This window comes from Synchiropus splendidus, chromosome 3 (assembly GCF_027744825.2).
Source record: "Synchiropus splendidus isolate RoL2022-P1 chromosome 3, RoL_Sspl_1.0, whole genome shotgun sequence".
Classification (NCBI taxonomy): Eukaryota; Metazoa; Chordata; class Actinopteri; order Syngnathiformes; family Callionymidae; genus Synchiropus; species Synchiropus splendidus.
In genome coordinates, this window is record NC_071336.1 from 20,514,038 (window position 1) to 20,658,216 (window position 144,179).

The 144,179-nt window shown below is 40.9% G+C and overlaps 6 protein-coding genes across 14 annotated transcripts; 2 read left to right on the forward strand and 4 right to left on the reverse strand.

The window, feature by feature from the left end:
• Positions 1–973: 973 nt before the first annotated feature.
• LOC128756186 (TLC domain-containing protein 4-B-like) lies at positions 974–13,304 on the reverse strand. The gene is made up of 7 exons (XM_053860497.1): positions 12,965–13,304; positions 9,057–9,226; positions 8,170–8,259; positions 7,995–8,053; positions 7,812–7,906; positions 3,861–3,934; positions 974–3,382 (listed from the first exon to the last, which is right to left on the reverse strand). The coding sequence occupies exons 2-7, from the start codon at positions 9,209–9,211 to the stop codon at positions 3,064–3,066; spliced, it is 792 nt and encodes a 263-aa protein (XP_053716472.1). The 5' UTR covers positions 9,212–9,226; positions 12,965–13,304; the 3' UTR covers positions 974–3,063.
• Positions 13,305–13,775: 471 nt separating this feature from the next.
• On the reverse strand, positions 13,776–50,517 carry phldb2b (pleckstrin homology-like domain, family B, member 2b). Of its 4 annotated transcripts, XM_053859764.1 has the most exons (24): positions 50,292–50,517; positions 44,085–44,138; positions 43,870–43,993; positions 41,490–41,588; positions 41,015–41,098; positions 33,912–34,031; positions 31,872–32,056; positions 30,132–31,274; positions 27,868–28,230; positions 26,907–27,068; positions 26,520–26,657; positions 25,259–25,387; positions 23,746–23,901; positions 23,564–23,674; positions 23,212–23,286; positions 22,605–22,745; positions 22,037–22,180; positions 21,400–21,499; positions 20,147–20,297; positions 16,920–17,010; positions 16,691–16,837; positions 15,903–16,122; positions 15,715–15,800; positions 13,776–14,952 (listed from the first exon to the last, which is right to left on the reverse strand). In XM_053859764.1, exons 1-24 carry the CDS (start codon positions 50,319–50,321, stop codon positions 14,812–14,814), a joined length of 4,194 nt encoding a protein of 1,397 aa, XP_053715739.1. In that variant the 5' UTR covers positions 50,322–50,517; the 3' UTR covers positions 13,776–14,811. The 4 variants fall into 4 exon arrangements, with proteins under 4 accessions (XP_053715739.1, XP_053715740.1, XP_053715741.1 ...); XM_053859765.1 differs by lacking the exon at positions 25,259–25,387 and having other exon boundaries at positions 50,292–50,516; XM_053859766.1 differs by lacking the exon at positions 22,605–22,745 and having other exon boundaries at positions 50,292–50,516.
• A 5,813-nt stretch (positions 50,518–56,330) lies between these two features.
• Positions 56,331–61,227, reverse strand: plcxd2 (phosphatidylinositol-specific phospholipase C, X domain containing 2). Its single transcript, XM_053859973.1, has 8 exons — positions 60,938–61,227; positions 60,231–60,367; positions 60,036–60,155; positions 59,880–59,933; positions 59,664–59,819; positions 57,835–57,945; positions 57,546–57,676; positions 56,331–56,561 (listed from the first exon to the last, which is right to left on the reverse strand). The coding sequence occupies exons 1-8, from the start codon at positions 61,038–61,040 to the stop codon at positions 56,408–56,410; spliced, it is 966 nt and encodes a 321-aa protein (XP_053715948.1). The 5' UTR covers positions 61,041–61,227; the 3' UTR covers positions 56,331–56,407.
• An 866-nt stretch (positions 61,228–62,093) lies between these two features.
• mak (male germ cell-associated kinase) lies at positions 62,094–74,155 on the forward strand. 5 transcript variants are annotated; one of them, XM_053860916.1, is made up of 16 exons: positions 62,094–62,239; positions 63,476–63,801; positions 64,435–64,489; positions 65,003–65,124; positions 65,239–65,318; positions 65,958–66,090; positions 66,153–66,324; positions 67,489–67,656; positions 67,962–68,183; positions 68,247–68,464; positions 68,531–68,670; positions 70,061–70,189; positions 70,685–70,756; positions 71,282–71,401; positions 71,908–71,997; positions 73,369–74,155. In XM_053860916.1, exons 2-16 carry the CDS (start codon positions 63,701–63,703, stop codon positions 73,527–73,529), a joined length of 1,983 nt encoding a protein of 660 aa, XP_053716891.1. In that variant the 5' UTR covers positions 62,094–62,239; positions 63,476–63,700; the 3' UTR covers positions 73,530–74,155. The 5 variants fall into 5 exon arrangements, with proteins under 5 accessions (XP_053716891.1, XP_053716890.1, XP_053716894.1 ...); XM_053860915.1 differs by lacking the exon at positions 65,239–65,318 and adding an exon at positions 65,729–65,811; XM_053860919.1 differs by lacking the exon at positions 71,908–71,997.
• A 7-nt stretch (positions 74,156–74,162) lies between these two features.
• On the reverse strand, positions 74,163–76,254 carry tmem14ca (transmembrane protein 14Ca). The gene is made up of 5 exons (XM_053860921.1): positions 76,122–76,254; positions 75,659–75,769; positions 74,703–74,804; positions 74,547–74,634; positions 74,163–74,295 (listed from the first exon to the last, which is right to left on the reverse strand). Exons 2-5 carry the CDS (start codon positions 75,726–75,728, stop codon positions 74,238–74,240), a joined length of 318 nt encoding a protein of 105 aa, XP_053716896.1. The 5' UTR covers positions 75,729–75,769; positions 76,122–76,254; the 3' UTR covers positions 74,163–74,237.
• A 3,419-nt stretch (positions 76,255–79,673) lies between these two features.
• tfap2a (transcription factor AP-2 alpha) lies at positions 79,674–89,682 on the forward strand. 2 transcript variants are annotated; one of them, XM_053860887.1, is made up of 7 exons: positions 79,674–79,851; positions 81,591–82,010; positions 82,610–82,661; positions 84,534–84,759; positions 85,140–85,258; positions 86,919–87,060; positions 88,360–89,682. In XM_053860887.1, the coding sequence occupies exons 1-7, from the start codon at positions 79,801–79,803 to the stop codon at positions 88,646–88,648; spliced, it is 1,299 nt and encodes a 432-aa protein (XP_053716862.1). In that variant the 5' UTR covers positions 79,674–79,800; the 3' UTR covers positions 88,649–89,682. The 2 variants fall into 2 exon arrangements, with proteins under 2 accessions (XP_053716862.1, XP_053716863.1); XM_053860888.1 differs by lacking the exon at positions 79,674–79,851 and adding an exon at positions 80,929–81,370.
• Positions 89,683–144,179: the final 54,497 nt, after the last annotated feature.

A 144,179-nucleotide genomic window follows, 5' to 3' on the forward strand; every position in this document is an offset into this window, starting at 1 on the left:
CCACCTTTTCCAGAAAAAAATGGGCACCAGTACCATTCAAGTTGATTTGAGTTGAAGAACCATATTTAATCTACTTTCAGGTAAACGAAGCAAAACCTTGTGAAATGACATGAAAACCATGTGATCATCGCAAAGATATTTGTCATTGAAAAGTCCAACCAGCAGCAGAACCATGGGCAAGTCATATTCATCAAATTTACAAAAAAAGATGAAAAAACTGCTTTAAATTAGTTAAAGTACGTCATGAATGCAACTCTGAAATAAAATACATATAATAAAACTATGTCTAAATATCATAAAATACAATACAAATACAATACAAAAAAGCTAATTGAGGGAGTAATAAAGGTCATCTAATGTAATCTAAAGAACATGTAAGTAAAGTGCACATGAAAGTATCGCCATAAAATTTTCTAATGAATTTTAAAAACTGCTTCAACAGGTGGTTTCATGAACTGTTCTCACAGGTGGGCAGGGGGCAGCACTTTACAATTCTTTCATTTTCAAGAACTTCTCCATTGTTAATAAATTTAAATTTGCAGCTGTAAAGTCAATTCAGTGACACACTACTGCCACCATACCTGGCAAATATATTAAAACTGAGTGTCTTGTGTCTTGCCCTCACGGCTCAGCAGTATTAAACAAAAAACTTTAGAAGGCCCTCGCGGCCCAACCATGAACCTCAGCTCGATGGTTAAGAATCACAGACGTAAAGGATTTAGGCACAGGAATTTGCTTCTTTCACTCTGGAGACTCACACAAGGTGCTTTATATACCAAGTGACATCAATGGCAACGTATGGTTGCAAGTTCATGATCGTCCTTTTGAACGTCACATGGGAGGGGAAGCAAGGCCGGAAGGCTTACATCTCCGTCACCATTGACACTAAGTCGACTTGACAATAGTCATGTTATGATGCCTTGGGAGTGAGAGTTTGTTCAATAAAACCCGATATTCACCGCAACTTGCTGAAAAACAAAAGACGTTGCATCAGTTAATTTGGCATTTATTGGAAAGAACACAAGTAAAATAAAAGACAAACATCTCTTCTACATTCATAGAATGTCAATAATCTTTGCAGCGACTCCTGGACAACATTCAAAAACATTTCAAAACCGCCAGTCGAAGGGAAACATGCACCGGCGACCGCAGAGAGGCAATGGTGAGGCAAGAATCTTTTCGGGTTCCAGATTCGCACTGCCCAGATTAGAATAAAATATGCTGATTTATATTCAAGTACTCCAATAAGACCTGTGTTGCGTATCAAACTATACAATTGCGCTAGGATGGGTTTGTGTAATACAGAAGTGTGTGCGTTAAGAAAGAAATCTCATGGGTTCTTGCTAATATACATGCAGTACCACATGCATTTAGAGAAGGTGCATGAAGACGACAATGGCCATGCATGAACATTCCACTACTGCTCCTTTGAGTTCCATTGGCTGTTGAAAATCAAAAGTTTAAATCTACATCGAGGTTTTAAACCCCAAAATACAAGCAGCACATGCAAGAACGGACAGAGCATCAGCTTGGCACGCATTGAACTGCAAAAACAAATATGCCGTGATCGCTTCACAACTGGCACAAAAGCATAGCTAAGCACCGCGGCGACGTCACAGAATTAAACCAGAATAAGGAAATATGTCAACAGAATCTCAAATCATGGCATTTCTCTTGAGCTTTTTGCCACAAAAATAATCATTAATTAGCACATTAAAAAAGCTGCTTTTAAAAGGCCACTACAAGAGAATAAAAACCGATGAAGGCATGAGTCACTTTTCCTGCATTATCTAATGATGCTCACAAGGACAATTGCCTCTGTAAAAGGAACAAAGGTTACGCATAAATGTGGCTCGATGATTAACTCGCAGCAGATTTGACAGGTTTTTGTTCTCACTCAACCCTGCGATTCACAGAACTCCACTCGATGAATAATGGCCATAAAAGTTGGATAACCTGAAATCCTTGGTGTTGACGGAGCAACATGACCATAAATGTGTTCACATGGACGGCAATAGCCATTCAATTACCCTCATTGTTTTATCAGCGGGACGATCTTTAACAGTTTAGGCTACAGCTGTTGTAGCAGTAAGATGAACTTTCACATGCCACGGTTCACTCAGTTTGCATCAAATAAACCTCAGACACAGCGCAGAAGCAGCAAACTACTTGCAAGCGTTCATTTTTTTTTAAAGTTGAGGAGCACTTTCTCGCTACTTAAAAGTTGATCAGTAGTACATTAGGTCGGCCTTGTATCCAAACCCAGATTTGCGAGTGTCGCCGGACTGTAAAACGGCTCCTCAAGTCATGCCCGAAGTTGATAATAATATAAGTCAAATAACCCGATCGTCTTAACCTGACAATTGTCTGGGGCGGATAAACTCTCAACATTGCCTTCTATGGAAACACATGGAGCCTTCACATAACATGACTAAGATGTTTTTAGGGACGTGAATATACATTAAAAATATCCAAGTGGACTTTCCTTGTGTTTGACACCGATTATACACAGCACTTTTAATAGGATTCATTCCCATGAACTGAAGTTGATCGGCTGCGGTGTCCTTGTTTACAACAGAAACCTTCCCTTTCATCTCCTCCAAGTCATTTGTATACGTTTACAAACCTTTGTTCTTAAAATCTAGCTTCAATACCAGCAAGACAAAATAAATAAAACACACACACCAGGTTAAAGTCTCGCCGGAGTCATGTCAGGAGATCCAAAATTGATATGACATGATTTCTGTGACGATGTGACAGATGATAAACTTGCTGCATGTGTGAACACATCGTCTCAGTATAAATATAAAGAACAAACAAATGGGTTTTGTGAGAACGGTAACACTTGAGTCTTAGGCTGACCGCAGTCTTGCTGAGAGGTCATGTATCATGGCTTGCTTTTAATACGGCAATATAATCGTCGATCGGCGCACACGTCACATTCCACATATGGGTTTCCCACCATACATTTGGTCCTGTTGAGTCAGTGGGTCTCTGTTCCTGAAGCAGGTGCGGGTCCTCAGCTTCCCCACTGACACCCGAGTCACATCTGCTTTTCCTGATTCAATCCCATTTTCCGTTCTCCTGAGGTGAGCTGGCTTTGCTCCGGCGTGCAGACCGGAGCACCTTGTAGCAGCCGCGGGCAATCTTGTGCATCCACATGATGTTCATGATATCCAAGCAGATGCTGGAGCCGATCCAGGCCACCCGGCCTCCCCAGGGGACCAGGTAAAAGGCCTCGGTGCCGTAGACCGCGTACATGCGACCGTAGTAGACTGGCATGACTGCAACGCGGACCATGAAAAACACCACAGCCATGGCGACGCCATTGACCATGTTGGGTGGCGAGGACTTGGGATAACCTAGAACCTCGAAGAACCAGCTGAAACGAAAAGTGGAGTCAAGTTTTAAAGGAAGTCATTACATCATCATGATGGACATGGCAATAATAAATAAATAAACAAAAACAAATGACAGTCAAAATAAATAAATAGTCCATTCCAAACAATTGGCATCATCATTTTGTTGTATATGTATATGTATACACAAGAAAAAACTTGTGTATATATAAATAAAGAGACAAAATGGCAAGTTCTGAATGAAGAGAAAATACAGGAGATTGAAGACCATTTCAAAGCACTATATGAAACAAATTGTATTGTAAACTGCATAGAAAAAAATTGTTCGGAAAAATCCAAGTACAATTTCAACTACCAGTTCAAGGCCAAGGAATATTTAAAGATAACAGACAGCTGCACTGGAGAGCAGATGTCAATAGGTTCGCATTAGCATCCTCTCACTCATGTCACACAGACAGAGTGAAAAGGCATGACAGCAAGAAGAACCTGAAATGTACTTACCGTTGGTTCACACATGGAGTAGAAAACTCGGCAAGCAGTCGGAAGTTAGCAAAATAAGGCAACATTCCTTGGCCCTGGAAGAATTGGGTGAAGATACGACAGAACGTGAAAGAGACAAATTAAAGACACAATGTGGCCCACAGCAGAACCAGAACCAGAATCTGCTTTATCCAAAAATCAATGATGGACTTTAACCCTATTGCTGTGGGAACTGTATCAACAGCAAATATCTCAAGAACAAAAACATTCAAGGTATTAATTCCTCTCATTGCTGCTTCACAAAGATGGATGAGTCCACAGAGGCCTTTAAAAAAGTAATTAACTTCAAAAAGATAAAAAGTGTATTCAAAAAGAAAATGTGTCAAATGTCAAGCATGACAAAAACATTTTCTGTCGGTGAGACACACAAAACTGCTTATTTGGTTTGACAGTTCACCTGCTTCATGAAAAGAAAATAGTGTCATCAAATTGGGAGATATCAGTTCAACACAAAAACACTCTGAAATAAAAGCCGTTTTGACATGACAAACAGCCACGGACAGAGGGGGCAACCAGAAGCCATGCAGCACTAAAAACATGACATTTAACCAGGATGACTTTCCACAACATGTGACCATACCTTCATCACCAGAACCTTACACGTGTTCACAAGTTCACTCTTATAGTCAAAATGATTCAAAGTAGGTCACTAAACTGCAACATGAAAAACATGTCAAAAGCATTTGGTGGAAACCCAAAGCTCATACGTGCAGGGTCTGAGTAATCTTTCAAAAAAGTTTTAGCTTGTTCCGAAACCTTGCATTCAGAGCATGTTTGATGTGAACAGAGTATTTAGACTTGAGCACCACGCCAAAGGAAACTTACCGTCTCTCCTAAAACACAGGCAGGTCATTCAAACATACTTACTACACAAACAGAGCTTCCGTGTGGCAGTTTACGCACTAAGTGATGACACAATTCCACCTCACAGCCAGAGAATGCTGATACCTCTAGGAACTGGTAAGTCCATACTGTGACTGGGCATCACATCCGCTCAGTGCAACCAAACAGCAATACCAGCAGACAAGACAGGAATAAAGAAAGTCCCCATCTAGAACTGGGACCTGCTCTGGTGTTTACTTCTTTCCTTTTGTTTTTTTTTTTCTTTATTTTTAAGAATTTCACAAAGTAGTTTGGTAGTTTTTTGCATGAGCCAACTTCACGTTGGTGGGGTTTGAACAAGGGCCATTAATGTCAACGAGACAGACAGACAAAAAGATTAGAAGACACTTGAAATCAAAAGGTGCCACCACAGTCGGAAGCAACAGAAGAGAAGAGCCACACTGACAGACACGCGGACAAAAAGGCATGCATTATAAAATCTACACCGAGGAGGTTAACTCGTATGATTTACTGAATCGACAAAGATTCAAAAAGCAGAGACAGACAGTCCATCTACCCGCTAAGCATTAGTCACTCGAGAACAAAACTATAATAAAATAGAGGTCAACTGACTTTGTAGATTGAGGCACAGTCTAATGCACCTAATGGGTTCATTATAAAATAAATAAAAAATATCTATCATCAAACAAGTCACAATTTACACAGACACTTTCACAGAAACACACTTGGGCCGCACAATATTCAGAATCATTATTTAAAAAAACGTTTTTAAAACTGATATGAGCTGCACAAAAGGTAAATATGTATTTCAAATACTCATCCTATTATGATTAATAATGAGTAGTAGCTGCTCATTTCTATCATGAAGTACACACCTATTGTTACCCGACATCAAAGCAAACAAGAGCTAAATTTACAATGAATCATTGAAAATAAACAAAACCTGATTACCCACTGGGTGAAGTGATAACCGCACTGTGTAGCAGTAAATGTACTGGGCAGAGAGCTCAATAATTCTGTTCTGAGCCCATCAGAACAGTGAGATACTACTGCAAATACATGAACTGGAGCTAGACATATTCTTAATGACTGGGGGGTGCCATTTAATTAAAAAAATGTCAGTACAAAAGTCATGGCTACTGCGACACTTAACTGTGTCATGAAACAAAAGAATGTATTATGAGCGCTGACGCTCTTAGGCATTATGCATCCATTTAATAAGTGAAGTTCATATTGTGCAGCCCATCAGATGACCAATCTGAGAATATTGACTTTTTAGGAAAAACTGCACTACACCAAAAGGGAATGTTACTGCCAATACAAATATTTATGTAGAATTTGTAATATTTAAGCTGAGGTACAGTGATGGTTGTCCAGAGACAGTATGGTTTCCTTTCTGTTACGATAAAGAAGCTGGACCTACAGTTACAGGGGACACTCATTCATATTAATGGCTTCTGTCAATTTAAAAGCACACAATTCTGTTCATTCACACAGTCGCCAAGATGGTGTGTCACCTGAATAAAACTGTAAATCCAGGAGATTAATAAAAAAAAAAAATCTTATGTTCATTTGCAGATGCCTTTTATGGTTATATAGGAATTATAGCGTTCACATTTATTTGTAATCAATAGTAACAGAAGAGAGGAAGGCCACCTCACGGGTGGATCACATATATTGAAACAAAGATATACATTTAAGATGCTATTAAAGGCAACCAAGCCATCATGGCATTTTACGGATGAGAGCTACTCCAAACAGAGGACAAGAGAAAGAGAGGAGGCAGGGAAACAGATGGGTCAACAGTGTCATTAGTGGTGAGGGCTACATCCACACGAATACGTCTTTTAGGAAACTTCGATAGAGTACATTAGAACCACTCATTACAATAACTTGCGCACAAAATTGAAAGAATTGCATCATCGAACAAGCAAATGGTGAGAGCGATTTGTCTTGATGGTCAAGTTAAAGGTTTTTCAAAATAAAAGTAAGACTGGGTGGATTGAGTCACACCAGCGCATGAAGTTAACTTCAATTTACTGTCTGTAAAACAGACTCCAAGGCGGTCAAAATGTCTAGAAAAACAACGCAGTAGTGTGGACACGCCCTGACAGTTCTGCATGCTCCTGAACCTGCCTCCTCAGAGCACGTGAGCATGCACAGAGGACTCAGTGAAGCATTCGACTGCAGCTCTGATAAGTCCAGCATCCAAAGACATGGAAGAGGTTTAGTAAAACAAACAGAAAAGCAGAGTGGGGTTTTTAGGTTTGGGGTCAGGGAGAGGTCATCAGTCAGAACCATCGTTGAGCATTCCATGCAAAAAATACCATTGTCATTCCTTCCAACACTAGTTATGCGACAGAGAGCTGGCGACCCAGAGGACATCAGATAGAAACAAGAGTGAACAACCCTGGCCTTGATTGCTGGATCAACTGTGAGAGCAACGATAGTAGGATAGAAAAATTAAACTCAAGGCGAGTGGACTTCGATGATGGAAAACAGCAACCTTTCCTATGCCAATGCTTGGGTTGTAATTAAGAGCTGGTTAGTTGCAAAGACTTAACATCACCACAACATTATACACTTCCTGTACCCACTACAGGAGACTGTGAAGCCCCTCGGCATGAGAACCAAAGACCAATGTGATTGTCACATTGCTTTAAAGGCACTGGGAGAGGAAGCTACAGCACCAGTTCATGTTCTGGAACCACTGCAGTTCCCTTAACTCTGAAGAATTTGGTCCGGTCCACAGCTTTGAGGTGCATTTATTTACCTCTAACAAAGAGTACTTTAAAACCACATGTTGCCAAGTTGAGCTAAAAGATGAATGATTCTTTACAATTTCAGTGACGTCAAAGAAGGACATGAGCCCTCCAGGCTGCCAATATTCTACAGTAAAACAAATAGATAAACAGAAAATGACAACTGAACCAACAAAAAAAACCTCAGAGGTGTGTATTTACACTGGCTCAGTTAAAAACCCAGCTTCGAAAGACATGGCTGTTCACTCTTGGTTTTCTCATTCCCATCTTGCCTGCATGTTCTGCTATTGGACAATAAGGCACTCACCAGTACATAGTAGTAAGCATACAATGCTGCCAGATGGTGAACTACAAAAAACTTGTCTCCTATTGCCTTCCAATAGTAAAATATAAGCAGCAGATCTGGAAAAGAGGAAGACACGGGAAAGAAAGCACTGATGTCAATACAAATCGACAACTTTCTCTGGCAAACGACAATCTATTCTTTTACCTGATATGAGGTAGCCTGTTGTGATGGCGACGTTTGTCTTCACCATGGTTGGATCTCCCCTGTTAGAGAAAAAAAAGAGGTTCTTATATTTTACGATATATTTTACCACCCGCAATTCACAATAAATAAAAGTGGCACCCAAACGTTTGTCATATTTGGAATGAGATTTACTGACCAGACTGGATCTTCATTTACGGCATCATCGAAGAACAAAATGCAGAGGCAGAAGATTCCCACGATCAGAGCATGAAACGTGGACACCGTCCTGGGAAAAGAAGGGTGTGTGTGTATATCATTATATATATATATATATATATATATATATATATATATATATATATATATATATATATATGATCATCATGATTTCAGGCGGATACAGAACAAAGTCACTGCTGGTTCATCTTAAGAAGGGTGACATTAAATACCAATGAAGGGTCGGTCAGGCTGAGACCCATTCCCCTGGTGACGCAGTGAAGGAGTCCTCACAAGTGGGTAACACTGGCAGAGTATACACACAGATCCTTCGCAGCCTGCCAACAGTTCTGCTAGTCGCTCTTTTGCCCATAAACCAAGTGTTCAATTTAATTTGAAAAGTGCTCTGAGATGTAATAAACCTGAGTAGAAAAATGTGCGATTCCTGCGAATTAAAGGAATGATATTCCACTCATCTCCTTCCTCATCAAACTGACGCAGCACTTTTTGAAAAGTGTATTTATCATTGATTGGTCACACTGAAAGCAAACAGCAAAACACATGATGATCAGCAAACAACTTATTTGACTAAAAAATAAAAATAAGGCTTGTTAAATGACTGAAGAGGGTGAGAAGTATTTCATTCATATCAATTAAGTTACTGCTGGGGAATTTTAATTCACTTATTGTCACTTCCTGTACAAAAACAATTTTTTGGATGATCACACTGCAGGCCAAATATATAAGACAGTTTTGGTCAGGATTGGAGACGAACAATGGAATTATTTTTCGTCACACATCTTCTGCCAGCAGAAAACAGAATAACGGCCCTGCACTGTGACTTGACCAAAACCAGTGTCCACTGACCTGGAGTTCCACTCCACCTTCTGCTTGTCGCTGAGGCTGAGGAAGCCAGTGCTGACCAACTGTGACATCCATGGACTGACTCTGTGGAAGAGCCACTGGAAAGTGAAGAAACTGGTCACCGAGATGGCAAGAATGAGCAGGCTGAATGGGTCCATGGCCACCCGCTCTTGCTGTGGATGACAGGGGAGAAATGTGGTGAATGACTCTCTTATTTGAGGTTCATGAGTGATGGAATTTAGAGTCAAATGTTAGCGTGACATTCAATCAAAGCGAGACGAATGACACATTTAACTAGGAAATTGGTGGCCCAGTGCTCTAAAAAGATCCATACATAAATGACACTCGGACTTTTCTTAACAGGAGATTTATCAATTTTTAAAGAAAGACCCTTCATACCCCCGCTGTCCATGAGCGCATGAAATAAAGGAACAATAACAATATAAAAACTATGAACAATAAATGAATCACGGAGCCAAATGTTTCAACGACAGATGTAGGAACTCTGAAGAAGTGTTGCTAATGGCGACAGGATGTAACACCTCTGCTGTGTGAGAGGGGGGCGATGGGGAAGGGAAAGGAGATGCTGTGAATCGACTTCCTTTGTAATATTATATGTATTGTGCTCTCAGACTCCCACACTTGTTAATATACAGCTAATATACAGACTATTGATCAAACAGTCTAAAATGGTGACGCGCCGACAGCAATAATCTACAGGGTGTAGATAACATACATTGGAGAACATATTTCGCCAAATGAATTAAATAAATATGTTTACATAAATATCACAATTTGCATAGACGATATGAAATGCTAGCTGACCAAGCCATCCTCTTCATATATTAGTACCACACATAAAAAGAAAGACTCTGGACTATATCACACTGTCAGCAGGGGATCTGCGTGTAAACACGCTGGTGGGCTTCAACACATGGTGTGTTCACAAGACATAAGCAATGTTCTGTGAAGGCCCCATTCGTGCCTTCTGCTGAATATCAATGCGAATCTCATTCACAGCCTGGAACTGAGAGGCAAGTGAGTCACTTTCACAATGAATAATCACCTCAAAACACTCAGAAAACTGAGCACAGATGCAAAGTGCAGAGAATCCGGTTGGAGCCCCTCTCAAATCCGTGGTGTTTACCACGTGTACCTCAGGACATCCCCAAGGATTTCGTACGTCTTAACTCTGACTGTCACCAAGTTTTGTATCTTCATGGACTAGTGTAGAGACATAGGCAACAGTGATATCACTTCAACATCAATACCAAACTGTTTATCTGTCCTTCCCGTTTTCAACCTACTCATGTTTAGGCTACATTACAAATCTAGCATTAACTTAGGCTTAATGAATAACTTGTGCTTGCCAGCATTTTGCAATCCTTACTGCAAAAAGCTGATAAGACTCTGCGTAAATATGCATCACCATGAATGTGGAGAAGATATAGGGTTATTTATTTGGACTTTGCAGCTAAATAGCAAAATATCTTGACACGTCCACCTTAAGAAAATCGGCCAACATCTGCGGCCATAGGCCAAGGTGGCACTATGATTCATTAAACTTCACCCTAAAAAACAGTAATATTGAATGGTAATGGTCCAGCTAAATACAGGATAAATTTGGTAAACCCTTCTTGAGTGCAATGTTGTATATAGCAGTGAAGAAAATATCGTCATCCAATTGGAAGTGTCGGGTTCAGCAGCGATCGAGACCAAAAACTAGGAGTGCAACAGAACATCAAACTCACACTACGGATCACAGTTTTGACTTAAGGATCGTAACACCAAGAAAGGCACAATACAAGACATACAAAACTTAGTCCTAAAACACTTTTGTTCATTTAAATAAAACCCCTCTAAATTATATTCTTTAACCATCTCCATGACCCTCTACTCAGACTCAACTTCAGTTGGCACCAGTCAGATATCTGTATGTGCCTCCATCATGGAGTGGGATTGTCTCATAGCACCGGGCACCTCTTCTCGCACTGTGCTGCAGTGAGGTGTCATTGTTGTGGTTTAACATGGAGCTGCCACAACTTATATGACCATTTTGGTGCAGGGGTGGCTCAACATGCTGCTGAAGGATTTAATTTGGACCTGCTGCTGGCACTTAGCTGCAACTTTCCTTTTTTTATTATTATTATTTAGCTTCTTGTTCAAAACAATATGTTGTAATGTCTGAACAAGGAGCGAGCTTAGTCCCCTGATGAACTCCAGTCACTCACACATACGCATTCTCCTTCTTAACCTCCCAGTCCTCCGCACACAGGTCCACCAACCTGAGCCCCTTATGAGCAGCTCCGAAACAGCCTGCAAACCACTCACAGACGGTCATAATCTGAAAATGTAAAGTGTGTTGTACACAGTACACAGAAGACCAGAGTGGAGGCAGAGGATGTATCAGAGTTTAAATAACCTTGTGTCAATGTTGATAGGCATTTGGACACTCAAGTGTCGCATCGCATCTGCGGGTTGAGTCCAGAGAAGAGAGAGAAATGACATGTTGATATGTGAGCTGGCTAAAGAAGGTTTTTGAGTTGAAAGTTAAAGAAACATGCCTGTAGTAATCTTGCACAATATCAAGAATTAATTCAATCCTGCAGGAGGGAGGGGCCGTGGCTTTGGGAGGGCGCAGTGCTAGACCATAGATACCATCTCTCCCTGGCACTAAAGCAGGTTATTCTACACTGGTTGCACTTAAAAAGGTCACGTTTTGTTACTAGCCAGTTGGCGGTTTTCATACTATTCACTTAGAATAAGAAGACCCTGATATACAGACAAGCCTTGTGTGTCATCTCAATTTAATCAGCAGAATCAGATGTTTTTCCAAGATACAATTAAATGCGAGTATTTTTCTTTCGAAAACAGAACGAACGGGAAGGCCTGAGAATTTGGTGCCACTATGACTCATTGTTTGTCTTGCACAATAGTTACAATAACATATCAAAAGGTCCAGGTGTGTTGAGTGCAAGGTCAGGCAAGTCACACACATATACCCCAGAAAGTTTAGAGTTTTATTGAATGGGTGTGTCTGTTCTAAAACATTCTCTTGGAACACATGGTTCCAGCCACAGGCTGAGGGTTTGACAGGAATGTAGAAGCAGGTAAAATGAAACTGAAGACTGAGTACTACGCTGGAGAACTCCTGGAGAAGACAAAGGCATGTGTGGCTTGTTGATGGTATGCACACATATATGAGACGTGTTTGCCCCTTAAAGGAGGGATCATGTTTCCAAGGACAAATCAAAGATGGCACCACGACCACTGACTTACTGCTGAATTGCTGCTTGTGTGAGTCCAAATACTTCAGACGCAAGTAAATACTTAACTCTGAAAATGTACTGACTGGATGTACTGACAGAGGCCTGAGATCACCAAAGTCACACGAGGTCATTTGAGACATTCCTAGAGTTCAATATTAGCAACATACTGAAGCTATTTCAGAATGAAATGAAAACTGTTAGTCCAAACTTTAGCTGTCCACCTGAGACAAGTGTGCTGGAAAGCCTTAGCGTGCTCTCGAGTTTTTACACCTTTGAAGCTCACATACACTGTATTGTGTTGTCACGGTGAAACAAACTGTCAGTATTTAGTCGAATAACTGCGTGCTAAGAGATGTTCTCCATGCAGGCACAGTTGACACAGTAAACAACCGAAACTGGCTAACAAATGTTTATAACACCGTCGGAAACACAATCTTGTCAGGGTCACAGGGAAACGCGAGCCCACGAAAAATATTTTAGAATCTACTTCCTCGAACAGAAGTCGTTTGTAACCGAGTAGAAGCCGCTCCTGTGACTGTTGACACCAGGAGGTGGGGGCACACAAGGCCAACTCACGCCGCAGTATCCGCTAACACCGCCGCCGCTGAAGCCACCGCCGCTTCCAACCATCCTCGAACGTACCTTGAAGCTTTCATCAAGATGTCTTGGGCTCCTTCCTTCAACTGGTGATGGTGTCCATGGTCGCTAGGAGGAGCAGCCAAAAGCACGTCGAGCCATTTTTTGGTAAACACCACCGAGCCCGCCTCCAGCTCCCCCGGACACACTAGCAGCTCACGCCGCCGGCGAGTGTCACCTCTGCGGAGTGTGATGGCGACAACAACCGCCGTCCAAACGGCATTTCTTTCAAAGTGAAACCGCTCTTAGTGAGACAAAACACGAAAATGCGTGATTCCAGCTCCCTCCCCTTTCGCATACACGGCTCGGTTTTCAGCCCAATTCTTAAAGAGACACACACGCACAAAAAGAAGTTGCCGAGAGCGGCTTCTATTTTTAGCTGCTGTGACGAGACCCACATCAGCCACGACCCACTGGTCTGGATATCAGGTTTCAGGCTTGTGGTCGTGTCCAGAAGAATAGACGCCCTCCTGTTGTGAGTGTGACTCCATTAGTACATAAGTGTGCACTCCGAAATGAAGCTGAGCTTGAAGATGCCAAGGTTTTCATTGGTAGTGACTCGGACGGACAACATTTGAATATACCAATGGGGCAAATCATGTTGGAGAGTTAGGAGAAGACATAAAAGAACTCAAGGCGCTTGGACACAAGAAGGGGAGAGACAGTTGAAGTTGGATGTGCCAGAAAAAAAACAAGCAGTTTAAGGAAATGTAAAGTTTTGGACACCACATCTTTCTTTCTTTTACCTGACTTTGACTAGTATTTATTTGACCTATCATAAACATTGCAGGACCAAAACATGTTTACCCAGAAAATGTTTGACAGGTAAAATATATACTTTTATTATGCAGATGGAAGTACAAAAATACATGCAAAGATAAAGGCATTATTACAGTTAATAAAAGGTCACATGGAAGCTTTGGGAACATTGTGCTTTCAGATTAACATAGCAATGAATGTAACTTTCATAACATATGTCACAAGACGAGTCGTATACCACATATACAGCACATAAACACTTTGGTCAACAAAAGAGAGATACAGGATGTAACTAGAGATTTTCTTAATGTTATATAAAAGCAGCTTTAGTGATCACTGTAGAAAACATCAGATAGTGGTATTAACAGACATACAAATGAGACAAAAGTGTAAAAATGTAGTTAATATCAGCAGCTGGATAGTGTAAATACGTGTACCTTCTTTAGTCAGAACTACCTTGGTCAAATACTGACACACCATAAAAAGACTAAGTAGCGAAAAAGAAACTCCAAGTTCTTCTGTGACTGCTGGACTTGGTAACAGAGATGAACTGGTCCTTTAGTTTAACTGTCAGTACATGTGTTTGACCTGCAGCAGCTGCACGTCTACACCCTCTTTAGACAAACCTGTACACATAAAACTAGGCACTTCTTGCGTGACCAATTCACGCTTAAATAGATGATGCACCGTTTTAAGACCTGAGGATGACAATCCTTTTACAAAAGTCCTCAAAATTACAATAATATTTGCTTAAACAGACTTATTCATAATTTATCTGTCATGCAAAATGGTCAGATTTTTTTTCTCATAACTGGTAAAATATATGCATATGACTTTGCAATCCTTTTCCTTGGTAACTACACATACAGCAAGTATTCAAAGAAACTAATTTGCATAAAAAAATCATTATATTTCATACTTATCAGCTCTGATGCACCTCATCAGAGGGACCAATAAGGAGAAAGGGCAAGTTAAGAATAAAAACCACTTTCATGCTTTGCCACTGCTACAGCAATGATTAAGTGACAAGAACACTGCTGAGTCTGTAGGGGCACAGAGATGATGTCAGCAGAACGCCAATCGCGGAGTCGTCATTACACCATGAACTGGGTGTAGCCCTCAGCTCCGGTGACAATCACGTCCATCCAGATCCTCATGGCTTCTGGAGAGGGAGCCACCATGTAGTAGACACGGTCGTGAGTCTTCACACTGAAGGTCAGCGAAGGGTTGGGGCTCTAGCAGAGAAGAGAAAGGTCAGAAATAAAGGCCTGTGGTTTTAATAATTTATGTGCTGACTGTCAGGGTTAGCATTTTTATCAAGGAGTCCCAGCACCTCAGTAACACTGGCAGAGGGTTCAGATGGTAAGTCAACGTCAAGCTGCAGAATTACGCAAGCACACACACTCACGCATCCTGATTTGAAGTGTCCTCTCAGTAACAATTTTAAGGAACTGTGCAGCTAACCTCTGCACAGAGTGGAGGTTTTATACAAACAAAACCCAGAATTGAGGCCGACCTTCGTCCTGCTGCAGAGTGTTAGGTGTAAGGAAGGTGTGACTGTGTGTTGTATCAGAAAAGGAAGATCAAGATGTTTGTTTAGCAGTTAAAAACATTGAGAATTCAGGTTAAGATCATGTGACCAGGATTTCCAAGGTTGACTTAACACTTTGAGCATGTAAAATTATAATAGTCCAGCCACAGTGTGTACATGAGATGGGCTGGTGCGGCTTCATGAGACAGTGTCTTCATTTTCAGAGCCCTCTAGATGGCGCAGTCTGCACAAAAATATTTGATTTGAACAGCCATTTCAGTAAACCCTCACATTGACTGTAAACCTAAAGCGTGACCCATTAAGGTCTGAGAATGAGGGCACTGTTTCATGAAGCCTCAGTGCGTTGCTACCTGGTACATTTATTTGTTCACCCCTGGCCTAGAAAGCACTCACTCATTTATACCAATCGGCAAGCATGTGCACATTGTAGGGACACTTAACCCACCTTGTGAGCATTTTTCAAGTGGTCATAGTAGACTTCTTCAATAGCCTGAAAGTAGATGACTCCCTTGAGCTTCGCTTCATGCTTGTCTGTTAAAAAAAACCACAGAATTAAATGTAACAACATTCAAACTTTTAAACTCTTACTTTTTAAGAATCAAATAGTGATTGGCGGCCCTCCACGTCTCTCACCAGCAAAGTAGGAGAGCGTCCGGCGGTTGCGGTCGAAGACAAACCAGCGTTTTTTCCAGGTTTTGATTTTGCCTCCCATCTTGATCAGGTAGCCCCTGCAGGTCTTCTCACTGATGGACAGGTGGTAACAGGTCTCTGGGTTGTGACCTGCGGACTCGATGTGAGACCGCAAGTCAAAGTCATCTTTCCGCACTGGCAGGTATCGCGTTAGAGGCCGAGACTGAAAGAAAGACGTAAATGAATGAATTATGTTTCAAGTTATTGTTAACTACAAGCAGCAGCAAAATGTCAAGTTATCACAGATAGATTAGTTTTCCATCATGTCACATCAAGAATAAACATTCAGATCATCTATTAACCTTGATCCTAATGAGCGTTTATAATATAGTAAAAGTTTTATGAAACAAAAAATGAACAATTATTAAGTTCTGAAATTCAAAAACGTTCACACGAAGAGGGCAATTTCAATAAATGTTTCATACGTATTCAGTCATGAGTGAAAGCAGGGCCCTGGTCTGTGCTCATGCAACTCAACACATGGCAGACGCCGATTATTATGTCATTTTCCTGCAGTTTCAGGGACAGTAACTCAACTCTAGAAATGGTCATGCTGATTAGGAAGCGTGGCAGGCTTGTGATACATTATCTGGCTAACCTTAGTGTGTTAGTGTTAGTCCATCAATTCACCATCAGGCTCATTTAAGTTGAGGGTTCCAGCTAAATCTAACAGCAAGTAAGCCACCTGTGCCTGTACAATCTGATAGTGAGAACAGTGTGGTTTCACCTACCTGCGCTCGCTGCTTCTCACGCAGCTTCACCTCTCGGTCGATAAGCTTCTGCCGCCTGCTCGTCTCCTCCTGCAGCCGCTTCTCCAGCTCCTCACGTCTCTTCTTCTCGTCCTCGAGGGCCTGCTTTCGGACTTCCATCTCACGCTCCTGGGAAGCAGTTATTCTCATCAATACATAGGAGAGAGTTTTGTTGACTTGGCATCTATTAATATGAGATCGGTGAGCCGACCTTGTGCTCCAGGAGTCGGTTCTTCTCTGCCTGAGCTTCTCTCAGCAGACGCTCCATCTCTTCCAGTTTTGCCATATTTGAGGTGCTGGCACTGTACCAGAAAAAATAAAAAACAAAAACAATACAATTAACCTGAAGCTGAATGGAAGGAATGCACAACATATATTTATTATCTTATTATGTTCATCTATATCAGTAAAACACGTGACAGGGAGATGTTGTGAGACTCTGTATGTGAGACATTCAAGGTCCTCAGCCAGCAACAAGCATGAACTTAATAAACATGCTTCTTTTTTTGATTTGAGGCCCCTCTGACCACTTTCTGTTATGGATATCAACAAGTCAGACATACTGAAACATTCAAAACCTCAAACAGGCTGAAATAGCTCGAAGCAAATTTCACACAGATTGAACTCTGCGATATTGGTTTTCAAGCTTGAATATTTTAAGTGCGCAGACCGTCAGACAACTGACTCTTGTATGTAACAAGGACACAGTTGATTAAATACTCAAATCTCTTGTGATCGGTTTCTTCAGAGCTTCAGTTCTTCTGTGGATGTGGAAAACCTGAGGCTACATACGTTTACAGTCTGGCATGCAGGCACTTCTGGGTGAATACTGAAGCAAAAGACGGACTGAAAAATGAACGTCAGATATGTACACGTTTCAGTCTCACCCAGCCTTGCCGACTACCTGCTCCATATCAGGCTCAAACCTCCACGTTACAGACGGCAGATGGTCCACACATGCCGCCACTTTGTAACTGACATCACGAAAAAAGGGGTAAACGTGTCCGCTTGTCAGATCTGGAGTTTAGAAAAACATCTCTGTCTGGTTTCTCCTGCTTCCTATTCCCACTAAACACTTCTTTGATCTGATGCCAGAATGAAAACGAATCCTCGGTGTTGATCTCTCAAATTAGAGATACACACTTGAGACCAAGTCTCAACAATCCTAAAGGGACGCCGTGACTGAGGAAGAGAATTTTTCTCTGTAAATATACAAACTGAGTCAATCTAATATTAAACGCACGCATCAGAGTATGAAGCAAATCCTTCCCCATATAGAGTACATTTTGCTCTACAGTGAGTATTGTCATCCATGACTAATAAAGTGGAGGATTTAGCTCTGACCTACGTTTTGCAATTGAGTGTAAAATGGTTTGTGTGACAGTGAGTTCCTCCAAGTCTCAGACCATTGTTTTCACCACAGATTAAATTGAATGCATTCTACCAACTGGGAATGAGTTATTACACGTGGTGAGCATGACAAAAATTTCAGACCAGACCAGGACCAGACGGAGATCTGGACCTCCACCAAGGGAGAGACATGTAGTTACTAGAAGTCGGACTCAAAATGAATGAATAAATCAGATAAAAAGTGGTTTATAGGTAAATAAGTACAATTAATTACATTTTAATAGTTAACAACAGAATGATCACATTTAACTAGAATTTATTCTGTTCGTAAACTGGTTAGTGCTAAAGTGATGACTGATTTTTGTTCTTCTATCGTGAAGTAGCTTGAACTTTAACTTACATTTTCTGCGCATCTCATTTACACTCCTTCATCGTGGATGTTTTGGTTATGACATCTCATTGCATAATGTGGTACACGTGGAACTAGTGCCCTTGAAAAATGCTCTCACTGAAATAAAGTGTTATTTGCATAGATTCATCATTTTTATCTGTGATGAAGTCCCAGCCCTAGTAATTACACACTGAAACTAAAAATGATCTTTAAAACACCATCTTTACCACAGCAATCTATTAAGCTGATAACACAAAGTCAGAGCTGATGATTTTGTTCTTACCTCGACTGATGGGGAACCACCATACTCATTCTCAGCCAAAATATCCACACATGCTAGTATCTCAACAGAAGAAACCTGGTTTGCCTCACTCCACCAGCACATTTTCCTTCCTCTGATCAAGAGAGAGCTGCATGTTTTGCAGCCACTCCGTGGGGAAGAGCTACAGACTGTCCCATGGTCGAGCAGCAAGTACTTCAGAAGTGTGCAGAATCTATCAGCAGAAAGTGACTACAAGACACTGAGAGGCAAGAGGAGGAGGCGGGGGGCGGAGGGAGGAGGAGGAGGCATATGGCTGCTTCAGAAAGCAAGCACACATGTTTTCAGTCCAGAAGGAGGCTGGACCTCTGACTGTACCTCCACACACATACTGGATCACTCAGCTCTTCCAAACCTGTGGGGGTGGACTACGTGTATACAAACTGCACGTCTACACAAGTATACACCTTCAAGTTTTCCATCTTCCGTAACGTGAGAGCCTGCTGAACTAATCAAGAGGGAACCCCTAACGCAGAACATTCAAGCATCTTAGTCTCTGAGGAAGGGCCGTTAAGAAGGCGGGAAAGCATGACTGTGAAATTCAAAACGCACTTTTCTTTTGTTCCCCTGGCACAGCATGTTTCATATTATCAACACAATAGCAATGTTTTGTCTGCATGAGAAACAGTCAAACTGTAACTTTGCAACAAGACTTTAACAGTGAGCAACAACCTTCTTATACTGTACAGAGCTCAGGGACACTGAAACTGCTCAGCATTGTCACATAAATATCACACAAATTGCATCACAATCCTGTATTTTTCTTTTATTGATTTTATCTATTTACTTATTAAACCGTGCAAGATTTATGTTATGGGTGTTGTATTTCCTTTTTTGACTTTGCCCCAAAATACATAACTTGCAACTTGCAGTAATTTATTATTTCTCTGAAGTGAAACAAAACATTAAATGCACCAAAAATTACACAGTTAGGTAAACTACCTTAAGAGAGGGTCAACTAGTCAAGTATAATGGCTTCATTGTTCATGGTTTGAAATTTAACTCAAAAGAATGGAAATAATTTAATTCATAAGCCAAAAAAAAATTGAAAACCAAAAAAAAGTCCAATATTTCCACAAACACCTTACTCACCATCAACTTTCAGATATCAAATGTACATGGAAAATGTCCTCCAAACATTCAAATATATATTTTTAAACACCAATGTGTTATTATTATGCCTTTATTATTACCATTATTATGTAAAACGTTCCCGTATTACTGTAAGGTTAAGCAACTTTATAGAATATTGTACTTGTCCACCAGAGGGCAGCAACAAAATGCTCGGAGAACTACTGTAGTGTTTTTTATTCTAGCGAGAATATATTCATTATGACACTCAAAAGAGCAAATTCTGAACATCTTTAGCTTCACTCACCTGGAGACGTTGTCAGGAGAGCAAGCAGAGATGCTCGTGTCGATGGAGTCAGTACTATCCACGCTCATGGTGTCGAAAGCCTGGTTGTCACGGTAGCCGAAGGCATCGAGGTATATGTTTGTCTGCGAGGCTGCTCGGGAACTGGATTGGCCTGCATGAAAAATAAAAACAAAAATCACAGCTCTTTATCGATGAGAAATCCTCTTCTGATCCTGTACCTGGTTGGGGCACTTCTTCTACAATAACAGTCTCTGGCTGCTTTAACTTGGAATCACTATGCTCTTCACACTCAGACATGTTCCTGTGAGTGCAATTGCGTCCAAAAAAAGTGATGAAACAATGCACCGTGCTTGAAGATGGACTTATCCAAACCCTGAGCTGCTTTTTACTGTTGAAAGACTCAGGAAGACTGAGCATAAATACACTCAAACTGATACAATCAGAGAGACACACCCTTCAGATGGCACAGATGAAAGACCCAGGGGGCACTGAGACTACTGTCGTGTAATAACACAGGGATAAGTATTTGTTGAAGATCAGTTTAGTCAGACTAGCAGTAGTTTGTCCCCCTTTCTCACCTTAAAATAATTTCCTAAATAATATTATCCTGAAAACACAATCATGGATGCATATTTTACTAATGGTTGGAAATGAGTGTTTTTTGGAGATAGTGATAGGACGTACTTGGTGTCTCATAGTTATAATAGTAACATTTTGGATGGTCCCATTAACATAGATAATAAGTACAAATTAAATCTCATTTAGTTCTGAATGAGAAACACATGAACATATTAATGTATATTTATGCCTGACTTTAAGGAACCAGTCAGTAAGATGACTAAACAATGGGAGGAGCAATTACCACCACTAACTCTGCATGACAGTTATTTAGGGTTCAATGCCTCTCTAACCTGGTGGTGAACAATCTCATTATAATTTGACAATTTGGGGTGGTTACACATACAAAAACAAATAAAGATCAGTTAGCAAACATTGAAAATAAAGACTACGTTTTAAAAATGTGTCTTAAATTTGAAACAGTTTTTCGTTTTGTTTTATGAATGAATGACTTACAAGCAATGTCAGTATATTTTAAAAGAATGCATCAATGTTAAATACACTTGAAACCAATATATTGATCTGTATTTCTCCCAATACCAATGCAAAATGTAAAAGTAATGCAAAAACACACAGTAGTCAGGAAAATGTATTAGTTAGAAAAAAATCAAACACAGAGGAAAACAAGTGTTCACCTTTTTGCAGACGTCGTGCTTCGGTTTCTTTGTTTGACAAGGAGAGAATTCTGGGAAGAATACTGCCACAACTTGTACTCTGCACCAAGGGCTGATGGGACTGTGACAAAGGGCTGTGATTAATTTACAGCAGAGGGAAAACACAACCCAGGGTACCTCAACCGACAGACTGGATTTACCATCTCAGTCTGCCTTATTTTTGGGTTATCAGTGGGCCTGAATAAGACAACAATATATAATACATAAATAACAATGACAATTACACTGCCCAGGTTGTTAAACACACTTTTGTGTTTTTCACACATTCTTAAAATAGACTAACATAAATTATACAAACACCTGTGTATGATTGTAAGCACATTCTTTTAACACGAGTGTGTTTTTGAACAACTTTCCGAATATATTAAGTGTGCTACACAGACGTTAAAAACCATATACGGTTATGATTCCAATCAATGTATTTGGTTATTTTGCAGCTTGGAAATTTTATTTACCACTTATTTTCATTGGAGTGAATGAATGTTTCCATAAAGATACGGTAGGGAAAACACCACTAACACAGCAACAAATATCCTAGGACGAAACCAACAGACAAAATAGATCAATGACACTGAAACAATGAAATACAAGGTCCCACCTTTGAATGGAAATTGCGCCCAAGTGTGGCGCATGTGAACTGAGCGTTTGTGGTGGGAGTGGTCTTGTTTCGGGGTAATGTTCCACTTAAATGGGAGCTCCCATCTTTCTCAGATCTCCTCCTCTCTTCCAGTAAACGGAAATGCTGGATAAACACACAAGAATAACAGGACAAACCATTAACCGAGTCTTAGTCTTCTCCTAATAACTTGGCTGAAAGAAAACATTCTCAGAATCACAACAAGACACTCATTTAGATGCACACACACATTACCTGCCTGTGTCGGTGGTGATGTTTTTTAACAGGTAGAGGAGGAGGAGAATCAGGAATAGGGGAGGGATATCTATATGTCACCATATTCTCTGGCCAGTGCACAGAGGGGGGTTTTAAAGAAGAGCGAGAATTTACATGGGGGGTGGAGGAGGAGCGACAGGCGGCAGGTGAGGAAGAAAGACAAGGCTTTGAAAAGAAAGAGAGTCAGAACGGTCAGCAGATAAATTAAAAAGGAAATTGAAGGGAAGCAAACACACGCTGAGAGATCTGCCACAGTGTGACACCCAACACACACCTCGCTCTCCGTGGTGTCTTCAGAGGCGCATATGGTCTCCGATTCGGAAAATGCTTTGGCGGGAGGAGGGGTAGAGGCGGGTTTGGGGTCGCCCCCAAGCTGTGAGTAAAGTTCATTGATTTCACTGACTGTGACATAGCCCTGGAAGGAATGGTGGGGAGAGAGGTGGGAGAAAGAAGGGTGAGGCATATGTGGAGTGAGTCAGCCGCACATGGTTAGAGAAAAGCAATCCAAAAATGATGTTAATATCATGTGAGATTAGGTTGGGATTAAAAAAAGAGAACAAACGATTCTGCACATTAGTATATTAGGCATCTCAGTTCTCTCCTGCTTCAAAGTGACACACAACACAAACCAAAAGAATGCAGACGGAGAAGAAGAATGTACCTCCATGTTCTTTAGAAAAACAGAGGAAATTAAGGAAGAGAAGGCACACAAGTGGAGAGGAGGAGGACTGGCAAAAGTGGAGTCATAACTACTGAAAGATGGAGAAGTGGCTACATCCTATCAACCAGACAGGAAACAGAAAGCAAGTCAGAGTTCCCTTTTACCCCAGGAGAAATGAAGGCATCGGGGTTTGTGTCTGGCAGCCATCAAGAGCACCCACCTCACGTAAAGTGATGCCACGACCTTCAGTCAGCTCAGAGTATTTCTGCTCCAGTCTGGCGAAGTTCTCCTTTTCCTGAAACACACATACACGAAATAAAAGTCTAACTCAAAGCCTGTCGGTCAGTGTGATTTTATTTACAGTGATGAGGTTTGATGAGATGAGGTGATGAGGTTTCACAAAACGCCCTATTGATCAATGAATAACTATGGCAAGGAAACCTCACACCATCCTTGTTTCATGGTCATTTTACAGCTTAAGTGCATGATGGTTACTCTAGTTTATTTCAGCTTCCTCTCCGTCCAAGCAAGTAGCAGCAGGCAACAGTATAATCCGTTAAAAATCCAAGTACCCGCTGCAGCATTTCTTCCAGGTTGCTCCTCTCCTTCAGGAAACTCTCCTTTTCCCGCTGAGTTTGCTGGGTAATCTGTGCCGCCTGTTTCTTCAGAATCATGACTCGCTCCTGGGACACAGGGATAAAGGTCACCTTGGAAGTCTAAGTCATCATATATGTCGTCAGTAATTGTCAAGTACCTTGCGGGAGACAGTACTTCTCTGATACTCTGCAATCTCTCGAAGAAGCTGCTGAACGTTGGTCTCCTTCTCCTCGTCCTGACGGCTCTCTCGCTCCAGCTGCTGAAATTCCAGGTCCTCGAAACGTTTGGTCTCAGTCTCTAGGACCTCACAGTCCTGCCAGACAGAAAAAATATTGCCAGTTAAGAAGTCTGTCTGATAGTATTGAATAATGACAGAACATCACAGTAATCATATTCAATAAAACAGAAACCTTTGTGTAACTCATCCAATCAAGAATATTTTTATTGAATCTACTGGAGACCGGTAGAAAAAATGACAAAATGTGAAAATTATGAGTCGTTTCTTTTTTTATTACACATATTTTTTCAAAAAACTTTGCAGTTTATATTACAGTCACAACCTGGTGAATTGACACGTTACAATGAGGATTGATAACATGTATTTATGATTCGAATTTAATAATAAATAAAACGATTACTGCATGAAGTATAAGACATGATTAACTAGACACCGTAGCATCATAAATACCAACAATTCTCACTAGCAGTAGAACAGAAGCAAATTCTGATTGATCGTAATGACAGTAAACACATGCCCTCATTACACACGACCTCGATCACCAGCTGTCGAGTCTGTGAGAGCTGTGACGCCAACATCCTTTCGCTAAATAAATGTGCTGTTAGTAAATATCACTGGCTCATAATTTATTATTATTAAATATAAGGCATTTTACAAATGAAATCTTCTGTATGTTAACATTACATATATTTAGTGTCAAACACTATTATTATTATTGTTGTTGTTGTTGTTATATCAGGGGATGTTTGCCCTTTACATTAGTGTCACCTTGGTAAATACAATTAAAATATAGTTTACGAATTATATTAATTTATGTATTTATTTATGTAGTTTAATTTATAAATTAAAATAAAAAATAATTAAGTCACACACATATATATATATATATATATATATATATATATATATATATATATATATATATATATATATATATATATATATAATTTTGAGACAAGATACTTCATATACATCTATTGGGTAATTATATACTGGGGGATTAGTGTGTTTCAAAAATATAAACAACAAATATATTATGTATACAAGTCTCTTCCCAGTTCAACAAATGTAATACAATTGAGTTGAATTAAAGATAGAATTCGATTGAATGAAATATAAATAACCAATGATTAAATGATCAAATTATGAATTACTACAGTACAAGTACTGCTGTACAAGTACAGCAGATGATTACAGGTTATAACACAAATCAGTTACAATAATGAAGTAATAAGAACCATTACATTTCCTGTTTGAAGTGCTGATGTGGACAATAAGAATAATATGACCGGGACACATGACCATTTGCCCTTTCAATACATTTTAAATGGTAAATAGACTCACTGCACACCCTGTATTTCACATCTGGATTGTGTCTTCCTGGCATTCACAACTATATCAGCGTGTGAGGTGGAAGTGTGTGTCTACAAACCCTGGCTAGCTGCTCCTTCAGGGGCTCCTTGGTGGCCTCAGGGCAGCTGTCCAGTTGGGAGCGCTGCTCACACACAATCTGAGCCAACCTCTCTACTCTGCCCCTTTCTGTCTGCAGCAACTCGCACGCCTGGCACATGTACATACCCACATTTGTTTCACACAAACACATGCCACGTACACATTTAGACGTGTACATTCACACACGCGCACACACACACAGACAGAGAGAGGGATGGCGGCGTTAGTGGGACTAGAGGAACAACAGTTAGTTACTTTCAGTGACAAGTTTACAGGGATGGGAAGCAGGAGGTGCTGAACTACACTCATGTTAAGCAACTTGATGGAAGAGACACATTTGAAATGCATGTTGAGTAGTGCCTTCTGTTGAATGGGGAAAATTAGGAAGGGTGGAGGGGGGAGACATGAAATGGTGTGTGAGAGTCGACGTGTAAGTTAATGATCCTCTCTTTGAGTCTCACAACAGACACAGGCGTCCAAAATCTATGCACACACGCCAAACCTGAACTCGCTCTCCCTTTGCCTCTCTGAGCAATTAAATAAGTGGGATTAAAGGCCGCCTTCTTTCTCCCACTATACGTGAAAGTTTGCAATAACAAACTGACCCTCATCCGTGCCCCACCCTCTGCTATTTGAGTAGCATATGGAAGTGACTGCTCTACCATGGGGAGCATTAGCAGATGTATATTTGGTTCAGAAACAGCATGGGAAGGATTAACACCTTCTTGTCACGTGACCTGGATTGTGTATGTATTCATCTTATGGGTAGAAGTGTGAGTGTTTCAATGAGGTGAATGCGTTCACTTGAATGTCCACTTATATGCATTGCAAACAGAAACATAACGTAAAAAGAAATACACACTAGCAGGAACATGATCTCAACTGGTGAGACCAAAAGTGGGTCATTTTTGAGCCACTTTCCATGAGTCCTTGACCTTTTTTTCTTTGTCAGAAAATAATCATTCATGTTTCATAATATAAAAATAGGATTAAGCACACGCAAATGAATTCATGTCTCATCATTTAGGGGTGACAGTGAGTCCCAAAGTCATACCAGTTGTGATCCACTGAGCTACATGTTGTATATCTATTTTAAGTTGCATTACAGCACTGTTCTTGAAGTAGACTCCCTGTTTTTAATTCAATCTCCGTTTTGAATCCAATTACGGCTTCCAATCTGTGTGTCGCCACCAGAAAAGCGATTACAGAATCTGCTTAAAATAAAACACAGCAGCCTTTACCTTCTCTTTTTCCTGCTTGGACTTATTCTCCAGGTCAGCAATCTTACTGTGAAGAGCATCGAGAGCTTCTTTCTCCTGTTGGAGAGCAGCGGCCTCTGAGTCTTGCTCAGCCTCTACCAGAGCTCTCTCCACTTCCACCTTCAAACAAATCAAAATCATCAAGGTTTTGTTAAAGTGGAGATTTTAAAAATGTACTTGTTGAGAATAGATTTGGTCTGTTATCCACAAAAATATTAAACGAAACCTGTGTGGTGGTTAGTATATTTTTGACTTTGATTTCATTTTTGTCTTTTTCATCTTTTTTATGTTATTATTTTATGTAAGCCCACAGGGTGTATGCACAATTCCAAAAAGTACTCCCAGCTTTCCACCTCTGCATTCCTTTACCTCTCTGGCAGACTCGTCCATTTGGTTGTCCAACTCTTTGATTTTCTGTTCCAGCTCCTCCATGTTATTCAGCACCTGGATCCTCTCCTCCTCCACTCGCCTTATTTCCTCCTCAGAAGCCTTCAAATCCTGTGCTCTGTGACAAATGGCATCTTCTTGAGCCTGTTGATGTAAGCATGACAAAAATGCATCAGTCACAGTTATAAGATTTGTTCCACCAATGAGCTACAGAAAACTACGGTCACACTTTAGATTAGGGAACATTAATTACCCTCAATAAACTACTTATTCCTCATGTATATCCGCAGCATTTTAGCAAGTATTGATTGTCTTGTTAAGAGATTCAACCTTGGAATACTCACAGAAAGTTTACTAAAAACAACACCTATATATATTTGTTATAATAAAGTATTAACTGCAAATAAACAAGTAATTCATTTATTAACAGTTTTGTGTTCCCCAATACAAAGTCATAGCAAAATTAAATTAAGTTATTACTTTGTTTTCATGCAGGCAATGATCTAAGTCATTTGAGTTGGCAAAGGATTCATGTTGAAAATGAAACAGACAGTAGCATTATCCTCAATAAAAACATCCTCAATAGTAGAACAAAAGCTAATTCTGATGGATTGTAATGGCAGTAAACACATGCCGTCACAGCGCACGCCCTCTAACACCAGCTGTTGACGCAAATCTGCAACACCTCCTTTTGCTAAATAACATCTTTTGTTTGGATTTGAGAAGGGCCAGTTGAGACTTTAACACCTGCGAATGTGTCATTATTCACATTCACACAACAAACTAGAGGCGTCTGAAGGGATTCCTTGTCAGTCCAGCATCTTAAATTCACAACTAAAACCTGTAGCGAGGAGAAGAAGTGCCCTAAAAGGCAGTTTGTGAAACAGCCACTGCAGCTATGTATTTAGGACATTGAGCACAGAAAAACAGAACAGTGTTTCACCTCTTTGGTCCTCTGGACATGTGGAGATGGTGACAGAGCATAACTTCGCAGACTGACAGCAGGTGATTCTGCCCTGTTGTCTCGGGTGCCACTGCTGCGTCTCTGTCGTACTTGCAGGTCCTCATCATAAAATCCATTTTCTGACCCTGAACAGTTTATGAATCCATTCCCATTTGACATGTCCGCAGCACAAGTGTCTGAGAAGACAGAGGGAGTATCATCGTTGTCATCGTTCAGCTGCAGCTTCTCCAGCTCTTGGTTGATTTTCCGGAGGTCGGCTGCCGCTGATGTTTGACCTTCGTCGCTCTCAGTCCGTCCCAACTCAGTACACAGAGACAAGATGGTCTCGAGGCGCTGCCGTTCCTGAAAAGCACAAGCACACAAAATTAATAGGTTGAATACAAATAATAATAATTATAGTATAACATTACCCAGGGAAGCATTGTGCAGGTCTAAATTGGACTAAAGCATGGGATATATTAATGCACTGCTCAAGGTCTCTTCTAGCAAAAAGCTGCTACTGCCTAGCACGGAAATGTCTGTGAGAGTGTGTAGGGCGTTTGAGGCACAAGCCAGTAGAAGTAATATTAGAAAGAGAAGACAGAGGTTAACGAACTGGAATGTGAGAGAGGCAAGTGTATACACGTGCGTTTGTGACAGTATTCCATTGTTGTGTGGACACAATAACTTTGTCACCACATGCTTCCATCATATCAGCAGCTTAATTTAGATGTCTTTTTATCACAAGCCACAAAGCATTGAGGTCTTCAAATAATCACAGAGTCACAAAGTAACATCCTTGACAGAAGGAAAACACAGCTCTGCGTATGTGCATGTGTGGAGAGAGCGGGTTAATGAGAAGGTGGACAGCTGTCAACCACCATCGGATGTGTGACCAAGAACAAACCATGACTCTAGAAGCAGGAATGTGCCTCAGTGTCATGGCGCTGAGGTAGTGAGAGCATTTGTACAAAGTCACAGGGAACAAATGTGAAGGGCAAACTTACTATGCAATATGATCTGTAGGACAGTTGTTGACAACACAACACAAAACAACAGCATAGTTTTTACGTTTTTAAACTTACAATCAGCCCATTTATGGTGAGCTAGACTGAGAGGCAAAGTAAGCATGTGTCACTTTGTCACCTTGTATTTCCCGGAATCAGCTGTCAACAAATTAAAATGTAAACAATGGAGAGAAAAGGGTGACAGGAAATTAGATACCAACTAAGCAGAATGTGGGTGGTTAACTTTAATCGCTCAACCTTTATGGGAGAGTCTGAGTTTATGTGCTGTTGCTTAGTTAGTTTTGATCTCAGGAAAATCACAGTAATGTGCTTCATATCTACACCTCATTAGCTGCCGGTGTTGAACAAGGAGTAAGTTCCCCTACGACCACAAGATGGCGCAGTAACGTAACACAATATTAGATTAGATGGCCTTTATTTGTCCCACCCAGTCTTTGCACTGGTCAGGGAGCCAACACCTTCAGAATGACCGCTTAAGATCACTTGGGTACTTTGTGTATAGAGTCACCAGCTAGAGGCCAAATGGGATGTTTATCCCCACATTTTACCCAGTTCTTTTTTTTTTATTTGCAAAATGCAATGTGTCGCAAATCTACAGTTGTTTGTGTTTCAATCAGTTCGATTCATTTGGTAGCATCTGAATTCTGATTGAGTTAATATGATGGGAATTACATGAAGTAGGTGGACTTAAAATGAGGATTTAATGACAACTGTTATACACCATCGAATGAGTGTTGCTTTTTAACCGTATTTACAAAGTTAAAGGGACACACATTCCATCAAGGGGAAGTGTGGATTGTGAAAAAAGAAAGAAAGAAAAGGAATGTCAGAAAAAAAACGAACTATTGCCTCAAGCGTTCATTATAGATTAAACATCTGTGTGTTTATACACCTGCTAAGCTTAGCTCTGCTCTGTAATCTTGGGTTTTCTCCGGCCACATATTTGGGATCTGCTCTGTGGTTACGCACGAGCTTCCAACCACGCTGGCACACGCGTACACGAGAAGAACAAGGTTAAGTATAGTTTTATATCTGTGCCAAAAGCATTTCCCTGATGCTGAGCCTCCATCAGTATGTGTGTATGTTAAGCTTCCTGGGAGAGTTTATCTGTGAGGGCCACATTCCTACTCTCAAGTGTGCGCATGTGAGAACCGTAGTGCCATGCACGCTCATAACTTTTCAATCAGGCCAGATTAAAAGGTGAAAAGTTAATTACCAGGACTGAGAAAAACTCACCAGTCTCTCAACCTCCTGCTCACGGAGACGTTCCTCCTTTTGGCGTATATGGTAGTCAGTCAGCTCCTCCTTCCCACTCAGCGAGCTTATACTGCCTCTTCTTTCCCTGAAGCCCCCAGGTGGGGCTATTCCTGCCTTTCCAAATGACTGTCTTCTTTCGCCAAACCCAACTACAGATTCCAGTCCCATTTTCCCAATGGAAGGCCTCCTTTCCCCGAGTCCAAATTCTGGGCTGCTGAGTGTTTCAGATGTACATGTTTCTATAGAACTTATGGAGTTTGTTGCTGTAAGGCTCAGCTTTTTTGCCACTCGAGGAGAAGAGGAGCCCCCGGACGTAGACGGGATGGTTACATCAGGGGGAGCAGTTGTTGGGGAGACGGAACGTTTACTGGAGGGTATTATTTTAGGACACGAAAGGGAAATGGAAACTACACCGTCTCCCTGAGCTGAGGTTTTACTGTGATTCCTGCCATTTAACTGCAGGCTGGAGCTGCTAGAGTTGTTGTGGTTGAGGTCAAGGCTTGTGCTGTTATTGTTATATTGGTCTTTGTTAAGTTTGTAGGATGCATTGACCTCAGACTGACGCGCCGGGAGCCTAGACAACATCAGACCTCCATTGGCATTCTCTCGAGGATTTGGGGAGGGGCAGAGGCGCGGCAGAGAACGGCTATGACCCGCTGCCGTGAGACCATTCAGGGAACCCGCTGAGTATTTTCTTGTTCGGCTACTTGGTGAAGGATCTTGATTGTTACAACTGCGCCGGCCCAAACGAGGGCTTGATGGCATACTGGCAGCCCCCGTTGAAGAGTTGCGTGTGGAGGATGTAGAAGGCGGAAGCGAGAGAAGAAAGCTGTCGCTGCCAGCAACAGAATTTGAGGAACCGCCACCGTTCCACGTGGACAGTAAAGTGGAGGTGCTTTGGCTGTGAAGCCGGCGGCCGTCACCAAAGCCTGTGTGGTCCTGGTTGCGTCCGATGGAGGAGCGGGAGCCATGGGAAGCAGGGTCAGAACGACGGGAAGACGAAAGTGGAGGGACAGACTTCATGGATAAAGGCGGCCGATCTGGACTGTAGAAACGCCTCGCCTGTTCCTGATGGGCAGTCGAAGAGGAGGCAGGTGATGTCACAGGTGTGGTAGGAGGAGACTAGGGAAAAAAAGAATGACCAGAATGCATTGAGTATTCTTTTGGACAAACCATCAAATAAATAAATGATCTGAAACTCTGAAAAACAGTCACTATTCCCCTACCCTTCCGCACACAGTCTCTGCGTGAAAATAACAACAGTTAACATGCTAAAGAAAGCATGCCCAAATGCAATTTTGTAATTTATATAAGGCCTAAAAAAGTCAATCAAATGTAAACAACAAACCTCATTTACACTTGTCTATAACATGCAGTAGATAAGAAAAGAATTCCCCTGCTGGGGACACTTTTTGCTCACAAAGAAAAACCTGCCACTAAGGTACAAGTGACTGCAATACACTTGTAGTATATACAAGTGAGGTATGACTTGATGGTCCCCAAGATATTCTAGTATTATCCACTGACCAAGTTCTAAAAAAAAAAAAACATGGCAAACAACCGACTGCTCTACTCTTCTCATGAGGGTTAGAATCAGTAATGGAACTTTATTTCTATTATTGTTCAAACATTCAGACTAAAATTTAGTGTCACACAAACGATTATAGTTTGTTATGTCATTGTATTGAGCATAAATATGAACCATGTAAAGGTTCTGACCTGTGTCATGCTGAAATATGAGGGGTTGGCATTCCCGTTCGCTCGTAGACTATTCTCCAAGGCAATCTTCTTGCGCTGCAGGGTGTCCATCAAATCACGCAGCTCAGAGGCGGAACGCATTCCCCTGGCACTGGTAGTCCCCCCAACCACTGCATGACTGTAGTCACTGCTGAATTTCAGGTAATCTGAACAAGAGGAGAAGAAAACATTAACAGGACCTTACTGGAGAAGATTATAAATGTGTGCAGGGGTATGAGTCATAATAGAAACACACAAGGAGCATTGTTGTCATCATTGACATCCCTTTTCATAATATGAGAAACAGACTAACAGTAGAAAAGAATGAAAAAGAAAAATAACAGTCATAATTGGCAGCAGACTGAAAATGTGTATTTTATTTCTGCATGCACCTGAAGCTGAATTCACTGGGACTATGAATCAGGAGCCAACGAAATCAACAACTGACAAAAAGTCATCCAGATGTGCAAGAACCACATGCCAGGAATAGGAGAACTTCAAACCGACCAGTCCATTCCAACCTCACAAATAGAACCTGAACTTTGGTCCGGTTCCTCAGAATAGGATTTTAGGAAATGAAAGCAGCCGCTAAATATTTTGGAATGCCCTCGAAAGGCCCCGCACCCTTTCCTCAAGTCTCTCATTTGGCCCGCCCGAGCAGCACCGGGTCTGTTTCAAACCTCAACCATCTCTTCCATGCTAAATTTGTCTCAGCGCTGATACTGAGCTAAATATGGCTGCGATCAGCTTGGAACATTAGCAGAAAACCAAAACTTCCCCGACAACATAGCCCTATTATGTTAAGTAGCGAAAGCAATGTGTGAGAAACCTTCCCGTTTTTCATCCAGCTGTGGCTTTATGTGGAAAAGGAGCCATAACGATGGTTCAAGCAAAGACCACCTACTGTTTAAAAACCACACATGCTGCTGACATAGACAAATTTTCCAAACACTGACAACAAACAGCAGCACCACCTGACAAGGTCAAAGCAGAAGCTGCATGTATTGGACTTGTGGCAGGAAGAGAGTTTTCCACATATTACCAAAAACCTATGTCTATACTACAACAAAATTAAACCAATAAGAAGATCAACCCAGCAATATTGGCCATTATGATTGGGTCCTTGCATCAAACAACCCAGAAAAAGACAAGAGTATCGGCATCGACTTTGCACCCATGGTAGGACAGTTCGACCTACTTTCACCAGTAAATGTGCCTGTCGCGTCCTGAATCAGTCACACAAGCAGATTCAATGTTTTTTTTATTAGATTGAGTGGTGCATCTGTCCAGTTGGAGCTATCTGTCTGTTGAAGCTCAATGGTAGTGTGCCTTGGTTTGTCATTGCAGAAAATGGTTCCTTATTTCCACTGCCAAGGAGCAGCACAGTTTAAGCTAAAAATGTATTTCGTTCACTTGTTTGTCAGGACTAAAATGGCAGACTTTGATTTCGGTGCATATACTCTTTCTTATTATTGATTTTTTTAGTTTTTCAAATGCAACAGGCTTCAGTGCCATGCAACCTCCATACTAAAATAAAAAATGTCACCAGAAAGAGTTTGCTTTCCTTTTTAATATCGTCTTCCAGTATTTCGGAACCATCCTAAAAGTAACCACAATATAAGCCTGAGAGGGAAAGAAATGCAACTAGAAGAAATGGGCCAGATAATGAAAGACATCATAAGACCTGGAAGAACACACGCACACAAGCCCCCACACTTATGGAGGCATTTGTGTCCATAAATGGTCAGACTTACACTCCAGCTGCGGCCTTCATCAAGTTCCTTTTATCATGCCCATTCTCTTTTACACCTCTAGTTGCTTTGTGTGCCTTTTCTAATGCGCAGGCAGGATATAAGATGGTGTGCAAATGAGTGTGTGGGTATATTAACTGCAAAATATTTGAGGAAGACAAGAAAATATTGGTGAATAGTTCCAATATTCCAAAGATTGTGGCAGTACAGGTGAGTAGGAAAGTGGAGTAAAAAAAATGATCCCGACCCTTTTGAGTACATGTGTGAGTACCTGTATTGTAGGCTAAAGCTGACACGGGACTCTTTTGTGGAAGCATGCTCTTCATTCTGCTGGCTTCCTCTGGATGGTTGAAACGGAAGAAATAGGATTTACCCAGACACAAGGAATAACCTGGAGGGAAAACACATTTAATTACATTCATTGCCAGAGATAATTGCCAGTTCACATCTTGCCTTTTAATGTTAAATCGGTCCTGGTGTATTTATTCACAGGCAGGCGCTCACTGGAGCGCTCCAGCTCTCAGTGTTTGCTCTGGCCATCATTTAAGTTGAGAGGGCCAGGTATTAAACAAGATGTCAGGGTCACAACCTCTGCAATACACACAGTCCACCACAGCTGTCCAAATACTTCACAAAGGGGAAAAAAAACACAGTGCTGTCTTTAAGCAGTGAGGAGAGAACGGGATCAGCAGAAAGACGATCCAATTGAAAAATCCAAGAAGGCAGAAATCAGAAGACAAAAGCTTTCATTGTCTGACAACCCGTTGGGTTCACGTACAGCAAACGCTACCATGTGTGACAGATTTAAAAGGCACTATCTTGTAAGCTATATTTTAGTTACATGAGATTCTTAGAGGATGAGGTCACATGACGCCTCAGAGGAAGAGAGGGGCTTGACGAAAAGAAAAGCCTGAATGGAAAATTGTCACTTTTTCCTGCCCTTCCTCCCACCCCATTTTTCCAACTCTCACATCAGGACTGTAAAGAGCCATAACAATGTTCCCTTGTTAAATGATGCCTCCAGAAAAAGACATGGGAAATTAAATATAACCGGACAAATGCAAGAACTTCATGCAAAAACATCACAATTGTGAGACTCCCTGATGACCTCACCTGACTCATCTCTATGCGCTCAGGCTTAGTCATAACAGCACTGCAAAACTAATTCTTTACTCACTGCTTTGATTCTCAGATAGATTTCAACCCCTCACTTCTGAAACTGGACCTGTGATGGGGATTTCTCCCCCAGAGGCGACAACCTATTCCCTAGTTTACAGTGCACACTGCTGCAGGCTTGAGGTGGCGATCCTAATCTGCAGGATAAACTAGGGAACTGTCTGTGAGCACCAAAAGGTCTGACTGATAAAGCCAATGAGAGCACATCATCAGCAAAGAACAGTGACATAACCTTTAGGTCAACATGCTGCAAACACAGATAACCAAAACGTGCGTCATGTTAGTAGGCTGCTGTTACAACTATTCAGTGTCAACAAATCTTTGTAAATTTGTCCCTTGATTTCTATGTGTTGGTTAATGTTGGCTATAAATGTGTAATTACAGAACAGAATACATAAGTCAATAAGTGAACAAGGCATGTTCCCATTAGGCTGATCTTCCACAGTCTCCAGGAGAAAATGAGGAGAAGCAGTATCACTCACTTGAGATTCTACAAGTATCTTAAAACATTTGTATATGTGAAGAAGCAGCTGCTCGAGACCAAGTGCCTGATGGACGACATAAGCCTGAGACCTAGTGATATATTGACCATGCTTGACTATGAACATCAGACAATGTAAACATGCAACGGAAAATGAATCCTGCTAATGCCAAATGGGTTTTAGAGTTCATAAACAGAAGAAATGAATGTAAAGCTTTGCTGTTTGACGTCACTCTTGTTGATAAAAAAACGTGGATTTGAGCGGCAACAGCAATCACTTGTGTTCACAGTAGGGGGCCCACCAGTGAGGATGAGGTGGGGGCAACACCACACACATGAAAAGAGATGTGCAGTCCACACATCTGGATTGTCAACTACGTAAACACATACTTGAGTAAACACTATCTTGCAGGTTCAGGCACAAACTGTAAGGAAGTGGCATCATGACAGTGAGATTGAAGTATGCATCTTTATGAGTAGGGGGATTGAAAAACAGGACAACATGACAACTATAATTATCTGCTATCGTTGTCAAACATGACTAATACAGATATACTTCTAGACCTTCGAAAAACACTGAGTGAGTCACAGCTATACTCAGTATTTAACACACACACACGCACGCACACACACTTCTGCCAGCCGTCGAGTCTCGTAAAAATCTAATTTCCTACCCTCAACAACCTCGCCATGTGCCACTGTTAAATTGGATAGTAAAGTGTGTCTGCCTGGTTTGTTCACAACCCCCCTCATTTTGTCTTTCTAATTTCCTGCCATCCACTTAGCTACCAAGTAACTACTAGCTAATCCTCCCCTCCTTAACATCTTCAGAACAAGTCAACACTTTTACAGTGTGTCTGTGGAAGAATAAAACTACCTTTTACTGGGATTAGTCTTGATAAATCAACTTCTGAAAGCTTGTATCTTGAACACCACGCAAGCAATTATAACCACAAGCACGCAAGCTCATGTGAAGACTTAAATAACTTAAATAAGAACTGCCTATTAACCCGTAACACACTCGCACAAAGACACAAATCCACAACAGAACACTTTAATGCCATTAAAGTATTTACTTGCTCACCAGCAAATTGAGTTCACCTCCCATGTTCAGCATATGGTCACCACCACTCAACAGGACCCTCTCCAACAACTTCAAATTAAGCTGTGTATACATTTATAGTTGTATTTAAAGTTTGTATTCCTCAAGACCTCAGAGTTCTTTGAGGAGCCAGATGTAGGAGCTTGTGTACGTCTGGAGCCAATTTTTTGTTCCCATGTAGAATTGGGAAACTGAACTAAGTTCTCACCGCAATGTTAAAAGGGAGGAAACTCAAAACTGTTTCTCTGTTTGGTTAACATCAGCGGAGGAGCTACTACATTGAGACCACTTGGTTGTGTGGAAAAATAAACCACTTAAACAGATGCTACTTCAAACACTCTCTTGTTATGTGCAAATTGGAAATGGTTGCCTTAGCAAGCAATTTATCAGAAAAAAAATAGTCAAAAAGTCATCATGTACAGCACGTCATTCAAAATACATGTTTGTAATGCTCCCAATGACTTCTAAACAATTATTAAAATATGCAAACACTTGACCGCAGGTCCTAGTGGGAGTGTAAATTGGCCTTAAAACCACAAATTACCCAACTTTGTGGTTTTAGAGTCCAGCACTGAAATCGTAAAAAAGAAGGATGTGCTTTCTCAATGAGAGTCAAAATGGTTTACCTTGGTTTAACTCACTCTGTAACACACACGGACATATTTTCTTCAGTTTAAACAAATATTCCTAACAGTCTACAGTAAATCTTCTTCATGAAAGCATCAATTAACTTTACTCTGAACCCTTAATCTCCACAAGTGGAACTGCACTCTTCTTCTGTCAGTTTCTTCGATCATGAGACTTGAGACTTTCTGGTGAAGTTGTATGATAAGAAAAAACCCCAAACAACCAGAAAATGTTTAGACAAAATATTAGAGCTGCCTTATCGTAAGTGTTCTAAAAAGATGGTGCTTCAAAATAAGTTAATTATGAACCACGTCCTGTTCTTCTTTTTTCTTTTTTTTTAACCCATCTACCATCACTGTTTATCTATTCAAACTGGTGAAAATGGACTAACAGCCCTCACGGCCGGAAAGGGGGAGACTTGTCAGCAACATAACAATGAGAACAATGAAGTAGAATTTCTTTTTCAGGTGTCGAGTATCAAGGCCCACTGACTGTCTTCATAGCCACAGGCTAATTCTCTTTGTCACCAGAACTTGCACCCGTATGTGAACTTGCCAGCTCATATGTGGCCCGAGGCATATCTTTGCAAGTTTATTTTCAAGACTAAAAAACATACAGTGCAGCCAAAGAAACTGTGTTCCTTTTCTTAAGCAAATATGTATTTCAGCCATTGTGATGGGGATATATGCTGACAGCGAGGAGCGTCTTTAGCCATAAATTACCTTAAACCTATGGTGACAGATGGTGTTTTCTGAGCTGTTCCACATCAACTGCAACCAATCATCTGAACTTTTGATTGTTCAGAAGAAAATCAATGCTGTCAGCTGAACAGCAGATGCATTTTGACCCCGTCTGGTGAAAGCAGGGTCCCCTGCTTTCTTATCAGGAGACGGAGAGAATGGCTGTTGCACACACTTTACCAACAATGTTGATACCAGACAGAATAAATGAAATAACTAGTTAATGAAGCATGTGGCTGTTCATGTGATATTCACTTTTTTATCCGAGATAATTGAATGATTGAAAATGGTGATTTACAGCCATTGTATTAGATATCCAATAAAAGTATTTGATTTAGTGGTATTAATATATTATAAAATCTAATCTCAAGACTCACTTTGGGTACAGATTATATGTAATAAGACAGTCTGAATAAACATTAAATAAATAAGCAAACCACTGAACATAAATGCACTTTTAAAAACAATAACAATTGAATGTATGTGAATCTCAAAATACATTTTTAGAGGAAAGACACAGAAGCCACTTGGAGCCTTTTGGAACCCATTAAAAACAGAAAAATATATTTGTACTGTGGACAGATAACGGTCACCTCTTGCAAACAGATCGATACAAAATACCAACAACAGGGACATTTAGAAAAAACGCAACATAATAAAATATTGAGAATGACCAGACTTATCAGCTTGAAATTTAAAATATATAAACACACAAACCTGTTCTGTCCCATTCAGCGAGAAAGAAGTAGATTCTGAGATTGTTTGGTTCCTTTTGGTACCACTTAAATCATAAGAAAAGACAATTCAAATGACAAAAGCAGTGCTGCTATCGGGGCTACAGTTGGTATGTTATTGTTTTGCTCCGCGGTGATGGTCTTCATCCGTCTTGTTCTCCGTTTGAGGGAAGTTCACTGATTTAGCATCTACAAGTCTCTGACTGGACTGTACCAACTTAGGGGGCACGCGCAACACAAAAATGGGTATGCGTGAAGAGTGAAATTGCCATGAAGTACGGCGTCTATGCTATGTTATTGGATAAAATACTCTTATACGTGGAAATTACAATGGAACAGTGAAGGAAACGATTTAGAGAATAAAACGTATACACACCAGGAAACTCAACACCCCCTTTTGCTCCGTCTTGGTCTGCTCTAAGGTTACGAGGCAGTGAGGTATGTTTCAGACGCCTCCTCGGCTTTTCTTTGTCTCCGCTTTTACCTTTTCATTTGACAGTCTGTGAACAAACCCACCGACCAACTCTGAAGTTGTGCCGCTTATTAAAACTCCGCCTTAATTAAACTCAAAAGATCAATGTAATTCACCGAGACGTAAATTAGATTGACTTCTGAGAGACTCCAAAGTGGAGCTGCACAGACGGGTCACATTTGTTTAGGGTTTATTTCCAACGATCAGAGAAACGCTTGACACATTAAAGGCCTGTTTTGCTTTTTTTTTATGGGATACGTTCGACTTATCTTAATCAACATTAACTGTTGTGAGTTTTCACTCGTTGAAAGTAGATTAAGTGAGAGGGAAAACAGTTAGGGATGGAGATATTAGGGACATACACAATCGCACCAATGAATGACTACAAAGACTGTAAGACCAAGAAAATAAATAAATAACAAGAGTAATACCATTTGCTAATGTGTCCAATGTGTTACATATTATATGTGTTACATATTATATTTGATATACTGTATTTACAAGTGATCAACAAAGGTGAATGATGTCATAATGTTTTGAATATGCTATGTATTTTTTTTTTTATCTGTCTATTATGTCAAAAGTGACATAATACCAGCAAAAAATACATCTTTTCTCTTCGGAGATTAATAAGTATCTATCTATCTATCTATCTATCTATCTATCTATCTATCTATCTATCTATCTATCTATCTATTATACAATTTGCCATGGATATTGCTGCTATTGCTGCTTAAACATATTGACCTGTACAAGTGGTTTCCAGATGTTTGACTGTGCCCAGATTGAAGCTGAAGTGAATCCTGGTCAAACCCAGAAGTCTCAAATGCTGAACAGATAACTTCCCAAACACAGCTAATCATCGCCAGATCGCCTCGCACTGTGCACTCGTGTATATGGTTACGCTAAGTGAACCCAGAGCGACCAGAGCCATGTGGACTCTCCTCAGCCTTGTTTGTTCGCTCCTTCTCCTTCATTTTCCAAAACATGGGCCCTTTGAGCTTTCTCTAACCTCATTTCTCTTTTCTGTCCTTTTCACCTTCATTGAGAAACAACGAAAGACGAAGTCAATATTTGAGATCAGCGAGGCACAGCAGGAAGATAAATAGACCTGTCAATATTTAACTGAAAATGACCAAGGAACAATGGACGACAGGGGAAAAGTGTAAATAGAAACGATTGGCATGTGAAGTAGAACAAGTCCACGTTACATTTGCACCTAAAAAGACTATGGGGAAAGTTGCGAGAGAGTTGGGGAGGCGTTTGATTCATCAAAAAATAAAAGGGCAGAGAGATAGCGGCATGTATTGTAGCAGACATTACTGATCCAAGCTTATCAAAAGTAAACTACAAGCGAGGAAACAACAAAATCCAAACTTCAACTCCTGACTTCTGTTTGCTTGCTGCAAGACAAATGTAGTATTCTGTGCCATGACTGGAAGCTGTGACTCATTGTAGCTGCGAGTGCTTCCAAACCACCATGAATTATATCATACCACACACAGTTACACAAACATACACACACACAGAACATTTCTCGTCCTTCTCTTTCTACGAACACACACTCACACAGTAATAGCTACTCACTTAGGACTTTTGCTTTATTGCTTTAACTCCGACCATATCTGGTACAGATAAAGTATGCATTCAAACAAGCATACAGTAGTAGTGACCAACAGAATTGTTATCATCTAGATCTATGCCTGACAAACACAAGACCTTGTTACACAAATCTATTTCCCTAGTGAAATTCCAATTACCTATTTTTTGACTGGTGATCCCTCCAAATATCATATAGCACTTGTGGTTTTTGGGGGGTGGAAACCAAATGATGAGCGAAGAGTTACTAATAAAGCCACCATTTGGGAGAGTCAGATTCAACCTCTCAACCTCATAATACCTAGTCGTCGCTAGAAAATGCCCAAAAGCAACATGGCCACAATCAGCAGCTCTACTCTGGAACCTTGAATGAGGTGACTGAACAGAAGACATGGTGAAGACCAGTCCACCCCATGTGGATAATGAGACATCACATATCTCACCTTGCGTGAGTGGCGTGGGCACTGTGACCTGGACTCCATCCAAACTGCAAGGATGACCACAGGGGTCCAGGGTCACCACCCCTCCTGTGAGATAAGGGAAATGACATCAGTGACGATCATGTTGGCGTGGACTGTGTTCTGTTTTACGAGCTTGTGGAAAGAAGTCCTCACTCCATCCCGCAAAAAAGTGTGTACACCATTACAACATGCTTGGAGTATTTGTCTCAACCTTTACATTTAGTCAACCAGTCCATTAGGAGGTATTGCTCAGGCTGTCATAAAGGAACAACAGATGATGCGGGTATCCAAAGAAATGGAAGAACTAGCAGTGAAACAAGACGTCATTAAATTGTCAAGAATTTTTTTTTATCACATACTGTTCAGTCATTGTGGAGGGTAAAATGATGTCACTATGGTGCAGCGCTAACTGATGTTGTTTGCAATGTTCCCCTATTACAACAGTGCTTACAGCTACCTTCATTATAGATAAGACAATGTTCCGCCTCAATTCCAGGACCCTGGATGGTGATATCTTGAGGAATCAGGGCATCTTCTCGACCTATCCGGGTCACTCCTGAAAGATAAAGATGAAGTGTGGTAGTAAATAAACATAAACAAAGAGTACTTGAACCATTTCATTAATAACATCTTTCCCTTAATTTACAACAAATAAGCAGTGTGACATAAGCAGAATTGTCTCCAACTAACTTCTCAATTCTCGAGCAACTATCTTTCCAGAGGTACAACATTATGGCAGTCGCAAAAGTCTGTCAAGATAAATGTTTGTCTAGAATTTTTTGTTCATATGAAAATAATATTAAATTAATGGAAGTAAGGACCTCATTGGTAAACAAAGAGTGTTTTCTAAACATTTGAAAATTGATCACCAATAAATATTTTGGAGATCAATCATGTGAGGTAAACATTTATTTACTACGTATAAGTCAATAGATATGAAAATAAGTCATAAGTCTTGAATCCTAAAAAATTGTGTCCCATCCAGTAGAGGGGCTTTTCGGGGGTGAGGTTCACACTATGTAGTACTCAACTCCAGCTAAATGGGCTGGAAGTGGTAGCCAGTATTAAACGCAAAATGATTTTTATTGATTGGTTGCAAATTCCAGTGAAGAAGAGAACACCATCACTACCTCACCCCCGCTATTATACATTACTTGTGTGTGTTTTAGCGATCCTGAAGCGCTGACGTGTCTGCTCCCCTCTAATGTCCGTGCACAACAGCTGCTGACACTGTTACAGACCAGAGACGAACTTGAAGGCCTGAACATGTTGGTCAGCTACATGTGCGCACCACTTTGTATACAGCCAGAAATGAAGGGACTTGGTTCGGATGTGATATTGTTCAAAAAAGTCGCTCAAATTTTCCAAGAAGGAAGAAATTCATACAGATTGGTTTAGTATGGATGCAGAACTGCCATATTTTATACTCACATGCAAAAAATAACTTGTGTGTGCACATTATCTTTTCAGATTTTTTTAGTGTTCAATATGTGAGGTGACATGCCACATATGTTCACATTGTTGTGGAAATAAACATCTAAGAACTTTCACTATTTGTGTTTTTCTACCACTTACTGAAATGACATCAAAACATTTGAATTAAATTGAATCCATAGAGTTGCCACCTCATGAACTGAAATTGAGTAGTGCCCAGGCCTGCACCCAGTCACACATGCTTATTATTACCTATAATTTCTGTCAGAGGTGAGTAGAGGAGGAATTAAGACAAAAAAGATCATGTCTTCTCTGTAGAGCCAACAGAAATGATCCCGGAACCTGCTGCTCAGATTCTCTCCACAGCCTCATGATGGCATATTGATTGCCGTCGTTGTAATGTGCCTTGATTTGAGTTAAATGTTTTATTTCTCTTTCAAATATGAAAGACAGTGAAGAAGCACAATAAAGGCGTCTCTGTTTGCAGTACAATAAATCCATTGAGACACAGAAGACAAACAACAAAGAGTGAACCTCATGGTTTACAAAGACAACAACCACCAGTTGTTACAGTTTAGTGAATATGGCAGTTTGTTTTAGTAATGTGTGAATCATTCTTGGAAATACAGGCCGAAAAGCATGATAAGATCTTGTCCACCCCTTTGCATTTGTTTGCTCAAGCTAGCAGTTATTGCAAACAACAGACCAGGCTGATGGTTGGCTGATCTGATGAGTGACCAAGTTCTCGAGTGTTAGCGTGACAGAGCACCTGTGGTCGAGCGATGACAGATACCCTATAAATACGCATATAATCGCTTCAATTATCAAAACATTGAGAACGCTTTATGCCCAACAGCACATCAACAGCTAGTGTGAGTACGTGACTAACTGTGTTAGTTGGATAAATCATTTCACAGAGAGTGAATATACACACATCTTGAGGCAACACAACTAGTATCTGTGTTTATTACATAATTTAACAGAGTCTCAACTGTTTCTAAATAGGGCCAGATTTAATAAGGTAAAAAATATGTAGGTGCCAATTTAAATCACACAACTGTGATGCAAATTAACCATTTCATGAAAATTCTAGAAGGCGCTACTTTTGAATCAAACATAACTTAAATTATCTATACCGATGTCTTGAGAGAGAGGGAAAAAAACAGCTGGGGAATAAGTGTGGAGTGGGACAGACCTATCAAGAGGATGGACAGTGTTGGATGTAGAATGTTTGAGATGGAGAGCAGGATGAAGAAGACAGCCAATGAGGTGCATGGATGTGATGATATGAAGAGGATTGGTGTGAGTAGGGAGAAAGATCAAGATAGGGAAAGGAGGACAAGGGTGACTTGGTGTGGACACCCCTGAGTGAATTCCAGATGGTGATACAAACTCCCACCAACCTTCTTTCAGTGGCAGCAGGGTGATAGCCACGCTCAGTCGCCCGCTGCCCAGGCTGACAAGATGAGGTGCGGCCGTCTGGACCTTCAGACCTTTCCCTGTGTCCACCAGGTCAAGGGGCGGCGACTGTCAACATCCAACACAGTTCAAAAGTCAATGTCAAGATTTACACACTTGATTAAGTTACTGCATCTCAACAGGAATGTAGCCTTCTCACCTTGGGCTCAGTGGGAATCTGGTCTGACTCTGGCTGGAACATCATCTCCGAATCCTGAGAAAGAGTTTGTTAATAAATAGACGTACATGGAGAAGGAGCAGTTAAAATGTAATTACGGAGGAGACGAGTGCAGATTGCCAATGTGTGCAGTTTCTAAACAGTCGTGATTTGTATTCCCTGCTGCCGCAAAAGAAAAATGACTGAGTGAAAGTTTCCCCTGGGACACAAGCCACTTAAAAGGGAAACACATATTCTTTGTGGCAGTTAAGTACTTGGTAAAAAACGAAGGAGAAGCTTGTTGTGTCGTTGACTATTTTTTTAAATTATATTTCACAATGGTGATCCTCCATCTGCACGGAAATAAAATCACGTTGGAATTGCATCATTCAAGTTTGACTGATGGTTGGTTATACAAAGTAAGTTACATCATTTTACATTTATTTTTATGGAGATTATTTAGATTTCTCGTTTAACTCGAAAGTGAGATGTTTTCAGTAACCTCAAAACATAATTGTCACACAATAAAAAGAAATCACAATAAAAAAGATGAAATTTATAAGTCATACTAATCAGGTCAGGTCATGGAGGCAGCAGCTTCCGCAAAGAGGCCCAGAGTCCATCTTCCTACAAACCTCTGTCAGCTCTATTGAATAAATTATTTCTTGCCCACTCATGGATTTTAGATTTAAACATTAAAAAAAATCTAAAAAACTGAAAAGACTTTGAGATAAAAGGTAACCAATTACAAATTCCCCAAATGATTCTGCTGGAGTGCCAGAAGCAAACCTTTGTAACTACTGGCCAATAAAACCACACACTTCTTCTGGCTTCTGTTTGTTGTTGATGATTTCAAAATAATCACACAGAAGTCAGAGGCGTAATTTATAGTCATTATGCTTAGGAAATCCCCTCTTTAACCTTCCCCAAACTTCCTCCCAACTTTTTTAATCCTCCTCTTCCGAACTATCCCTGTAATAACAAACGAAACGCAACAACGGCATTTCAACTGTTGTTGCAGTAGTTCATTCGGATCACTCTGACTTTTCTTCCATGTCTCTCAATGACCTCTAAACTTGAAGCCAATTTCATTGCTTTTACTTGATCGCTTGAAATATATATCAAAGTCAGCATGAAAACCCTTCCTCTGATTCAGCGTGCGCTTCCTCTCTGAGGTCACTTCCTGACCTGCTTTTACACTGCTGAGAGGTCGGTGGGAAAATTACAGTCTACCGTTTACAGCCACTTTTATTTCTGTTCTAAATATCCTAATATAACTGATTTTTTTCTTGTTTTACTGAAATTATTGTTCATTACCAATGTGTGTAAATTGTTTTCAGTTAGTTTGAGATCATCAAATCATACGCAAAGCAAAATGAGTATTTGATCGACTGACATCCAGTATCCAGGGGAGCAAAAAAAAAAAAACATACCAGAAACAGATAAAATGTGTTATCCATCACATTGTCTTTTAACAAAATCCCCACAATGTTTGAACATATAAGTGCACTGCTTGCTCAATGTGTCCCTTTTAACACCCATTGGGGCAGGAGCTTCCCTTCATGCAGTTCAACACAAACATCCATAAGTGAAGTCACACATCAGCTCTTTTTTCTTATCTTGAAGATACGGGCTGTACATTCCAACAAGCGTTATCCCTCCGGGGTGTAGACAAAGCAAACACATATAATGGCAACACGACAGATTTTACGGAAACCTCACAAATAAAAGGGAAGTCAGAGGTCGAAGAAGACTGTTGTTAGTGATGACAGGACAATCCTCCCTCATACTTCAACTGTAGCTTTGGTTTTGGCTGCTCTATTTTTCTCCCAGGTGAGCTCCAGTGAGGACACGTCAGGACAAGTTGTGGTTCTTGTTTTGCACGACTTTAAGCTCAACATGATGGGTGTTTCCAAAACCCCTTTTAAGATTTTGTAGATTAAACCTCTGGAATCCAGATTGTTTCCATTATCCCAGACCGGATATTATCTCTTCAATACGTCGGAAAATCTCAAGCAAGGCATTAGTTTACAATAACTGCTTGTTAACACAACAAAAGAACGCATAATTTTGCTTCTGTAAATTGCTTACAGATATTGCTGAACACAACAACTTGTCATTTTGTTGCAGTTTAAATAACATATTATTGATTCCTATGCTCTGTGTTCCATCACTGCTCTGATACTTTCATCAAGCCCATTTGTAATATACCCATAAATCATCAAAACTACCCTGAGGGAATACTCCATAGCCTTCCTTCTGAGCACCACAACCTGGAATTTAAGGGATTTTCACTCACTCGACACTGGAACACTATCTACATCAGGAGATTACCCATCTTCAAAACAAACTGCCCAGACTGACGTATATATTTTACTTGACTGGTTTATCATCATTTTTATTTCCCTACTAAGACACAAGACCCGCTGGGAATTGCACCTCAAGGCAGGTCGAGATATGCTAGGATCACATGTAAAACCTGAGGGCCAGGCGCCAAATCCAACAAACCAAGTCATTTCATGTGGCCTGCACAAGCTCATAGCTGCCTAAAATTATATTTAATACTTATAGATGGGTAAAAACTAAACCAACTTGATGCGTATTGATACTGCTGCCAACAAAGATTTGCTGTTATACAGGCTGTTTCCTCGCAAAGCTAGATCTGAAATTGAAATTTAGAAACACTGGTGCAGTAGAAAGGATGATGGTGAAGTCTATCGACGTCAACTGCGTTCCATTGTGTGAATGGGTTTGACCCTTCTGTGCTCGCTAATCCGTTGGCTAGGTGGCAAGTACAGTATGAGAGGGTGCACTTGCCCTGTGCTCCAACTTTGATTCAGCACATGCAATACATGGATTTCAATTGCCTTTAACTCAACAAAGCCAAAGAGCAAAATCCATTATTATTGTCATGCAACACACACTCATTATGTTGGGCGGCCTGTGGGTGCGAGCATATATCTGTTCACACAAATTAATCAGCTGCCTTCCATGAGAGAACAAAAGAAGCGATTGTGCAAACCACTAAATATCACCATACACAGTGACCTTGAGAGTAAAGATATCCAGCCATATTTCTATTCTGGAGCGTTTGAATTTGATGACATTTCAACCTTAAACTCTATATGGTCGACTGCTTTATATCATATAGCATTTGTTCCAAATCAGGTAAATGAAAAAAAAGCACAAACACAGGATTTCTCTTTGATCCCAGCTGTACAACAGCTGATTCTCCCCAAAAACATCCCACATGTGGAAGCAGAAAAATGACAGCAGAGGAGACAGAGTGGCTGAAATATGGAGCTAAAGGAGGAGGTAAGAGAGAACAAAAGGAAAACAGATTCTGATCCTGTTTCATCTCTTTCACTTTCTTTTTCACCCTTCCCTCATGTCGCTCTCACTACCTCGCTCTAGTCCCCCTCCATCTGGTTTGGCTACTCACATCTTTGCTCCATTGTTTTTATCTGTCTCCATTTCGGTCTCATAACAAGAACCAGGAATAATTCCTGCTGCAGATAATATGTGTGATTCACTGCAGATTTCTGCGTGTGTGAGGTTCTCTGTGTGTGAATTTATGAGTGTTTGTGCAGGTGCTCAGATTTTGTCCATGACCAACCGACTTTTTCCACTCTTCTATATCTGTAAAACTTAAGCTACTTTCCACCAACATAAACAATGCAACTTAGATCACTGGTATTTTCATGTTGCACATCAAACAACGAAATAAAATATGATTCCAAAACAAAATAAAGCAAACAAGAATGTCTGCCTTAATCCTGAGCCACTTTTCCAGATACTGCTCCAACAACCTCGCATGCTTCTGTGCTGTTTTGTCTTGTAAAGTCTTATCTTTATGTCCTTATCACTCCGTCCCTCATCCCTCTATCTCTCCCTGACATCCCCTCCCTTACATTCCAGCCGTGCTCTCTCCTCCTCCCACCTGACAAAGCCTTCATTGTATCATGGATGCTATTTAATAAGAAGTCCTTCAGTGTCCCCTCTCTGGTGCTAAACAGGCTTACTTTTCTTCCTCCCCCGTTTCACCCTCTGTTTTGTCTTCCAACAGACCGTAATTGGTTTAATAAACGCCACATGCATGCGTGATCTCTTTCAAGTTATCACCATGAACATGCATTAATTCATCTCTTCAGGATCTGGAAGACCTCCGTCAAGATTGCCTTACATGAGCGTGGAGCTGATGAGTGGAACTTGACCTTGGATGGAGTTCATTTGCAGCGTGCGACCTGCATTGTTCTCCAACCAGTGAGCGCCTCACAGGAAAGAAAGTACATTTTTGGGGGGGAGATTGCGGAAATCTATCTTTGGATTTTTAGAGGGTGTGTGTGTGTTTGGAAAAGCCCAGATTACCTCCACCGCCACATGCATGGGATCAGCCAATATTTGGGTTTCAAACAAGCTGGATATGACACACACTTGAGAAGGGGATTGGAGATTTGTTGTGGGAATTAGTTACATAGAGAAATAGGAGTTGGGGGTGGAAAGTTTGGCTGATGGAAAAACCAGCAGATAAAAAGAGAAGGAAATGAAGAGACGGCCAGGCAAGAATTCCAAGATTCAGGAAAGGGCAAGAATGCCTCTGAAATCATCACTAGCCTCAAGCTGAAGTGGGATGAAAGTGTGCCAGACATTAATACATTAAGAGTAGAGTTATGTCAACAAGAGAGGGAATATGACCCTATTTCTCCATCAAGACAAGGAACCCTTCATAGTCTTCCAGGCCACGGAATCATATTAATCTTATTTGTGATGAGGGTTAGAACACAACATTGTTTCGAGCAATGGATCAGCTGCATGTTTTAAGATTGGACCAGCATTGGCTCCAACAGAGCTGGGGCACCTAGTGTCTCCGCTGTCTCACACCCTGATGGTGAAACAAATGAGAAACAGCCTGTTCTTACCCGCTAACATTTTATTTGAGACATTATGTTTTGCTACACAAGTCCTGTCTTCAGCTTTGCGTAGGAAGTGAAATGGATCATTTTCTCTAGAGACTTGATCTTTTTTTAAACAATGTCCATTCCAAAAGAGTTTCATTTCCAATCAAAACATTTGAGTTAAAATGAGGTTAAGTTAGAGTTGAATCTCAGAATACCGAGGACACTTGTGTTTTATCATGCGGTTGTTGGGTTGTGGTTTCACGAAAACCAGCACAACCCACAATCTGATCCCAATGTCACATTTCATTGCCAGGATATAAAAATAAATGACAGACGCTAATCCTCACTTACTAGTATGGTTCATGTACAACAGTGTGGCTCACTTTCAATCGCGAAAAAACCTCTTCATTAAAATAGCTTGACCAAAACCACGGTCAGGACTCAGCAGATTTAGTCCAGACACCCAATCAGCCGGACTAGTCTGGAGGCAACATGCTATAATTAGTTAAACCCTGGGCAAATATTGAGTCAGAGGCTTCACAGTGTTTTGGCTCGTGCCACAGTTGGCACCAACACGCGAACCAACGACACCAAGAGTCAATGTCTTCACACCTGGACATTGTGTAGTCCACTGGTGCACACTTATTTACTTGCGTACAATTGTGTGTATTTGACACATTGTTTTGAGAGCACACAGAAGCTCAATGTTGTCCAGAGCTAATGTAGAAATAATGTTGCTCTGCATCTATACAGACTGCCATCTAAGTTAGAGCAAACTTCTGTTCAGCTATTCTCATGCCTTCTGCAGTGCCGCTGAGGTGAAAGTCGATTAAAGAAATCAAACACGAAAAGGTCACTGGAATGAGTTTTCTCTCACATTGAGCTATTTTGTCAAACATCACAACATTTCAGTTTTAAGTCTGTTTTCTAACCCCAAAACTCTTCTGTAAATCACATTCATAAATGCTAATTTCACTGTTTAAGGTGTGATATTTTCATTATTTTCATGTCATTTGCTCCATAGCTTGTGTGAGCTTAACTATTTCAAAGTGTTGACATCATATCATATTTTCTTTGTTGTTGTCCCCCTTCCTCTTTTACTTATCTAAACAAAGTGTCCTAAATATTGTGTTGATTCTCAAATACATTATACCTATACTCTCTTCATAGTGCAGCATGTCATGTGTCTTAAACCTGTTGGTGTAAGTGAATGGGATAAGCAGTTTAAAATGTACAAAATATTTAATAACAATAATACTAAAAACAATTTTCAAGTGTCATTAAAGAAGTATTCAGATTCCAGTGCACTCACCATTATTGAATGACTTGCTACTTCTGTCATGGCGCAGGATGAGTCCTCAAGACTTTAAGATCCAGATTATAAAAACTTGCAATTTCCCGCTGCGATTAAATCCCAAAGGTTCATTTGGATATCCAGGGAAGTCTTTTTGGTCTTTACCTCTCAATCGAAATGCCTGCAAAATCACTGCACCCTCGTCCAATGGCTCCATGCAGAGGAATGCAAGAGCAGCTGGATGTTGAAGGAACAAGTAGTGGGAGTCACAGTCCCTCCCCACCCCTCTCTCTCTCTCTCGCTCTCTCTCTCTCTCTGCTTCTCTCTCGGCACCTCAATACTGAGAGACACACCACAGGTAATGTGCAGGTGCGAACAGACCACCTAGACTTGACCCTAATTCTCACCACGGTTCAAAGAGAAAAGCCACAGGGCTGATGAAGGAGGGGAAGGAAAATGAGAGGTATGCAAAGAGAGAGAAGAGGAGGAGTCAGAGAAAGAAGAAGGAATTCTTTTAGAGCCATTAACTCCCAATGACCATGACATGGATCCAATTCGGGTAATGATATTACATGGAAGAATGCATTAACGGTAGTGTCTTCTGAGGAAATGGCGAAAGGAATAATAATAAAAACAACAAAAATAAATGCTAGAAAGTGAATTAAAGTTATGATTCCTCTCAAGTAGTAGACATTCTTTAAGTTGACAGTTCTGGTGCTTGAAACTTCCTAAATTTTAGTATTGTTAATTGAACCATTGAAAGGTTAAATGAATAAAAACCATAATAAATCATCACCTGGCGCTTCATTTAAATGACATTTCCGAGATTTATGGAGTCTCCAACTTTATTAGTGTTGAGTTGTGAAGGAGCTGTTAAATTGCAAATACATGTCAGCTCACGCATCAGGCCTTCAGACATCCAGCAGGTCAGAGTCTGAAATATTTTGTTTAATTTGGCAGACGCTCGCGCATTCTTCAGCGCTCAGAATAAATGTTGCCGGCAATAATGTGACATAATTCATGCTGACGTTTTGTTTTGGCTGCACACACAGACTGCAGGTTTTGTGGACGACATGACGTGTTCCTTGTGGCGGGACGGTATTCAGTCAGGTATCAGAACGGTGGTGGACTGAGAAGAAACACTTAGACACACAACTCCATGACATCAGGATGGTCGTATCTCTCAGGCAGCATGAGGAAAAACAGGAAGACATCACATGAGCTGAACGTTCACTGTTGATTCAAGGCTTTAAAGGTCCAGCAGGAAAGTCTTTCTCTCGTAGTTATTACTTTTATTATCTGTGTGAATTTAAAGTCGCTTCAGGAGGCTTTAAACCTTACAAAACCTAATAAATGCTTAGTCCCTAAAGATTATTCGAAATTAAGATTAAAGGTCATTTTGATTTTGTTTTTGCAGTGGACATCCTGAAAGGAGTGTGTCATCAAATACGATCCGTGTTGAAGCTTATTTCCACAACAAACGTTTCAGACATCACAGTTGCCTATCACCGTCGAGTTGTTCTCCCACTGACCTCATCCTCACAAAAACAGAAGTGTCAGGTCTTTTAGGGCAGACCAGAATTTAACAACACTCCCCACTGAATTCCCCATTCCCATGTGACTCCTGGAGACTGAGCAGGAATTCCGGAGCTCTTTGTTCACTGTTATCAAATGCTGCTGTGAGCTTTCAATTTGACAAATCTCTGAGTTCAGTTTCAAATGGGGATTAAAAAAACACTGCTGTGTTTTAAAAGAAAATTTCAGCACCGACTATAAATAGAGCTGCGTGTGAGAGTTGTTTAATCTAAAGGGGGTGCTGGCTGAGCTTGGGATCAGGGATTATGGGAAAGGATATTTGACCCCAAGCGCCTTAAATAACACTTTAAAGTTGGATAATTGAGCAAAAGTGATGGCCCAGGGGTGAGTGGTGCACCTTTCCATCGCTGACATTAATAAACACTTACTCATAGAGACCATCTGTGTCAAGACTGTCTGATGCATCATTTGTTTTCATATCTGCTCATCTTATGGTGAGTACAATCTTCTCATGGAAGTGACTAGATTCCCTTAGACCAACATTTAACACTGACTCATATTTTGCAGTACACATAATTTCATCTTCCTCCTGAAATAGCTGCATGCCTCATTTTGGCACAAAGCCGCCATGACACCACATAAGACTCTTCATTTAATTCTTGCTTCTATTCATCATTTATTATGTCTTCGTGTCCCTTTTACAGATGGGCTAGATTCTGTTTACTTATTTATTGTTAAAACTTATGAGTCAAACACAAGGCCTGGGGGCAAAGTTTGGCCCGCTAAGTTCATTTATTAGACTAGATTAAATTGCCTTTACTCTTCCCACAATGGGGACATTAGTCGTAGTTGTTACAGCAGCATACAAACATGAAAAGCAAAACATTTAACATTTAAGAGCAACAACACTGTCATCACTATACAAACAAAGAAAACAGTAGAAAGAGAAAAAATAGAAATATTAGACATGGACCATGATAGTAAAATATAGGAGTTTATTAATTCACAAGAAGACAGAAGAATAAAGGAGAACTGAGGGCGTCACTGAACTGAGGGAGATGGTCTGAAATGAATACATGCAGGTCAACACACACTCATGGACACGGATACAAAACACAGAGCAAGTGCATGAAAACAGATAAGATGGCAGTCAGCACCTGCGTAGTGCAGAAAATAAAGAGTGACAGCAAACAAACAAGCGGGTGGTGGTCCAACTCACACAACTGATCAGAGTAAACAAAGAGAACAAGAGAAAACATACGACAGTCAGAACTAGCACACCAAGAACTTTAAGCTAGTTTCACGTGTAATACTTCTGTGGTGGAGTTTTTACTGTAGGCCCAGAAGCACTGAATTTTGAGTTCTTGAAAAGTCCCGGGGGAAGGGAAAGAAAACTTGTTTGTCAGAGAGAAAATAGCAGATAGTGACGACTGATGAGGCTTCATGAAACAGCGTCCTCCTTTTCAGTTGATGGCGCTCTTGGATTAAAAGTGATGTGAGGTCTAATTGGAATGGTTGTTCAAATTCAAAGATTCTCGAGCAGAGAGTGCCATCTAGTGGTCTGGAAAAATGAGGACACTGTTTCATGAAGTCTCATTAACCCATCACCAGTAGCAGAAGGTGAACTGATATTGTGTAAAATGAGTAGTTCTTTCTCAGTTAACATGTTTGGAAATAACCAGTCCAGTCAATATTTACAGGGTGAAAGAGGTGTCTTTGAGTATCTTGTTGAAGAGCCAACTAAAGCCAGGCACAGAGATCTAAAATTTCCAATGCGCCTTTTCACGGAAGATGTGAAGTGAAAGGATTCAATTCCTGAAGTCACAGCACTGAGTAGAGCAAAGAAACGTGAGCAGTTATAACCGTATTAGGAATTAATAACATCTGATAGAGCAATTTGGAGCCGCTCGCTTCTGCTTTATAAACTTGGAATCACAGCAGGGACACAGTGGAAAGAGAGAGAGAGGACCAAAGCAAACAAAAGTGGAATGCTCGTCATCACTCCAAGCTCTTGGCCGCTTTGGTATGTGCAATTACTGCACAATTAAAGTGCTTGTGTGAATGATCCACTGCGCTCCGTGACCACGCTTAAGGGTGTCAACAATGTGGCCTGGATGAAGGAGACCGCCACAGAGATGATTTTACACACAATGAAGTGTGTCACGATGATTTTATGGATTTTGTAGACAGAAAGGAACAAATGAGGAACAAAACCAAACTATTAGAATATATTTTAGATTTCACTGCTGGAGCAATAGGCGGCTGTTCTTTTCATGATGTTGTGAATCCAGCTGGGGAGCTTTTGTTTGTTAAGTGTCAACACTTAAAAAAGACCTGCTCCTTTTTCTGAAGTTTGACCACCGGAATGAAAAATGGCTCCTGCTTATGCCGTATCTAGTGTCTACAAAACACTCATTTCAGGCAACGCTTATGCCAGAGGTTGGAAAAGTGCCTGTATTTATCAAGCCCTTATAAGGCCTGCGTGTGAGAAATATTCCTTTGTTTACATATTTAAACATCCAGGTTGTTAGTGAGTTCCAAATTATATTTTGAATTTATTATATATTTTTCTTTTAAATTACGATTACATTTTATTTTTGGGAGATATTTGTGTTCTGGTATTTGTTTATATATTATTAATATTTGTGTAAAATATTTTCCAAGTTATCTTTACTTCATAGATTATAATCTAATTCTATAGAGATTTATATGTTTCCTCAGTCTTGTATCGTTTTATCTACCTGATTTTGCAACAACTATTATTTAATTTCATTTACTTCACACGTCACAGTTTAATGTTTAATGTTCCGCAGCAGGTTTTGCTGCAACATTTTGACATTAACCGTTCTCCATTCACCTCAGGAACTGCAACTGTGTTCCTCTCTTGTTAAACCACACAACCAGCATGGGAGCAGAGCTGGCTCCTCTCTCACAATGAATGACTTTGCTTAACATAGAAACCAAACTACAGGCAAACACTGCAGGCTGTATTTTGCTCCCTGCTCATTATATGAATGGAAAAAGAGTGTCGTTTAACACCAACTTTAGCTCGCCGACCACGTGTTTACTACTGCTGGAGTGATTTAAAGACAATGTCAAAGCATTCCAATGGGATCACGTCGAGCTATTCCTCTTTGTAATCGCTTACAGTTACAGTGAAGTTGAAGATGGACCCTGTTGCAGAGGTGAAGTGAGGTGAAATCACTTGAGAAAGTTACTGATGGAGCAGTGATTTACTCTGGAACATTTTCAGACCAGCCATAACATTATTACAGCAAAGTATGGAACTAGAATGCAGCAGTTGAACACATATGGTTTCATCCATATGTTGCCAGACTCCAACAAAAGCAGAGGGGGACTCAAAACTGGGCTATAGAGAATCAGAGGAAGTTGGCCAGGTTTGATGAATGGCATTTCCCCCCCATGGTTCAAATATTTGGCACTCTTGGCACTGATCTGGCAGTGGGTCTGCAGGGGTCCTCGTCTAATGCTATGCAGCTTTGTACACAGCAAACTGATTCTCCTTCAGTCTCATCTACACTCTTTAAATTGCTTCCCACTCTACTTCCTTGTCGGGCCAAGAGTATGCAAAAAGAACCAAAGCGGCTGTTCTAAAACAACAAGCTAAACTAGATTGTATTTAAAGACTCTTGATATAATTCATAATGGATGATCTTTAAAGTGGTGGATATCTTGGCAGTATTTTGTTCATTTATTTTCAGGGAAAACAAATGCCATTAAAGTAGGAATTAAAATTAATAAATAATTGATTTGAATGTTTCAGTATGACCATGAATAGCTATGGAGAATGAAAAACAGACACAAAAATGGACGAAGAAAGAAAATAAAGGCTGAAAAAAATCACCAAGCAAGTCATTTTGTAGGTTTGCTGTCACCTCATTGGGGCTGCAACCATACAGGCAAAGGGCTGCAAGTGGCCTTGCATGTCAATAAGGAAACAGATTGGCATTCCTTTTCACGTCAAAATTGTTAGTTTAACTTATGATTTTAGGAGATAAAAAAATTATGAAAGTGTTCTGTTATGTCCTAAGGTCAGTGGATCAGGTCCCATTGAGAGATTTAGGGTTTGATCCTGATATGCCACTGGTCTGAATCTTCATCCAATAACATTGTTGTTCATGTTTCGTTGTTCAAATGCTCACCCTTAATACCATATTAACAGTCATATTGTGCTGTTTTTGATTGTGAAATGCAGACGACAACAGTCAATGTGTGGTTTGTTTGTCCCAGTTGGCCTATCAGCCAGTGAATGAAGATCTTTGTTTTTTTTTAATCAACCATGAGCAAAAGGGTTTCTACGATTTTGCTTCAAGATGAATCTGCCAAATCGCTTAGTCTGACACAAAAAACACAATAAACCAAGTGTGGGTAATAATTACTTCTTTATTATTGAATTTCAATATTTATTGAATGTTTTATATATATATATATATATATATATATATATATATATATATATATATATATATATATATATATAATCTACAAACTTGAATGTTGTAGAAAAAGCTGCCGTCTCATTTCCCTCCACGGTCACCAGAAAGGTCAACGCATTGGTCCTGTTGTGCAAACATGTGTCATCTCTGTTTGCGCTCAGACAAAAGCAAATTGTTCAGTTGGATAACGATGTTGGCAAAGTCGGTGAGCTCTATAAAGTCTGAGGTGATGATGTTGACCCCGTCCACCCCCGGTTTCTGGGCCTCCACCCAGGACATGATGGTCGGTAGGTTTCTACGAGAGTTGATGCCACAACATGTGTCATAATCACAATACATACACACAGTAACACATAGGCATCTACAAGCTTAAAACGGCATTTGTAACGTAATAGCAGATCTGATGCACGGGAATAAAATAGCTGATTTTCTTATTCAGTAAAACCCTTCATATCACTGCCTGGCATCACACACACACACGACACCACAACTCACTTCTCACACCCTCATATTCCCTACAAGGCTTCAGTCGCCAGCTGAACAAAACGAGGAAGTGGGAGTGTTTCCCAGCTCTGATAAACAACCCTGTTTCCTCAGGAGTGCAAAATTAGGCCACCTCCTGTCTCGCCTGTGTGTCCGCACAGGCGCTTTATGTGCCAGTGTCGGGCGACGCTCCCCTCTGTTCATAGGAGTTGGTGTGATGAAACAGTTTTCATATGAAACACCAGGGAAACGCCTCCGATACAAATACAAAATACAAAAATAAAAATAATTTGAATGATTGATAGACAGATAACGATTTTAAATCATTAAATAAAAAAAAATATTTTAAATTGTTGCTTGGAATATTAGCTGCTTTAAGAATATTATGTCATTTAATATATATATATATATATATAAATTAAAAAAATATTTAAAAAGGACATTTATTTTTATTTTCATGACAATTATTCAAGGATGACATTTCACATTTCACATTGTGTATTTAGACTTACTTCTGTTACTAATGAAGCCACATGTATTCTTAATTCATTGTTGTAGTTATAATAATAATTTATTGTTGTAGTTATATAATAGTCATACTTTTGGGTATTTATTGATAACAATGGCACAATCGTGTTCTTTGCATGTTTTGTCTAATTTTCTTCAATTATCTCAGCAGCCCAGTTGTCCTTTATGCGTTGAATTCCCACAAAACAAAGGATATGTAATCTCATCTACGAGAGGTGAAATGGACTGAGCCAAATATCTGAGATGTGGGTGAATGCGTGCTACTGACCTCTCCACCAGGTAGTTTCTTAGCCCCCAGAGCAAACCTTTGGCTACGATGTTTGGTCTGGGTGTGAGAATGGCCTGAGACACATGGAAGCACCCCTGCTTCGATCTCTCCTTCAGCGTCCTGTCCAGAAACTGTGGGTCAAACATGAATCAAAATGTAAAAAAACACACCAAACTTTAATCCACTTGCTGAAACAAAATCCATCTTAGACATGTACAGTACATGGAGAACTAGCTTCTGCTCATTGGTGCTACAATATTTCACTTCAACTTTAATGTTAACTTCAGACCTGAATGAGCATGTTTGGTTCTGTGGTGTTGGCCCAAGGAGCAGGGATCTTGTTTCCTGGCCACATGACTGAGACGCCCTGAGCTGATGGATGATGGTAGAAAACTATAACCTGAGGGAGGACACGCACGAAAACACAACACACACGCAGTCAAGTAAAATCCACTTATGAAGACTCTTAAATCCTCTGTATTAAATGTGATTATACGGCATTAAAGATCATACTCCTATTCATTATTCTAGTGATAAATCATTCCACACATTTGGTCAGTAGTTTGTTTCAGCAGTGATTTACCAAGAAAATATGTAACAGACTGTCATTATTTTTCGCATGAGCACAAGTTCACTGCCTCCCCTTTTAAGGTGATATTTTTGTAAGAGCCTGCAGAGTCTATCACCAACAGCCACAAAAAAATAAAAGTCTACAGATTCAACAATTTGGTCACAGAAAACACATTATGAAAGTGAGTCTAATTTGATTATTTGACAGCTATGTTGATGATAAAAAAAAGTAATAATCTGAAAAAACAATTTAAAAATGAAGCCAGCTAAATCCATCATAAAGCCCCAAACCAGTTAGTCAAGTAAAAAATGCATCTAGGTTAAAAGTTAAATACAGTAAGTGAGTAAGCAGAGGGGATGTGGGGGATGGGCAATGGAACTGGAGTTAATGAGATAAAGCTCATCACTGAACCCAGTTGCAGAAAGTCAAAGAAGCAAGGATTATCTGACCACGGTGTGCTCATGTGCTCCTCACACGATTGTGTTGATTCTTCTGGACCTTTGCTCGCAGTGTATAGTTTATCTTTGCACCATGTATTTCATTATTGGTAGCATTTGTCTGTATTGCTGACATCCTTGTATGTCACTCTTCACTTGTTTTATCACAATATATTTGCCCATTTTGATCAGAGAAAGGTTTGCGAACATTTAGTTTTAATGTTGTAACCTTCCATAGCATCATCATGGCTTCTCCTGAATGTAATGTAAATAATCTGTATTCTAACTCCTGTATCGTCTTTCATTTATAAAGTCAGTTTTTCTTTTACGTGTTGTCAAGATGTCTGTCCATCCAGGGTAGGACTGCTACCATCCCTGACACCTCAGCTGTTGCTCACCGACACACTCTCCCAAGGGATCAACAACACTGAAAGAATTTTATCTACAGAGTGGTGAGTCAAAGCTCTGTATGTTTCACATAAAGACTGCAGGAACTTCATCCTGCCTGGAATGCATGTCCTTGCAACTCATCCAAAACAGCTTGACTGGTCTTCAGCCAGCCCACGTTTTTCTCCTGCCCAACCACAACTGGCCTCTAGATGCTTCCTCTATCCAAACTGGAAAGACATCGGTACTGCCGATCGTGCTCCCAAGGTGATCAGCTTTATCTCCGTGTCTGGGAAGATCATCTCAAGGTTCTGCTTTGAGTCACTATTTTGACTAGATCTTTTCTGACTTGTAGAAAACACATATTCGTAGCACTTTGTTTGCCCTACTTGAGGTTTAGTGTTAGGATTGTGTTGCAATAGGAGGATTTGAGCATGGTTTGCAGCCACCATGTAAATCTAATGTATGCGTACTACTTCAGTTAGCAGATGTATTTGTTTGCCTCACTATCTGGCCACTACGAATGATCAACATCTGTTGGAGCAATTCCACAGCGGTCCATCAGTACGAGCACAACTAGTCTTCTGCTGATATGAAGTGAAGCAAAGCCAAGGGTTCTAAGGTGAAGTCCTGAATGTTCTTGAAGCACCATCACAAATAAAGATCCAGCACACATATGAAGAGCATTAGAGGCTCCACTTGGCGGCTATATCTGGACCTCACCTGATATTTCTTCTCCCAGAGGTAGTCCAGAGTGATGTTCTCCACCACACTGTTGGTACAAAGTTTACCTCCAAACACTTCCTGCAGCATGCCAATAAGGTAATTATGGTGGTCCAAGGCCATGGCATAGTGATGGTTGAAGTCCAGAAATATAACCTACGAATGAATTTAGTCTGTTGATAACTGTTCCGTGACATAACATTTTGGAACCCTCACCTCTTTTTTATGTCTCCCAAGGAATGTGTTCATCTCTGTCAGGCAATCCCGCACCTTATGGTGGAGAACAGAGTCACACGCTGAAATAAATAAACAATTGTAGGCAAAACTACAGAATGATGGGGATGTGAGTGATAAGACTTCGCTTCCTGTCACCTTGTGTCCAAACAGGCCATGGATAAAGTAAATCTCAGTCCCTGCCTCTCCAGGTTTAGAGGAGACCCTGAGGTCAAAGTATCGGATTCCGGCATCCAGCTGCTCCTTAAAGGTTAAATTCTGGAGATTCATGAGGACACAGAACATTGTTGTCAAATGTCTGGGAATGCAGCAACAAGAAAAAGTTATCAGTACCTGTGTCATGGACCACTTGACCATGATTTTCTTAGCTAAAACACTGAACATGGTGGCCAGGTACTTGACATACATCCTCTGATCAGGACCCACAGGAGCATGAACATCCACCCAGTAAGTAAAAGAATCGTGGGAACCTGAATGAAAGAAAGCAGGAATGGTTTTCTTTGGTTTTCAGTCTTGGATTTCTTTTCTCTTTTTTTTAAATCCAAGGTCGGTCATTTTGAAATTCAATTCAGCACACACCATTCCAATTTTTATTGGAGTTATATACCAAGGTATCGCCAGTTCGAAATAAGATGTTAACCTCTCTGGTGGAAGTTGATGTGAATAAGGTAATGAGTCTAGTCATGACAGAGCCAAACAAATTCTACTTCAAGGGAGATGCGAGTGACCAAATGGAAACAACTGAGTGTTATATATTTTGGGAAGAAACAAAGATTAAACCAAAGAATTTTGCCCAATGGAATTGTGTTATTTCTGGTTGGTTATTCATTTTGCTGACACATATGTAAACCTTACTCAAATGAAACAAGCTTGCAATAACAACAACTTAAACTCATTAATTATTGTGTTAAATAAAACGTGTGACAAGTGCGACAGAATGTGGTGTGTAACTCATATATGCAACGGCAAAACCATAGATTACTCATTATCACCTGTTAGCTTGCGAGACATCAACAAAACTTGACAAAAGAGATTCTCACCTGGAATGGCAACATGTTTGAGGGGCATGGCACTGATCTTGGAGGGAAGGGAACCCATCCAGTCGGCATTGACAGTGCCAATCCCAGCTGGTCTTGTCTTCATCCTCGGTCCAGAACGTCATCATATCCTCACTGGAAAGCAGTTGTTTAGAAACACACTTGGCGACAAGCTGCTCCCCGACCAAGTTGAACTGTGGATTGCCATCATAAATTGATCGACCCGGTCAAATCATAGCAAATAAGGAGGAACGTGCGCCGGCTCGCTGCTCTCAAGATGCATGCAGCAGCCTTGAGTGGTTAACTGTTGGACATAATCCTCTTAGTTGGAAACTCTTCTTATCAACTGTCCTGCTACTTCTTAACCTACATGGGAAAAGACCACTCTGGTCCTGTTTCGGATTCACAAACCAAAATTAGTGTATCTGCTTTCATGTTGAAAACAAATTTGTATGATAACTGTGATAACTGTCTATTAAAACCATTGACCCTTGGACACCAAAGTACTGTCCTCTGTGAAGAAAGTGTCACAAGCAGGAAGTTATGCTGGTTCACGGATGGAGACGTCAGGACTCATCAAGATGAACCAGAACTACTAAGTGGAGATGATGGACATTCAAAATAAATCAACCCCGACCTACACAGCAGTTAAATGTTATATTCAAAGTCTTCAATGAAAGATGAGCCAGCAGAATTGTGGACTGTGTTGAGTGTTTTCAACCAGAAACTGGAGACCAAAAGGGTGTGCACAATCATTTACCTTCCATTTTAGTCAAAAATCACATCATCATGATGCAAAAGATCTGCCTTTCAAGTCGACGAGTTCTCTACCAGAGGGTGATCCTTAGTCAGTGACTCTGATCAAATGTTTTCAAAATCCATCACTTCAATTCATCTCAGATAGATGTAGATTTACTGTCGCAATTCTAGCGCAGTGATCTGTCGCCATCTGCTGGTAACAATGCCGAAACGCAACCAGGCGTTTCAAGAAAACATTTCTTTTTAACCCATGAACACTCGTTCGACGGCTAAATAAATACAACATTTTCTAAAATAAAATAAAAAAAATCGTGACATTAACAACATTATAAGATGACTACAACTCCCAAGAAGCATTGCGCCAGCTGCGCCCTGCCAGCTAGCTAGCAACGCGCTTGTGTGTGCGTTACCATGGGAGCAGGTCGATACACGCCTTACTGAACAGGAACAGGACTCAAACGGAAGGGATTCTATATAACCAACAAACTTGACTTTATCAACAGAACCAGACAGCGACCTGAAGGAGACCTCAAGAACCTCAGCATGGTGAGTTTGATAACACTTAACGATAACGAGGAAGAGTGAAGGCGTTTTCAGACGTGCTATCTCAACTGTCAACTGGCGAAGTTTCTTCTGGCAACTATTAATGGAAACTCGACACACAAATGCGTGTATGAATGAATGCTGTTTTTCTTTATACCATACATTCATTTTCAATTTCACCTCTATTTCTAAAATAGCTGCTGTGACCGGGCTTCATTAGCTGTCGTCAGGTGACTGGATTCACTGTAATTCCCTTGTAATCCCTCTACAACAGATGGGCACAAGTGTAAGCTGAGTACTGACCTGCGTTCAGTGCAGTCCCACCCTCAGCTTGAGCTCAACATCAGCTCATTGTTTTGTTCGACAAAAAGAAACCAGTTTATGTTTGCACAATATAAAGCATCAACATTTTCACGCTGGCAACAGTATAAATACGGATAATTATAGTAATAGTCATACTAATCTGTCAGGTTTTGACTTACAAAGGAATGTATTTTCTGTACTGAGTTCAAGCTCAGTTATTGCTATATTGTAATAGATTTTGCTATGCATCTTCTCATCATAGATGGCACAGAAGAAAATACAGGATAATATTTTATTTTTCTGAGAAGAATTTGTTTGTTTGGAACGTGTATTAAACTGGTTGCGACCAGGTGCACGGTGCTCTTGGAATAGCTCGCAGTTTGACCCCAGGACCATGCCAAACAGAGGGTACAATGATGTGGGCATAGAAATGAAAGTGTACTATAGATACTAGTTAGAATTGTCACTGCAACCCCTCAGTTGGAATTTTTTTTTTTGGGGGGGGGTTAGTGTGGTTTTACTTACCGTTCTTTGGGAAATGGTTGACCATTTTAGATCGCAAGGGTTTTTGCACCTAAATGTGTTCTTGCGAACACATTATATAACATTGTTTGTTGACATTTATAAGAATCACATTTATAAAATGCTGTCTCTGTCCGACTGATGTGCTGTGGAGTCCTGGTGAATGTGATCCAGCACGATGATGTAACATCCTATTTACATCCCTGTTGGCCTAATCTGCCCTTGGCTGGCTGTGTCATCTCCCATGGGTGGCCATGTTGGTGCAGCAGGCTGAAGCGACAAACACCTAATCCACCTTGCTGAACGAGAGATCGCGTTGCCTTTTTACTGCTCTGAGTCTCATTTGTTTGTCCTGGACTATTTTAGGTCACTTTGTTTTGTTAACCCAAACCGACAGCTTTTAAATCTTTCCAGGTTTCTACAGCTTCTGCTGACGGTTGGCTGACTTGCATCACCCTGATGAACAAAGATTCAGGACTGTCCGAGGACTTTTGAACACAAGGAGTAGTGAACTGGCTCTACTGAGAACTGGTACAAAACAGCAGAGGGGATGGTGCTCTTTTGAAAGACCCAAATACTTCCCAGCGGAGTCCCCTCTTGCAATATCGCCGGAAAATATTGTTCATGAGCTGAGAGACGATGAACCGCTACACCACCCTGAAGCAGCTGGGTGATGGCACCTATGGCAGTGTGCTGATGGGGAGAAGCAACGAGTCTGGAGAACTTGTGGCCATCAAAAGGTGAGGTTGAACTCCAATAGCATGACACTGCGTATACCTCTGAAACATCTGGCTGGATTGTACAGTCCATCTCAAATTTGTTTCCATGTATCCCATCATCATTTGCGTCCGCTGCTTAAGATATTCCAGAAAACCTTAACATCAGGCAGTGTTGCCTACATGCACTGACGCAATTACTCTGTGACTACACTTTGTTCTCTCAAAAGTCGAAGTAAAGAACAGTGGGTCTATTTTAGGCCCGTCTTTCTTCACGGCTACAACGCATCACCAGGATTTTGTACATAAAAGATGAGATACCACAGAGACGCGTCCACTGCTTGTTCTCTCAGTTACCAGGCAAGATAATACGTGTGGTGATGGAGAAAGGGAGTGAAAGTAGAAGATGTGTGTAGGGTTGCAGGAAGGGACGGAAAGTGGCAGAAGCCCAGAGAGTGGGGAGAAACAGATATCCGCGTACACTCTTACTGTTGCGTAAGCAAGTGCAGGCAGTCAATTAACACTCAAGTACGACATAATTTGAAATCTGGCGGTTTGAGCAGAGCTGTTTTCGTGCATGTCATATGACGAGCGATGGAATCTAACTTTGAATTATCAAACTTGTTTGTTAACTATACTTTTGACTTTCATCTGTAGAATGAAGAGAAAGTTCTACTCATGGGAAGAGTGCATGAACCTGAGAGAAGTCAAGGTAAGAATAATTTACATTTTTTCAACTGCGCATTTTAAATTCAATGATCACCCAGGGTGATAATAACAGAGAAATGGAATTAAATTTTCAGCGCAGTTTTAACCTGCATGGTCAGCACATTAATATTGGGGTTACTGGAGTGAACTTGATTGAGACAAACCGTATTTGGTATTGCTGGTTTGTATTGATATATATATGTGTAGCATTGCTCATGACTAACGTATTACGCAGATGTACTGATTTTCTCATGTGTTTAAATAGCTCAGCAGTTCAAAGGCACCTACATCTGAGGGTGCACCTGAGTCAAAGCCTGTAGAGGGCAAGTAGATTTAAACCCACATATTACTCTATAGACCTGCAATGCTAGCTTCATTGTTTGTTTAAAAACTGCTGAGCTCATTGAATTCTAATGTTTATATTTTAGTGCTTCCATTTTAGTTTATGTTATGAAATGTGCTTCTGCGACATTCTCTCTTTGTTAGCTGAATTTTTTGTCACTTGTCTGCTTACCAGTCATTAAAGAAGCTGAACCATGCCAACGTTGTGAAACTGAAGGAGGTGATCCGAGAAAATGACCATCTTTACTTCGTGTTTGAGTACATGAAGGAGAATCTTTATCAGTTGATGAAGGACAGGTGAGCTCAAAACAAGGCCATTCCAATATGTGTCAAGTATCCAATTTAGCTTTGTTTTTTCCATGGCATTTTTACGTCATGATTTTGAACCAAAGATTCTTTTTAATTTTCCAGAACAAAATTTTTCCCTGAGTCAGTGATAAGAAACATAAGCTATCAGATATTACAAGGCCTGTCATTTATTCACAAGCATGGTAGGTGCATCACATTCTTCTCAGGCCTAACAGTCCATGGTGGTGAAATCATACTGCAAGATTAACCAAAACCATTACACCATATAACCACATTATTTACTTTATTTCAGTAAAATCTTGTATTTTGATATCATAACCACCACGATTTCACTTTCAGCATGTCGGGCTTCTTATACGATCGTGTGGACGCACACCTAAGTTAGGGAACATGTTAGATCAGCAGTCACTCAGGATCAGATAAAAGGTGAGAGATAAACAAGTGGAGAGATAAACAGTGTAAAATACTCTGGTTCCACTCACACTTAGGATGCGTCCACACATCTGGCAATGTCTGAGTTGCTCTTTCTTTTTTTTTCTCGACTTTCACATTTTCTCTTTCCTTTTCTCTTCATTTTGTGCGTTGCATAAAGAGAAAACAAGATGTTCTCAGAAAATGAAATTAGGAACATCCTGTTTCAAGTTTTAACTGGCTTGGCTTTTGTACATAAGCATGGTAAGAAGTTTTTTTCTCTGTCGCTCCTCCTCTTGATGTGGTAGTTTGGTGTGTAGAGGCTGAATTATATCCATGTTGGTGTTGCGTTGATGAATTCATGTCTTGGCTCTGCCGTCATGTGTCCACTAAAAAGATTATTTTGACAGGTTTCTTCCACCGAGACATGAAACCAGAGAATCTGCTGTGCATGGGTCCAGAACTGGTCAAAATAGCCGACTTTGGACTGGCAAGAGAGATCCGCTCCAAACCTCCATACACAGATTACGTGTCAACAAGATGGTGAGAGGAGATTCCATCCTTGTGGTCGGGTCTAATCTAATCCTCGCCATTTTTATGGGCAGGTACCGAGCGCCAGAGGTTCTGCTCAGGTCGTCCACGTACAGCTCACCTATTGACATGTGGGCGGTGGGATGCATCATGGCTGAGCTGTACACGCTCAGACCACTCTTCCCTGGAAACAGTGAAGTGGATGAGATCTTTAAGATCTGTCAAGTCCTGGGGACGGTAAAGAAGGTGAGAGGAGATGACGTGCTGTTGTAGACCTCATTAAACTGTGCATACAGACTAATACCATTTAGAGTATAATGATCACTCTTGTAATTTTCCCCACATAGTGGTATTTTTCTGTTTTACAGTCAGTGACCCGAGTGTAAACTTTATTGTTTGTACAACTTAATTTTGTTTGAGTGACGTTGCTGAATTATTGATGTGTTATGCTTTTGTCCTGGAGCCATTTAACCGCTCATCATTTCAGCAGGTGCTTTCAAAGAGTGTGGTATTCATTCCAGCAGTTGCTAGTGCCCAACAAAAATACAAACCAATTGCCAATTTTAGGATTAATGTTCGAAATGATTGTTCCTCGTTTTGAGCTAACACAAGTGTGTTTGATGTTACCTTGAAAAAAGGAGGGAAAGTGTTACTTATTTTACTGTTGGTATCAAATAGATAAGTAAAGAAGAGATGGAGTTGTGAAGTGCTTAGATGAGGAATGAAGGATAGCAGACGCAGTAAAACAGGAGACCTATGGATGAGAGGGAGGCAGGAAGAACTGTGAAGATGCAGACACTAAGAGGTGGTGACAACCAATGTGATCACTCATTAAGAGAGGAGAGGAGAAGAGTGCAGCCTGGGATGAAAGGATTTAGGCTGAGACAAGTGATTAGTGTGAGAACAGTAGCATCTAGAGTGAGCTTTTGTGCGTCAGTATCCAGATTTTTTTCTCATAACACTACAAGCAGTAACTATAAAATGTATTAGATTTGATATCAATGTGGCAATCCTCACTTAGCCTGTACCAACCGTGTAGCAACCAGGCTGTTTTCTGCACAAACGTTCATGTCAAACTAGAGAAAGAGAATAGAACAGAACACAAACACTTCAAACCTGTATGCACTGGTGACTCACACTTGAACACAACAAAATGGCTACTGAAGCAATCTGTTAGTCAAGCGTCACAAACACTTTAGAATAAATGAAGAATCCCGAAATGAAATCATGGGTTTCATCAACCTCTTATATTGAACCTTCGCCTCACTCCTAGGCATGTCACAAAGGTATTTTATTTTCAGCCTGGAACCTATTTTGAGCAGTTGCTTGGGTCAAAATGCTTTTCTTAACTATCTTTATGTATAATTTCTCTGACATGATCTAATGTGAAATGGGTTTTGTGATTTTGAGATGGACTGGCCAGAAGGCTACCAGCTGGCCTCCGCGATGAGCTTTCGCTTCCCACAATGTGTGCCGACCCACCTGAAGACGCTGATCCCTAATGCCAGCAATGAGGCCATCAGATTGATGAGGGACCTGCTACAGTGGGACCCCAAGAAAAGGCCGACTGCTGTTCAGGTAAACAGATTCAGAGCTATTTTCCAAATGATTTGTTCCACCAGTGAAGCTGTTAATGTCAGGTAATTATTAACAATGAATTTGGAACAATTCACCTATAAACTTTATTCACGTATAAAAGTAGAACGAAAGGAAACTAATTGCTTATGATGTACTCCCATAGCTTATACTGTCATTGTCCTTTTGACTTATCAAGTCTCCCCATGCAGAACCTTGAGATGTGCAGTGCCTTAATAACAGAAAAATCTACCAACACAGTTTTCAATACTGATAATGCAATTTGAATCTTCCCTCTTGCTGACCAGGCTCTGCGGTACCCGTACTTTCAAGTTGGCCATATTTTAGGGCCTCGTCCTCTCAGCCAGGATATCAAGAAGGTCCAAGCCAGACAGGAGACCGAGGAGCAGGTCTCGGAGTCTAAAACGGAATCCCAAAAATCATCATCCGAGTCCTCTTCCAAGCACCAGCCCCTGCAGCAGATCCCCCCTCCTCAATCTGAGAGCAAACCTGCAGTAGTCAATGTAGTTGTAAGTAAATGATACGATTCCTGTTTGTCTCAGTGGATGAAATGAATTTATCTCTCCCAACAGCAGAGAGCAGCTTCTTTGGGAAGCGAAAACAGTAATGTTGGTGCCATCAGTGGTCTCGGGGTGGTGAAGAGTGGCCGACGACGCTGGGGTCAGACGCTGAGCAAGGCCTCAGAGAGCTGGGAGGACTGCGACCTGACAGAAACTGCTGCTTCAAACTCCAAAAAGCCCAGTTTGGCAAACGAGGAGCAGCAGAGGACAGTGAAGGACCAACTCCCTCAGTAAGTTTTTGTGATTGTCTTGAAATGTAATTTTCTGAAAACATTTATTACTCTTTTTTTTTGCAGGCCAAAGGAGCAGAAACCGCTGTATTCATTCAGCACTGTGACCAAAATACCAAACAATGTAAAAGTTGCTCAACCGGACTCCGTCCTTCCAGGATCAGCTGCAAGACAGCATTATCTCAGCCAGTCACGATACCTGCCTGGTAGGTCTCCAACCAAAGTGGTCTCAAGTTCTGGCTAGATTTGCACCCTCGACGACCCATAACCATCTGCCACGCTCCATTCCTACCCAAAAAAATGGCACAAGAATGCAGAAAAAACAAGATTAAAATATAACAAAATATATAAATTGCCAATGGCTGAGGAAAAGTGAGTCCCCGCCCCCTCTCCCTTGCATCACACTGTATGACTCTCAGCTGCAAGTTGACGTCACAGTGAAGGAGGCTCCTTAGCGCCCACTCCACTAAATTGACATGGAAATGTCACCAGGATTTTTTGAGACCATGGAGGAAGCACTCCCCTCTCTCACATGTCGACAATAAAAATTCTAGTTTTTAATAATCAACTAGTTTCAATCAATCACCTGCAGCCATCTTTACCTTTGGCCAGCTGGATGTGCAACTTCAGTTCCTCGAGCAACAGACTTCAGTTATTATTCAGGCTTCTTCTGTTAAAAACACGGTGAAAACCACCATGATCATATCTACGTTCATGATGTGTTATTTGCCTTTCACGTGTTACGATGTTTCCACTTTGTTTTTAAAAGTTTGACCACGTGATGTTGCATCTTAAAAAAAAAAAAAAAAACATTATTCTGTCGCGTCGCAATTGCTTACATGCAGCGAAAACCCTGCAATGAGCGTATATATATATATATATATATATATATATATATATATATATATATATATATATATATATATATATATATGATGATGATTATGATGATAATGATTTCTAGTCCTTCAAGTGCCAGCAAATTTTATTTAAATTCATATTAAGGCTGTCAGAATGTCACCGTTTTTAGCAATTTTTCCCATTTGGCTTAAGTGTGAGGTACAAAGTCAAAGCATCAATTTATATAAAAAGGAAAAAAACCAAAACTATTTAATGAGTATATAATGTTAGAAATGAATAAGTGAAAGAACCAAAATCATGAAATTTGAGTTGCAAAAATATGACAATAACAACTGAACCTGATAAATAGCTACCAAAGGCACAAAATAATGCAAAGGACACCTAATCTAATATATTTGGGACGCCATAAATATAAGTATGATTTATACTAAGTACCAAGTTGCTTGGATTATTCCAAATAACAATAAAATGATATTGATAACCAATGAATATAGCGTCAGACTGAAATTGCATGTAATAAACAGGATGAGAAAAATTCACAAGATCAACTCTCATTTACTGTTACTCAAGTTTAATGAAATATGAAAAATAACACAGCTTCATAATGGTAAATACTGACTTAAAAATGTTACAACTAGAATTCCTGCTGAGATATATTCAGCTGGTGCATCATTATGATTGTGATTTCGACTCTTCTGCCTCTCTTTGTCTTCATGGTGTGACCTTTGTTTACAGGTTTGATCAACAAAAACCAAAACTCTGTTGACAAAAACTTCAACAGTATGACGCTGAGGGACTTATGGGAGAACACAGCTGCAAACAAACCACTGGCGCCGATTGGAGCAGTCGTCAGAGCCAACCCAGGTAAGTAGGATGGAGGTGTGAGGCTGATCTGTGTTCCTCTGTTATGAGAACAGTGGGGTTTAAAAAGAAGAAAAGAAATGCTGCTTCTGTCATGTAACGCTGTATATCACGTGTCTCTGACCTCTCGGTGACAAAAAGGCCCTAAATGCTAATGCCGCTGCTAATGACTCGTGATCAGTCAAAGCAGTGTTAGCTGCGAGTCTAAGAGTCTGCCACTATTGAGATGGTGGATCACTATAATTCATTTGTCATGTAGACAGACACACAATATCCTTCCCTGCTGTGTTCCCTCCGCTGCTCACCTTGTCTCTCTCCTGCCATTTCTTATTCATGAGCCTGCTGTAAGATCAAGTGATGCTTTAAATGCCCCCCACCCCTTCATCGTTTTATCCCACTCATCAAGACGCCTCGTGGAACAGCACGAGATGTTCTGCACTAACTGATGTCTCTTATGCTTTATTTTCTCACTGCATGCTCACTCTCAACGCTATCCAGACACCACTTCTTTGAATAGCCCACCTGCAGTTGTTCAAGAAAGAATACTGGAGAAACTTGATCTCAGTCAAGGTACTCAAATCAAGTAGAATAGCATTCTACCTGGGTTTTTATGTCGACCTCAAACGTATGCGAAATGCCCTTTTTTTTCGTACCAACATTGTCCTTCAAAATAGCTAAAGGGGAGAAAGAGCGGTAAACTAACAAGCTTCAGGTATTCAGAGGCTGCATTACCATGAGAGCTGAAGCTCAGCGGGGGTCCGGCCTACAAATACACAGGTACACTGAAGAGCTAAGAACTCCATGAATGGATGTTAAACTTTACTTCTTGGGGCTCATTTGACTAATAGCTTTGTTTGACGTCTATAATTGCAATTCGATGGCGCCACACCAAATGACCTCAACCGAACCGAGTCCCGCTTTTTTTTTCACAGATGGTTTCTATTTTAATTACAAATATATGGTAAATACTTTTCACACGCCAAGCGATGATTCATGTCAGTTGGTTCGAGATGTTTTGTGATTTAATAATGATACAAATAATTTGTTATCGTTGCGTACTACGTCTGATATTTCACATTGTCTGTATTTTTCCAGGGAACTTTGTCAGCACCAAGTATAACCTTTCCAGTGGCTTCATTCCAACTGTCCAGAAGAAAGAAGTGGGTTCTGTGGGCCAGAGAATCCAGCTCGCCCCACTGGCTGGACAGCACCCAAGTAAGATGCAAACCTCATTCTTTTTCTGTTATTTCCTTCATAAAATATAAGTGAAGAAAAATGGAGGCTCACTCTACTTGTTTTAACTCTCTTTTCAATACTGCTGCTGTCATATGTGACTGTTTAGCTACAGTGTATACTTCTAACAGAAATATCAGTATTCTATTAACATTTCTTTTTATTTCTATCTAAAATCCAACGTGTATATTTTTTAAATATTACCACAAATCATCAAGCAAGTTGTGGCCTATTGATGCATTTATTCCGCTTCACATTTTATTTATTGGTTCAAATTTTCCTTTAAAAAATAAAACGTCATGGTGAATTTGATCTGCTGTTCTAGTTGTTTGAAAGGAAAGAAAATCCCCAAATATTCAATGAAAATTAACACTTGACCCAAATCCTGCTGGGGTTTCTTGAATAGTATCTTCTTCTGCCATTTATCCTCTGCTATTGTACTTTTGTACTTGTCCTTTCACTATCTTTTTCCTTCTTCAATTTCCCAGCCAATGCTTCTCCTGAAAACAAAAAAGACAAGCAAAAAATTGCAAAGCTCAAGCCTTTGTCCAACTCTTCTTTGAGTGAAGCAAATGAAGGTATTTGTCTGTGTTCAGTGTGTTTCGTGTTTCATCCGGGGTCGCAGAATCAAAATCTAGGGAGGGAAACTTCATCAAGAGCGGCAGTCATAAAGCCTCCCAGCGGTGAAGACTCCGAGGGCTACTCCTTTCTAACATCTAACACTGCTTAAAAGTCTGAGACGGAGGCAGAGGAGACGGCGACCAGTTGGGGGTCACATTTTTAAGAAAGGAGCCCAGAGGGTGGGAGTGAGGGCATCAAACCACTCAGCTACTCTATAGTACCAGCAAGAAGGATTCAAACCCAATGTTGAAGATGTGCACACAGTGAATTTGAAAAGAAAAAAAATCGTCTCTGGAGACAGTCAAATCCATAACAATGAAATAACTTGGACATTTTTATAAAAGCTATTTTTGGAGTGGGATTTTAACGTGTTTATTTAAACTAATTGATGACAGAAAAATGAACAATTAATTGATGCAAATATCAAAGACTAATTGCGTATAAACTCCATGTGATGATCACCAAAACACCACATGATGAAGAAAACTAAATGAGACTGTGCTGATGGATGGAATATTGAAGTTGAAAGAAGCAGAAAAAATGTTGTTCTGTAAACTTCATGCACCAAAGAGTTCACTCATGACTGGTGCTTGGACCCTGACATTTTTGGGACACTTTGAGAGCAATGCAATAAAATAATAATATATATATAATATAATAATAATTGCTAGGAATACTTTTTTTTATCAAGTCCCACCTCTGTTATTTATTTGCTTTGGGGATTTATATATATATATATATATATATATATATATATATATATATATATATATATATATATATATATATATATATATATATATGTTGAGGTAAAGTCTAAGAACATGGATGACTTAGAGGTGCTTTTTGAGCTGTGAATGAGGAGCTTATTCCACGTCATGAATGGGTTTGAGTGGTTGAAATAAGTTAGGTGTAAGCAAGATTTGAGCTTGTGCACTGGGCCCGATTTCAGCTGTCTACATGTGAGTCAACAAAACCTGGACAACAACTGAAACACAACCCTTCTGTCAGCAGAGTACTTATCCTTGATCTAGTTTCCTGCAGGGCAGGTGCCAACATGGCATTGTCTGGTGTGCGACTGGGTTTTTTTTAAGGACTGGAGAGAACCTGGCAAGTTTATGACAAACTCAAAATAAGTACTTTAACGGTTACCTGAATAGGCCATGACACACCTCCATTGTAGTTTAGGAACTTCTCATGATCTCTGAGTCATAGCTGTCCGGACTTCCAGCATTACAACGTCGTAAAACAAAAAAGTTCCTGAAGTAAGGGTGAAGACGCTACATATTTCTGTGAAATAATCTACAACCTGTCTTACATTCTTCCAGATTACGACGGCTGGAAGAGGAGGACAAACAGAACTCAGATGAAGGGAAACGGCTACGCAGCCCTCAGAAAGACATCTGGAAATCTCCTGAGCAGAGCTCCAGCCGTGCAGCCCGTCCACGGCAGAGTGGACTGGACGTCAAAATACGGCGGAAATCGCTAGGTGCTACAGTTCAAAACAAAGTTGGTTGAAAAATCGTGAAAGAAATAGAACAGAAAACGTCGATTGCTCGATAGATTACGTTCATAGAGAACGGATGGCGGGTATTTCATTAGTATTTCACACAAATCAAACCACGTGGTTTATTTAACTGTTGCCATGATTAGGAATTTTGAAGATGTATATTGAGCCAATTTCACTTTTGAAGCGTTGGCTAGTCACAGCTGCTACCACTTATCGATTCCATGCTCTCAGTGAGCACTACAAAGGATTAGACTCAGTTGATACTACAAAATGTACGTGGCAAGATAGGCAATATCATATTTCATTTGCTGGCATGGCCATCTTTTCTGTAATAAAAACTCTAAACCCATCCTTCCACACAGGTACAAGTCCACCTTTATCTGCATTTGAATTAATATTTATCATGGTTAAAATGTCATTCTGAAAATACAGTCCAAATGCACCATAGTTGGACCCAAAAGCAGAGTATTGTAAAAGTTTGTGACCATTTCGCAATGTCGCCTCTGATATGCTGCGTCGGAGTTATTCTACGTTATTTCTACGACTTTCTGTTATAAATGTGAAGAAAAAAATGATTTTGTAACCTTTGTACAATTAAACTATGAAACAATGACAGATGGGTTCATTCTTTTATTATACAAACAGTGCTATACTTTTATAGAAGGGTTAACTTTAACAAAGTGATCTTCAGGACTGAACAGGTTTGTTGAACAGCGCCAGACTGAGTTTCCCCACCATCAGCAAACTGGAACAGAGCACACGTTTAGGTATTATTAGGATGATGAACTGATTAAGACAGATTATTTGCAGAAGTAAATGAGGTCAAATATTAAGTTCATTAAATCATTTTGAATGTTCAACATTAATTATGTTTCATTTGGTGAGCACATAACTTTTATTTACAGTGACCAAACGTCGCCTAAGTATCATTACAGAAGCCGGCACCATGAACACAACACTCTGACGCTGTTCACGAACCAACACCGAGACGTTTACCTGGCTCCGGCCATCAAACCAGCTGGCATGAACTTCCTGGAAGCGTAGAACCTCTTTCCCATGACCCCGGTCAGGGCACCGGATGTTGCTATGAGGGGAAGTCATTCGCGAGGTAAATGAAAGGATCAAACGACATATTTCTTTCATTTAACTCACCAAGCGACACCCAAATATTGGCAGGGTCATTGGAAACCTGGTAGGCACCAAAGCCTGCAGCACTGCCGAAGAGCAGACCAGCAGCCAGGGAGGGAACACTGCCTGAAAGAGTGAAAATAAGATAAGGTTGTCTGACATGGTTTGTCATGCGAGATATGGGAAGATGATGAGTGTTTCTGATGATACGTGTGAGGCTAAAAGTTATACATTCTTGGTCAGTGTGAGTCTGTCCTTTCGTTTTACGCATGGAAACAAATGAATTTTAGCGTAACTTAAATACGGTTTGGATTCCAAATCCTATAGAAAGCAGGAAATTATACAGGTTATTCAAAATGCTAGCTGAAAAAGACCAATTGATCATTTTGCCAAATTTACAATATCAAATTATTGCAGCAAAGTTTTTTTTACAGTCTGCCATACTTGTTGGGGATTAAACAAGAAAACAATAGATTTAAGACAGGATAAGTCACAAATTTGTAGGTTTTAAATTCAAAATTTTAAATTATTTTGGGACGGAAGAAAAAATGTACATGGTAGGAACAAAGCAAGTTTATTTTGATGACCGTTTCATACTTCATTATGTCATATTTTATTGAATTAATCTGTAAAACAAGAAAGAAAATGAGAGGAATATGTGGTTTGTCATGGACTAAATACAAATCTGAATTGTATGCAACGTAATGAGCCATGGTCAAAAACGGTAAAAAAAAGTCATATATTTTGTCATGTAAGGGATTTAAAATGGCTAAGAAGAGACTAAAATAAATATTAATTCAATTGAAATGATTCATTTAGTAGCAATTTTATAGAGTGTCAACATGTAGAGTTGTCATAATAATAATAATACATAATAAATAATAAATCAATAATAATTATCATTATAAACTCACAAAGTACTGTGACCACTTAACTTCCTGTTATCAGCCGCCTGTTTAGTAAATACATGTCACACATACCTGCTTTCACATATCCAAACACTCCTCCTGAAGCGATGAGAGCTGCATAACCATAACCGACCCAGTCCATGTTGGACACCTGTCAGACCACCACACGGTCAGCTATCGAATCTGCAGTGAATAAGAAGAGCTCAGTCGAGTCGACTCACAAGTTCACCAACACCTGCTAAGGTGTGTAAATGCTGCAAGTCGGACGAGTTGCAGCACAGAACGTGAACCACCAGCGCCAACTGAAGCATGTTGGTGATGTTTGTTTCAGGCTCGTTTGCCTTCTAAGTACACCGAGTTAACACAGAGTCTGTTGCGACCGATAACAGCAAATGATCTACGGAGCATGTTAGCATGTGCTACACAAGCGGTCACACGTGAACACAGAGAAAAGCCAATCTAGACAACCATTCTGGAATGCAGAAGCGATTTCATTATTACTTTGGGAAATACAAACAACAGAAAACACACTTACAACCGTGCAGCAATTCGTCCTCTGACAGACAGGAAGCTGTTCACAGTCACAACCGGACACATATTTGTGTAACACCAATCACGACATCAAGCTGGAAATGCACTGTTCCGAGCCAAATGCGCTTGTTTCTTCCATGTATGGAAATTGAATTCAAGGTCGATTGTAAATTTATTTCTTTAATGCTGCATCTAATGACATATGAGGGTACAAAACACCGGCTATATTTGACATCGGAAGCCGTAACATGTGTTGCCGTGAACGACTGAATAATAATGTTCAAAATACAAAAACTACGTGTAATAAAGACAAACATGTTTGAAATTACCATAAGTCGAAAAATAAAATAAAAATAAAAAATTTAAAACCGTATATGGAAACTCGCCGCCGGACATTTATTCGCGTTACACAATTTGTTTCTTCTAAAACTTCATTATAGTGAACCGTGTTTCGATGCTAATAAAAGTATGTATTACTCATCGTGAACCAAACATTATTTATGACAAAAAAAAAAAAGCTTTTCATCATGACGAAAACAAATTTTGCTCCATGCTACTTTCTACCTATGCTCACAACATTATTTAAAAAAAAAATGAAAAATGTAATTTAATAAATTATGTACTTGAACTGTCGCATGTGCACAAACATTACATTTCGTCTTCCAAATATTGACAAACATTGCAGTTCTTTGTACAACCACATGATGGCGTTACATGATAAATTTATAATATTCGTTTCGCTCGTTCGGCACTTGTATTTATTGATGTTTGCTTAGTTAATAAAAAAAAGGCGCGTCTATACTGCACGATTTGAAGCGTAAATTGTTGCAACTAGTACGGTTTAGTAACAGTGCTATTTATTTCTGTCATTCATATATTAGTTCATGAGAATGCTAATATTAACTTTAAAAAATGTTTTTTATTATCCATTGCGAGTGTTTCTGTCTTTCAAATGATTGTTACAATCTGATGTCCCAAAGTTACTTCTTGTCTTCATCTACGGACACGTTCCTTCCTTTGCGACCGCAAGGTGGCGCTCTAATACAACTTATTTGCCAGACGTCTCAGCCTCTGGTCCTGGAACCAGATTTTCGGATCGACGTGCAGAGGCTTGAGTCGCCACCAGAGAATCCCCATTGTCGGCGTCATAGCTGAGATAGTTTCAAATTATTGAGGGAAAGTTGCCAACTTCTTTGCTTGAAATGTGGGAGAGTGAAGATGTAGTTGCGGGTAAACGACACACCCACAAAAAAAACCTCTCTTTTGTCCTCATCCGAACAGATAAAAAGAGGATTCGACATAATTACCTCTTAAACAGTAGCAGTAACAGAAACAATTGTCAGAATAACAGAAAAGTGTCACTTGTTTTGCGTGAAGTGCCTGGGGTGCCGCCTGTTCAACACAGCTTTTAGGCGGCTGGAATCAGCCGGAGGCCCAGAGCAGTGGTGGAAGTGGTTGAAACCGAGCCCTACACAAACAGGCCGGGTATTCAAGAGGGACCCCGCTCTTGTTTTAACCCACTCACAGACATCTCTGCTGCAGAAGTTGCCTGGGTGCGAGAAGCCCCCAACAATATTTCTTGATCCCCCCAGCAGCACCTCCTTTCTCTCTTGTTGTCCAGGACCAGGATCCATATGGCTGCAGGTATTGTTGCGCCGCTTTGAAGTCAAACATGAAGGTTTGTTTTAAATATTAACCCAGCAAAAATCGATGGATCCGACGTGAAACAACCCCCGAAAATATATTTAAAAACAAAATTTATTAATTTATTTTTAAAATATCCCCTACACCTCAGACTTAGCTCAATGTGTGAACGTGTGTGTGTGTGCTGCGCACGCGCGTGTGTGTCTGAAAGGAGAGCGCTCATTCACTCTTGGCCTGAGGGGACTACATAAGCATGTATTAGAAATAAACAGTAGATAAATAAATAATGACCTTCACAATAACAGACTGGCTGCTCCGTGATGATGTTGCCACTTAACCTTCCCGTTTTTGTTTAAGTTATTTCTTATCTGCAGGGAAAAAGAAAAACAAATCTAAGACAAATTTCCTAACAGACATGTTTGGAAATTAGGTTATTATTATTATTATTAATAATAATAATAATAATAATAATAATAATAATAATAATAATAATAATAATAATAATAATAATAATAATAATAATAGGAGGAGGAGGAAAGCATAACGCCATTTGTGCTCTATTTTAATAGAATAATATCCCTAAATAAATCGAGACGTAAACTAAAAACATAAAAAAAAAATTAACAACCACAGAAAGGTTCCCTTCAGTTTTGCTTTCACTCGGGTCCAAAGTGTGTCAGCTCAACTTTCTCCGCTCCTTTTCATGTCCACACCCGCTACAGCGCGCATGCGCCTCCAGTTCAGCCCCGCACCGTTTTACGTCCAGGTGAGGCAATCGAGTCCAGGTAAAATACTGACGGTTTACTACGCGACCGGAGGCTTAATGAGATAGAACGAGTTCACTTGGCATCGAACCCCTTCACCCCCCAAAAAAAAGCTTTAGAAAGCGCAGCTACGGGAGCAGCGATTTGGAAGGAAGAAGACAAAGAATGTCAATTATGGGCAAAATGGGGGAATGGCAGGTATGTAGTTTTATTGCTTCAAGACCTGAGAGAGTTGTCAGAGAGTGTTTGCTGTGATGTGTCGTGAAACGGGGTGTAAAACAACATCTGTCATCTGCTTTAACTGAAAACACACTTTAACGGTAACCAAACGCAGTCAGTGTCAATACGTCGGAGGCTGTTTCGGATCTCGTGTCATAGGTGTGAGGATCGCGGCGTTCTATTAGGGATAACAGGCGCGAGTTTCACTGTCATAAAAGCACTTGTCATTGTCAGTCGGTTTCATCGGGTCTTGTCATTAATGACCTGGCAACCCCACCAAAAATGGTAATCTGGATTCCTCTTTTTCTCTTGAACGAGACGAGCCAACGCCTTAAAGGAGCGGGCGACCTGTCTGCTGACCCACGACCTGCTGAGGTGAAGGCTCGGCCGGCGTCAGGGCAGAGCAGGCGCCCCTCGCCGCTCATTCACATGAAACAAGGCCATGTTGTTGTGTTAATTATTTACAGCCCCCCTCCACTCCAGTCCAAACACAACTGTCCCCTCCTCTGTTTCTCCCTCAATTGGACCTGTAGAGCTCCTCCGAATGGCTCACCTTTTTAACATAACACTAAGAGAAAAGCTTCCAAAACTCTGCGCTCTCAATGGGATTAAAACAACAATTCGGGGAGGGAGGTGAGCAAGTGCGTGGCAGCCGTGTGTTTGCACTTGACGTTTTTTTTTTTTGTTGTTGTTTAAATTTTATTAAAAATCCAACTGAATATAAGTTGCTTTGTTGATGGTGCGTTCAGGTGCCGTCCGCACGTGAAGACTATTGCTGCTGTGGTGCAGCGTTCTACCTGTCCATTGGTGTTGTAGCGAGCATTTTCTTTTGGGAGGGGGGCTGAGGGGGGTCTGGAACGACTGTTGATATGCTAATGAGGCCCTATGCCAGAGTTATTCCACATCAGCTCCAGCCCCACACACACTTCCACCATTAGAGGGAGACCTCAGAGCGCAGGACACACTCAGCTGCTCCAATAAAAAGTACAAGTCGAGCACAATCCACGGAGTGAAAAACAAGACGATCCTTTAACTCAATATCCACCTCCACAACCCATGAAAATGCTCTGGAAATTAACTGATAACATTAAATATGAAGACTGCGAGGTAAGGGGCTCGTTTTTATTCCACAATTATACATTTTGAGACAACAAGTAATTATTACATTTTGAGCGAGTTAGAAGCTATTTTATGATTTTTGACAGCCGTTATCTAGAGCGATATGGCATGAATTTTGTCGTTATAATAATTGTTAAAATACAAGATTGGATTATGTTTTAATATGTAATATACTCGAAAACAATTGTTGTTTTATACCAAACATTTTTCTTTATTTACGCATTTAAATACATTTTGATGATATTTTTTATTTTTCAGAATTTATAATTTTTGCTACTGAAAATGATTTTGATTTCGGCAATTTTCTCGTTTTGTTATTATTATGGTTTCACTCTATTGCAGTTGAGTTCGGTGACAAGTTTATTTTGACCTGCATGCTTGGTTGTGGTGCCTCTGCTTTTGGAGCGTGTATTGTGTGATTGCTGCCTGGGCCACTGAAAACTTTGACAATAGCTGTGTAGGAGTGGAGAAGCCAGTCGGACGTGTTTTCACCTTTACGCAGGATTACAAAGAGAGAGAAAAAATACACCGAAAAGGACAAATTATCGGGCTGCAGTTGCGATTTCCCCCAGAGTTTAATTCGGATCTTTTAATGCGCCATCTAGAAACAAGTGTTGTAGTTTCGAGGAAAATGCGATCGGAATCCTGCAGTGTGTCAGAGGACGAGCGCGATCGCCGCGCGTAAAAGTTGCGCCACCGGCCTTTGAAAACGCTGACTCTCCGGCATTTCTGTTCCGGGTTGCATCTGGACATTTTGTGGACTAAATTCGGAAACTCGCGGACACATTCTCGCCCGAAAACAAAGGGATGAGCGCTACAACCGAGCCGTCGTCTGCTGGACTTCTAAAGGTGCATATTGTTTCCCTCCTTCTCACCCTTCAATCCTATTGCTTTCTTTTGCGCTATGACCATAAGACCCTTTTAAACCCCCTCCTCCTCTTTTTTTAAACCCCCCCTCCCTCGTTCTGATTCGCCAGACTGGAGTGAATGTCCCTCTTTTTGTCTCTCTCTCACCACTCCCTCCCTCCCTCGCTCTCTCTGATTAGATATACCGATTCCTCCTTTCAATGGACGTCATTTAAGCGCAGACTCCTGACTCGAGTTGCGTCCTCCGCTTCTGTGACTTGTTATTAACTATTCCTCTTGCTATTAACCGTCATGAACGCGCTTTGATTCGAAGAGGGGATCGGCTATTATGAGCTCAGGAGAAGGGACGACAGCACTGTGATCAGGAGAAACTTTTCAATTCTCCAACATCTGCATTTTTTTAGATGAAGAGCACCGGGGATCTAACCAGCTGATGGATTATCGTTCCGTGGCGCATCTCTGATCTCCTGGGCAAGGGAGACTCGTGTTTTTCAGGGGACTTATCTGTCTATAATTCTATATTTTCAAAGATTTTTGCTGGCTCCGAGTCCCTTTGCACGCCTCCTTCTCCTAGAAAAATTCTTGTCTTAAATCGCTGCAACACTCTTTTCAGATGTTAGTGCACAGTTTCTCGGCCATGGTAAGTTGAAAATTTCACGCGTGGAAAACGTGTTCTTTAAACTGAAAACATGTTTAATTTTACGACTTTGATTTTTTTTCTCTTAATGAAAACAAACCAAGCTGTGGTGGATGCGCTCCGAGCAAGAGCCCTCGGCGCATTCGCAGCCAAAATAAAGCGTCATAATAACCAGATGAGCCGCTCATATGTGATATTTACTTTTTAATCTCCAACCCTCCAGGATCGCCATGACGGCACCAGTAACGGGACAGCCAGGCTACCTCAGCTGGGAGGAGTGGGCCAGAGTCCGTACACCAGCGCACCGCCGCTCTCCCACACGCCCAACTCGGACTTCCAGCCCCCGTACTTCCCTCCACCCTACCAGCCCATCTACCCGCAGTCTCAGGACCCTTACTCGCACGTCAACGACCCGTACTCCATCAACTCCCTTCACGCCCAGCCGCAGCCGCAGCACCCGGGATGGCCCGGCCAGAGGCAGAGTCAGGACGGCGGACTGCTGCACCAGCACCGCAGCTTGCCCCACCAGCTGTGCCGGGAGTACCGCAGGGAGGTTCTGCTGCCGTCCGGCCACGGCCTTGACACAGGACTGTCGGACTCTATCCCTATCCATGGAATATCACACTCTTTAGACGACGTTCAGGTAAAAGCAAGCGAACAAAGCCACTTCTAAGAAAACATTTATGGAATTCCATTCTAAACAGTAGTTTCTAAAATACACATTTATTCCTTAATCCTCTCAATAATGGAAACAGATTCAATTCTTAACGTCAAATACGAATAATCCCGAATGATTAATATTTCCATTCGCTATTATTATTTTAATTTTATTCACTGATACCAGCGCTGTCACTGTCACTTCCGTCGAAATTGAGTTTAAGGTGGACAAAGGGATGAGTGCAAGTATATGCTCTGCGTTTCCTCCACGACCATGTTCGTTCAGTTCTTAATCAGAAACAAACAATTTTCTAATTAGTTCACAGGCCTTTAATTGGCCGCCGTAATTACTATCCAATCTAGATTATGTGTGAGGGCGAAAGTGGGTCAGGATTATGGGGCGACACTGTTTCGTTATTTAAGTCTGATGGTATAGCTGTCGTTTTTCTGATCACTCGTGGGTAGAAACCAGCCCTCGTTCTTTTTTTTTTTTTTTTGATGAAATGATATAGTGCTTTTCTGTCTTATTCCTTTATTATGACACAAAACCAACCCCTCCTTCTTTCTTTTCTTTTTGTGTCACAGCCTGTTGAAGACCAAGGAATCCACATTCCCGATCAGACTGTAATTAAAAAAGGTAAGCAATTTCCTCCGAGATGCGTGTTTCTGCAGGCTCAACACACACGCACACACACACACACACACCATCCACCATTCTGCTCCGATGCACTGCGGTAATGCCTGACTGATCCTAATACGCGGTAGCCTATTTTTTCATTACATGCTCTCCAAGTGCATCAAACTGCCTCTACGTTTTCCCTCTTCTTCGCTGATGGAATTTACTGTCAGCTTTTTAGATAAGCGAGGGGCTGGTGGGCTTTTTTGGAGCGGTGTAACGCCGTTATTAATGGGAATGGATTTAGATTCAGGACTTCAGGGATGCATCCGTTAAAGGCACGACACGTTTTTCTTATTAGATTTTGTCCTCAGTTTTGCCTCCCAATTTCGTTATAATTGAAAAATTGAATTGCAACACACATCGTTATTTTTTTTTAAATAGCCACACATCAACAAGATAATTGGCCTCTCATATTAATAATCTCCTGCTCGTTGTGAGTGTGAAGCTCCGCTGAGCCATTAATGTCACTACTGATCCATCCACAGACACGCAGGCCCTTTGTCTCCGTTTTTAAAAAAGTGGCTATGAACGACCCCCTCCCGGTGGGAAATCAGAGCCAGGCGAAGGTGCAGGGTTCCATACTAAAATGTGTCTCGCTGTGAACTCACCAGTTGGTGGATTTTTGTCACATATCAAAAGCCCGGATTCATAAAGTCGTTTAATCGAATTATTGGGCGGAAAACGCGCACGATAGCGACACAAGTAGTCTGAAGCAGACCGACATACATGTATATTTTTTAAATGATCGTGCAAGTTTACACAAATATTTATCCTCTCGCATCTTGTATTTTAATAATAGTTATGGATTTTTGCGCCATTTCGTCACTTCATGTACAATGTTATACTCGCATTATAATAAAATAAGAGTGACTGTCATCGCGTTTGTTATTGTGTGACTGCTTTAATTTATATATTACTCGAGGTAATTAATAAGTAAGCAATTCATGAATAATAACATGCCGATGCATTACATTGTTATTATGCATGACATATCACGTACGGTTCTCGTTATCTCAGAAAGGAAGATTTTAGTTTCAGTTCAACATTTTGTGCAGTTTTCTCTGATCCACAGCTTAATCTTTGGCAGTTTTAATGGCGATTTTTATATGAATATAATAATAAATTCAACATCATGTTCGCACATTTTATGCCATCCACCTACGTAAGTGTTTTTGTTTGTTACAGTATAATATCAATATTTCACTGTTTGTCCGTTATTTCTTAAAACCCATTTGAAAAATGATGATCAAGTCGTGCAGCCTGATATTTTAATTCATCATCCATATTTTGGTCGTCGACGGTATTTTCAGGAGAATCCAGTTGACGTGCCTTAAACAGGCTACCTGTCTTTTTTTAGGATTTCGAAACGCCAAACGCCAATCCTTGAGTGTTTTGTGGCGTGTCATTTGCGCACTCGGATTCATTCTGATTTGATTCTTTACCCTCATTTCCTGTGGAATATATATTTACTACGATTTTTTTGCCTGTATATTTCCACGTGACTATTTTATCAGGATAAATAATGAATCATTTGATAAATAACGAATCACTTTATATCCATATTGTAAACGTGTTCGTGTCTATTATTATTATTATTATTATTATTATACGCCCAAAGTTCTGAGAGTGCGCACACATGTGGTGTCAAACTCCAAATCCGGGGCCTAAATCCCCTTTCTCATTTAGTTAAGGCTCTGCATTGCATGAAATTCACTGAGCACGTCTCTCTCTCTCTTGCTCTCACCCATCCACCCTCACCACCACCTCCCCTCCCTCCCTCCCTCCCTCCCTCGCTCGCTCGCACCCTCCTCCTCATCCCTTCGTCTACAGGTCCGGTGTCTTTATCCAAGAACAACAACGTCTCGGCCATCCCCATCAACAAGGACGGTCTTTTCGGCGGTGTAGTCAACCCAAACGAGGTGTTCTGCTCAGTGCCGGGTCGCCTGTCCCTGCTCAGCTCCACGTCCAAGTACAAGGTCACGGTGGCCGAGGTGCAGAGACGCCTCTCGCCACCCGAGTGCCTGAACGCATCACTGCTCGGCGGGGTGCTGAGGAGGTGAGTGTGCGGACGCAAAGCCCACCACCACACACACACACACGCACCTGAGCTGCGCGCGCTCCTTCTCTCACTCCTGTAGCAAGAATAATTAAAATCGACCAAGCATGACACCTCGCCGCTGCGTTTAAAGCAGGGGCTTCTGCTGAATTCTGCACTGACTAACTCGGCCCAGCTCTTCTTATCTTCCCTGCCCGCTTATTCCGCCTCAGCCTATAGGCCCAGTGAAGGCATCACACGAGCGCTCACACGGTCTCCATGTTGAACCATCTCTTGGCCCATCATATCTTCCCAGTTTTCCTCCTCCTCAGCCACACGTGTACAAGAGCTGGAGATATTGGTGATTAGACTGACATTAATATTCCCCTCTGTTGCTACAGGGCCAAATCCAAGAACGGCGGAAGATCCTTGCGGGAGAAGTTGGATAAAATCGGCTTGAATTTACCTGCAGGCAGACGCAAGGCAGCCAACGTCACCTTGCTGACGTCACTAGTGGAAGGTATGCGCAACTCACGTGTTCTCCCGCGATATCGGGTGCTTGTTTCTCCCTCTCTCTGTCTCACTCTTGGAAATCAGCATATGCGCTCATCCGTGTAATGTGGACCGACTTTGGCTCGCAAGTAATAAAGCATGAAGGGTGTGTGTGCGTGCGCGCGCGTGTGATAAAGAGAGCGAGCGGGGGAGAGAGAGAGAGAGGGAGAGAGGGCAGAATGGTGCTGGTTATTCTAGTGGCTTTTGCGGCGTGGAGGAGCACTTGCAGGTCCGCGCCTGGCCTACTTTGTACATGGCATGAATTTATGTGGAAGTCCAGTTCATTACCGAGTGCTGCTTGTTTATTGGCTGCTTCACCTCATGGATGAAAAAGTCGATTGATTTATTAACCTCGCACTGTTCACACACATTCATATGTGGCGGGATGTATTCGCTCCTTTCGGTTTCTGATTGTGGTCCTACCTATTTAGCTGATTTTACAAAAACAATATCCAGCGACATATGAGCCTGACATGACGTTATGAGGTCAGCTTTAACTGAAAATGACGTAAGCATTCTTATGCACTTCTTTGGCTACAGTGAGGTTTTTTGGACACTTGTTATCTGTTGCTTAGATCATAATCATGTTATTATTTACAATTTGTTTTTTTTTTTTGTTTAGAAACGACCAAAACAAACATGAATTATTGTATGTTAGATTGTACATTGAATTATAGTTGATCATATCAATTTAAATAAGACAACAGGACTACCAGACAATATTGACGCTAGGCTTGTATAGAAGCAACTTGGATTTTTAACATTTCTAATAGCGTCCTCTCAGGCTGAAAAACACAAGATATGTTGTTCAACAATTAAAACAACCTTTTTCACTTGACTTGAAATGCCATGTCACGTCAACAGCCAGTGGTATTTGGTGGGTTCTCCTGAAAGCCTGCGATGGTTCACTGAGTCTTGTTAATCATTATCGCTGGATCTAATGCAATATTCATTGAGCTTCGGAGAAAATTTGGTGCTGTATTGCAATGAGCCTGGATGTGTCTAGAAGGACGCCGGGGAGATGGCAAGTGCAGCAGGTGATTTGATAAAGGGACGCTGAAGTGCTGTCGCTCCATTTTATGGAAACCAGTTTACTGCACTTGAGCTTTGATGCTAATTGGCGCATGCGTTCTTCCGGAGCACGAGGCTTATGGGCAGGAAGCCCCGCAGTAAGAACTCAACTGCTTCAGGAAATTAAAACCAAAAATAAGGGGAAAAAAAGAACACTGGGAATAAGGATAGAGAAAGAAGAAGGGGGGAAAAAAATCACCAGACATGAGAGTTCGAATGAAACCTGCGATTCTCATAGCTGAAATATGTAAAGGAGATTTAGGTTTTAGCCTTTTAAAATTGCTTCCATGCCTCTGCCGGACTTCCAATAACGCACAGGCATCGGTAATCAATGACATGGTGTGAAGCATGACGCTCCGTCTATATTTCCAACCCGCTTATTGTTTCTCCTCAACTTTTCTCACGGTATATTGACACATGCCTTTTTTTTTAACGAGTGTTTATCTGCTGCGCAGGTGTTGTGCGTAAAACACCTGCGCGCAAAGGCTTTTGTTTTTCTTCATTTCGAAAATATACTTAATAAACAAACGCTAAATATTTCCCTTTTCTCCCTTCAGGCGAAGCGGTGCATCTTGCCAGAGATTTTGGTTATGTATGCGAGACGGAGTTTCCAGCCAAGGCAGTAGCTGAATATGTAAACCGTCAACACTCCGACCCAAACGAACAAGTCCAAAGAAAAAACATGCTATTGGCCACGAAGTAAGTGCTGCTTTCAGGACACACACTCAAGCTCACACTTCGGATGACATGTGAAAAACATATACGTCTGATAACCGTCGTCGTCAGCCTGAATTCGAAACGTCTCCCTCTGCGTTTGCGTTTAATATTGATGACGGACACTGTAATCAAACAGCCACCAGCCATAAACGCTCGTCACAGGCGCTGTAATGATGTGCGCAGCTGCTCAACAGTGGGTTGATCATAATATTGTTTCATGTTTGACGTCGTTTAGCTTTAAATTCCTGTTCACAATAACGCAAAAACATGATTCATTTTTATCAATCTGTAGATTTTTGTTTCTTTTATGTGAGTGAACAACGTCTTCTACCCATGAAAACATTCCACCTTTGCTCGTGTGCTTTTTGGTGAAAGCTGAAACACTGAAGCCCTGAAAACATACCTATAAATATAATTTATTATGATCACTCGTTATTTATTTTAAGTTTAAAATTATCTCCATTTTTATGTTAGCTCGGAGCTGAGCAATGTGACGTTAGATGTTGTTGCTTCGGGATATTTTAAATAATTTTAAATGTCTGCCTCTGCGTCATGTTATTAAAATAACGCGTATATAATAAGCGATAAATAAACATTTTGTTGCGTCATGCTTTTTCGTTTTTAGACGTTATTCTAGTTCGTTCTTTTACTTTTATGAAATTCGTTTCTCTGATTTTAATATTATAAATTACAAAACATAATCCTAGGTGATCATTACCGTAATTTTGTTAGTGGTTAAAAATGGTTGGATTTGACGCTCCAGGACATGTCTGGAAGCAGGATATTCAAATGATAGTTTGGGTTTCATTGAACATGTGAGTAAAACAGCTTCATAACTGAAACTGAAAGTTTGGTGCACGGCAACACACCTTCATGTAACTTTGATGTTCGAATAGCAGACACAAAATAAGTCTTTTTTTGATTAAGCTTTTTGCGTAAAATAAAAACTAAACGAAAAAAAAAGAGAAGAAACGAAGCAAAAAAAAGTTAGAATACGTTGCGAGAGCAGTTACGTGGTCAACGCAGCGCTACTATAAAATATATCTTTCTGTGAAGCATAAGCAAAAGTCGTTGGCGTCAAATTGGAGTCACGTGAATGGAATTGTTTGAACAGGTGATGAAGACCATTTTAGAGCGTTCTAGTCACGTGGCACGCTCAGGTCTGAGCTCATGCAGGTTCATACTTTTAACGACAAATCAGCAAAAGCACACACGAAGCTGTCATGCAGGTGAAACCGTGTCGACGCTCTGTGACTGACTCTCTTCCTGTTTCGTGTTTAGGCAAGTGTGCAAGGAGTTCACGGACCTGTTGTCCCAGGATCGCTCACCGCTGGGGAACTCACGGCCGCAGCCTATTCTTGAACCAGGAATCCAAAGCTGCTTGACCCACTTCAGTCTCATCTCGCACGGATTCGGAACCCCTGCCCTGTGCGCGGCCGTCACGGCCCTGCAGAACTATCTGACCGAGGCGATCAAAGCCATGGACAAAATGTACCTCAACAACAACCCCAACAGTCACTCAGATAACGGCACTAAAGGCGGAGACAAAGACGAGAAGCACAGAAAGTGACAACCCGTCAAGAGCCCGAAGGCCCAGAAAACAACCCCGGGGCCTTTTTCTCGCCCCAACCAATATAAATATTATAAATACTATTGATCCTGACCATTTTCTTTCCCGCTTTTGGATTCATCAAATGTTATTAAAAAAGAATCCAGCCGGACAGGAGCAGCTCCAGGGGGCGAGGACAAGGTGTTTTGCCTCCAGGACTTTTTATGCTTTTATTTTTTAACGAGCTGCAACGAAAAACTGACTCAGACCCACTCCACATCCTCTTCTTCAAAATCTCGACGAATTCCTATCAGTATTGTGAATAATAAACTTGAAAAAAAAAAGCAAACGAGAAAAATCCACACAGAGAACTCCATGTCAGACTCTGAACTTCATTCTTTTTTTTTTTTTTTTAATTCAAACACGATTCGCGGTTATATAAGGGAATCAGTGTTCATGTATGTATATATTTATTTATGTGTAATTTAATGGGAATTGTAAATATGGTGCGTCTGTTGAAACTTCTTTTTTATTTATCTGGTGCCTCCTGTTTTAGTGGGTTTTGAATATTCGGTTAGTTTTTCATGTGCGTTTATGGTTCTTAGAAAAACACACCTTTTTTTCGGGGTTTAATTTCTCTGGGATATTTCAATTCAGCCCTCTTGTAGCATGTTGAGGCGACATTGAAGCAAGTGAACAAAGTTACTAGAAATTAAAAAAAACCTCTCTATATCAAACTTTTTTTAAGAAAAAAAAAAAAAAGACAGAGCATAAAGGTGACACCCTGTTTTGTTTTATACAAGCTTTTATGTGTTGTGCCAATCAGAGTTTTCACCTCCTGTTCTCTCCGCCATAAAAGCAATAAATGGATTTTTTTTAAATGTCAGATTTGGGGGACCACCTGATTATCTTGTTATGTCCAATAATGTCCAAAATTGGAGGCGATTTTAGCTGTATTGTATAGACATGTGCTGGCAATAGTTCCCATGCCTGTCAATGTATCATATTCCTTTGTTGCCCAGAAAAAAATAAATATTTGATACGCTTCATCTGGATTTTTTTCCCCTATTTTTATTCAACGCTGGGGTGTTTTTTCTCCAGTAATTGAGTTGAAGTCTCCCCTGACGATTGCTCCTTGCAATAAGCAGCTGAACTCGTCGTTTCCCTCATGTATAATAAAAATGTTACTTCAAACTCCTAGTTCTGTATCTCATGCAGGCCAAATGGCTCGCAACAATGGATGCATTGGCGTTTGAAGTGTGCTCGCCTCCCCAGCTAAAAAGACCCCTCAGAGATGTGTACAGGCCTGCTGTGCTCTGTTTGGTTGTCTATATTTAGCCCCCCACACCCCACCCCGCCTCCTGCTATTGTGCTATCCAACACATAATATTTGTGTCGTTTTGTTTCAGTAGAGTCAATGGTGGTGCAAGGATGGTCTTGTCAACTTAAAGAGGCTTTTCAGAATTTGAAATAATTTTCAGTTTTCAGTCGAAATAGTCAAGTAGAGTCATGATTCAACACATTGGACAGTGCCTGGTGTGACTAGTGCCCTGGCTTGGGTTTGAGTTTGGGTGTTCAGGTCTATTGGTTTTTATTTTCCGCTCATTTTCTTCATGGACCAGTGATGTGCTTTGGCTCTGGCTGTTTCCCCGACTTGGTGGGGAACACCAATGACTACAACGCAGGAGGTTGTAGGTTTCCGGCAGAGTAGTGAGTGAGCAGTTTTGACAAGGTCCTCCAAATTTTGTCAAGTGGGAACGACTCTTATTCCTCCATCTAAAATGGTGATGGCAAAGAACCTCAGCCTCTCTTCTGTCCAAGCTACAACTCTCATAGCTATGTGTTTGCATTTCATGTTGTTCGAAAAGTCATTTTTTGCCTGAAGTGCAACCTCAAATATGGATGTTCACTTTTAAAAAATATTGTGATTGAAGCAATGAAAACATGCCGTACATATTGTTTAAGCTTATTTTTTGCTGATTATATTTTATATTTATGTCGTATACAGGATTTTGCTTTTTGGTTCTTTTATATACAGCACTTGCACTACTTTTGCTTCATATCGACGCTTCTGAAATGGTTTTATTTTAGTTTCACATCTCATACCAGAAATCTATCTGCTGGTTGTCATCATTCATAAGCGTTTGTTAATTAATTTTGTAATCTGTTTGGCAGTGAGCTGCACGCTAGGTTGCTCCATTGCTAGAAAATGGATGGGTAATGCTCAGCATCTATGCATTTGGGGGTTGTTGTTGTTTTTTTTTTATTTTATTACAGTCTCTCATTTCACCGTCTGGTAACCATGCAGTTCAAATATTTCAAGCCACCCCCTCCCCACCGCTCATATTCACATGCTCCACATTCAGATTTATTATCAAGCTCAACGCTGCAGCTTTTTATTTGTCTATTTGTTTATCTGCGTCAGGGTGACTGAAGCCCAACTGTACTCGTCCTTGGCGTAATTGCGCGGTACAGTCTTGCAGCAGGTGAAGCGATCCATTGTGTGTCAGTCCGTGTATTTGTTGGCTCAGGCCTCAGATTGTGTGTGTGGGATCTTGTCCTCGGGCACAATCGCTGCCTCATAAAGAGAGAAAGGGAGAGAGAGAGAGAGAGAGAGAGAGACTCCCCGGCTGCTCCTGCGATGGGGGGCGAAGGCATAAAAAGCATAAATAGTCACTTTAAGAGGAAAACAATCGTATTAAAGCAGCATTGGTATTAGCAGGCGGCGTCATTAATGCTAATGTTATTTAATAAATGTATCGGGATGAAGACAGGGTTTTGAGGGTGAAACGAACGCATTAGAAATACAACTTTATCAGTGACAATGTGCGTGTTATGAGCATGCGAGTGCATCTCAAGGTGTGTAATTCTCTCTTTCTGCAGCCAAATTGGTTTGTTTTAATATAATGTGCGTCCTCTTTCAGTTTGATCTTAAACCGGAGGAGCTAGTTTTTTTTTCTTCCTTCAAGAGCGATCTCGCAGGCAAAAGCCATTTGCAACGAAACAGATATTTGAAGAGTCAGTCGGTTATTCCCTGCTGAGTTTGACTAATTCAATCCATAACCGCTGCCTGTCCCAACTAAACCAATTACAGCTGATGCTCATATAGTAATTAATAAGTGAGAGGCTGATTATCCAATATTGGGCCAAATAGATCGAATTAGGGTCGTTAGCCACACTGTGAGTTTTATTTTGTGATCCTTATCGAGTCCTGCTTTTACGTCGCGCTAGTAAATGAAATTAGTTTCATATGGATTCAAACATTTCAAACAGAAACAGTATTACATATTGTTTAATAATAATAATAATAATAATAATAATAATAATAATAATAATAATAATAATAATAATAATAATAATAATAATAATAATAATAACATGTCGTCGTAACTTGACATTTTTATTTAAGTGAACGGAAACAAACGCTTGTGTTTTTGTTTTTTTTTCGTCCTCTGCGCTCCTCGTTTGGATACATGCAGGTATTCGTTTCCCACTTTTGCCCAATTTAACTGCCGTCTCAATTTTAAGTGGCTCGGACATGAGTCGGGGTTTCCCCCTGAAATGACACTTGATATGGACCTTGGTGCGATCGAATTATGTGACTTTCGAGCTTGCAATGAAGCGCAAAATGGCTAATTGTCCTCAACTTTGACATAAGCGGTCATTTGGGCCTCGCCCCCCCTCCGCCAGTCGCTGACCCCCTTCAGGCCCCCTGGCCCACTCCCTGCGATCGGGGCTCAGAAGAAGCCGAGAGAGGTCAACGACTCCACCAAAATGGGACTTGATTACCTCAGACACATATGAGGTGGTCGACTGGAAAATATTTAGTGGCTAAAGTAAACAGACGTGTTTGTATCATTTTGAAATGACTTTTATCTACTTGTTTTTAAATTATTGTTCGCGCTCTTGAACCAAAAGTCCAATCATTGCCAAATTCGATGAAACTGTGCCTCCTGAATGATTCATAAAAAAGAGGAAAATGGTGTTAATGTCTCCCCTTTAATGTCGTTCTTTCTCCACTTTCTGCGTCTCCCTCCGTGTGTCTGCCTGCATCCTCTGCAGTCAGCCAGGGGGGAGTGTCGCCCCGGGCCAAACATATGCTTCTTTCCATTGCACTAATCCAAATGCAGCGTGGAGGAATAATTGCTCGAGTGGCCGTGGATTCGCCGGGGCTTTGTCCCTCACTGGCTCCCGTCAGCACAGGCGCACGACATTTCAGCAAGACTCCTCTGTGTCACTAAACCAGACCTTTACAAAAACGAGGCTGAACTGAAACTTGATGAACGCACCTTGAGCACATCGCTGCTGTCAGAGCTCCGTCATATTGAAGGAGATGAACCATATCATCTGACACATACCCCGAATAATTCCCCTTCCAATACTGGTCCCAGAATCTATCAGCACTTGCGAGGTCTGCTCTTATGCATGAGACACGACGTGATCATTTATTAAGATTGTCAAAACACGCACGAGGTTTTGTCACGATGTGCCTCGTCAGCCGTTGTAAAACGTGTTTAACAAAATATTTTTGAATGATAATAATAAAAACAACAACAAGGTTTGCATTATAAAAATAACAAAAGGAATACAATAGAAAAGAGGGAGCAGCAATGAATAGACAGAAAGTTTGGCATTCTTTCATGACAATGACGCACTAAACAGTATATAGTTCGTGATGGATGTGATCCGTCCTGCAGCCAATGTCACCTTACTGCTTTATTGTCTGTAAATCAGCGTTGAAAAAGCACTGAAGTCAAACGCAGCATTTGCTAGGAAATCAAATATTTCCACGGATAAGACAGACACGCAGGGGGGCGGGGGTGCAGTGGATGTCTGACTGAATTAATAGACATGATAATTTCACACTATTTCATCGTGAGCTATCTGTCCCATCACAGCAAAATAAAAGGGTCACTGCGCAGCTGTGGCAAACCCCAAGCGTTATTAAGAAGTTTGATGATAGACCCCCTCCTCTCTTTTTTCTCCTTTCTTTGCCCCCCATCTCTCTCTTTTTTCCTTCTCCCTGGTACTTCGCTTCAGGCCAGCAATAGCTGCGGGCCACGCCGGTGCCTCCCCATGATAAAGGACTTAGACCCAGTCTGTGCGGAGCAGCTCCTCTCTCTCCCGAACCTAATCAACTCACTGGTTTGGCCCTTTAACGATTGGTACACAGACCAGACCCCCTCCACCCCCGCCCCCTCCCTCACGCCCCCACGTCTCCGTCTTCCTCCCTCCATCTCTCTCCTCTTCCATCTCACTTTGCTGATGAATTTCGGACCGTTATTTTCTGAAACCTCCGAAATTATGGAACATACAGTGTGGATAAAATCGAAAGTAAATTAATAGAAAAAAAACGGTTACCACAACTACTACTAATTCTTAATATTACTGTTGTAAAATAAGACTATTAATACATAAGCCATTAAAAAAACTCACTGACATTAAAAAGAGGAATTATTGTTAAAACTAAAAGTAATCACTACAAAGAATAATTTCACCTCATATTGGTTTCTGAAAATTCAACACAGAAACTTGACAATCATAATACTCTTTCTAAAAATTAAAGTCATGAAAAGCATGAATAATAAAAAAATATGCAATTTAATAATAGTACAGTATAATAACAATAATACAACAACAACTACTACGAATAATAATAATAGTAATACTAATACTAATACTAATAATACAATAACATCAACAATAATGATAACAACAACAACAACAACAATAATAATAACAATAGTAATAATTTTAAAACATATTTTAACCCTGTCATCATGCTTATTAAAATGTGAAACTACTACTTTCTGACGCCAAGTATTAGTCACTAGCAGGATGCCAAGCCGTATTCAATTTGCATTTTATTGCGCATGTAACAGACTCAAGTGTGCCACTTCCTAGAGTGCAACTCGTGATGCACAGAAGTTAAGATATACAACATTTGGTCCCAACACTTTATTTTCTTCCCAAATCTGCCACTGCAGTGTTTTAGCAAATTGGACCTCTCAGACCCTGAAGCCATTCAAGTTGATGGCGACCTGAAAGTCTAATATCGGCTGATGGAGCCATTCGGACCATATGGGTTTGCTTGTGCCTTCAGGACAATGAGAAGTAAGTTCATCCAGTGGAGGTAAGACACTTCACGAAGGGACAGACAGATAATGCAGATTCCTCCTGTCTCTCTCAACTTTGATGCAGCTGACTGAGCTTTCGTAAGTGTCTGTTAGGGTTATTTCTCTTTAATATCACCTTTAGTCTTTTCACATGTTGACTTGTGATCCTTTGCCAACACCTACAGAGTGACAGTGAGAGATGGGGAGAGAACAGGGGGTCCTGACATGTGACAAAGGTCATGCAGCAGTTTAAAGCACACACTGTTGAACACATGACGCCCTGATGGAAGAATAGAACACTGTGTGGGAGAACAGCTACATATTTCAATTCACAGTTTCAATCACAGCAGAAAATACTTGTAAAAACTATTGAGTGCATCAAACTCAAGGCCCGGGGGCCAAATACGGCCCAACAAGTCATTTTCGGAGGCCCACCAACAACAAATATTGATGTGAATAATTATTTGCATTCTGTGTAGTTTATGCATGTCAGTGATCTACATCAAGTGTGTTTCTGAAAAACAAATCCCTTCCAAAAAATGAAAGTTGACAGATAGGACACAAATGAATGAAAGTGGTGATGTTGGATAATTTATGTTTTTTGACCTGAAACACTTGGATGCTTTATTGTCATGTGACTAATATATGTTTCCAGTTTTTTTTTGCTCAACTCACACTATGCCTACAATTTTGGCTTTAGGTGAGATTACGATTGACGCCTCTGATGTTAAGGGAAAAATAGCAATGAAATACTGTTAAATCAATTGCACATTTATGGAAAAAAATAGAAAATAACAGAAGATAACGGTAATTTTAAAATGTCTCAAGGTCGAGTTGATATTCTGACAATAAACAGTGAAAAAAAAAATCACAATAAAGTGGCCTTAATAAGAATTTTAAAGGCTTTTTAAATGGTTTGATAACAGTAGGTGTTACACAAGGTCTCGAAGTATTAGACAGAGTGACCTTTAAATGTCAGTATAATCCTCGAAACATTTTTTAATATGGTGCAAAGAATTACCGAGTTAGATGAGCTCCACGCTGTTTATTTATGACGTGATCCTCCTTCTCATGAGAGGTGGATAGTATTTTAAATAATTCGGGATAAACAGTCACAGCATTATCCTAAAGAGGAGGCTGGTCTGGTTGAGCCGAGAACTCGGTCTGGCCTCCGTGTGTCTGTGAAGAGATGAAGGTTTTGATCTCACCACAGGCTAAACTCTGCCAACAGGACTTGACATTGCAGAACAATTTCCCAATTACCTTTTGACATGCATATTGACACAAACGCGCAAAACTGTAATTTTCTCTCTGAATTTGTTGGCTTGAGGGGTTCACTTTCATGCCAGTGAAGTGTCAGATGTGCTGCTCTCCCTCTTCCTCTTCCTCGCTTTCTCTGGGAGGAGAATTATGACGTCCAGTCAAGGATTCCGTTCTCGAAACAGGAAGTGGGAAAGACTAATGCGTGCCGCTAAAGTGACTGAATTATCATTAAATAGTCTGATAAATAAGTGACTGGTAACTTTGCACTTTGTATCAAAACCAGGGTTTATATTTGGCAGCATTATGTTTCTATTTTAAGTAGCAAATGTTTACTGCTTCTTTGACTTTGAGCCCTGAGAAGGTCACTGACCACTGCAGATCAGATGATGGTCTTCAGATAGAGCAACCATAGTTAGTACCAGAGGTTGGCAATTCAATTTCCTTTGGGGCTGCTACATATCCCGTAGGTGTAAGGGCCCGTAAATCCAAAAGTAAGAAAGGACAAATACAAAGAGCCATAATATGACAGGAAAATACACATCCTTCTGTAACAAGGAAAAAAGTGAAAAAAAAGTATATATATATACTTGTATATATATATATATGTATATATATATGTATATATATATATATATTCCACACCCCACAAGCCACAAAGATTAGTCGTGATATATTGAAATATTGTGAATTATTTGTCACTTTTCCATGTCATAAAGCAGCCTCTTGTATTCAGACAGTGGGCGGAAAACGGTGTGATTTCAAAGCCTGTTTGTTTACCTCCTTCAAAACATACTTTTCCTCATGTGTTTTAGAAGCAAATGTAAGGTGAAAGTCTGCATCCAAAACATGTTTTATCTAATGCTGCTGAACACTTGTGTTGCCAGAGATCTCAGCCTTTCCCAATAATCTTTGCAAAAGCTCTCAAACTTGCTGTCTCTCCAGCGTCAATCTCGCGGTGCCGGCCAAACTCAACATGCCAGTTGACACTGAAACGCCATAATCATTGGGATGTTTTCTGGGCTTTGAGATGCGACAGGAGGAGAGACCACGGTGGCTGTGTCATCACGAGCTTGTCATCGCGTTGGTCTTGATTGGCATATGCTCGGCCGGATTACGGGAGCTGGTGTTGATGGAGGGTTACCCTGAGACTCCCTGCTGCCTGTGAACAGGAACCTCTGGAAAATGGGTCAGACTTGTGCTTTGGCTGCGCCTGGAGCTGCCAGTGGCCGAGCTTTGGTCTCAGTGCAGGAGGAGAGAAGGTTCAAGCCCGGGGCCTTGGATGAGGGCCAAATGTAACCTTAAACCAGATCTAAACTGAATTTTAGGGTGAGTGTCTTATTGACATACAGTCAGTCAAAATGAATAATACATTGTAAGCCAAGTTTATTAGGCAGGAAATTCACATCTTGAAGTAGAAGACAACAAAAAGGAGAGATGGAAATGATGACTAAATGACTGAAATTATTTCTCTGTGCCAATTTGTATAGTCAACGTTACAGAATACTGAAGGTCAGAATTAAATCCTGTTGTTCCGTGACAGGCATGTACAGCCCACATAGGAGGCGGTTTGTGACCTGACTGTATGTTGTCACAACTGCCATTCAAAAGGGAAGAAAAATATAGTGATAATTGGATGTTATGACGTAAACACTTCAGTGGAGGACGGGGTTGCGAGTGCGGGCGGTCCACGGAGGCCAGCCTTCTCATGACTCTCTCTTGTGCTGATGACCAACAGGAGTTCTGCCTCTTATGGTGCTATATTTGGTGATAAGATTTCATACGTTGGGGCTGTTTTATAAATATCTATGAATGCTTATGGAAATATATGAGGAGGGCTGAGGTGGCAGGTGATGGAGACAGGTTTTTTTTAAATCACATTTGGATAGACACAAGCCGAAGAAGCCAGCAGAAGGAAGTGTCCCATCCTCTCTGAAAGAGTTGTGAAATAAACATCAATGAAATACAAGACAACAAAGTTCTTACTGCCTTCACTGGACTGTCATCCTCAATAGAAGAGCTCACTTTTGTTTAAAAATAAGAATCATAATAATAACTTGCACACGTCTTCAGAATGTTACAAAGACAACCTTTATGTGCAAAAGCTCATATAGCGGGTGCTAAAGATATGACTTCACTTTTCTCAACTGCATATTCATTTGGGTAGAAAGTGCTAACTGGGTCACACACTATTCTCTTGATAACTTGCTATGAATATATTTTAGAGAGCCTGTGCTTCAGTATTTTAAAATCATCTCCTTAAAGTAGTAAAAATGTTGCAATGTTGTAGCAAATGAGCTTCAACATAGCGGCGAACAAAATCCATGACTGAAGACAATGGCCAAGTCAATGGAACCATGTTGTTCGGCCACAGTGTTTTTTGGTCGGACCCGACCCCACATTTGGACATGACTGACTATCGAACTGTGTGACTATTTTAATCATCGTTGTGACAACGTTCCTCAAACATTAAAAGAAAAAAACAAAACATGTAAATGAGGAAATGTAAATGCGGCCTGATGTGAATTAACCATGGGCATTCTCCCTTTATCTTCTTCCATGGCTCCGCTATACGCACAAAGTGTGAAAGTCAAATGAGCTGTGTCTTCTTTCTGTAGTCACCCGAATTAAAGCAGCCTCGACTAAGGGCCGGGGCTGAGCGCCAGGGCTTCGCAGTGGCAGCACCGTGTTTAACACAAGTTCCATTAAAAAGAGCCCATTACTTCCACTGAAAGAAACGGTGCCCGGGGCCTCTCTAAAGTGTTGCGAAAACCTCATTGATAATTAAATGTTGGTTACCCCCGGTATGCACCGCTCCGCCACTTTGCTTACCAATCAAACCTCCGCCCACCGCCACTGCTGCCATTCGCCCGCTCTCCTCAGTGTTTATCAAGGAATCATACAGCCCCTCTAATAGGTGCCAATTAGAACCAATGGGGGCTCTGGGGTTAATTATTCCCAACACATTATTTGAGTGAGCGTATTTAGAGCCCAACAGAGTTGGGGAAATGGTGACTGGGGTAACACCAGATAACACCTCAGTCTTTGTTGACGCGCGTGAGGCTAATGGTTGTTGCAAATCACTTCTTAAATACGCGGGCCATTTTAGGGAAATTGTTGGTATGATACACGATGAAAAGTTGATACGCAACATCGTGATGTTTTCTCTAACTGACCGTATCATTTGGTGTATGTTCTGCACAATGGCAGTTGCGTACAACATCAAATAATCTTCATAGTTTTTAATATTAAATTTCTGCTTTTAGTGCTGAATAAAGGGGCACAGTGAATTCAGTCATGTCAACAGTAAAGCAACACCATTGTTGTGGCCAAGTGGACTACAGACGACAATAACTTAACTAAAAGAAAAACATCAACTAATAGAATCTTATCTTATAATAACAATATAAGGTGCATCACCATGACATTACAGGTCATGTGGCAGACTTATTAAGGGTCAACATGGAGAGTGGAACAAAGAACATCAAAAATCTAAATAGTCACAACAACCCCCTGATATAACAAACATTTCCCCACCTGTCTATTCCTGTTAAAGCTTGCAATACTGTAACATCCCACCTTTGAGGGCTAAGCTAGTATACACTTCTTGTACTTCGAGAAGATCCTCTGGTTTCGCCAGGCCATGTGGTTTACTCTTGAATAATAAATGGTCCTCCTCCCAGTTGGCTGTGCCCAGAACACCACGCTAGGGAGCTGTCCAAGTAGCTTCTGGACATGATGCTCCAGCCACTTCAACGACCGTCTTACGATCCACAAGAGAAGTACTTCTGCTCCTCTGCTGCATGGTCATCTCATCATCTATATGGTTTGGTTTAGCCAAATGGACCCATTTTACTTCAAGTATTGCTTTAGCTATAGCGAAAAAACCTCTGGCTTGTTTGTTAAGTTTGTTGGTCATTTAGGACATTTGAATTTGACTCAACATACTGTATTTCTTACGGATTGCTGAATTTTGTTATCATCAAATATAAAAGGAAATATGAGGAAGGACATTAAAATAATTGCTTCAACCAAGGAGAATACATCTGTGATGTTGTCTTTGTCTATTATTCTGTACGCAACTTTTTATAATGCTCTCCTATTGTTTCACGTTTTGTCCAATAAGATGATGATTTCCAAGGCATTTTTTATGGTCAGACTGAGTCATTTTGGAGGAGTTCCAGACGAGCAGTGTGACTGGGCAAAGTACAAAGCTGGTGCAAAAACATGCATTCGTCCTGCAACAAGATGCCACACATGCCCGAGGGAGCATGCCATTGGTATGGTGATGCTGGATGCGATATCAATTTTGCTGGGTGTCTAGGTGTCCACTATTCGATGAATAGAGACATGCCACACTTGCAGCTGTTCATCAGTCATTGGTCTGCGCAAGAGTTTCCACTGAGACAGTCAGGAACCAGCCAGATACTGCTTTGTGCGAAACTTTCGTTTGACCCCTGGACGCCATTTCAAACGTTACACGTTGAATTGTTTGCATTTCTGACTCTGCTGTTAGCCAAAATGTGATCACTTTTTATTGCTGTAAATTTAGATTTCTATGCCAGAACAAGAAAACCACATGATGCGTAAATATTTTTGTTCAAGCTAAATTACACCTGACTTTCTTTCCATTTTTTTCTTTTTGTAGAACGCTACTGTACAATTCCGCTCATTTGAATTTCACTATTAATGATGTCAATGATATCTCAAATGCTCCAAATAGCTTATTAATATAGTGTTCTTGTTTATTGTTAGTCAGAAAAGGCTGAAATAACATAGTGTCCTCATCCGTCACTGAGTTTCTCTGATGCAAGGCAACCACATCGGTGAATCACCTGGGAGAACATGATACGGTTTATGGGAAGAAACCTGAGCACTCTGAGAAACTTTGTCCATGACAAATGTGTTAGGTATGACTATGCTAGTGATGCAGCGTTGCCTCAAATGTTTGATCAATGAACACTATTTGACTGCGTACGCATGTTTACACTTCAGTGAGACATACGATGCACCTTTGTTGACCAGTTTCAAAGTTGCTCAGTCGGAACTTTGCATGCTCACTCAGGATGACTGGTGCGCTGTCAAGTTAGCGTGAGAACACGTTGATCCTGATGAAAGATGCTGTAAATAATTGAAATAGTTGAATATGACATTCAAACTTCTACAAGAACAACAATAGAATCCTCAAATGTATGACGTTGGACTATTGAAGCAGCGACTCAAAACACACAGCAACCATCGAAAATCATTATCTCCTCTTTCAAGTGCAACGCATCTCCATCAATAATAGAAAATTGTGTGAAGAGGGAGAAACAAAAGCGGATTCACGCTGATCTCGTTGAACCGGGAAAAACACTGGCAGCAGAAAAAGTAAAGAAGGCAAAAATAATAGCAAACACAATGAGCGGCAGGTATCTGATTTATTCTGGGCAGCGAGATAATAATCAGTATGCCCAAATAGTCCTCAGACACACTGCGGAGAAGCAAAGACATAAAAGTAAGTTGAGAGTGAAGCTTCTGACAGGTTGCTAATGGATTGCTGTAGGCCCATCTGTCTCACCGCTCACAGAGCGACGGTCGGGTTTTTGAAACTGTTACCACTGTCACTGTAAACAATAATTGTCAAACATATTTACCCCACAATTGCTTTAGCAGATGTTCCGCTTTTTGTTTCAAGCAGCTTTTTTTTGTGTGTTGTATCTCCCCTCTGCAGACGCCTCACATGCCCCACCACCACCACCACCGCTGCTGCTGCACCCCCCAACTAGAATATTGAGCAGGTATTTGCGAAAGGTGCTCCAGGGCACAGAGTGTGAGGGATGGGGTGGGGAGACGGGAGGTGAAGTGAGAGGGGAGGGTAATGGGAGGAGGGAAAGGGAGCGACGGAGAGAGAAGGAGGGAGGAAGAGATTATCTATCCCCTTCATCAAGGGTTCAGCCCCCCTCCCCACACCCGGTCCTCCCTCCTCTCGGTCCTTGTCCTGCCCATCGTGCAGCCCTGAGGGTCCGGGGAGGCGGCCGGGTGCCTCGCAGCCATGCAACCTCTTTATCACTCTAATCTGTTAATTGTAGGCGCTCAATTGGCACATGGTGGCTTTTTATTATAGCCTCCTGATATTAACTAGACGGAGAATGCAGAAAAGCTGGTGTGTTCATGTTCTGTCTCTCTTCAGCGGCTACGATGAATTCTCAACGTTACACTTCCTTTTCGCAGCTTTACGCCGCCAATCAAAACACGTTTGAGGAAATCCCTCGGGTGTGTTTCTGAATTTAGCACCAGGTATTCTTATTATTGCACAACTCACTTTTCCGCTGGCGTGCCTTTTCTTTAAACAGCCACTGAGAGGATCGGTCCCGACGCATGTCAGCCTAAATACTTTTATTATTTTGGGATCATTTTTGACCTCTCGCAGCTTCATTTGACATGGACAATTTTATTTCAGCAAAAAAGGGGATTTTCTTAGGGTGTAAGTGACATATAATGGGTTGTAGTGCCATGCCAGACACAAGGTTTTACTTTCATTATATTGTTGAATTGACCACAATTTTGCATGACGGATATGCAACAAAACAGTTCAAGGTAAGGATAGTCTTCAGTAAAGTTAATTTATATACTTAATATGGCATAAAACAGACATGTTGCAGAAATAACAGCTTATAGAACGTCCCCAAAACACGCAGATGATTGACAAGATGTCATCAAGTCAACATTTGAATTTGTCTCGGATGCTTGGTTCTGGATCACTTTGACCAAAATGCTCTCACTGTTTAGCGTTTGCCTTTGATTTCCTCTTGCCGCCTTTGAATGGGGTGTAACAGTGAGTTGATCCGTCTTCTAAGGAGGCTGAGACGCAGAGCCAGAGGTCTCCCTCCTGTCGCGTCCAGACCTGTCTGTGGCAACTGCTCTTTTTCTTTGCCCTGAGCAATGTTCAATACCTCCTCCTTTTGTTTGTGGGGCGCGTGGTTGCGTCAGTGAGAGGGCCGAGACGTCCACCTGCCTGTTTAGACAAATTAAAGGTTTTAAAGATTTACTGATTTGACTTATTTTGATCCGCTTAAGACACGTTTAGTCTTTTGGTCTGAGTGAAAATGAGTGTGGAAGAAAAAAAACAAAAACAAAATACTAAATGGTGGTCAAGTATGAATGTGTTACTGGCTTGATTCTAGTCATGAAAACCCGTCTCACACTTTTTTAAACTCCCCAAACAGCTTGTGTTTGTTGCCAAAAGAGTGATTAGGAAAGTGACCCCACTCGGCTCTTTTTTTCTCATGCCCTGAACACAAAGGTCACCGGCAGCTCGGTTCCGATTATTTAGCCATTTTTGTGAGCAAGTAGAAAATACGACTATGCCGATATACAGTATTTCAAATATCTCACTTACAAACCAGTTTCAGAGTGAGGAAATCAAACTCACTAAAACACCTCTCTCATAAAAAAGCCATTTTAGACGGGTCAGCGCCCGGTGACACGCCTGGTAGCTGCAACCACGTCACACCCAGGCCGCAGTGAGGTGAGGGCTTTTAACTTTCAACAAAGTTTTACCTCATGAATCCTGCGGAGAATTTCGGCTCTGCAACATGGTGACAGAACAATGGAGTGAGCGATTTATGGCCGGCTATTAACAACTGCAGCTTTCAGGTCCCCATACTGCAAACAGGTGTTTTACGAGTCCGCCCCCCACACTGACACAAATCCTGCTGTTTATTTCCAACAACTTTCAGAGTTTCCATTTCTACTCACAAGTGATTTTAACTGCTCGGTGGGTGTCATTGTCAAACCACATGGCTCCTACGTCCTGTTTGGTTTAACTACAGCCAGAGCAGAAACTCAACATCTTTTGACTTTTTGTTATGATCAATGACTCTTTGCAACCAAGGACTGAAATGAGAAATATTTGCCGAAATACAAAGCAATATAAATAAAGGGTGTGAATCATATGTTCACTCAGGAAAAACAGGGATTGAACTGCTAAATGGCAACATAAAACAAACAACGAGCTGATGTATTAGTTAGCTCTGAAACTTCACACAAAAGACATCATGTTTACCAGATATCATTTCACATTTTCACAATTTGATAAATGATCTGTTACAATAGTATACATTCAAAATTTGTATTTACCTTATGAAACAATGTTAGATGAACAAAGAAACATTTGCTTGTGATGCCAGATTGTCAGCATTTGTACATCGTGAGGCTTTCTTCCTCACTAAGGCAGTTAGATTAAAATGCTTTATTTTAAGGAAATATTTGCAAATTTGTTAAATGATCTCTGCATTTTTTTGCACTGTGGGAGGAAATCAGAGCACCTTTAGGAAACACATGCAAGCATGGAGAGAACAAACAAAGTTAACACAGAAATGACCCTGGGTTTCCCCAAAACTCAGAGCTGCCTCAAGCTGGAATCACACTTGCAGCCTTCTTGCTGCAAGGCTGAAGCTCCAACTACGAACATGCAGCACACACAAATGTCATGTCACCATTTTACAGTCTTCTTAATAGTTTCCAAAATAGCCTGAGCACAATGGTGTCACAATAATCTCTCTGTACAGACATTTACAGTTGAACTTTTCATCTTGAGTTTGTGGGGTGGTCACAAGGAGTCCACGTGGCTAACAGTCAGTAAACTAAGGCGCTAGCTATGCCATGAATCAACCTGTTCACAGTCAATAGGAAACAGAGATGATCCGCAGATTATGCGCTGATTCTTCCAGATCATTTGATGCCCCTTAATTCAACCCAATTTTCAACTTTTAGCAAATGTGATTCAGACAAATTTGACCGCTAAAGTAATGCTTTTATTATTTTTACATTTTTTTTTTACATTTATGAACGTCTTTTCATATTGTTTCAATTTGTCATCATAATTTCATTCTCCTCAGAAGCAGCAAAAAAAGATGAATTCATGGGAAAAGGGATGTGAAACATTTCCTGAGCGGTTGCACTCTTGAGTTTCGGGAGAAGAATTTGCCATCTTGCATTGAGTGAGACTAATCTAATTGACTTTGAAGAGTGTAATTGAACCAATGCATGCAAGGTGTGAGAGCAAAGCCAATAAACAGAACCACTGACAAGGCTTAATTTGAACCGTCCATGTTAGAAATGCAATAAAATGTGAAATCTATTCAGTAGATGTCTTCATGAGCTACTAAAATCATCATTTTCATTTCATATATATATATATATATATATATATATATATATATATATATATATATATATATATATATATATATATATATATATATATATATATATATATATATATATATATATATATATATATATACATATATATAGTTCTGGAAGTTCCCATCCCTCCTGTATGATGGGCTCACATCATTTGCTAGATATTTTTTTCCATTCTTGTCTCAGAATATCTACTATTTCTTCGTGAAAGGTGGACAGGGAACATGAAGAAGCAGTGAAATGGGAATGTTCAAATAAGTCCTGCAACAATGACTTGCATCAGAAACAAGTTAAGTGCTGCCTGTTCCTCAGTAAACCAGGGTGACGGTGCGGAACACAACCAATAACTGCACCATTTTCCTGAATTCTGTGGGATACCATAGTTCATGGAGGAACCCCATGCAGATCCCAGAACATACTCACTTCACACAGGAAAAATGTGGGCTTCAACCCAGCGCGGAATCACGTTGGGGGTTTTGTCATGACAAATATTTGTACCATTCTACCCCACATCTCTTACTGATTCAAAAGGTTGGTTTGTTAACGCCTATTTTCCTCTAAACACTGGTGCTCCATGTTTACAAGTGCAACTCTGTCAATATTTAAGAATGTGAGGCAGCACAGCTCAAGCATGGAAGGCACAGTCGTGTTTCTATAATTGCTATGTGACACGATTAAATGAATTGTTGTGAAACACACTTGACAGCTTCATCATTATCGTTCCAACTTTGCAGCTGGCTATCTCCGCCACGCTTCAGCCTGCACTTGAGTTAAATAGTTTATATTGGGTCCACTCTCCGCCGGGCTAAATAGGGGAAACATTTTATTCCCAGTGTTTGACGAAAGCCCGAGGTGTGTACGGCCAACATAAGTGGAAAGGCTTTGCAACTTAAAGGAGCCCTTACCTTCCGGCACTGTTTTATTACAACTACTGTTTACATCTCCCAATACATCCAAAGTATTTCCATTATTAAGTTTGGACAAATCATTTGCCTGAGGTTCAAGCTAGTATGCCATTGAAACATGATCCCACTGTTGATCTTATTACTGCCAAACCAAACAAGCACAAATCAATTTCAGCTGGAAAGGTAAAGGAAGAAGGGAAAAAAAAGGAGGAAATTATATCAAAAAGGATCGGGGGTGGTGGTGGTGGTCGCAGCTGTGGTTGCAGGAAAGAGGTAAGAGTTATACGACTGTTAGTTCTCTGCCCAAACAAGTCGGCAAATAGTGAGTAGCAATTTTGTCGGCATTAAAATATGGCACATCTCTCCGCTGAATTGCAGCTCGCCCCCACCATCTGCCCCGGAGGTGAAATCAGACACCTAAGATTACAGTTTTTCATATTCATCACACACTGTGCTTCATTTTTAAAGACTTCCTGCACACAAACACAGAGTTAGATCCAGCTGCTTTGCTACTAATGATGTCTCAACTCTGATTATTTGGCAGTTTCCCGGGTTTTATGCAGCGGTTTTTCATTTCATGGCTTGACTTTGTGTCATTACTATTTAGAAATAGTACACTTGGCATCCTGGCTGCTTGTGGAAAGGAATATAATTCCAAATATTTAGATGTATTAAGAATAGAGGAAACCCCTAAGCTTTGTTCAGAATCAATCACATATTAAAACTGAAACAGATTACAAATAACGCTGGGGTGGTTGTGAAGGGCAAATGTCAAAGCAACAAGACACATTTTTTTTTTGAACTGCAGTTCAGCAACTGTGATAAACCCTTGCTTGAGATGCCATAGCCGTGTTCTCCCATGGCTGCTGAGCTTTCCTGCTACACCCATTTTGATCATGACAAAACAGCCTTGCATCAAAACTAGGTGGCAAAAATGGCAGAGCATTTAAAAAAAGCAAGTTTGGAGGATCACTTTTATTTAAAAAAATACTTTTTCATCTTTGACTCAATGTTCCATCCATTCATCCAGCCATCCTCATCCGCTCATCCAGTGCCAGGTCACAGGGGCAGCACGCTCAACATCCACCAGCTCCGGCAGGGGGAACCTGAGATGCTCTCAGGCCAGTGAAGAGATATAGATATTCGCTCCACCTGGTCCTGATTTGACCCCTTGCTCTCCTCCCAGCTGACCAGGCCTGAAACACCTCCAAAAGGAGGCTTCCAGGTGGCATCCTCTTCCCCACCTCTTCTCTCCCAAGTGACAGTACTTCTCACCCTCACTTGCCTGGGATTTTGTTCTTTCGGTCATGACCCACAGCTCATACCCAGAAGTTAGGGTCAGGCAATACGGCCCATGCTGCGCCACTCCACTGACCATTGGTCCCTTACCCCCTCATTTGAGAACAAGACCCCAAGATACTTGGAACTCATTCCTGACCTGGAGAGAGCAATCTATCCTTCTACGGTTGAGACTGAATTTTCCATTGAGTATAATTTTTCAGGGATTTCATAAATAATGTTTTCACAGTTTTGGCTTTAATGAGTTGGTGGGCAATTTTTAAAATTTAATTTGTAATTTTCTCATAAGAAAAAGTCATAAAAAATCTAAAAAGCAAAATTTTTTTTATCATCGATTGAACAATAACAATGAGCTGTGGTTCTAAAAGTTGAGTGTGTACATGAGTTGTCCCTTCATTATGTGTTCTCAGTGACTGACTGTTGACTCTGTGCACATTTCCCTCACTTCTTGCTCTAAGTATCCAGGAGCCTGTCAATGAAATATACCACAGAAAATAAGTGCATGAATGAAAAGTCTGCGATTGTGATCAGCGATTTGATGTTGACTTGACAGGTCTCAGACTGGGTTGGTGGAAGAGGCTTCTTCACCAACAGCCTTGAAGCGTCATGTCGCAGGAGGATGTGATGAATTAGCCATGAGTGGAAATACAAAGCAGAGGTTCTGGCATCAGGCCATCCAGAACCCCAATAAAACCGGCAACATCCATCCTCTCGCAGCTTGATTCCACTGATTTTGGGTGGCACTGTCGAGGAGAGGAAGGCAGCACTGTGCATTAATACCACGATAGTGATGTCATGGAAAAGTGTTTCTCACCTTCTTCCTCACAGCCTCCGCCTTGTTTGTCCACATGACAGTTTGCATGCACCAGTTGAATAGACTCATGTTGTTCCACAAATATGTAAGGACACCAATGCAAACAGTGCGTCATGCACAAATGCGCATGAAACATAAACACTTTTATTGTAATGTTGACGTTTAAGATAGTATGACAGCATTTGTTAGTCACATTAACTGACAGTTTTTTAAGATGCAAAAAAATAGGTGAATTCAAATGGGATCACACATGATTTATCACTCAAATAAAAAACTCCACCAAGCAGCATGCAATCTCCCAAAGTATCCTTCAAAAAAGTCTTGGATTCGAATGACTCTCAAAACTGACTCATGTGTCCCACTTCACATATTTCCTGAAATTTTCATCCAAATCCAAGTATAGCTTTCCAAGGAATTTTGAAAACAAAGCCTCCTACAAAGGTAGATAAATAGATATAAAGAGAAGAATGAATTGAAAAACAAAAATTTGGATACATCCTTACCGAGAACATTTAAAAAAGATAACACCCATCATGTTTTATTCAAAAATAAAAATTGGTACATCATTACGTCTGGCAACTCTTCGTCTTGACACAACTGAAAAAGGCTGCTAAAATACATATTAAAATGACTCTTGAAGACAATACAATAGATCGACTCCCAGTTCTGCTAAAATGAAACATTCTCCATCCAAGATGGGAACCATTTATAGAACCATTCAACGGCCATCATTTTCTGGAATCTTGAGAGATTCATGGTTGCTATCTTGTTTTTCCCTTTCATCTGCAAACCTTGGCTCAGAAAAGCTGCAGAAAGCACTTTCAGATATCAAACGAAAAATGTGTCGACACGTTTCATAAAACGCATTCTGCATCTGAACTGGAGCATGTGTGAGCGGAGTATTCCTGTGAAGCACACGATCAGACACGCCCATGTTCGAATTCCATCGTGAATTAATTTCAAAGCTCATTATACAAACTATTACAAAACAAACCCGCTCATTTGCATTCTTCTTGCACATGGTTAAACCCTGCATGCAGGGCCAGCCAGCAACATATGGTGTGTTCCTTAAAGATCATACATTTTTCAAATATGTTAATACGGGCTGGAATGTGTGCGATGTGAGGTTCGAAAAGGCGCGTTCGGAAGCAATGAATTAATCTAATGAAAAATGCAAACCTGTCTAATTATTCTTTGCCGGAACTCATCAATGGCAGAATCTGGTGTTTGGCAGAAAAGCCTGCTCACGTCCCGCATTAGCATTCTTGTGTAGCGTTTTTCCGCACTGGTCAGTCATGCAGGCCGGTCGAAACCAACCGGAATTCCGCAGCACTTTCGCCATCTTACATCATGGAGCGCGGATGATAATAAGCGAAGAAGCGCTTTCTTTCCGTATGCAAATTTGGGGAATGTGCAGGGGCCCTTTAATGTTACACACAGTTGATTTTCCAGCTTTGCTGCTTTAAATAGCTGTGCGAGCAGGCCGAGGCTAACTTGCATTCTCCCGAGCGCGCTCGCGCAGAAACGCAGAGCACGCACTCTCAAGTTCTATCCGGCTGTCTGTAGCGTTTTAATCATTTGTTTTGAACGACTAGTTGGGAGCGAATGACACGGTGATGACAGCTTTTTTTTATCACTCTACCAATGAGCAGCCTCAAAGAATTCCAGGTTGACATCGAAATGAAGTGTCAGTCAAATGCCGGAGTGAATGGCTCAGCTCTCTGGTGACGGCACTAATTGCCCGATTCTCTTTGCAAAAAACTCCAGGTCTGGCTTTGATTACACACACCGAGCCGAACACTGAATCCAGTCAACCTGTCTGTTTGAATCTGTCACTCACAACGGCCAGCGCGGATAATAGCGTGTCAAAACGCGGAAAAACAACACCAAACAAAATCACGGTGGAGGACCTCTAATTTTTGACAACGTCAACACAAACACTGTTTAATTCGGCGACTGCTAAATAAAACGTAGTGCCAACTTGTCAGGCTAATGCCTTCCTCTCCGCTCGAGTCAAAACATATTTATCTTAAAACTTTAAAGAACAGTTGCATGTCATCAAATATGAGCTTGGCCTTAAAATGAGAGCGCTCGCCACTCCTACACCGCTCACAAATCGAAGCAGAGACAATGTGCCTTTGATCGTCGACAACCCAAACGGCAAACACAATACTGTCTGCAAAGTGTGAATATTTGTATCTTTTTTCCCTCTTTTCTTCATCTTGCCCTGCTGTCTGCCTGTGTTGTTTTGAAGCAGTGAATAGATTTAAGAGATGCAGGATGACAAGACAAAGAGCTGGGGAGTAGCCCCCGGGCACTTGTGCTTTAAGTCATGCCATTTCCTTGCATAGCAGGCAGCCCTAAATAAGTTACTTATGAGCGTTTATTGATGCACAAGTGTGGCATCTGTTCCTTGGCTGTGGTTCGAGATGTAATTAGCTACGAACCTTACACACTTCAATCGAGCAGCACATTTAGCGTTAGCGCCCCCCACCTCCCAAAACCTCTTCCGTGTTCTTCACATTTTCTCTCTCTGGCTCAGCTGTTTTACTCTTCCAAAGTGCGCGGAATCCACCATGCAGAGTGAATACTGCTTGATATCCTCCATCATCTAGTATTCAGTTCACTTGGAATCGCTCAAGACGTGGTGCCGCCGTCGTGTTGGGACCTTTTTTGATGACATCATCAGATACGACACAGCAGTTCAGGAAGCCAAAACAGTCTGACCATCAGTGGGAGCTTTCTGCTGGTTGGACTTAGCTGCCTTGGTGATCCAGTTCATGAATTTATGGGGGGGCACACACATATATATGTCAATAATCGGGCTGTTTTTGTCTCACTTTCGCTCCTCTTAGACCAAGGATGGTAAACAACTGGTTAGATTACCTCAGAAGTCGGAGGCCTACAATGAGGAATAAACAACAGAATCCTTATGTGTGTAGGGAGAGCTGACCGCTCCCGACTTGAACTGTGACGTCGAAAGGAATGTAGCCATTGAAGTAGCAAATAGGCATGTTTTGACATATATTGAATTTATGGCAATAAAAATTTTAATAATGAGATGTAAGTCTCATTTCCATCTGCAGCCTTCCTAAACCATTCCTTCAGGTGTCCAAGCGGGATGCTACTCTAGTTCCACGAGAGCGGATGTGTTCTTGTCCCCTAGTTATCATGATTTGGGACTTTTTGTTTAAAGGAAGAATTCCAAAAGAATCATATCACCATATCACCAATATCATAATGTCCACTTTCATTTTGCTCGTAGTATTATTGCCACTTCATTTGTGATCACATGAGATTATGTCTGAGGGGATGAGATTCACCATCAGTTCTTGGACAGAATGTTCTTGTATGTGTGGTGTGATGTGTTGAGATATATAACTAGATGCTGTATTGGTACTTGGGTCTTTATTGATATCAAGAAGGTGTTGTGGACTGCGATGTTACCAAAGCAGATTTAGATAACCACTGTCAGATAGTCCAGTTTTCACATCATTCTTTTTCAAGATTATATAATAAATAATAAATGCCTTATTATACATAATAAGGCGTTTATTGGTTTAAGGAAATAATGACAGAACCGTTGCAGTGAGCGTTAGCAGTGTTGCTGTTGAATATTAGTTTACACTTTAGCAATACAAACAAAACAGGAATATTCAAACATAAAGACCAATAGTTGAGGATGGAAGTCTTTCCCTCTGTGCAGATTATTTCTTCACTAGTTTCCACACACATCAGATATTTAATTTAACATTTACGGTGGAATACAGTTTAAAAATCTAAACTCTTTATTTGGCTATATAGAGCGCCAGGAAGGGTTTAAACTTAGCCCAGGGGTAAAGCCTCTGTGTCGGGTCTGCTTTGATATTAGCAAGGTCTTTTTATTGAGCGCTTGACATGATAGATAAACCATACAGTGGATTGAATGGCCTTTTCTTCTGCAGCACCCAGTAAATGCCATTTGCCATTAACAATGCTGCAGCAGGGTACATAAACCATTAATACAATCTTTATGACCATGAGCGCGTCTCCAATATGCCACCCCACTTCTGATGGACACGTTCGGTGAAGCCCCTTTCCGCAATACCACTAAAAGACAAATTCAGTTGTGTCAATTGGGTGATGTGACTTATACGAGCTTTATAAAGGCAGTCATAAAATGGGACAGTATGAATAGCAATTGTCTTCCCCACCTTCTCCAAAACAGCCAAGAAACAGCTTGTTGTGTACTACATTGTGAGGCAAAGCCAGCTACCAGCAACGCCGAGTCTGTGACCTGCTGTGTGGGTTTAACTGAGGGCACTAGACGAGTCCCTTTTCCAGGCCAGGGGTGTGGAGAGGGTGGAGAGTGACAGGCGATCAGTCATAAGATGAGTGGGCCCAGTATGGAGACCTGTGGGGTGCCGCAGACCCACGGCCACTCCAGCCAGGACTCGCCATTGATCATCAGCGGGGGCCTATCGAGAATGGGATGTGACTAAAGCAGGCATGCATTGAACAATGCTCCACAGTTTGGTCGACGTGCTTAAGCAGCTGGGCGTCAGTGCCTTTAACAGAATGGGTAGACTCCCTCAATGCAAACCACAAAGCATTGTCTGTTCCTCCTCATGGACAGAAAAGGTGGTTTCAGCGAGGGGTCGGACCCGCTATCATGTGGTGGCTTTTACCCCTCAGCCGGGTGTCTCCGTCAGCGATGTGGCTGACATCGTCCATACGTTTGTGTGTGGTTGAAGGAAAGAAAGCAGCTCTTTGACTTAAATGGAGGGGGGAACACACATACAGCATATCACAAGGGAGCATCTGGTCGAAGGAATGTGTACATGATGAGCAAGAATTGTCCCAAGATAGGGTTTTCTTTATAACACTCCCGGGGGGTGAGAGAGGACGGCACAGACATGAAGAGTCAAAAGGACCAAAACTTGTTTGCGTTTCCACTGAAAATGCAATGCAAGAAAGAGTCAGTCCACTGGCGGCCTCCCACGATCATCATTCAAAAATATATATGCAAAACAACTATGAGAAAATATTGAACTGTCAGCTTCATCTGACATCCTTTTCAAGTCAGACTGATCATGAATGTAGGTGTGAGCTAATGGAAGTCATGTGGCTTTATTCTTGAACACAGAGGCATGTGATGGAGAGATGACAACGGCTACTTGTCATTGTTTCAAAGCGCAAAACAACAGACCATTTGATTCTGTGAGTTTTCAGAAGTGACCCATTATTCTGATGATATTTTTTAAGCATTTGGCTCCATGTTCTTCCTTCCGCTCTCCACTAATATAGAGTGACCATCAGTGGGCTTCTTTCCAGTGGGTTCCTGCCTGGGCAGCTGGTCTTTGCCTCAGAAGATTATATGTGTCATCGTGTTTCTGTTTCTTGCGTTTCACCATTTATTAGTTTCAGCCAGATAATTAATGTTATCTTTTTTTTCTGTTTCATCATTTGGAATGCAACTAGAAAAATGCTGATAGAAGTTCACACACACATATTTGACACACTACTGTATCTTTGTGGGGACCGCTCATTGCCATAATAACTTCCTTCGCCTCTCATCCTTATCAAAAACAAATGGTTAAACTTAACCAGAACTCTTCACGAAGTTTTTTTTTCTAGTCGACAACAGTTTCCTGAGAAGCAGTTTTATATATATTTTGTTTATCTCTCTCTCTCTCTCTATATATATATATATCTATATATAGATATATATCCTTAAACTCATATGTGTATATATATATATATATATATATATATATATATATATATATATATATATATATATATATATATATATAAAATTCCTAAGTAACAGCTTTGCTCTCACGTGATCAATAGACAGCTATTAGCCACTGCTAATTTTTGGGCCATAAATAAATCGTGCATCAACCGAACCGTGAGTGCACAGAATCGTCACACCCGCTTCCCATCTCGTGACACATGCGGAGGAATGTTTCCATGAGCGCCTAATCTGTCTGACTCAAATTGTGTGCTTCAGCTTGATGACCTGACAAGACAATAGTTTCTTCTCCTCCCATTCCCTGTTTGCGGAGACAAAAAAGTTTTTAAGACCATGCGTGCAAATCCACCTTGATTCGTCTGAAGCACACTGTCAGAGCGGAACCGGACAAGTTCAGGCACATGGGAGCTGTTTTGAAAACGGCAAACACCTGCTGCAGTACTGTGGTTTGACTGCCAACATCAAACCTGTATGTTTGCATCTTACTCTGCGACTGTATTTCCTTAAACTCTATAATGGCTGGTTACAAGAGGTTTATGTAGTTCAGCTATATTTTGTCTTCCAAAGATCAGTTGAAAGTGTCAGTGTTCAGCTCTCTTCACTGAAGCTTTTTTTTTATCAGTTCATTGGTTTGTAACTTTTGTATTTCTCTGTTCCCTTCCTTGGCATGGAGTAGCTGCCCGCAGACTCTGCAACTTGCCAACCACGCTACCAACAGATCAGGGCATGCTCACCACCAGCCAAACAGCTTGCTGTTCTCTAATTGAAAAGATCACCACGCTCATGGAAGACACGACTGTCTGCGGTCCTGCAGTGAGTCTTCGGGTCTTCCACTCTAGACTAAAAACACATTTTTTTTCCCCAACCTTGACTTGTTGAAATGGTCTTTTACCAGCAAAAAGGAGGCACTTACTTCTTATTGCTTTGCTTTTTAAAGGCAATAACCATTTTAAGTTCTACACAGACAACATATCAATAACATTTTAGTGAGTCGGTTTCTTTTTATATATAGCAAAATTTCCTCCACATTCAAAGGCCTTCCATCCATATAGTTTGAGCTTTGCCCATCTCTTCGCTACTGAAAACTTAAAAGTTCCTGATCAACTTTGTCTCAAAGTTCACCATTTCTGAGCTGCCTTTGTTGCACAGCAAAAATAGTGCCATCTTTACTAGAGCCATGTGATGTAAATAAAATTGCAATACATTTGCATTTGCATTGCAATAAATATTGCAATATTGCAGGCGTTGGACTGTTGCAGGCTTTGGACTGAATTTAAACCCAACAGGAAGAAGGACTGGGATTTGTCCTATCACCTTTATCTCCGCACAACAGTAAATAATTGAACCATGATTGTATGATTATCTCAGTGAGATGAAAATATCCAAAATGTCATCATCTAGTGATGCTGCGCCCACGTTCCGACAGGTCCTCCGATGGAAACACCCAAGTGTCTCCCGCCTGATTAGATTCTATCAGCTTCTCTTTCACAGACTCAATCTCTACTTACATTATTCTAAGTGAATGGAATTCTGTCAGTTGGTCCCAGTATGTGGAATTACAGGAGATGCAGATGGCAGTCGACTTCTGATGTTTAGAAGTGGAGGCTTCATCTGTGTATAATGATCAGTAATTACTTTCTAGTGAAGTTGCTGGTGTCTTTTAAACTGCTTTTATTTAACCATGTGCAGAACCTTCAACCACCTTCAGCGTGCCTGACCTCCATTCTTGGAACATTAATGCTCTCTCTCCATCCCTAGAGGTCTCATGGATGTGGATATTCCCTGAAGGAAGCTGCTTTTAGCCCTTTGACTGCTAGCTCCAGACCTTGCTGTCACTGTTCCCTACCTGCTATGTGGAGATACAACACACACACAAGCATATCCATGCGCTCACTGACTCCGAAACACACAAGTGCAGCTGACACCCCTAGGGAGCTTTGTGGTGGGGAAAAGACCGTCAGGGGAAATGGCAGCTTTGGAGAAAGAGGACATGCTGTCAAGAGCTGGTCCTGCGCAAGTAGTGTAGCTGAATGAGTAGAACCCCCCCATGCCCCCTCATAAAACTGTAGATAAATATTGTGTCCTTAAGACACTTGCACTCATTTATTTATTCACTATAAATCAATGTGTCATTTCTGGGAGAAGGCTCTTCTGAATTTGAATCCATCATTTCCTATTTCCAAGTTTTTATTCAATTTTTTGCCTCAAATATTCCTTTATTGCACAGTCACTTTTGTCCAATACTTAGAGAATTATGAATAGACCTTCCTTCTAGACATATTTGTAAGCTTGCATTGAAATACTTGGGACCAAATGACAGTATCAGTGGTGTTAGCAGATGGGAAGAGTTCTAAACAAGATCCTTTTGACCCAATAAAAGAATGTAAAAAACTTTGTCTCCCCAGTGTCATGTTGGCAAAACATCCAACACTTATTCATTGAAACTCGACGCTTTGATTTGCTCTACTACCCCCAGATTGTTTCGCTAATCAATTAGTCAACTATAGAAGCGGACACAAAGAGGAAGTGCCGGGCTCACCGTGGACCCTTCTCCCGTAAACCCCCCACCCACAACAGACAGGTCATGTTAGGACTAAAAGGTCAGAAGGAAGCACACATGAATCATTAGCCTGGTGTGGTGCCAGCCAGATCTGAGTTATTAGCCATGTCAATGATCTGCCCTTCAGGCAGACTCCTTTTTATTTAAAATATATTTAAATGTTCTATGCAGCTATCTTTCATTGATAATTGCATCTCATGGTTTGCTTTAACCTCACTAGGCATTTTTGGCAGCGATCCTGCCGTGCTTCGCTGCGGCCTGTCTGCGGAAACTCGAGTCTTTTTCGACCAAAATTCAGGCAGCTGATGTGCCAGCTTGTACTGCCGTCAGAAACATCCAGTGGCCACTGTAACTTTATTAAACACAATGCCAACCCTATGGGGGCCATGACAGGAGGGACTGGAGCCACACAAAGAGGGTCATTGTAGCGGCCCAAAACCACATGCTCTTTTCCCACATTTATCAGCAGGGGCCAAAAGCCGATTGCTATTACTAGCAATTTGGAGATATAATCAATTTGAACAAGTCACATAAAGATGCGAAAGACGAATTCTGCCCTATAAATGGTTTATTAGAAGGGACAGCTTCAAACCATCAACACCATTTTGGGCATTGGAAGATGAGTACTCGACTAAACGCATGATAGTTTCCCGTTGGTGTATGTGTGATGCAGTTTGCAAACACATTACTCATTATAGTTACACACTTTCTATCATTCTTGCAATTTAAAATATCTAGACAAAAAAAATTATTTTTTGGGTAACTGGCACAACATGCTGCAAATGGACTAGTCAAGCGACTCCCTTCATGAGTCAATAAGAAACAGAAAAAGTCAAACACAAAGTGGACCGAACTGGGCTCAAGGGCAGGTAGTAACTGGAGGCAAAAAGGCATGAATCAAATTAGCATTCCATTACTCCATGTAAATGTAAATACAAACATAAAATAACTGAAACGAGAGAGAAACACAAACGGTCCCAAGGAAGAAATCTGAAACAGAGAGGGCATAGATAGAGGAAAAGACAATACTCTCAGAAGCAGAAAACAGTAGAAACCACATGGTGGTCTAGACACACACACATCTACTGTCGCTGTATTTAACGCACCTCGCTCCAATAGTGGAGACGGTGTGTTGAATGAGTGGTTCTGGCCTTGTGGTGTCATCTGTGAGGAGAGTTAATGGAGAGGAGAGAGGCGTGGAAATAAACATAAGATACAGCTACAACCATGATACTGAACAGTTAAAACTGCAACCAGTAAAAGCCACTTCAAAGTTTAGAGTTGCTGGTTGTGATATGTTGGTGTCCGCCAATATATGTAAATAAAATTGTACAGAACTTTCAGTGAATTAAAGCCACATAATTAAATAAATAACATCAGGTTCTATGAATTGAACATAGGAGCACATTTCTTGCACATATATGACTCACAGAACAGCGTTTCAAGAGGCATGCTCATCATTTCATGCAGATTTATACATAAATTGAACAATTGTTTTCTCAGACTAGCAGCACTGGCAAAACGTGTTGTGGGCAAGAAGTCAACCTTTCCATCCTGAGCTGTAAGGTTGTAGCCTGTAACAAAGCACTGGCCAGTGAGGTCTCCAGACAGCCGAGGAAAGAGTGAGGCAGAAAACAATCTTCTGCTTGTTTCTGCTTTACCTCTGCTGACACGGGCTGACCCCTCCATCGATCTCTTTTCCATACAATGGGCTTCTTCCTGAAACTACTCCATGTGTGTGCGTGGATGTGTGTGTGTGTCCTCTTCCCTGAGATATTTTGTTCTCACCAACATACCCAAAAGTCTCTTAGGTGTTTCCTGAACACCAGATTCCAGTGTTGAATAAATATGGCTAACAGTCTTAAGCTGATATTCATGTCCATCGATTCATTGATGTCCTTATGGTCATCTCTTTATGCCGTATTGGAGATGCTTCTAATTTATGTTAATGTAATACCGCAGGGTCATGTATGGTACAGTATATATAAATATTTTTGTCAGCTTTTCAGAACACCTACACAATTGCCAATGCAGGCAATGAAAATCATATTCATCATCTTCGATCTTCTTGTGTTCATTGAGAACTGAATTGTCAATTATTCTGTGTAGCATTGATGCATCTTCATGTGGAACTCTCTAGATAGTTTTCCCATTAATGTCTGTAAACAACAATCGTATCTGTCATGACGGCTGAAGCTTAAAACTCCCACCGTATAATTTAAAAAGCAGGAAACAGAAGCATGCATGACTATGTTAACCACATGATGCTGAAGGTCAGTTATACAGCCAACACATTATACAAGCACATGCATGACTATAAACTCTGATTGAAAAACCAAACTATGTGGAGCCATATACACTATCAGTCCTCTTTGGCAATACAATGACATGTGTATCACTGCTATTTGTAGGAGATATTAGCTCCTCCCTATTATTGTTTGAATGCTTGACCACAGTTTGGCTTAACTGCTTGTTTTTGTGCGAACACCATGTATACTCTCGGGACCATCAGGAGAGTTCATCCGAACCCAAATATTCTCATTTCGCTTTTTTTTTTTGGATCGTGGTGAGAAAAAAAAACAGTCAAGATTTGCTCCATGACATGGACAAATGCACAAAATGAAGCAGAGTGTTGGAACGGTGAATAAAGCCACACACACACACACACAAAACAGCGGTTTAGGGGGGAATAGTGCAAAATAAAACGACAAAATAAGCAAGACCCTGGTGGAGAGAGGCAGAGCTGTTTGAGTCTAGAAAGTGACTCGAGATAAAAATAACTAGTCACACGACACAGAACAGATCTGGGCGCTGCTTCCCTTGCCCGGGGGTTCGTCCTGCTCAGCCACTACTTATGAGGGCGAAAGAGGAGGGTTGAAGAGATGATGGTGAAAATGAGAAAAAGGTTTGGAGGATGAGCGCCTGGGCTGAAAGAACGGTGAGATACGGCACGTAGACGAATCAGGGCAGGAAAAACATACAACTGGCTGTTCACTGAGAACCTCTAACATGTTCTATAATGAGAATCACCGTCTTACTTGTGCAACCATAAACCTCATTTTCAAAAACCACCATGAATGTTTGTCCTCAATAAAAGATTAAAAGATGGAACGATAGTGAAGGCATGTAAAGCCAGTGATAAAAGTGCAGTAGCTTCCAGGTCAAGGTAAAAAAAAAAAAAAAGTACTTTGAGTGTAAGACTTCCGACAGTACTTCAGTAAACAGGCAAATTTAAAAGATTGTTGTGGGTGTGGAGAGCCAGAGGTATATAACCTTGAGCAGCTGGAGCGAAACATCCTCAGTTGTTCCAAAGTTTTCCTTTTACGATCATCAATGTGCGACTGACTGACAACAGCATGTTCCTGTCCTGGCACCATATGCCCTGCACGCTGCTTAACAACCTCATCTGAGGAGCCTGAAAAGGACCGTAAAAAGGAGCTGACCGCAGATAACGGCTGGTAGCCATTCGTGGCATCAGAGGGGGGCAGGACTAATGAACTGACAGGCTGGTCTAATGATACCCCTATCTGTCTCTCACCCGACACCCCCCTCGGACTCGCATGGAGATATTGTTTTTCTCTTATTATCCAGTTGTAAACATGGTTGGCCATTTTGTAGCCAGCAGAGGGTTTAACAGGCTGAAGATAATTAAGAGGATGTAAAATGAGGGGGGCGTGGGGTGACGGCGCTAACAAAGGGCCTCTGGATGGCCAATGAGGCCAACACAACTTGGGGAACTCGAATGGAAGCTTTTACCATGAATACAGTACGAGTTGCTGAACGTACAGACCTGGAGGTCTTACAGCGGCATATGTGGAACTGCACCTCTAAAGCTCCATCGAGACTTGCAACACATTCAAGTAATCCACGAGTATCGCAGTTAATCCGAATACCGTCTCTCATCCTTGCGTCACACAAATAATACAGAACATATGCCATGCCTATGGTGGGCGCTGTAGTGCTCTAACAAAGGAGGACAGCGCTGCACATGACCCAAGATGCTGGTGCATACACAGTGGCGAGGCAGCAACACAAATGGAACGTGGGAAGAGATGGTGAGAATTGGTGACAGCAGAGATCGTGAGCATGTTTGGTAGATCAGTGGTCACCTGGTACATGACACAGGCGAGGGAGTAAACTCAATGAGTTTCAGTCTCAATGTTTAAACTTGTGCAGCGAAAGATTCTGCCAGTTGCGCACTACTCGAGACTCCACCTGGGTTGTTGTGAAGGTACGACTTTTGGGAAGAAAGATGTGGCAGTAAGGTCATTGTTTTCAGCCAGATGTGGATAAACTGTCCACATGGATACGTTGCGTTTTGAAACTCATCCGCTGTGGGTGATCTAGAAATTTGTGCACACGAATAGACGTCCTCATAGTTGGATTTCAGCTGAGCTCTGACTGCAGCTGAGCACCACCTTATAATGTGATCCAGGCAGTTTATCTGAATGGAATACAAGACCAGCGCTCATCTTTCCAATGACAGTGAGCCTAACTTCTCTCAGCCCGTGACACACGTCCTGCCGGTTGGAAGCAATGGCTGCAGCTGCCGCGTCCCTTTTCTGAGATCGATCAGCTGATTAACCCTCATTACTGATTGGCTGTGAGTTGATTGCATCCCATGGTGAAGAAAGCAACTCCTGCCCCGAGGCTGGCATGTGTGTTTGTGTGACTATATATGAAGGGGGCTGTCACAGCTCACTCGATTACAGGGAGGTGAGGAGGAGATATGGGGGATGCAGGGGGAGGCCTTGACCATTAAACCACACATACACACCAACACACCATAGGGTCAAAGAGGTGAAAGGAAGGTCCAGAAAACATATAACCAGAGAGAGATTTTCTTTTTTTTCAGAGACGGCTATTTACAGTCCTCTCTCGCCGCCCCTCCTCCGTCCTTTTTCTTCCCGTGTCTCTTCCCTCCTCCTTTTTTTGGTGGCAGATTTAAGCTGGGTCAAGCAGAAACGCTAGCCCAGTTTCCGCCGCTATGGCCGATAAGGCATTGTACCTTGGCTCAGTAAACAATGGGATGCCATCTGTCCATTAGTCAGAACCCAGCATGAGAAGAGGGAACGAAAAAGAGTGAGAGAGAGAGAGAGAGACGACCCATTAGTGCCTCCAACATCTTGAAACATAAACGAGTGATACATGCACTTTTTAGTCAAAGGTCAAACACATTGCTAGGAGAAAAAAAAGAGAAAAGAGACGCGAGAATAAAACATGTTTTGAAAAAGTTCGACAATCGGGCTTGATATTCCACTAAAAATTATTAGCGTGCAACTTAAATGCGCAGAGTGAACGCTGATGTGTTTTTCTTTTAATAGCCTCGTAAGCACTCAGCTCTGTCTGAGGATTATTCAATAGCTTTTATAGCTTCGGAGGTGAACACGGTTACAGCCGGAGGGACAACTCATGTTTGCCTCTGGCAATGACCCCGAAAACACCACAGCCAAACCAGTGACTCACATATTCCCGCAGGGCCAATTAGAGCTGCAACTGCAACACAAATTCAAAATAAGAGTCCGCGAATAAAAGCTCTGCCGTCACAATGAACCCACATACATCAACATTAGTTACACAGAAATAACAACTGCCCATTCTTTGTCCTTTCCATGTGGAGATTTTATTTTCATTATTTATTTCCGGGGGTATTTTGTTTTAATTTTGAAACTCTCTCTCTCTCTCTCTCTCTCTCTCTCTCTCTCTCTCTCTCTATATATATATATATATATATATATATATATATATATATATATATATATATATATATATATATATATATATATTGCATTTTACATTTATCACTGTGGAAAAATGACCGTGTTATGAGCATAAAAGGACAGTAACAGGTTCATTCGACGCACCAGATGGTGCACTTACGTCCATGAGCAGGCTGTCAGTAGCCAACACCCGCTCTCATCCTCACTGTCATTGCCTTGATGGACAACCAGACCACAGTCTCATACTCAGGTATATCATGAGACGTGGAAAAACACAAACCAATCAAACATCTTCTTTTTGATTTCTCTTCACTTTGGCGCTTGGGATAGTGAACTCAGTCCACCGTCACTACGATCACTGCAGCCTCACATGCACAATTACACATTAAAGGCCTGAGTCTTAATCATGAAACTGATGCCTGAGACAGGTACTTTAGAATCTGGCACATAACAGAAGACTGAAGTCTCTCACTATGTTCTGATGGAATTGTTGATATGAATGTGTGTGTGAGCGCTTGTGTGCCATGTGTACATGCACATACATGCTTCAGTCCTGCACCATGACTGTGGGCCGGCGTTCACACGTCTCAGTTCCATCCCCGAGGCAAAACAATCCGAGAAAATTCTACCACAGTGTTTTCAGAAAACAATCTATTTCTCACTTTAGGTTGTTAAACTCTCCAAAAGTGTTGTTATCTTCTGCTACTATTTGACAGGTTGTAGCACGTGTTTGAAGGGGCAGTCAGTCATTTAATCTTGTCGTCCCTTTGGACACAGCATCAATAGTCGAAATGCTTTCCTTTTAACTGAAAGTCCAAGCTATGTTATTACGTTAGCTTTACATCGAATCCTCACCTAATTTAATATAGCATTCAAGCAAGATTTGGTATTATTTGTCAATGTGGCTCCAATACTCCCCACTGCATAGTAGGAAGGTGAACAGGGGTGTAGCGTGCCTCAGGGAGGATGAGAGGGTCGAGGGGGGGTGGCTGCGGAACTTAAAAGTCTTAGCTGTCACCTACATATTTTGACCTTTCACCTTCAACAAATCCAATCATTGTATTATTGCTCCAATGTGTTGTGAGTCTCGACTGCGTTGGGAGAAAAGCGACACAACAACATGCAACTGTGATGAAAAGAGAAAGATGAAACACACTGCAGCTCCGGCGAGCGTCGCACACTTATTTATTTACATGTCACTGGATATTGATTTATATTTGTGCTCTGTCCTCCACTGTTTTACTATCTATCTTCTATTGATGGTAAAAAGAGATGCCTTAAAATGATTAGGGGCAAATAAATGGCAGCGGGGCCTCGGAGCCCCGGAGGCAAACCTGATGTGAAATCAGATGCTATCAGCCTGGTGAAGTCAGGCTCACCTGGTTCTCCGACAACAACCTGAATGGCTGAACGCTGAGGACGTTCTCAAAAGCTGCTTCTCCTGAAGCACATATGCATTTAAAGCCCAACTTTGCCACTCGGAATAAGACAATGGCGTTCCAAAGAAAACATTCATACAAATGACTTCAGTCACTGACTTTATGCATAGATAGAAAACAATGTCACAATTTTTCGGCAGATTGCAACTGAAAATCATCAGTATACCCTCGACGGAAATATTTCCAGCTCATTCATTGAAATGATGTTGAAATGATGCTAGGGCACTTGTAGAACAGTTCAGAGGCATATTACATCTTTTTCTGTGGAAAAAAATGATTTGAACTCACTGTGGAATAGTGCTATAAATGTAGCATTGGCTAAATATCAGGTTTTCATTACAATGAGAACAATTTTTTTTTTTTTTTTCGGGGAAAAAACCTTATCGAGACTATGTAATTTGCATGCCCTCACATCATGATGCAAACTCAATTGTTTCAGCATTAATGTCATCAAAATATATGATATTGTGGATAGATATGAACAACAAAACTTTCCAAATGGCAGTCTAACTTCAGATTTAATATGCACAATTACATCAGCACAGAAGGATAAATATAATGTTAACAATTACTCATGAATTCATGAAAAACTACTTACGATGATAAATATTATGTATGGAATTCTGACCATCATTAGTATAGTATGCCTTGTATCCACCATAGTATGCCTTGGGACCTTGTCCCATACGTTGTAAAATGATTGAAATAAAAGTTATTCTCACCCCAGTCTTATGTCAGACATAATTCAACATTCGATTGTATCATTCTCAACAAACCGTCTTTCACTGCTATCAAATAATAATACAGTTAAGAATAAATAATCAGATCAACAGATAGAGTTTTGTTCAAATGTAAACACAGATGATGTTTTATGTTCCGCTCCATAGTCATCAATCTGCTATCTATGATCTGTGTGTGTGAGTGTGTGCGGTGTGTCTGAGGTCATGCCTGGATGGCTATCTGTCTTTTTGTGCTACAGCGCCTCAGGGGAGCTACTGAAATCTGATAAGCCGTGCAGGAGCGTAAATACCTGGCTACTTTAACATGACTGCAAAAGTGGACACACCTGTGTGTGTGTGTGTGTGTGTGTGTGTGTGTGTGTGTGTGCATGTGTGTTTGCTGGCTTCATAACAAATTTGAGTTTAAACAACCTTAGCAAGATTGCTGCAGAAAAGAAAATACTATGGAAAAATCTTCAAAGGACAATCTGACCATGGATACTTTGTTAGCTTTGTTTTAGGATTTTCCTATTCTCCAAACAAGATTCTATCAGTTTACAACGTTGGATCACTTCTATTAGCTGTGGTTCAGAATGAACGTAGTATCTCTCTCTCTCTCTCTTTTTTTAACGTAACAAACCGATGTGTGACGGTCTGTTGGGTACCGCATGTGTGTGAGCCAAAGAACTAGTTATGGAGATTTGTTCTGATCCCATAACTGAATTTTTTTATTGACATGATAAGAGAAATGAGGAACGTTCAAGAGCACAGAGAAAAACATATGAAAAATAAACCTAAGTAGTTACATTGGTAATAATAATAATAATAATAAAAGAAAAGTATCATTGTTCACATTGTCCTTCCAAATCTCAAGGGGCCAAATAACATCTTTACTTCCATAATTTTTCTTGACATTGACAAATAAATGTTAAAATATTCTAGAACAGTGAAAGTGAACAATTGATATGTGATTACATTTTCACTCCACTCACGGTTTCCAGACAAAACCAACAGTGTTTTCAATTGCTCACTGCAGGTTTAATTAACCCTGGGTTTAAAGGGGTTTCGATATTCAAACTCCAGTTTCTTCACTGGGATTGAAACCCATGACCTTCCTACTCTCTGTAGTCATTGTTGCCAGTGACCTCGCAGTGTTTCAGTACTGAAAAGGAGGCAGTGAAATGTTAATTCTATTTCATCTGAGGTCAGCTTGATCTTCTGTCCAGAAAGCTGTTACAAAACAAAGCAATGCAAAAATAATAATCAAAATAAAAAGATAACAAAACCAGTAGTGTAGGAACTTGATATTTCCAACTGAACCACCAATAATGTAGTCTCACTGTAACTTCACTTTTCACAATGGTATATGTAGCCTAGTACTGGATATGCATTTCTGATGCCACATCACACATGAATCAGTAAAGTGTGCATCAGGTGTGTGTGTGGGTATGGTGGTGTGCATGAGTGTGTCTATCCTGAGACTAAAAATCCGGCGCTTTTTGTTGATCCTCTGCTAAGTGTCTAAATCCAGGGGAGCAGGCTCGGGCAGGCTCTTTAGTCAGAAACCTTTTTCATTCAATCATCATTGGCCGCTTTGATGTGTGACCTCTGATCTTGACGCTGGAAGACGAGAAATTAACAGCTTGATGGGCTTAAAGAGTCTTACCGCGTCGCACACATAAAGACTTGTTTGCACACACGCATGCCCGCATACACACACTGTAAATACACAAACTCGCACGGCACCGCAGATGCATGTGTCAGTAATCACTTGTGGTATAAACGCTGTGTGTTGTTCTAAAATACAAATCCCTCTGTTTGAATAAAGTTGCCGTTTATATTATCCAGTGACTTCAAGTTGAGCTATGTATTTGTCTTAGACCCTAAAACAACCAGTGACAAATATGCAGGATTATGCCAGGCATTAAAAATGGAGGAACTGTGCAGCATATCCAGAATGTTGGCTGGTGTACAATGTAACTGTAGAGGAAATGTAACAGAAACTAGTCGAGCACTCAGAGAGCGCAGACCTCCTCCAAGCTTATCATTTAGTGCTTTCTTTTTACCCAGTATTAAGTACTGGCATTTATTTTACCTTAGTCATTTAAGCATTCAAAACATCATTGATCACAATGAGCTTCATCGGACAGCAGGTGCCAGTCACATTTCTGATCCCTGACAAACACTGTAGGAGCGACGGGGAGAGCGCTAGGAATCTCTCTACTCTCCTAAAATTATTTTTTGCATTTTCAAAGTGTCTTGAAAATGTATTTGAAATATGTTTTATGGTTATTTTGCCAACAGACATGTAAATTCAGATCCTTGTTAAAGGTGACGTAAGAAATATGCCAAGGTTTCCTCCAAAGACAAAGTCTACTTAGATCATATTTAAAAACAAACAAACAAAAAACTATGTTTAACAAACTTAGAGAACAGTAAACAATTGTTAGTCGATGTTCTGTGTTGTTGTGTGTCTTCAGGTGACGTCTGGCTGAGTCTTCCGTCCACAAATATTTTCGTGATAAGTTGATGATTGTTTGTGTTGAAAATAAATAAAATAAAATAAATACCTGCTGTGAAAGAGTAGGTTCCTCAAATATTGTCTTCTACTTGGATTGTAGTTTTAGCTTCATACTTACTTGACATCAAAAAAATATTTTTAAGGTACTACAAGCGTCACAGCGAGTATGTGTGACCAGACATGGTCATGTTTAACCAAGAAAAAAATAGCTTTTTTGCTGTTCAGTATGTCTGCTATTCAATGAATTGGGAAGTGCTTATCATTCAGTTGCTCAACATGAGATTTTGGCTTGACTGTGTAAAGATGGTTATATCCGCTCTTGTCAAACACAATAGTTGTCCCAGCCATGAACCGAACTGTGCATCAGCTGCACCTTTGACTCCTCGTCATTTAATACCGAGTCAGAGAGCTTCTTTGCCTTTGTCTCTGGAGCTTTTTGGGGATCCAGTTGTCCAGTTCATTGACCCATCTCAGGTCAAAAAGTCATGAGATGGTTGCACAAAAAAAAAAATGGAATTACCCTTAATCCTGTGGCAAGACTCATTCAAAGCTGCGGTCATCGGGTTTGAGCCAAAAACCAAACACTTGTATTCTTCTTAAGACACAGATGCAGTTTGGAGACGTTCAGTCAGAGAAGGGGAGGTGGGGGGTGGCAGAGCATTACTGCACTTGAGCGTGCGATGATGCTGATCCACACAGAATGTGAACTCGTGACCTCCACTGGCTTCTCTCACACCCAAAACCGCGCATCCTCCATTTCCAGCCTATCTCATGACACATTCACACGCTTAAGCCGCACTTTAATCTACCTCAGAGCCGGTCTTAGCCAGAAGCCATGTTGCTGCTCCGAGTGATTGGACGCTTCCACTTACACAAGTCAACACACAAACTTTTCTTACTCGTTCAGACCCTCGCAGATATTAGACTTTCATATTTAAAGCAGCGCAGTAAATGATTGAGTTTTACATTTCTGGACCAAATACTGCAAACGCCGTTATTGGTACGAACAGTTGAAGATGGATCATAACCTTCCTAATATTATTTCATGAAAGAGAACTAAGTCAGTCACACTCATCATCACATTGCTTTAGTGAATCTGGTGTTGGTAAGAATGAAGCAGACCTGACATTCTGACGGTTGGAAAACCTACTTGCTACAATGCTTGACATTGCAGTTGAGTGCGTGAATCCTAATGACACACACTTCAACACCAACTAATCTCAATCTTTTAAGAACGGAAACCAGTGGATTACTGCCCAATGTTTTTATAAAAGAGGCGGCTACTCAAGCTGGATTCAGACTCACAATGATCTCGGTATTGGCACCACTACTACCTCACCCTATGTTGCAACCTGGGCCACTGTTTCATGTCTTAAGAAAAAATGACGCCTCAAAAACTGTTCTGTTATGCCACAGATTTATTAGGTCAGGCTGCACACTGCTAAACTAAATGGGATCACATAGGGTCAAACGTCAGTCCTTAACTGTCCCTGTTCCAGTACAAATACAGTCTGTTGTCAACCTTTTGTCATCATCTTCTTGCTTGCCTAAACCCTTTTATCTGATTTCAGGGCAGTATGGGAGGAAGCATAAGATGCCAGTGCACTTGATCTGTTCCGGAAACATGCGGCGAGTCCATGTGGCAGAGAAACACTGCTGACTTTTGTTTACATCTCCGCAGATGCCGTGAGGAACAAGGCTTGATCTATTAAAACCACATTGCCAATACATGGAATCATGCAGGATATTTTCAATACCCACTTTGTTTGCTTTTTACCCCATAGTCTTCTTCTTTTTTTTCCAAATCATCCCCATGTCTAGCCGAACATAAATCACTGGAACTACTTTTCTGTTGAAAACCTTAACTGCGCACTACTATTTAAGGGCATTTAGTGGTTTGTGGCAACTGACTCTAAATTGCAAAAACATTTGCACTGCAATCCTCCCTCGCCTTGGAAACTAGTTTCTAGATCAGGGTTTTATTGTGTTTGTTGATGACTGCCGTCTTTTATGTGTTTTGCTCCATTGCCTCACTCCCGGCCCATTTTGGCGGATAAGACAAGAAAAGGGAAAAGAAGAAGAAGAAGAAGAAGAAGAAGGGGGGAAAAAGCATTCCACTTGTTAAATCGCTGATCTCACCAACAATCGATTGAGAAGCGTTTGTCACTGTTACGGCAGATTGAATGGCCCAAAAAAGAACATGGAGGCAGTAAAAGCTGGAGGAGTTTAATCTGAAGTTGTGAATGACAATATTGATTTGCTTTTCGTTCTTTTGACAGAGAAGGACTCTGAGGTACTTGAGGACTGTAACAGGCAGTTTTCTGGCCATTTGCTCTTTTCTTCAGCGTTTTCTGGAACTAGTGAAATATAAGAAGACATCTGATTATACCTTCCATGCACATTAGCAATGGATAATTGTGATCTTATATCTCTGTGTTGATGCAGATCTGATGGATTACTGCTACTCTCAAATCTTTACAGTACAATGTGGAGAAATATAATACATGCTAGTGCTCATCAGTGACTTAAGAGTCAGGCAAAGGAATGGTAAGCCATTTTCTTAGGAACATGCAAATACAAATATGAAATATAATAAAAATATGAAAGAGGCCTTTGCCACGTGTACACACTGATGAAACTCTGAATATTCTCTCTCATATATCATACCTCTAGGAGCATCAATGCTGAAACCTCAAACAAACCAAAACAGTGATAGGTTGTGTTAAAGACTAGTTGTGTGACACTTGGCTATGAATCGGTCATTTGGCTACAATACACATCGTGACGCACATTTTCCATTCCGATCTTTTTCCCTGTAGCTTTCAAAAATGATATAGTATATATAACTTGCCTGTCATGGACCTGTAATGCTATGAAGACAACCAAAGACCACACATACAGCTAATCTAATGAAATATGTATTAAGACGAGTGTGCAAAGAACTGTTTTTGTGGCCCAACGATGAGTTTGAGCTGAGTCAGGTTTAATTGTGAATCGACAAAGACATGAGAGCTCCAGACCAGCTCTGTGGTCACCAGCTACATGCTCCGTCAACACCGCCAACAGGGTAAGTTGCATGGATTTCAATTTGAAGTTCTTAAGTATCCGCACAAGTTCTGTGTCAGATAGTTATAGATATCCGTGTCCACACAGCTCCGGCGTTTTAAGTCACTGTATCCAATGCTTTTTAAAACCTGGTCCTAGTGTGAATAAATGACATTTTGAGCTACTCTTTCAAGATGATGAAATACTGGTTACCTAATGTAACTGTAGTTCTATGAATATGTTCGTAGGGTGTAGCTCTTATGACATAGAACAGCAAATGTTCCTTGAACATGGACACGTGTCAGACATGTGAGAGGCACGCATTCGACAGAGAAGCCAGTTCCAAAGACAAGTTCAATATTTCAAGCAACTGTTTATTTTATCAATCCATAATCAAACAAGAACTGCAATTGAAATTCAACATGGTGTTGATAGAGCATGAAGCAGGTGACCACAGAGCTGCTAAAAACGCTAGAAACATGAGAAGCACGTGTCTCCAGTCGCTCGTTCATGTTTCTGGCGTTTGCAGTTGAGTGTTGACTGATAAAGACGCGTGTCTTAGTTCAAATGATTTGCAATGCTCCGCTGTTAATATTAGCGTCTTTTTAATTTGTTGTTAGAACATTACAGCGCCACCACAGTCCTGCGATATATGCAACATTGTTTTTAATGGATTCGCATGGATGGCAGAAACGGCTTTCTATTAATGGAGCACCTTCTTGAAAACAGCACGTTAGGAAAATGTGCATTTCCTGTCAACATAGCCAGCGGTACGTCCACGTTCACAAATGTATCGGACATGGTGACGGATAATGTCAGGTCCATGTGGATGAAGGGCTCATCCGACACAGAACCTCTGCGGATACTCCACCTAAAAAAAGTTGAATTATTGGTGTTGACCTTTGTTGTGTTTATAATTCATCACATGTCACAACACATTATAATATATATGTTTACACTCAGTGACAAAATAATTCTGATCCAGGAAGTGAAGCAACAACTAAAGATGCATAACCCAGTTTTCCACCATAAGATGACTAACAGGTCACAAGTTGTAACAAAATTCAGACAAACTCCGCTGTAGTCGGTCATTGCACCTGACATTACATGTACCTCCCCTTTCTTCTGAAGATTATGTCATAGCGGGGAATTAATTCTTTCACGGGTTTGAGAGCAAAGCCATTGCCTTAATCATTAGTCAACTTCTCAGAGAACATTAACCTTCTTTCTGTTGCACATTTGAGCGGAGTGTTCAGTGCACCGGAGGGAAGCTCATCTCTCTAAGTGAGAGTAGAGGTATTTGCCTTTAGAGGGCCTTGTGGACACATTAAACCCTATTTGCATGCCCATAACGCCGATAGAGGAGCTCATCTCTGCACTTAAACTCACTGGAGCTGTAGGTTTAAATATTGCAGCAAAGTGGTGAAGTGAGTTCCTCCTTGCTCTTTTACAGTACAAGTAATGAGTCTTTTTAATGGCTTGTTTTGGATGATTTAAACCGCTACACTGACTGCGTGAATGAGGTTTTTCTTTGTGATTCTTCTACTGTAAAGAGACTATTGTTTTCTTTCAGGGCTCAAAGGAGAAAAAAACCAATCTGTGATATGCATACTTCGGCTTGTATAGACAATTATACGAAACTACAGGCTTTTTTGATCATTGCTCAAACCCCTCCCTGTCACTTTTTAAGAAAAATGTTACTTTTTTTTTTTACCTTTTGTTCCGACCGCCGCAATTAAGGGCCACGGCTCTGAATAACAAAGCCGGAGCCCCTCCTTGCTAGCTAGCCTAAGGTTGTGTTTATACTCCAGCACATCAAAGGCATTGCTAACTTTTCCAAGCCCCTCCCTCTCAGGTAGTAATCCCAAAGTATAATCTCTTTAAAAACTGTAAAACCCATTAGAGTGACACCATCTAAATCCGCACAAAGGGAGAGAGTCAAGAAGTCGAGCCGGTGACAGAGGCCTATCGAGTGGCGTTGTGAGGAGGGCGAAGGTGGAGGATGGTGTGCGTGTTTACTCTGAAGATTTCCTGGTTATGCTTTCAATAATTGGCCAGATGGATGGTGATGGTTCTGAGAGCAAACAAGGTGGTTTAAACTGCATAATGTGTGTTTAAAGAAGGAAACACAATTAAGTTTGGTGGGGGGGGGGTTAAACAAATACTCACTTTTGTCACTTACAGACAAAAAATGTTTGATCTCACTGCCATATATTCATCCTGCATCATCGCGATAAAGTCCACCATTCTGAATCAGATTCACATGAAAAAAAGTGTGAGCCTAGCGAGACTAAATAGGACCACATCTCACAAAATCCCACTCTCCCAGCTCTCAAGCTTAAGGAATAGAGATCCCTCACTCATGCATCTTGTGCACATGAGTTTCAGAAGCTGGGTAGCATTTTGATTTCGAGACACTATTTGGTGGAGAAGGAAATCATTTTCTTCATCAAAAATACCACAACAGTACATCAACAATTCAGATAAAATATTTGCCAATGATTGTGAGGAAGTATGATGTCATGTTCTAGTTTACCATACGCAATTTTAATATGAAGTAAATCCAGTAGCTGCAGTAGGAGGGTTGTAGGTGATGACTCATGAGATGTCCAACTAAAAAGACCAAGATCAATTGGTCATACACGGTGTTTAATGTGTTTATATTGTTTTTTTTCTTTTTGTTCTTTTAGAAATCCTCAGTTTAAAACTTGTTTTAATTTGAGCAATGACATCAAAGCAACAACACATTGTATTCTGGGTTGGTGATGTTTTCTTATTCAAAGATGGGAAGCTTGTTCAGGGGGGGGGAAAACTACTTCCAAAGTACCTACAGTTGTGTCACTTCCATTCGGATTTGTTTGAAACTTTGTTAGATAAGACACTAAACAGACAATACTCACGCACAAAGAGAAGTGACGCCACCAAAAAGTGAATTAAATCAGCTTTATAAGGACCTTTAATGAATGAATATTCATTTTACCGCATGCAATAGCAAATCATGCTGCCATTTTTATCTTTGGCTTTATAGTCAGCTAATTGGCTGCAGCAGAGTGCGGGCTTTTAATAGAAGCTTCCAAATGACAGGCCAATACGGCGCTCCGCTTCCACACATTCACACACACCAACCAATCATCCCCTCCACATGCAGCGAGCAACTTTCTAAAAAAGCCATAAATCCTGTGGTGAAGAAATATTCCATTTCTACGGCCCCTCGCTGCGCACCTTCCCTTGGCTTCACTTCTGGCACGCCACATTACAATCAATCCCATAAGCTAAACTAGGGTGTAAGGAGCTCTGTGAAGGTCAGACAGCCCACTTTGACTGCCATCTAAGCGTGAAGCACTTACCCACCGCACCATGTCCAAGCCGGCTGCCAAGCGAGACCTTAATACTCTCCTTTCCAGCACCGTAGCTCTCTCTACGCTGCTCTGGACCGATGTGGAGAATTTGGAAAGTAATCCCCTGCACATTTCTGAAAAGGTTTTGCATTTTCCCCATCAATATATTTAACCTTTTCAATTTGAACCAATTAATTGATTTGACTTTAATTCTCTCCAGAATGGCAGTTGGTTGTGCTCCCCAATTTTTTTTTGAAGGGTTAGCTGCTGCTCAAGGCAGGGTGACCCACCCCACTTACTATTGTTGGAAATATTATAGCCCTTGGATGAAGAGATGATTTGCAGGGGGTGTTGGATTATAAATGAATAGATTCAAATGCGTGTTTAAACTTTTACTCAGAGTTTGAAGTGGCAATACAAGTACTGCAATGATAGTGACGCAATTATTGTCAGGCCAAGAATCTGAGAATATATAGAAAAAAAACAAAATAAATAATATATATGCAGGAAATTTTTGACTGAAAATATTTTTTTCTTATCTTAAAATAATGTGTTCATATACATAAACTATCAAATATTTTGACACTAAAATTAGACCTGCCAGTTCGTCCAATGAAGTGTGCCAAATCTGAACACACTAAACATAAAATGTTGGATAACAACTGTCCAGTTAACACATAGAAATGAGTCACTTAGAAATGACTATTTATGTACCATCCCACAGCGGCCAGTAGCTGAACTGGAAGTAATCCACAGTGTATGAGAACAGCACTGTCTTGCTCTTTTCATCTCTGAAGCAAAGTTGAATCAGGTGTGCAGTTCACTTCGATGGGAGACGGTGACATTTTGACCACGGAGGGAGGTCCTCGGTTTAATTTCTCTCGAAGAACTTGAAGAAACCCAGGGTTAGTCAAACCCAAGTCCTACTTCTCTGTAGGACTGGCTTCCTCCAAGCACAGCCCAGAACATACACAACTAGTCACAGTATCTTGTTGATATAGCCCCCTCGACATCTTAGTAAGGAACAGAAAATGATTGACTGAACGTGATGGAGACCGAGTTTGAGGAAGACCCATTTCAATTGTCTCAACGTTTCATATGGATACGGACGGAGCCTTCTGTCAGGGCTCTGCATTCATTTCATCTATATTTCTGCATGTTTCCAAAAAGCTTACGGATACGGACCGAGAAGTACCACCGGAAACCGTCCACCCGTATTTCCGACCACGGCCAGCAGATGCTTATTTTTTTTATTCAATATCTGGCACCGCAGCACGTAGCAGCCCGGCATCGCGTACGTACTGTTACGGCAGCACAGTCTCCCAGCATCTCACTCTCACACAGCCATCGACCACTACAGTAGTACCTATAACCTTCGCGTCGGCTATTTTGAATGGCATTCCACTTACGTCCAATCCGTCTTGGTTGGTCGGAACTGATCCCGGTCGTAAGTCGGATGTCACTTGTATGTGACGGGTACATTTGGTAGGTAAAGGGAGCACAAATGGGCCTTTAGTCTGGCACAACTTTACATGCTCACACATCATGACACATACATGTTCAATCACAACTCAGATCTACATTCTATTAATGCAAGGGAAGTAAAATGAATAACCTGCAGCAGAGAAAGCAGGAAGAAGAAAAAGCACAAATTATCATGTGACCTCTGACATCACTGGCATGGCATAAAACTGTGGTCATGGTAATGACCATCACACATGGCAGCTCCTTGTTGCACAGGAGCGATGTGGTCGACATGTTTCGACCCTAAGTCTTTCTCCGAGAACCTCAGCTACGCAGGCGATGAGGTGGGGCGCCATGCTCATCATTAAGCTCTGCAGCAGAGGAGGAAAGACGGCAAGTATTTTATTTAATGAGCATAATGACGCAAAGGTGTCTTGTAAATCATCACATGGTTTACAAACTGAATCAGTCGGGGCTTCCTGCCGCAGCCAGGCAGGCCAGCGCGCACCTCAATTATTAACCAAGCGGAGGACCCCCAGAGGCACAACTTTGATGATGTTATAAACAGGGGAGAGGACAAGGTGCCTTCTCAGCAAAAGATTACAGGACCTCCCACCTCCCCCCCCTCCCTCCCCGAAATCTCAGACCCCCATGCAATCCCTCCTAATTACCTACCACCAATAGTGAGAGGGGAAGACGGCGGAGGAAGGGAGGGGTGAGCATCCAAACAAACTCCACACATTCCATTCCTCCATGTTGCTCCCTAATTAAGATTCGGAATGTTGATGTTGATACCTGTAATTACAGGACATGGACAAATCAAGACTTTTACGGAACAAAGGATGGAAGTGTGTGTGAGCTCATACAGCACATTACAGTCTAAAGCACAGGAAACAAAGCGCAAAGATGATCAACAAATGTGTTCTTGGAATGTCCTTTTTTATTTTCGAGCCCACTCCACCGCCCTCAACTGTTGTGAAGGATGGCACCGTGACCAGTTTGTATTTCTGTCCTCAATATTGGTTCCATCTCCAGCTTCCAGCTCAGTGGCACTGTGCTGTTAGTAAACTCGCAGGCAATCAGCAAACTCTCTGGCGAGATAAGGACCAAGAGAAATTATTTCCCTAGTGAGCAAATGCTCCAAATTAAAAGCCAAATAAGGAAGAAAAAAAAAAGATCTGACAAATTAGTCATCAGTCAGATAAAGTCTTTTCCATTTCCGGTTTGGGCTAACAAGGATTCATGAATGTGAGTCAGAGCAGCTCTGCAGGATTTTTTCCTCATTAGTGCTTTAATGGAGAAGAAACCATCCAGCGCTGCAATGTCTAAGGATTGTTGCATAAAAGAAATTCATTCTTTTGTCCCGTCCCAAAATGCACTTCAACAATTGAAGCCATTGTTACCACACTAAAATGTAATGGTTTAAATCAAGTGTCTAGTTCAGTTTTCCAAGAATGAGTTGCTTTAATAACATAAGAAAGTGGAATCACATTTATATTGATGAATACTTTATTCATATCTTTCAAGCAGGACGTTCAAACTCACTTCCCATCATCCAAGGCTAAATTTACCTGTGGCATTCCACAGGGCTCCATCTTAGGCCCCATGTTATTTTCCATCTACATACTACCGCTTGGCTAAAATGTCCTCAGTCTGTGGCAGCTTGGGGTTGGTCGAGGCGGTACCGCGAGGCCATCTGTGTCTGAGAATCAAGCGTGCAACCAGAGCTTTCAAAATGCACAGAGCAGGCTTTCATCGGCCTGCCATCACAGTTGAGCAGAAAATTGGGAAAATAGTGTCAAAGACAGGGAGCTTCCCGACCTCTCATCTTCAGCTCTGTCGATGGGGCATTCAGAAGTCATGGTCATACACACAGCCTGATCACTGTGGAACGCAAAAAAGAAAAAAAAAAACGAAACCCCGAGGCAGTTTGGTGGCATACGCAAGTCTCTGTCTTTCAGCTCCTCTCTAAAGGGTGCTGTTCAAAATAAGCGTGCCTTTTGGATACAGCATCAGATCATATGACTGTCACTCTCTTCTATAAATTGCATGTTGCCTCCTTTTCATAATTTTCTCTGGCCGATTCACTCCTTTTTAAACTGCTCGTCTTCATGTCCAATAACATGTGTAGCCAGATCTTGACTATTCTTTACCCTGAGTGGAGACTTATGAATGAATTATAAGGCTCCTAAACAGTCCAACATGGTTGTCCAACGTTGTCCCTAACCTTATTATCAGAGAGTGCATCACAGTTATGTTTGACCCCGAGATGTGGATACTCCAATGCAGACACACTCCCATTACAATAAGTCATCTGTTGAATTCCAAAATGAGCCAGATGACTCACTTGTCCAAGTATGTGCTTTGAGAGGGAAGTGATGTCACTGGAGTCTGCTGGAAGTGTATTTGTCCAAATCTAATTTGCTCAATGGCGCCCCTCACACCGAATTACCCAAAATACCCCTCATCACGAATGCCACCAAAGATGCAGCCATCATTTGACATGGCTGCATCTTCAACGCCTCAAAAGGTTTTTCCTTATAGCTATCATCAATACATCAATATGATAAAAATAATCTTCACTACCCTGCCTGCCCTCACACCATTTCACATTCCACTTTGTCTTGTTGCATTTGAGCTACCAGAAAAGAGGGGGACAAGTAAATTGCATATATATATATATATATATAATGATATACATCTTCAGGAATGCCACTTTTGGAAGTACAATATATTCTGAAAGTAAGATTTTGAACCAGTGCAAGCCAGAACCATGGAAACAATATAAAACAAAACTGAGGTAACAACCCATGAGACAAACCAAAACAAGACAGAGGAGGGAGGCCTATTACCAGCGTGAGAGCGCGGTTGATCTGGCACTCATGTCTGGAACTCTGGTGCTTAAGAGCAGGTGTATTAGCTGATTAGCCCCAGGTGCGTGCCATTAGTGAAGCTCCGCGGAACAAAGAAGACACATGACAGCAAGTACACAACCACAAAGATAAACCAAATTGTTGAAATTCTGATCTACAATTTCAGTTGTGTTGCTCCTCATTCTGGAAGCATCTCGCTATCAAATCTTCAGCCACTGAAGTCAAAGAAGCCCCTGGAACATCAGCTTCATCCCTTCATGTCCAACAGAAGACTGAACACAAGCAGCCCACTGACATCTGAAAAAAATAAAACCCAATTCTCTGGCTGATGTATATTGATCTGCAACTGTTTTTGTAGATCCATTCCTGGCCACACATTTTAGACAAGGTAGGGCGTGCCGTCCTCTCCCGCCATAATTAGCCTGTCATCCAGGGGAGAGTTAATATTTCCCAAGTTGAAGAGAAACTTATTGGTTTTGTGGACAAGCAGAAATAGATTACCCGACGAGACCAACGTGCAGAACACGCTCACACACACACATGCAAACTGTGGCACACAAATTAAAAACGTGCAAATACACCATCACCCCAGGAGGCCAGGAGTCAGACAGACAGTGACACACAAATCTATCCCTGTTCCCTACATGGCAGCGCGAGCTGGCCGGCCGCCCGATCAATAGTCATCAGTGACCTCGTCCACTTGTCTGTCACTTACACCAAAACTGCAAGACACAGCAAACAGGACTTCTGCGCCCTGTTTTCTCCCACTCTCACAATAAGCAACAGCGAAAGGTCTTGAATCCATTAGGATGTCTGCTGACGTGAATCTGTTTTAAAGATTCTGCGCTGGAAAGAAAGAAGAACGAGGGAAGTCATCGACTTAAACCGTGGGAGAAAATGTTAACTGACAGGGAAACAAACTTTCAGTCTTGAGTCAAAGATTCTGAATTAAAAGTGTGTTTACAAGTCGAGTAAAAAGCTTTAGAATTATTAAAAAAAGCAAGTGGATATTCTATAAATGCAACATACAGGCGTCTTTTCATGAAGAGCCGACAGACCGTCTGCGCCGGGAGAGTCAGCTGTGCCGCCGAATCCACAACAACAACAAACAAACGTTTGCTGATAAATGAAACATGTTCAATCCAAGCATAAATGCTAATGCAAGGCGATGCTGAAAGTGTGAGCTCTGGCTCCGTGTGTCTGAGAGAAAGGTGTTAATTGCTGCTCATTAGCTCCTGATTGCATTGCTCTTGTTTTGCACTTGCAGGTGATTAAAATTTCAACAGAGCACATTATTTGGCACCGTTAACAGGTGCCAACACAAACACAGCCACAGTGAAGCACCACCAATATGTGTGCAAACAACTCATGACACAAAAAATATGTGGAACCGAGCAGTGAAAAAATGTTGGACATTCGAGTCAAGGCCTAAGAAGAGTGGGCTTCCTCACGACACTGGAGTCGGGAGTTTGTTCTCTAAAGTGTCCCGAGACGTGTGAAAAGGACGTCTGATTTTAAGCATGTGTCTTGAGGGTAGTTTAGTTTATCCATTTTGCCAAGAGAACAGGAAGTGGACAACAGCAACAACGCTAGGTTAAGCAAGGCAACTTTATCGACCTAAATATCACATTTTTTTTAACTGTTATTTTTCATTTTTAGGTCATAAGTCATGCTTTCAAATATAAAGCCTCAGAAACGTCAACCCTGCAAATCGGACGGCCCCTGGGCCACATGCACCCTGTGTGGAATTATCTGGCCCTAACTGTGAAACTGACCGTGAAGAACTGTTCCAATGTTGTTTTGACATCTTCAAGTGTGCGTGACCTAGACCTGCCTTTTAATTTGTTGTACTTTTCATTTTTTTAATTGTTTGAACACGTTATTATATATTTACTTACATTGTATTTCCTTTATTTTTATTGTTTCTTGACCTCATGCCTTACTGTGGGTATTACTGCTATTTTATATCAAATTCCTCAGTGTCAAAGGTGTTTTTGTTGCACATTACAATAAAACTTGTTGAAAATAAAAGAAGAAATTGTAGATTAAAAAAAACAAAAAACTTTTTTCTGCTAACTTTACAATGCCATAGCAGAATTACACCATTGTGTATTACTTACTTATACTTGCTTGTAAATTTCTCTTTACAGTGATGCTGGTGAAAAGACGGAGAGCAGTAAGCGTGTGATGTGTTCTGTTCCAGAACAGTAGTCGCTGCTGTCCCTGTTGAGTCAGTGGCGTGTGTCCCATATTGACAGCAGGCCTGGGAAAATCTACATCTGTCAAATGACAGACACTGAGATCTATCTATCTATCTATCTATCTATCTATCTATCTATCTATCTATCTATCTATCTATCTATCTATCTATCTATGTTGTTCAATGGCCTACACTCACGGATCAAGCTTCTTAGCACATGACTGAGTGTTTTGCAGGAATCATGTCGTCTTCTACTTTACCACCACATCAATCCTTTAATAAGCAGACCAGTGATAATTTGAACCAAATTTAATCCATGAACCAGATTTTTTTCTTCATAAAAAAAGCACGCTCCATTTAGTAATGGAAGCATATTTTCAAGGGAAAACACATTTTCCTTGTCTTACTTTAGGCCTCCACGCTGCAGAGATCTGACTTTTGATGAAGTCTCATAGATATGAACACACACACAGAAACTCACCAGGGGTCCTCAGCAGCTGCTCTGTCTTCCAAGATTTGGCCGCGGCACCTGTCACTCTCCCACAACTGAGAAGGAGTCTCCTGTTATTTGTCTGTTCTATTCATCTTATAATTGGATTTCAAAAAACCAGGAAGATAATTTTTCAACCAAGGGCAGAATTATATCTAAACATGTTGTATATGTCAATATTACACCGCGAGTTGACTCAGTTTTTGCATATTAAATTCTGCCCCTCTGCCAGTCCTGGGCCTATGGGAGGCCTGACACCCATTGCGGACCCCCAGGGGGACAACTATGGGACACCACAGGGGACACACCGTTGGACAATTTATAGACTCCAACTTGTTTTTTACTGTATATGCTCTTCCTCATGGGTGGCAATCTCTCTTGATTTGTCAAGAAACTACTGAGGAGATCGGGTGCTTTTTCGCTAATAGTCTATTTGAGTAGACATTGTTTTGAAGAACATTAATGAAGCAGTTTGCCAAAGATACAACAAAGCGATAGTGTTAAAAAGCCATCTTTGTCAACGATTTGGCTTCTGCACGGCCATGAAAAGTGCAAGCACTGGTTGCTTTCCTCAAAGATATCTGAACAGCTGCCCCCATTTTTGCCCCAGAAACTTTTAACTGCTGTTGAAGATCAATGGCAATGCTGATGATATAAATTCTCAGCTGCTAGTTTGTATTGATCTGGCCATAATGCTCCTGGCTCTGAGGGTGGCAGATGGAGCCAGCAAAGGATTTCATTGAAGGAGAAAACAAAAAAAATATATATAAAGATTAATGTTGAAGGTCTTCTCACCACAGTTTTGATAAAGAATTCTTCAACCCAAATATACACGACTGGAGGACAAACATGTCTGAAGGAATAAATAGTATACTTCTGCTGTGTTTTCTGGACTAGTTTTCATTCATGCAATGTTTCTTTTCATTTTTTTTCTTTGAACAGTTCCAGCGTGAGCAGCAGTGTGATAGTGTTGCAAGAATAATGTACATTCAACAAGTTAGTCAGGTTTATTGTGCTGGAGTTTCTCATTTCAAGTGATGCTCGGCGTATTTATTGCTTGAATCACACACAGCCAGAATGCAGCCTGCCATAACTAGAATTCTAGACACCTTTTCTAATACTTAAATTGGTGGTAACCAAGATGGCTACTTTTTGTTGCATTACTGTAACACACATTGGTGGCATTGGTCAAATGAAATATTTAAATGCAGTTATGATCTAAAAAATTCAAACTACACAATATTGGAATTGCAACATTATTATAAAAGCCAAACAAGTAAATATTTACGCTCAGGTCGGCAGCCGTTGAAGAAGTCTGTCTGCAGTGTACGTTGTACTGATGTATGACGTGTCATAGGTCGAGTGCTAAAATTGACTGATATTCATCTTTGAACTGACTCACTGTTTAGTGGTGTCATGCTGAGACACAGCAGAACCAGTTTTAGCAAAATATTTGTGGTCACTTGAAACATTTCACTGGCTGACTCGCTTGAACTCAATAAAATATTGTGCTCCATATTGTTAGGTAAATGAGTTTGCCATATTGTTCGATGGTAAAATCCTATCAGTCATTGGACAACTTAACTGGTGGCAAATATCCAACTAGCTACTGGCAAAAGGAAGTAGCTGTTGTGCACCGCCTGCACCTGGATATGCTAAGCAGGTGAGAATGTCACTCTTGCACGCTCGCCTGACAGAAGTTGAACACTGAACGATGAGGTAACCGCACAGTCACCACCTCCAGCTTCTACATTTAAAACAGGTCCCAGTTACCTTGAATTTGATATTCCTCCAATTGACGTAAGCGGTTGAGTTTCTCCTAATTGAGTCTGAATAATACCAAGGTAAGTTACAAGCAGTTTTATCCCGGTGTCATGGTCACCGTCGCACAGTTTCTGGTATCATCTCGATGGTGGTTTTGAACATATCATTTGTCTCGGCTGCAAAGGGCCCCCCGCTCAGTTGTCATGCTCATTGCTCAAAGTGTGCACAGGGTTTCAGGAGGGCCCGTGCTGACACATTCATAAATATGACACCTTTTTTTTTGTCCTTCTGGCGTCTTTTTGGTTGGGGATGGCCTTTGAATTGGAAACAGGTAAGCTAATAGGGCTGTGTCTGATGCATGGGAACCACAGGCTTTGGTAGGAGTCAGGGTGGCCCCGGGCGACACATGACAGGCAGATAATGACTGTATAGCTGTCAAGTCAAGGATACCTGTCTGCCGGTAAATACAGATTTGCCTTTTTGACATCATTTTTCCACCTCCTGCAAGATCAACTGAATGCAGCTTTCACAGTACTTTAGACCTGGTATCAGGCAGATCTGTACGCATGAGCGGACATATGCATATTCACAAATATACCCCATATCAAATCCACTGTAACGAAGGTCAATTCAATTGTGTTCTTTTGCAACACAGATTTCACACCGTGCGATATTCCCGTGTAATTCTATGTTTTGGAATGCATGCAGCGAGTTAATGTGATTCCATTGTAGTCAGACATTAAAGATAGGAACTATGTGTGTGTGAAGCAGCCGTCGTATGATTGTGTGTGTCCATGCATGAGCTTGTGTGAGTGGCAGGCCGGCCGAGGCCTGTGTTTTGCGCATTGCCCCGGGGAATGCAGGTGAAAGCAATCTTGTTCTGCGAAATCTGACGAGATGTGCCTTTTTGCACCCGGAGAGACGGTGAGCTGGGTTTTTAGATCACTGAGGCCTTGGAAAAGAAGTCATCACCAAGAATTACAAAAACAATATCGACTTTATCTAAGCTATTTTATTAAACTTGTTTTAAATATCCGTCATGTATATATAGAATAAAAATAGGGGAAACTTGTTTAATCGAGTCTTTTTCCTTCATTGGGCGGAGGAATATATCCCCACGTGGATGGCATTTTTGAGCCCATATTTTAGACTTCACTAAAATGTTTCCAAAATGTTCCACCATTTTTCTATTCACTGTGAATTTCCAGATCAAATTAAGATTGATGGAAAACAGTTTGACAAACAGCTAAACTTGAACAAGTCAATCTTCATGGGTCACCAGCGATGCACCAGCAGTGATGATATATATATATATATATATATATATATATATATATATATATATATATATATATATATATATATATATATATATATATATATCAATCAATTAATCGCAGTTTAATGGTATAAGAATATTTGCCACAAAAAGCCACATTTTTCAATTTGAATGAATTTGGTATATTACTGAAACAAATGATGGACCCTTACATACATTTAAACAACAAAATATTTTAATACGTTTATTTTGCATCAGTTTGACAATAGCACAATAAATGACGATGGTGGCTATATTCAAGCTATATTCAACTAATGTCTTGAAAATATTTCTATAAGAATTTCAGTTTTACATTCAGAGTAGTGGAAACCCAGCGAAAAAAAAAAATCCCTGAACAAAAGCAAACAGATTGCTTTTGTTTGCTTTTGTTCAGGGATTACTCCATGTTTGTTGTTGTTGTTATCATCCTAGCTGTGACGTGTCTTGTGCATCACTGCGGACCAGGAACTCGTGTACTGACAAAGGTTCTGTGTTGTCTGGGTATATATATATATATATATATATATATATATATATATATATCGGCCCTCGGGCTTTGAGTTCGACACACGTGACCTAAACCTATCCTCTCTGGCAGCAAAACAACTGAAAAGCTCGGTGCATGAATGAAATGATGTAACATGGTCCAAAAATACCAAATTCTCTCACTGTTCACTGACATTTCTCACATGGACTGCTTAGTCAAACCATTTTAATTGAGAGGTGCTGCGTGAGCTCTGGGTTGGAGTGGGCAACAGGCCTAATCTCATAATGTACCAAC

Coding starts and splice junctions, on each gene's coding strand:
- tfap2a (XM_053860887.1), top strand. CDS start 79,801: ATGAAAATGCTCTGGAAATTAACTGATAACATTAAATATGAAGACTGC. Junction 82,662..84,533: donor TCAGACTGTAATTAAAAAAG/GTAAGCAATTTC, acceptor CTTCGTCTACAG/GTCCGGTGTCTTTATCCAAG. Junction 84,760..85,139: donor CTCGGCGGGGTGCTGAGGAG/GTGAGTGTGCGG, acceptor CTGTTGCTACAG/GGCCAAATCCAAGAACGGCG.
- mak (XM_053860915.1), top strand. CDS start 63,701: ATGAACCGCTACACCACCCTGAAGCAGCTGGGTGATGGCACCTATGGC. Junction 67,657..67,961: donor AAAGGCCGACTGCTGTTCAG/GTAAACAGATTC, acceptor CTTGCTGACCAG/GCTCTGCGGTACCCGTACTT. Junction 68,184..68,246: donor CTGCAGTAGTCAATGTAGTT/GTAAGTAAATGA, acceptor CTCTCCCAACAG/CAGAGAGCAGCTTCTTTGGG.
- plcxd2 (XM_053859973.1), bottom strand. CDS start 61,040: ATGAAGACAAGACCAGCTGGGATTGGCACTGTCAATGCCGACTGGATG. Junction 60,368..60,937: donor CAAACATGTTGCCATTCCAG/GTGAGAATCTCT, acceptor TCTTTCATTCAG/GTTCCCACGATTCTTTTACT. Junction 57,946..59,663: donor TCTGGGAGAAGAAATATCAG/GTGAGGTCCAGA, acceptor GTCCTCCCTCAG/GTTATAGTTTTCTACCATCA.
- phldb2b (XM_053859764.1), bottom strand. CDS start 50,321: ATGACAGAAGTAGCAAGTCATTCAATAATG. Junction 44,139..50,291: donor TAGCAAGTCATTCAATAATG/GTGAGTGCACTG, acceptor ACTCTTTCTCAG/GATTCGGAGATGATGTTCCA. Junction 43,994..44,084: donor AGATTCCCACTGAGCCCAAG/GTGAGAAGGCTA, acceptor GGATGTTGACAG/TCGCCGCCCCTTGACCTGGT.
- LOC128756186 (XM_053860497.1), bottom strand. CDS start 9,211: ATGGACCCATTCAGCCTGCTCATTCTTGCCATCTCGGTGACCAGTTTC. Junction 7,907..7,994: donor AACAGGCTACCTCATATCAG/GTAAAAGAATAG, acceptor CCTCTTTTCCAG/ATCTGCTGCTTATATTTTAC. Junction 3,383..3,860: donor ACTCCATGTGTGAACCAACG/GTAAGTACATTT, acceptor TTTTCGTTTCAG/CTGGTTCTTCGAGGTTCTAG.
- tmem14ca (XM_053860921.1), bottom strand. CDS start 75,728: ATGGACTGGGTCGGTTATGGTTATGCAGCTCTCATCGCTTCAGGAGGA. Junction 74,805..75,658: donor GTTTGGATATGTGAAAGCAG/GTATGTGTGACA, acceptor TCACTCTTTCAG/GCAGTGTTCCCTCCCTGGCT. Junction 74,635..74,702: donor CAATATTTGGGTGTCGCTTG/GTGAGTTAAATG, acceptor TTCCCCTCATAG/CAACATCCGGTGCCCTGACC.